This window comes from Heterodontus francisci, chromosome 1 (assembly GCF_036365525.1).
Source record: "Heterodontus francisci isolate sHetFra1 chromosome 1, sHetFra1.hap1, whole genome shotgun sequence".
In the NCBI taxonomy this organism is placed as follows: Eukaryota; Metazoa; Chordata; class Chondrichthyes; order Heterodontiformes; family Heterodontidae; genus Heterodontus; species Heterodontus francisci.
In genome coordinates this window covers 77,538,429-77,682,607 of record NC_090371.1, presented here as the reverse complement: position 1 = coordinate 77,682,607, position 144,179 = coordinate 77,538,429, and the positions used below count along the sequence as shown (strand labels likewise).

Below are 144,179 nucleotides of genomic sequence, written 5' to 3'. Positions count from 1 at the left end.
CCTGCTCTTGTAGCCACAGCATTTATGTGGTTGCTCCAGTTCAGTTTCTGGTCAATGGTAACTCCCAGGCTGTTGATAGTTATAAGGAAAGACTGGAGAAACCTGGGACTTTTTTCTCCTGGAAAGGGATGTCTGAGTGGTAGTTAAGACAGTTAAGAAAATGGAAAGAATAAACCCAGAATGCTGCTTTGAATTAAACTGCAATGGTAGGACAAGAGGACAAAGGTTCAAATTAATAAAATATATATTTAGAACTAGTATCAAAGTTCTTACTACAAAGAATGATCAATAATTAGAATAGTTTCCAGACAGTAGAGGAAGAAAAAATACTTGAATTATTTAAGAAAATTACACACAACAATGGGGTTCCTACAGTGCAGAATCTTTCTGGATGGCTGCATTAAGATTGGCTGAATAGCCATACTTGTGATGACAAAGCACGTGACAGATAGTTGGTAGAAGAAAAATAACTGAAATCAAATAACAGCATGCCTTTGCTATTGAGTAAAAAGCATGTCTCAAAGTAACATGCATTCTAGTGATTTAGTACAGAGCTTAAAAGAAAATTAAGAAATGTATTAGCTCCTGGTTTACTTTGTTTCATGGTTGTACATGTGTTGACTGCATAACAATCTGCAGGAATATATATCAGCTTTTGCAATATTTACATTGTGTTTTTTCCCCTTGTCCTGAAGATGTTGACTAACTGAAGTATAGTTTCATGGCTACCAAGCTCTCTCTAGTACTTTGCCAGTATGCATGTGCAAGTCTAGACTCTAAGGATCCGGAGGGTTCTTTACTTCAAGAAGCAGTACAGCGGAACCAATCCTGCCCTTACTTGACGTCTGTACACATGCCCTTCCAGCAGAATCACCAGATAGCAATCACTTGTAAGAACCCTTGCCCCTCCCCCCCACCTCCAACATCTAGATGCACCGATGTCAATTGTAGAACTTGTACTGGCACCCTGCCTGAGATCAGTTAACTAAGCACAACTGGGGAAAATCAAACCTTAGCCAGTTGATCAATCAGGGGATTTAGAAAATTTACAGCTCAAACTCTCACTCCCTGCATTTTTAACTCTAGGTCCCTTGCTTTAAAAATGTAATTTTATATTAGTTCAAAATGGTTTCAAGTAACAATAATGAAGTACCAGCATAACTCCAAGTGGGATCCCGATCTGATTCTAGAATACCAGTTGTGCAAGAACTCCTACAGAAGCCCATATCATCTGGTTTTGGCTTGGTGCCAAATGGAGTATAACTCCAACCAAATAGTGTCTGCTAGGGCATTCATCAATGTTTTTTCATCATTGGTTAAGACTCCAGGAACAACTTCACAGCATAGCTGGCATTCGAATATCAGCATGATTAAGAGTCAGATGGTTGTGCATTCAAGCCTCAATACAGAACCTTAATGTAAATTTCAGCCTGACTTCAATATGGAGGGTGTGCTGCACTGTCAGCAGTGCCCTCCCTCAGAGGGCCTGACATCTTCTCCAGTAGTGCATGTTAAAATTCTCATAGCACTGTCTGAAGGTTGTATTATGTAGGCAAATGTAGCAGCCAATGTGTTGTATGTAAAATGATTTTGAATGGTTGAGACATATAAAGTGTTATAGATATTCAATGATTCCTGGTTTTAAAAACAAATCTAGTAATAACACTCCAAGCCCTGGCCTACACATCAACATTTACATATAACATACACATATATTCATTCAATAATGTGGCAGATATTTCAAATTTACTTTCTTAAGAATTGTAATTACTTGCACAGAACACCAGCTACAGATATCAAAAGTAACAAATCAAACTTAGTCATACCTTTGATTAAATAGTTTAACTGCAAAGTAGGAGACAATTTTTGAATATAATAAACAAGGGAAGACAGTTTGCACTTGCATATATATTTCACATTTTATAAAATATTCATTTTCCAATTTTGTGTGCTTTATCATGATGAAAAATAACATTCAGATGACATGCCAAACATATAACTAAAGAAAAACCTGAAACACCTTTTTTTAAACATTTCTTTGTATAAATAAATATATGTTCTTTTAGTATAAATTTAACACATATAAAGGCAAACATTGAGGTCCAAGTGAAAATTAGATCAATTTTGCACTGGGAACTTACATACAGGAATTAACAATCTTGCAAATACTGTTCAGTTGTAAGGAAGGTAATTCTTTCCAAAATAATGAATCAACACATATGACATAAAATTCTTAAAATCCCATACTGGCCCTTTTCTTTTTTGACTGAGATGCTCCAAGCTGACTCTGAGAGGATGGTCGCCTGGACATTTCACAAGTAGATGCCACTTGTGAAGGTTCAGCAAAAGACATCTGTGTGGAAGAAGCTAATGGTAATGGCCAGGTTATTCCGTCATCCTCTTGAGAAGCTTGGGGTGGATAATCTTCCAGTGCAGCCAAGTAATTCTGAAGGATTCTTTTTCGTTCCTTGGGAATATTGATTACTCGCATTTCTTGTGAAAAGATTTGTGTTGGTGTCTGGCTTTGTTTTGCTAGAGACACATTGGAATGGGCTTCCCTTTCTTGTCCAGGCTCTTCAGTAACTGTCCCAATTGATTGATCTCCTTCAGTTGATTTATTGGATACAACATTACTTTCTGTACCAGACAAATAATCACTGTGTTCTGAATCCACCACAGAGGATCTACTCCAACCTGAAAAATCACTGAAGTCAGACAAACCAGACACTGAGGATGTGAAGCTGCCCGAAAGCTCGCTTCGTTCTCTTGCTCGGGCTAACTTCTGACGTCGTCTTTTTGCGCGCAAAGCTTGGATTTTCTTGTCTCGGTTCATGCCTAGCTTCTCTTCCCACCACTCACTCCACTTCCCCTCCCATGCTGCTGTAAGTCTTTCACTTAGCTCATCTCTCCACATTGAGGAATCCACAGGATCTGGAACACTAACAGGATCCAGTATTGGAAAAGTACTGTGACAAAGCACTTCCTTCTTCTCCATAATTGTATTCATTTTATCCCACACTTCTCTGTATGTATCATTTGATTCTTTGCCCTTCTTAAACCTTTTACAGGAAAATAGACGCTTTGTACTGAAGACAGTACGTTTGTGGAGCATTTCAGAGCCACTTTGAAACTTACGTTTTTTTAAAAATGAGTTCATCCACCTTCGACACGTGGCAAGAGCAGCACAACTGGGTGTTGAAGGTTTATTAATACCTTGCTTGATCGATGACTGGAATCTTTGTTCATCTACTCCGTTTAGTGAACAGTTTTCTTCCTGTCTTTCACATTCTCCTTGTGCCAAATCTTCTGCTCCTCCATCCAGAGGTTCTATATAGTGATTTATTGATTGTACCTCTTTGCTCAAAATGGAGTTATTTGGTTCATGATCATTTCCAACCCTAGCTCTTGACTTGTTTTTTCTATTGGCAGATGAGTTCTTATGAATTAACATCTGGTAAAATAGGTCTCCCACTGCAGAGAGCTGAAACACAGACAGGGACTTTTTGCCACGACAATGGTAAAGTGTTGCAAGTCCTGTAGAATAAAAACAAGGTGTTTTTCCTCCTTTCGAATTCACTCTGAAGAACATACACTAAATTATAAATTTAAATTAGACCTATCCCACAATCTCAAATTGCATAAATACCCATGTATTAGGGATGTTGGATTGCAAAACTGTTTATTCGGCTAGGTACCTCCCTGGTGACACAGCAACTACTTGGTTTTCCATGACACAGCCAGTGGTACATGAAAGTGTAACATAGCTTTTCACCATCCCAATACAAGTATTATAAAGAAAAAATCTCTCAGAATTGCATAAACATATTTTTCATCTTGATACTTATTTTAAAATTATATGAATCTGTAATTGCAAACTGGTAAATACATCTTATGTTTGTAGCAGCTGTGCCAGTTATTGGACTGTTTCAGTAATATCTTTAAAAAAAAATCTCACCTGCCCCCGCAGAGTGGAGTCTCTCACCAACCTCTTCATAATGCTGGGGTAACCTGACTGGTAGGTGCTGCATCATATCATAAATACTGGAGAGTTTTTGTGGTGGACCAAATGACTGGCAAGGAAGCTGCATTCCCCCTAACAAATGTTATAAAGGTTTTGGTGAAATTCAGCAGTTCTTAGATAAAATCACATTCCTGCTTTGCCACATAATTGGCCCAGAATTTGGAGGGTTTTTGATGGTGAACTGTCAATGATGTGTAACTGGGTTTTTAACAGTGATCCTGAGTAATAATTACTTAACCAACCTGGCCCTGCAAAAATAATTTTATTTTTGTAGAATGTTGTTAAATGTCTCCATTAATGACTAGATTTTTTTAAACTAGAGTTTTTAAATAATTTAAAAAACTTTTTAAAAGTTTGTTCATGATATTTCAGCTTCCACTTTAACCCCATGTCCAAATTTTATTTCACCCTCTGTAAAAAAATTTTAAATGTGAGATGATTATTTGTGCTTTTCATTTCCTGGTTGGCTTTGAGAATTATTTAATGTGATTGGCTGCTTGGACAGCTTGAAGTTATCACTGCAGCTCGAGGCTAGGAATGCACATTAAACTGCGCTACAATGAACTGTACATCAAGAAAGTTAAAGTTCTTGCCACAGAGATCGCTAAATCTCTCAGCATAGCTTTCTGAGAGGACAGTAGCAAGTGCCCTTGCTTCACTGCTGACTACAAAATCCAGGCCAATGAGCCAAAGCACCTCTAGCTATGGCTTCTCTTCACATCTCTTCATTGTCATCTTCGGGGTTCCCCCAAGACCCATTTTTGGTCCCCTGCTCTTCGTCATCTACAACCAATCCCTTGGCAACATTGGGTCAGTTTCTACATATATGCTGATGACACTTTAGTCATAGTCATAGAGTCGTACAGCATAGAAACAGGCCCTTCGGCCCATCGCATTCATGCCGCCCATAATACCAATCTATACTAATCCCACCTGCCTGCATTAATTCCATATCCCTCTATGCCTTGCTCATTCAAGTCTACCTTTTTACCACCTCGCAATCCCTCTACTTCCCTTGTGCTTTTGTTTAAATCAGTTTAAAATGCAGAATTTCCTCAAAGTTTAACACTTTTATATACTGTACTTAAAATATTTCTCCAAAACCTGGATAGATCTGCCACACAATATACACTGTTACATATGAACATACAAATTAGGAGCAGGAGGAGGCCATTTGGCCCCTTCGAGCCTGCTCCTCCATTGAAGATCATGGCTGATCTGATTGTGGCCTCGACTCCACTTTCCCACCTACCCCCGCTACCTTCGCCTCTCGTTAGTCAAGAATTTATCTACCTCTGCCTTAAAAATATTCAATGACCCTGCCTCCACCATTCTCTGGGGAAGAGAAACAATCTCTCAGCTTCTACCCTTCAAGCTCTTTCAGAACCTTGTATGTCTCAATTAGATCACCTCTCAATCTTATAAACTCCAGAAAATATAGACCTAATTTATTCAGTCTCTCATCATAGGACAACCCCCTCATTCCAGGGACCAACTCAGTAAATCTTCACTGCACTGCCTTCAGTGCAGGTATATCCTTTCTTAAATGTGGAGACCAAAACTGCACACAGTATTCCAGGTGCCGTCTCACACCAAAGCCTTGTACAATTTTATTAAGACCTCTTTATTCCTGTACTCCAATCCCCTTGTATTAAAGGCCAACATTCCATTTGCCTTCCTAATAGCCTGCTGTACCCTACTGTGAGGGGGCCTGCAAACTACTCCCACCAGCGTTTTCTGACTCCTTCTGACACCAGTTCTGAAGAAGGGTCACTGACCTGAAACGTTAACTCTGCTTCTCTCTCCACAGATGCTGCCAGACCTGCTGAGTATTTCCAGCATTTCTTGTTTTTAGCTCAGATTTCCAGCACCTGCAGTATTTTACTTATATTTTCTGACGCCTGCTATTCCTAATTTCCATCCAAACTGATTCTACTTAATGATTTTCTGAGGCCAGATCCCTTCTTAAGGTCCTTATGTCATCCTTTACTATCAGGGCTACCTCTCCTCCTTTGCCATTCTGTCCGTCTCTCTGAAATATTATGTACCCTGGAATATTAATTTCCTAATCTTGATCTCCTTGTAACTATGTTTCGGTAATGGCAATTATCATTTACCTCTCTTTGTGTCACTGGGGACGGATGTTCTTGCGATAGAGGGAGTGCAGTGAAGGTTTACCAAACTGATTTCTGGGATGGCGGGACTGACGTATGAGGAGAGATTGAGTCGGTTAGGATTATATTCGCTGGAGTTCAAGAGTGAGGGGGGATCTCACAGAAACCTATAAAATTTTAACAGGACTTTACAGGATAGATGCAGGAAGGATGTTCCTGATGGTGGGGGAGTCCAGAACCAGGGGTCATCGTCTAAGGATACGGGGTAAACCTTTCAGAACTGAGTGGAGGAGAAATTACTTCACCCAGAGAGTGGTGAGCCTGTGGAATTCACTACCACAGAAAGCAGTTGAGGCCAAAACATTGTATGTTTTCAAGAAGGAGTTATATATAGCTCTTGGGGCAAAAGGGATTCAAGGATATGGGGAGAAAGTGGGAACAGGTTACTGAGTTGGATGATCAGCCATGATCATAATGAATAGTGCAGCAGGCTTGAAGGGCCTACTCCTGCTCCTATTTTCTATGTTTTTATAGTTCACTTCCTAATCACTTGCTGTATCTGCATACCAACTTTGTGATTCATGTACCAGGACACCCAGATCCCTCTGTACCTCAGTTCTGCAATCTCTCTCCATTTAAATAATATGCTGCTTTACTATTCTTCCTGCCAAAGTGGATAAGTTCACATTTTCCCACATTATACTCCATTTGCCAAATTTTTACCCACTCACTAAACCTATCTATATCCCTTTGCAGAATCCTTATGTCCTCTTCACAGCTTACTTCCTACCTATCTTTGTGTCATCAGCAAATTTAGCAACCATACATTCAGTCCCTTCATCCAAGTCATTGATATAAATTGTAAATAGTTGAGGTCCAGCACTGATCCCTGTGGCACTCCACTCATCGCATCTTGCCAACCCAAAAATGACCCATTTATGCCTACTCTCTGTTTCCTGTTAGCTAACCAATTCTCTATCCATGCTCATGTTACTCCAATGCCATGAACTCTTATTTTGCTTAGTAACCTTTGATGTGGCCCCTTGTCAAATGCCTTCTGGTAATCCAAGTATTGCACATCCACAGGTTCCACTTTATCCACATTGTTTGTTACTTCCTCAAAGAACTCAAATAAGTTAGTCAAACATGATTTCCCCTTCATAAAACTCTGTTGACTCTGCCTGATTACATTGAGATTTTCTAAGTGCCCCACTATAATCTCCTTAATAATAGATTGTTATTGTGCAGAAAGTTGTTTGGAGTTGCCACAAGTTATCCAGAATTCTGGGGGCTCTGTTTATTTCCTCACTCCAAAACCAACCACCCTGCATCCTCCATACTCCCCAAAATATGCTATATTTCTCCTGATTCATTATCACCCTCAGTATTATGGAGTAGCCAAACACACAATCTCACTAACTTCTATCATTAGTTGGAAGTTACCAGTCACCTGAATATTGCAGAAGCAACACTTCCTGAGTACGTTGAGTCCCCAGGACAATTTTGTTTGTTCTGTTCCTTGCTGCCCCACATGCAACTTGTGCAAACATTGGTGGTGACTCCAGCATGTGGACCCACTTTAGAACAGGCACAGTAGGGAATCGCTCATCTACAATGTAGGCAGAATACTATATTTGAAAAATAAAATATTCATTTAGTAATCAAGCACCAATCATTATTGCATATTAATTTCAAATCTTTCAAAGATTTCACAATTTGGTACAAGATTTTAAAACTAGAGCATTGCGTAAAGTTTTGGTCTCCTTATATAAGGAAGGATATGGTTGCACTGGAGGCAGTTCAGAGAAGGCTCACTCGGCTGATTCCTGGGATGAAGGGATTGCCTTATGAGGAAAGGTTGAGCAGGTTGGGCCTATACTCATTGGAGATTAGAAGAAACATACAAGACTCTGAGGGGGCTTGACAGGGTAGATGCGGAATGCATGTTTCCCCTCGTGGACGAATCTAGAACTGAGGGCTCTGTTTCCAAATAAGGGGTCTTGCATTTTAGATAGAGATGAGGAGAAATATTTTCTCTCAAAGGATCATTAATTTTTGGAATTTTCTACCCCAGAGAGCAGTGGAGGTTGGGTCATTGAATATATTCAAGGCTGATCTAGACAGAATTTTGACCTACAAGAGAGTCAAGGGTTATGGGGTACAGGCAGGAAAATAGCGTTGAGGCCACAATCAGATCAGCCATGATTTTATTGAATGGTGAAGCAGGCTTGAGGAGTCAAATGGCCTACTCCTATTTCTTATTTTATGTTCAGATCATGACTTCATAAAGGCAGGCCACAGACCCAAAAAGACCACAAAGAAATCTTTTTTGGATTGTATGCACTCATTTTCTTCTCTCCAGTCAAGCCACTGACCCATCTTGGAGCAAAGTCTACTGGTATCAGCCACCCTCTAATACATTGACTAGGTGACTATTTTCATGGGTAAACCTCAATAAAAATGTTAGTAGACACCTGTGGAGTGTGACAGATTAACCTTAAATTGTTCCCACCTGGATTATAGGATAGAGAATTCCAGCTCATTTTTACTCTTTCCTAGTCTTTGGATACAGAAACCAATTAAACTGTCTGCACCAGTTACCTCACAGTTGAGGGAACCAAATAAGGTACCTGCCTGCTTTGTATCATGCCATATGGGTGTACTACCAATGTGCTATCATGAAGAGCTATATAAAATTAGAACTAGGCATTTAAGCAAAAGAAAACTGGTTCAAATTCAGAAGTGAACTGCAGTTGAATTACAGTGTACACTTAGAACCGATAGCTGGACTTGAACCTGCGATTCTGAAAAAATAAATTTTGTTCATTTTCTCCTTCCCCAACTTGAAGAACTTTCTGCAACATCCCTTAGCTCCAAAGTACAAAGTACAGATAGCAAAAGGAGGAAAAGTATGTGTGCGCACACACACACACAAAGTGTGAGAAAAAGGGTTTCAAAGAAGCTAATTGGAAAGAAGAAAAGAAAATTCATATAGTCTCTTAGGACAGCCTCAGGATATGTGAAAGTGCTTCAAAACTAATGAGTTAATTTTAATATGTAGTTACTCTTTTGTCGACAGACTCAGCCAATTTGCATACCAAAAAGCTCACTATCAAATGAGATAAATAGCCAGTCAGTCTGCTTTTTTAAGTGGGGAGGGAGGAATGTTGGTCAGGATACCAGAACTCATTCTTCCTCTTAATATCAGTTGAACTGGCACACAGGAGTTTGGTTTAAAGTCTCATCCACACAACCGTAACTCAGACAACGTAGCACTGCCTCAGTAATGAATGGAAGATGATGGACCCATGTCCTGGTGAACTCATTTGTTCACTCATTTCATTTTTATTAAATGGACTACCAAGTAAGCAAACCAAATCACGTAATTAGAAACACAAAGGATTAAAGGGCACGAACCTGGGTGGTAATAAGATGATGGTATGGATTTACATCTCGTAGATGTTTGGGAAGAATCACACGTTCCCCTTTTTGGCAGTCAGCAGCTGCTCCTATCTTAAACAAGGTTAGGTTACAGGTCTCACCAGCCTAAAAGTGCGTATTTTAAAAAGTTTAGAATCAGAAAATTGTATTCAGACTGTGTGCATTATCCAGCACTGAGGTATTAGCACACAGATAGTAATAAAATATTGTGATTACAAAAAAAAGATGGTGCAGAGTGGACATATCTCAGCATTTAAAAAGCATTTCCACAGAAAAGATTTAGAAAAAAAACATTTTTAATAGTGTTTTTAAAGCAGTGTACTCTCAAGTTTAAAAAAGGCACCTAGTGTAGAACATTTGTTACACTGTATTACACAAAATCAAATAAACTGCTTGAATTAAGTGACAGTAGGAAGGAACTTAAGCAAGGAGTTAGGAGGGCTAAAAGGGGTCATGAAAAGTCATTGGCAAACAGGATTAAGGAAAATCCCATGGCTTTTTATACATATATAAAGAGCAAGTGGGTAACCAGGGAAAGGGTTGGCCCACTCAAGGACAGAGATGGGAATCTATGCGTGGAGCCAGAGGAAATGGGCGAGGTGCTAAATGAGTACTTTGCATCCGTATTCACCAAGGAGAAGGACTTGGTGGATGATGAGTCTAGGGAAGGGAGTGTAGATATTCTGGGTCATCTCATTATCAAAAAGGAGGAGGTGTTGGGTGTCTTGCAAAGCATTAAGGTAGATAAGTCCCCAGGGCCTGATGGGATCTACCCTAGAATACTGAGGGAGGCAAGGGAAGAAATTGCTGGGGCCTTGACAGAAATCTTTGCATCCTCATTGGCTACAGGTGAGGTCCCAGAGGACTGGAGAATAGCCAATGTTGTTCCTTTGTTTAAGAAGGGTGGTAAGGATAATCCAGGAAATTATAGGCTGGTGAGCCTTACGTCAGTGGTAGGGAAACTATTAGAGAGGATTCTTCGGGACAGGATTTACTCCCATTTGGAAATAAACAAACTTATTAGCGAGAGACAGCATGGTTTTGTGAAGGAGAGGTCGTGTCTTACTAATTTGATTGAGTTTTATGAGGAAGTGACGAAGATGAGTGATGAGGGAAGGGCGGTGGATGTTGTCTATATGGACTTTAGTAAAGCCTATGACAAGGTCCTGCATGGCAGACGGGTGCAAAAGGTGAAGTCACATGAGATCAGAGGTGAGCTGGCAAGATGGATACAGAACTGGCTCAGTCACAGAAGACAGAGGGTAACAGTGGATGGGTATTTTTCTGAATGGAGGGATGTGACTAGTGGTGTTCCGCAGGGATCAGTGCTGGGACCTTTGCTGTTTGTAGTATATATAAATGATTTGGAGGAAAATGTAGCTGGTCTGATTAGTAAGTTTGCGGACGACACAAAGGTTGGTGGAGTTGCGGATAATGATGAGGATTGTCAGAGGATACAGCAGGATATAGATCGGTTGGAGACTTGGGCGGAGAAATGGCAGATGGAGTTTAATCCGGACAAATGTGAGGTAATGCATTTTGGAAGGTCTAATGCAGGTGGGAGGTATACAGTAAATGGCAAAACCCTTAGGAGTATTGACAGGCAGAGAGGTCTGGGCGTACAGGTCCACAGGTCACTGAAAGTGGCAACGCAGGTGGATAAGGTAGTCAAGAAGGCATACGGCATGCTTGCCTTCATCGGTCGGGGCATAGAGTATAAAAATTGGCAAGTCATGTTGCAGCTGTACAGAACCTTAGTTAGGCCACACTTAGAATATTGCGTGCAATTCTGGTCGCCACACTACCAGAAGGACGTGGAGGCTTTGGAGAGAGTACAGGGGTACAGAGGAGGTTTACCAGGATGTTGCCTGGTCTGGAGGGCATTAGCTATGAGGAGAGGTTGGATAAACTCGGATTGTTTTCACTGGAACGACGGAGGTGGAGGGGCGACATGATAGAGGTTTACAAAGTTATGAGCGGCATGGACAGAGTGGATAGTCAGAAGATTTTTCCCAGGGTGGAAGCATCAGTTACTAGGGGACATAGGTTTAAGGTGCGAGGGGCAAAGTTTAGAGGGGATGTGCAAGGCAAGTTTTTTTTACACAGAGGGTGGTGAGTGCCTGGAACTTGCTGCCAGGGGAGGTGGTGGAAGCACATACGATAGCGACGTTTAAGAGACATCTTGACAAATATATGAATAGGGAGGGAATAGAAGGATATGGGCCCTGGAAGTGCAGAAGGTGTTAGTTTAGGCAGGCATCAAGATCGGCGCAGGCTTGGAGGGCCGAATGGCCTGTTCCTGTGCTGTACTGTTCTTTGTTCTTTTTGTTCTTTGAAACAGATCATAGCCCTTGCTCTGTATGTTCACTCACTATGAAATGAAAGAGTTTAATGATTTGTATCTGGTCTCATCTCACCAAGTCCAATGAAGACAGCGAAGAAGCACATGTGTGAAAGGTACGAATATCGTGTTATTGTGTGAGTAAGTATAAAGCAAAGGTGAATCAACTCCCGCAAAGTAAGACACTCAGACCATACACAGGAGTGACTAATGCCACTGAACCCAAGGAAGCATCTAAGGCAAACCAAAGGGGCTGAATTTTATGGCTGATGATGAAGTCCCACTACTGGGGCTGAAAGCGGGAGCGGACCCACTTCAGCCAGTGGCGGGACCCGGGTGGCATATTGCTGATGCCAGCTTAATTGGCCACCGCTGGGGCTGCTGCCCAGCAGCCAAAAGCCTAATCAGAGAGACGGCAGCTCAGCAGCACTACTGCTAGCCACCACTGAGGCTGCAACAAAGAGAAGGTGCCTCAATGGCGGGGCACCCTCGAAGAGAGGCAAGTGTGGTCGGGGCCAGACAGGTAGATCCCAGCAATTGGGGTGGGGACCCTCCATGGACCATGGTGTGCCCATAAAGGAGGACTCCCCTTTCACCCCTGACCAAAGCCTATTGGGAGGCTGCCAAGTTTCACCAGGCAGTCTCCAAACGACCGTGGGCCCTCACAATGCGGGAAAAATGCTCACTGAGGCAGGAAGTGGGCCTTAATTGGCCACTTAAGTGGCTCAGTTGGCCAGTGGGTAGGCGAGGAGCCAGCTTTTCTGCTGCTGGCAGTATGGTATGGCGGCAGTTAAGACGTCAGGCTCCCCTCCCGATGCCATCATCTGCCATTTTGCCAGCTGTCACTTATCCCAGCCCGTCACCAACGGGTCACGAAAATTGAGCCCAAATTCCCAACAACTACACAAAAGATTTATCATTTTTTCTAAATAGAATATTTTAGTTGACGCAACCAGTTGCCAGCGTCTACTGTTATATTGACATGACTATTTTCAATGACTGAGGTTCTAGTTAAAGTTTTAATTATTTCTGCACAGAACTGTCCATATAGTCCAGGATCACCACAAAGGCATTTGTTGCATGGGCATTAAAAAATTCCATTATATAACATATGCGAACACCTGTAAATATACTCCTCACCATTTTTAATGGGGGTGGGGCAAGATGGGGAAACAAACAATAATCATAATTTCCTAAAGATTATAGAATATTCCTAAACCCAAGTTCCACGAGTTCTAAAACTGTTTAAAAAAAAGTATTGGTATTTCTTACTCTCACATCAGTTAAATCAAGCCCAGTTCTGTCAGCATACATATAGACCCGTGGGTGAGCTGTGAAATCGCACCATCTCCAAGGCAACTGGGCATTGAAGTAGAGGTTGTCAGTCTCTTTTCTAATTTTCTGAAGGCTAAGATAGCATTTTAACAAAAGAAAGAAAATAAAAATTAATGATAAAAGAACCCTTAGAATGACGCAAATAAAAAAATACTTATCTACCAAACAAGAAATCTTAAAACAAGTACCATTTAGCAGCATCTCCACAGCCACAACAATATCAAACTTTACAAGACATTAAAGGTTCCACAGACTCAGGTTCAAGCCCCCGTAACCTCATCTTAAACAGTGGGGAACATACCTCTGCTTGATCGCTCAGGCTGGGCCATCACATTGACTCAAAGGGAAGGGAAGGAAATAGCTTGGTGCCCCCGACCACAGCACTTTTTAAAGGCTACACCACAAGAGTAGGTGCCAACAACACATGGAAGGTGGGCAATATTATTGAGCTCTCCCTCAAGATCAGGTCAAATTAAATATTTCTACAGGTTCGACAGATAGCAGCTCATGTAATGTTTTTTAAAAAACAAAAATGTACTCTTGGCTGACACACTACCACTTACAGAGGCTATTTTGTTTCAATATTAGATTAAATCAAGACTCCACAGAGTTGACTGTTTACTTAGCATCTTGTTTGCAACAACTAATAACTGTCAGACTGGGAAGGTGCCTATGCGGAGTATTATTTCATTCCAAGTTATAATCCCCAAAAAGACTCTCCTATACTACATTGTTGAAGTTCATAGAGTAATTTGTGGCATAGGAGGCGGCCATTCGGCCCATTGAGTCGATGTCAGCTCCCCGGCTCGATCCCTATAGCCCTGCAAGTTTATTTCCTTCAAGTGCCCATCCAATTTCATTTTGAAATCATTGACCGTTGCTGCTTCTACCACCCTCGTAGGCAGCGAGTTCCAGTTCATTAATGCTCGCTGCATAAAAAAAAATTCTTCCTCACATTTCCCCTGCATCTCTTGCCCAAAACTTCAATGTGTCTCCTAGTCCTTGAACCATCAGTTAATGGGAACAGTTTAACCAGAATGCTTTGCATGATGGACTTTTTTTGCATCCCACAATAGACTGATAAAATATACTACTGCATGAAATAATATCCTTCTCAAATTCCACTCATTAAAAAAAGCAGATGTTGACCATTTTTACAGAGTATGTGTTGGGTAGGATAAAAAAAGCGTTCAATGTAAAAACCACGCGTGGCGATTTTGTTTTATAAGCAAATATTGTTAGATTCAGATAATTGCTCTCCAAGGATGCACAAATGATCTTTGGCAAATGAAGAAAGGTGCTTAAAAATTTGTGTTGGCAGATTATAACCCAGCTACACAACTAAATCACGCTTTTCAATAACCACTTTGTACAGCCTAGCCGTACCCAACATTACCCTTCACTCCTACCCATTACAATCATTTTAAATTTGACCAAGATGTAAAACCCTACTAACTCTTTGTTCTTCACTGCCAAAATGTTTTTGGCTAGTAAAGCTTTAACCTGATATATCATCACTAGATGGTTAAGTATGAAAGCATACTGTAACTGCAACTCAATAAAAGTTTGGTTTTGCCTAGCATTTCTTAATCAAGCATATTATTTATAGAAATTTCATCTTACGCCATGCAGGAATTTTGAGAGTACAGTTGCAATTTACCCTTTGTCCAGAATCCAGAGATAGGCAGTTCCACACTCACTGGCAATCACCAGCTCTCCAGGAACATGAGGGCTGAAGTAAGGAAAGACAGGTTTATAGCTAAACTATTTCAGTGCATTTTTAAAAAACCTTGTATTACTTAAAACCAGTTCTTTCTTTTAGTCACACAACACCCACAAGTATCTAGAGTCAGAGTCATTACGGCACAGGGGGCCGTCATTCGGCCCATCAAGTCCATGCAGGCTCTCCATAGAGCAATCCAATCGGTCCCATTACACCACTCTATCCCCGTAGCCCTGCAAGTTTATTTCCCTCAAGTGCCCATTCAATTTCCTTTTGAAATCTTTGATCATCTCTGCTTTCACCACCCTTGTAGAAAGTGAGTTCCAGGCCATTACCACTCACTGCGTAAAAAAGTTCATCTGCGCATCCCCCCGCATCTCTTGCCCAAGCCTTTAAATTTGTGTCCCCTAGTCCTTGTACCATCAACTAATAGCTTATTCTTTGTCTACCTTATCTAAACCGGTCATAACCTTGTACACCTCCATCAGATCGCCCCGCAACCTTCTTTGCTCCAAGGAGAACAACACAAGCTTTTCCAACCTACCCTTGGAGCTAAAATCCCTCACCCCTGGAACCAATCCAGTAAATCTCCTCTGCACCCTCTCAAGGACCCTCACATCCTTCCTAAAAAGTGTGACCACCAGAACTGGACACAATACTCTAGTTGGGGCCTAACTGGAGCTTTATAAAGCTTCAGCATAACTTCCCTGCTTTTCTACTCAATACCTCTATTTATGAAGCCCATGATCCCACATTCGTCGCTAACTCCTCTCTCAATATGTCCTGCCACCTTCAAAGATCTATGTGCATGAATCCCCAGAAACTTCTGTCCCTATTCACTCTTTAGAACTGTGCCATTACGTCTATATTGCCTCTCCCTATCCCTTCTGCCAAAATGCATAACCTGACACTTCCCTGTATTAAATTCCATCTGTCATTAGTCTGTCCATTCTGCTAGCCTATCTATGTCCTGTTGCAGTTGATTGGTTTCATCTTCACTGTTTGCCACACCTCCATGTTTGGTATCATTGGCAAATTTTAAAATTTTACACTGTGTTCCAATCAAGACAAATGTAAAATATATATATATCTCAAAAAAGTCGTCCTAGCACTGACCTTTGGAGAATACCACTGTCTACCATCCTCCAGTCCAAAAGCAGTGGTCCTAGCACTGACCCTTGGGAAAAACCCTGCCTACCATCTTCCAGTCCAAAAAAAACAATCATTTACCTGTCCTTAAGCCTATTTTTTATCCAAGCTGACACTGACCCTCCTATTCTATGAGCCTCAATTTTGTTAACCACCATTTTATGTGGTACTGTGCCAAACACTTCCTTAAAATCCATTGAGACAAAATTCTCTGTATTCCCTTCATCAACCCTCTCTGTTACTTCATCAAAAAATTTAACTAGATTAGCCAAACATGATCTGCCTTTTACAAATCCATGCTGGCTATCCTTAATTAACTGAAAACTCTCCAAGTGCCTGTTAATTATTTTCCCTGATTATTGTTTCTGAAACCCTATCCACCACTGATGTTAAACTGACTAGCCTGTGGTTACTAGGAATGGCTGCACAGCCTTTCTTGAATAAGGGTGCCACGTTTTCCACTTTCCAATATTCTGGCACCTCCCCAGTATCCAGGGAAGATTGGTAGATTATGGCAAGCCCTTCCCCTATCTCCACCCTCATTTCCTGTAGTAACCTGGGATGTAAGCCATCTGGACCAGGCAACTTAACCACTCTAAGCATAGCCAGCCTTTCCAGTCCATCCTGCCTATCAATTTTCACCCCATCCATTACCTCTACTGTCTCTGCTTCTACCAATATTTTGTCAGCATCCTCTTCCTTAGTAAACACCGATGCAAAGTACCTATTAAATATTCTAGCCTTGCCCTACGCCTCAAGCATATATCACCCTCTTTGTCCCCAGTAGGCCCCACCCTGCCTCTTACTACCTGCTTACTATTTACATGCCGGTAGATGATTTTGGGATGCCCTTTTATGTTAATTGCCATTCTATTCTCGTATTCTCTCTTTGCCAGTCTTATTTTCCTCTTCATGTCCCCTCTCAAATTATTGTATTTGGCCTGGTTCTCACTTGAAGAATTCACCTGACATGCATCAGACACATTTTTTGTTTCATCATATTTTCTATCTTGCTCATCATCCAAGCAACTCTGGCTTCGGTTCCCTTACCTTTCACTCTTGTTGGAATATACCTACCCTGCATCTGAAACATTTCTTCCTTAAACGATCACCCACTGTTCTGTTACAGATTTTTCTGTCAGGCTTTGGTTCCATTTTACCCTTGCTAGAACCCCTCTCATCCCACTGAAATTCTACTTTAGACAGATCCTTACACTTTTCCATTGCTAATCTAAACCTTATGATACGATGATCACACTTGGCCCTCATTCCCCAGCACCAGCAATGCCTCCTTCCTAGTTGAACCAAGAACATACTGGGCAAGGAAGTTCGTCTGAACTTCAGAAATCCCTCCCCCCACCTTTCCCTTTAACATTAATTACCCAAAAATCGATTGGGATAATGTCTTCCAATATCACCACTGTATAGTCCTTGCACATCTCTGTGATTTCCCTGCAGATTTGTTCTGCTATCGCTCTCTCACTATTTAGAGGCCTATAGGATACCCTCAGTGATCAAACCCTTTTTTGCTTTTCAACTCTAACCTAATGGATTCTGTCCTTGTCCCTTACAGGATATCCTCACTTTCCAACACTACAATGTCTTACCTAATCAGTACTGCCAGCCTACCTTCCCCCTTTTTCACCCCTCGCTATTTTTCTGAACACTTTATATTCGTGAATATTAAGCACCTAGTCCTCATCATTTTTAAGCTATGTTTTCGTTATTGCCACATCATATTCCCACATGGCTATTTGTGCTTGTAGCTCACCAACTTTATTCACCACACTTTGTGCGTTTACATACATGGATTGCAAACCTGTTTTTGTATTCCTTGTAGTCCTTCTTAGTCTGCTCCTAATATGGTACCACTTTCTTTCCTAGTACTATCCAACACTCTCTCATTAATGCCGATTATTCCTCTTTCCTACTTCTATATCCTGATGCCCACCTCCCTGCCAATTTAGATTAAACCCGCTCTAACCACACTAGCGAACCTCCCCACGATGACATGGGTCCCAGTCCTGTTGAGATGCAATCTGTCTCTTTTGAATAGGTGCCTCCTGCTGCAGAATTTGTCCTAATGTCCCAAGAATCTGAAGCCTTCCCTCCTGCACCATGCTTCAAGCTATGCATTGATATTCCCTATCTTCCTATTTCTACTCTCGATGGCACATGGTACTGGGAATAATCCAATGATTACTACCTTTGAAGTCCTACTTTTTAAACATCCTCCATAGCTCCTGAATGTTTGACTGTAGGACCTCAATATCTGCTCTCTCTCTTTGCCATTGGTACCAACATGTACCTCAAGATCTGGCTCATCCCTTCCCCCTGCAAAATATTCTGTGCCCTTTCTATGATGTCCTTTACCCTGGTATCAGGGAGTGCGTGGAACCCACGATGCCAGTTACAAAAATGTCTGTCTGTCCCCCTAACTGTGGAATCTCTCCATAATAACTATTTCTGTGCTATGCTGTTCCCCCTGTACAGTGTCTTGTCCATTAGTGCCAAGGTCTGGAGTGCACTCCTTCAAGGTGTCGTCACTCCCACCAGTATCCAATGCTGAGTACTGGTTTGAGAATGGCAACACCCTGAAAACTCCTGCACTTCTGCCTCTTCCTGATGGCCACCCAGTGTTGTAGCTGTACTGGAACAGCTCAGCTTAGGGCACGGGTAGTTCTGGAGCACAATTCTTCAGTACTACTGCCAGGATGTGGAGATGGATCCATAGCTTTTTTTGTATCCAGTGTCTTCAGCTGTTTCTTGTTATCATGTGGAGTGAATCGAATTGCCTAAAGACTGGCATCTATGATGGTAGGAACCTCAGGAGGAGGCAAAGATGGATCATCCACTCAGCACTGCTGCCAGAAGATGGCTGCAAATCCTTCAGCCTTGTCTTTTGCACTGATTTGCTGGGTTCCCCTATCATTGAAGATGGGACATTTATGGAGCCTCCTCCTGTTAGTTGTTTAATTGTCCACCACCATTCATGACTGGACATGGCAGGATTGTAACCCTAGTGTCAGTCCGCACACCTTCAAGAGTAGGATTTCAGAATTTATGCTATGATGCTGCAGCAAAACTTGGATAATCACAGTATATACACATTTAGAAAGTCTGGGATTTTATGAGTCTACTAAATGGAGCATTCAGAACTCAATCCTTACCTGATGTTAATGCAGGTAGCCATATTCTCCACCTGAACTACCTGTAGGACAGATGGATTCACTTCCTGGGAGAGTTTCCATACTCCACAATAATAGTCAGATCGAACCCCTACAAAAACTGTCATTCAGAAAAGATTGCAGAACAAAAAAGTATGTTATTATTAGCATACCATGAAAAGGAATTAAAGAACATAAAGTCTTAAAATTGAAAAAAGAAACTAGCTTTCACTCATGTGCACAAATATCCTTCATTATCCAGTATATTTAATAACATCTGAACACAGGAACAAGAGTAGGCCATTCAACCACTCGAGCCTACAGAATGTGCTGAATGGAAGCAGAGTGGTTTTATCCAGTTTACAACTATGTGTGCAACAAACAAAAACAGAGTCTTCAAAATATGCATTTGAACAAAAATTAAATATGAGCTTTCACAGACACTGGTTTCATTCAGTGGCACTGAGAAAGATCCAGAACACCCAAAACGATGTAAATAAATCAACAAAAGTGGAGTGCTGCTAAATTAACTTGCATTGCCTACTCACTATCACAAGACCCACTCCAGAGACTTGAACACACAATAAAGACTCATATTTCAGTGTAGTACCAAAGGAGTGCTGCACTGCCAAGGGTGCTATCTTTCAAATGAGATATTTACCCAGGCTCTCAGAACAGTGCCATTTAGGTCCATCAAAGAAAAGCAGAGCAGCTCTCCTGGTGTCTTGATCAATACTTATTCCTCAGCCAACATCACTTTAAAAAAACAATTAGCTAGTTATTAATTTGATTGTACTTTGTGGGATTTTTCTGTGAGTAAATTGGGTGCCACAATCCCAGTCCCTACATCATGACAGTGACTACTTCAATGTGAAATGTTTTGGGAAGTCCTGGGGTTGTGCAAGGTGCTATATAAATGCAAGTTCTTTCCATTTAAAATAAATTTTTAATGATAAGCAGTGTTGCAGATCTCAATAGTTTACATCAGCAGTTACCTTCTTCTTCCACAGTACTGGAGTCTATTTGATGGATTCTACCATTTAATTTAAACTTCACCGGTTTAAACTTCACACTCAACTTTGGCATTTTAACCTCATCAAGACCCAATTTGATTTTGCGAAAGTCTGATAGACGTATTAAGGAACATTAACAAAGTATTGATAAAATGCAGCCTTTTTCCAAATTCCATATTTTGCATTTGTGCATTATTGGTTACTAAAGCCACAGAATCTTGGAATAACAGTAAACTTGGTGCTGGTACCTTGTTTTCTTTTGCTCCCTGAACGATATTTACTCAAAACTTACAGGAGTCCTCTTGCACTAACGAACTGAGGTCTTCCCTTCAATTAGAATTTCAAATTCAAAACTCCAGTGACAAGTTGAATATCAGTTCTGAAACTATTAACATAAATTCTGGCTTCATGTGCATCCCCAATTTTAAATCGCTAACCCATTAGCTGCTATGCTTTCAACTGCCAAGGCCCAAGCTCTGGAATTACCTCCCTAACTCTCTCTGCTTCTCTACTTCTCATTCCACCTTTAAGACACTCCTTAAAACCTACCTGTTTGGCCAAACGTTTGGTCATCTGTCCTAATTTCTCCTTCTGTGGCTCAGTGTCAAATGTTGTTTGATAACACCCTGATGAAGCACCTTGGGCGTGTTACTGCATTAAAGGTGCTATATAGACACAAGTAGTTGTTGTTTGACTGTATTTGACAGGCAAACTGTCTTTGATCTAACAGACTACCTGCATCGCTATCATGTACTCACAACCGGGGGGACAAGAGACTTCCCAACACCATGTTTATCAACTGAGAGATGGGTTAATGAATTACTTAGTATTTACTCCATGGGAAACGTCAATGCTTATTTTATTAGCATTTTAATCGGCAGTCGTCTCAGTACCTCTCAAAAAAAAATGAAAAACTTGGGTATTAAAGCAAAGATCATTCACACAATATTTAAAGAAGTAATTTTTTCCGCACATCCTCTCTGCCGAAAAGGTAACAAAAATGCAACATGATAGTGCTGAATAAAAGAAAGTTCTCTTTTATAAAAGGAGAGTAGTGGTACAGTGAACCAAATATTAAATGCTCAGAAGCCTCCCCGGAGATTCTTCAAGACTGCCAAAATTCCAACCTATAGAGAATCTCCAACAATTGCTTCCTAATGTTAAGTGGACTGTTTCGGGTTCTGTGTGGAGACTAAAAAACACAAACCTCACCCAAGTGAGGAAAGGACAATTAGAATGCATTTTTCACATTATAATATTTTTTCATTACTTTGATTCTGGAGGGATTAGGGACAGGGTGGGGTAAGAGAAGACAGGGTACTGTACAACCAAGCTCCCTCATTTGTGGCACAGATTTGAGCTAAAAAAAATGTAAAATGCAATCATTAACAAACCATTCTTTACAAATGAGGCATCTTTACCCAAAGGATACTGAGTGAGTTCATGGACTCGCCGCTAGGATAGATCAGACATCCTTCTTCTAACTGGGCTTCTTTGGAAAATGGACAGTACACCAGAGCACCTCCAGTGGCAGAGTGATCAAACAGAAGTTTGTTTCTTTGTATCTTCATTTCTTCGTGAATATTTTCTGCCAGCAAATTTGGTGGAATATCAAAAAGAGACTCCCGCAACAACAGATTTAAAAGTCTTGCTCGCTTACTCCCACTAGAAAGTGGGCATCTATAAAATTAATGAAGAGCATATGTCAGAAAAATGCTGTCATGTGCACACTTCTGTAGGTCTTAAAATGTACATGCAGTACTACACCTGCAATGTAATATCACAAATTACTTAGCATAACTATGCTTGCCAATAAAAACATTACTTCTGAGAGTAACCTTGGTGAATTTGCCACAGCACATGGATCTGAGACAACTCTGAAGATGGTGTTTAATATTTACCAGATATAAGCTTATAACAAGTGAATTCAATTCAGATTTTAGTATTTAACATGGAAATGTAATACTCAATGGTTGTTACTTAGAGCAAATGTACAGTCATTGAATATTTTTGTTTAAATAAGTCATGATGACATCAGTGAAATGTGACCTGGAGAAACTATTCAGCATGTCTGTGTGAGGGATCTCTTTTTGCAGAGAGCATTATTCCAATATGCATCCTCCACAAGAGGTAAATTCTGGTGTCACTTACTCTCTCTGTTTTACCCGCTCTGTGAATGTTCTCAGATGGTTTACACTTATTGCTGTCTGTCTTGCTTTACCCTTCAAAAAAAAACATTGCAATGTTGAAACCTTTTAGTACACAAAACTCTCTGCACGTACAATACTAAACATTTAAGGCCTAATAAACTGGAGCAGCCTAAAATTTGGAATGGTCCATGACCTCAGGATAACCTCGGAATAATAGGAGAATTTGGCTGTGGAGAGGCAGAAATGAGAGAGCTGGCTATGCCAGATGGCCAGGCTAGTCATATACAATACGGGTTATGGTGTTTAAACACTGACGTAATTTGGAATAGGGAACAGTGGGGATGGAGGACAATCAAGGTTTGTTGAGATCATTGGTCTTGAAAATGAAGGCAAGGTACACACTGAGTAGGGCAACAGAGGAATCAGTATTTGTGTGAGTGATAGGACAGAGGCAAGGTAATTTTTCTCACCCCCCCCACCAGGGACAAGAAAAAAACAAGTTCTTCCTACATTTTTTCTGTTAATGCTGTTGCTTCTCTGCCTCTGCCCTTCCCACCATTGCTCACAATAGGCACTGGTTGCCCTAAAGTACATCACCAAAGTGACCACCTTCATGTCTAGACAGTAAGAGCAGTTCAACCACTTGCCCTCGCCTATCATTCAAACACTCAATTTCAGAGAGGGTCACTGAAACACAAGTAAACATTAAGTGGAGATGGTGGTATAGTGGTAATGTCACTGAACTAGTAATTCAGAGGCCCAGGCTAATGCCCAGGGGACACTGGTTCAAATCCCACCATGACAGCTGTTGGAATTTAAATTCAGTTAATTAAGAAATTCAATTAATTAATAAAAATTTGGAATTGAAAGCCAGTCTCAGTAACGGTGCTATGAATCTGTCATTGATTGTCTTACAAACCCATTTGGTTCACTAATGTCCTTTCAGGAAGGGAATCTGTCGTTCTTACCTGGTCTGGCCTACATGTGACTCCAGACCCACAGCAATGGGTCATCACTCTTAACTGCCCTTTGAAATGGCCTAGCAAGCCACCCAGTTGTCAAGGGCAATAGGGATGGGCAACAAATGCTGGCCTTGCCAGCGACACCCACATCCCATGAAAGAATTTTTTTTAAAACTCTGCCAGTTTTCCCTCTTTAATCCAACTGGTTGTAAATTAAACCTGTGCAACATTTTGCTTCAGGTAAATTGCAGAGCAAGTTAGATTTGTTTTAACCTGATTATTCAGAAATTAAACATTGCTGTATCTTAAATGTTACATTTCCTCAGATTAGTTCTGTGGTTGTAACGAAGCTGACTCCCATTTTAGCTTTCTTTAATAATTTTGGGTAAGCCATAAATACACCTTAATTTGGCAGATTCATTCCGGGACTCAATTTGTCTCCTTAATAACCAACTCACACTGACTTCCATAGTATTATTACTTCCATTTCCCATTCTCTGTTAATGTAAACCCTCATGTTCTACATTTACTGTTACCTGTTCCTAAGTGCAATATCTACATTAAAATTCAACTGCCTTATCTCAGCCCAGCTATAAAACATCCAAGTACAGCTTCTTTCAGAACACTAGGAACAAGAATAGATCATACAGCTCACTTAGCTCATTACATAATTTAGTTGTTATAATTGCATGAGATTCTTGCATTCACTTTACAGAAAACAAAAACAAACCTTACCCTGAGGACAGGCTCTCCAAAATAAAAGTTCTCCTCTAGAAGTTTGCCCATTGAACTGAATGCATCATTACGGTGATCAAGAAAGAAGTTAGCCATCTTCAAAATTATGAAAAAGCAACAGTAATAGAACACAAATATACAAGAAGAGAGAAGCAATGCAAACTGTTATACCTCTCGTGGTCATCGACTGTCTTAAAATTTGTTTTAGAATATTATGTGCATTTTCTAACAGAACAATTTCAAAATCTGCAAGGGCAGATTGCAGGCTACAGCTGTCTCTATATATGCCAATCACGCTAGAAACTTACTGACCTGCAAGTCAAAAATGCCATAACTTAGCATGGTACAACTACCAGACCACATTCCAGTAAATAATAAACTGACTCCTATGTGCTTGTGTCAAAGACAACTTCAATCAAATTGAATATCAAGCTTGGTTGTAAAAATAAAACTCATAACTCAAAGCAAATAATAAAACAGTGCTTATAGAAGGATCCTTACACACTTTCTTAAAAAAAAATTTAAACAGATGTACATTTAATCTAGGCTATCATTGCTTGTTAACTATGGGGAGGGAGGGTTATAGGGAATCACAATCTTTATTTAAAAAATTATACTTAATTATGTTCTGCAAATCCTGATCTATATACCAATATGCAGTGATGAAATATGAAATAAAATGTTTCACATAACATACCTGTTCTGTGAAGTTAATTGCACCCATTGTCATTTCATCCTTTCCTCCACCTGTCATTATCCTCCCAGTGTAAGTAAGTTCTTCCAGGCTCACTGGATGAAACTTGAAGACTTGAGCAGAAAGAGTAAAAATTAATCTAGTGTATGAACAAACAATATTGCAGGAATAAATATATAGAATATAAAAACACAAAAATTAGACTTTCCAATAAAGGCCATTTCCTGAACAAAAGTGCATTTAAATGTAAAGTGGAAGAACAAGTAAAGCTTTTTCTTTAACTAATGGTGTATATTTTATGAGCAACAATATGACTAGGCAGAGTCAACACAGTTTTATGAAGGGGAAATTGTGTTTTTCAAATTTTAGAGCTTTTTGATGGTGTACCTAGCAGGGTGGATAAGGGGGGACCCAATGAATGTAGTATGTTTGGATTTTCAGAAGGCATTCGGTAAGGTGCCATACAATAGGTTATTGCACAAGATTAGGGCGCATGTGATTGCAAGTAATATATTCACATGGATTGAGGACTGGTTAACAGACAGAAAACAGCTTATAGGAATAAGTACATAATTTTCAGGATTGCAGGCTGTAACTAGTGGAGTACCACAAGGATCAGTGCTTGGGTCTCAGCCATGACTCAGTTGGTAGCACTCTGAACCCCCGAGTCAGAAAGTTGTGGGTTTTAAGTCCCACTCTAAGGCTTGAGCACAAAAATCAAGACTAATACTCTTGAGTAATACTGAGGGAGGGCTGAGCAGTCGGTGGTGCCGTCTTTCAGATGAGACGTGAAACCGAGGCTCTGTCTGCCCTCTCAGGTGGACATAAAAGATCCCATGACACCACTTAGAAGAAAAGGGGAGTTATCCCTGGTGTCCTGGCTAACATGTATCCCTCAGTCAACATCACAAAAACAAATTATCTGGTCATTATCACATTGCTGTTTGTGGAAGCTTATTTCCTACATTACAACAGTCATTACACTTCACAAGTACTTAATTGGCTGTAAAGTGCTTTAGGATGTCTGGTGGTCATGAAAGGTGCTATATAAATGCAAATCTTTCTTTTTATTTATGATCTATTGCAATGGCTTAGATGAGGGGACCAAGTTTGCTGATGATACAAAGAAAGAAAGCTGTGTCGGAAAATTAAGTTGTGAGGAGGTAGGAAAGAGGCTGCAAATGGACAGAGACCAGTTAACTGATTGGGCAAGAAGGTGGCAGATGGAGTATAATGTGGGGAAATGTGCTATTATCCACTTTGGTAGGAAGAAGGGAAAAGCAGAATTTTTTTTTAAAAAGGTAAGAGACTAGTCAATGTTGGGAGCTAGAGGGATGTGTTTGTCTTTGTACACAAATCACAGAAAATTAACATACAGGTACAGTAAGCAATGAGGAAGACAAATGGTATTTATTACAAGGGGGTTGCAATATAAGAGTAAGGAAGTCTTGCTGCAATTATATAGGGCTTTAGGGAGACCACATCTGGAGTACTGTGTACAGTTTTGGTCTCAGCTCCTAAAGAAGGATTTTACCTGCCGAAAGGGGGGGTGGGCAACAAAGGTTCCCAGGAATTAATTCCTGGGATGAGCAGGTTTTCCTATGAGAGGTTGAGTAGAATTGGCCTATATTTTCCAAAGCTAATTAGTAAATATATGCTGGCTTTACTTAAGGTCAAACTGTGTTTAACTAACTTGCTGGAGCTTTTTTGGTGAGGTAACAGAGAGGGTTGATGAGGGCAATGCTGTTGATGTGGTGTACATGGACCTCTAAAAGGCATTTGATAAAATGCCACACAACAAATTTATCAGCAAAGTTATGGCTCATGGAACAAAAGGGACAGTAGCAACATGGGTACGAAATTGGCTGAGTGACAGGAAACAGAGAGTAGTGGCTAATAGATGTTTTTCAGACTGGAGGAAGGTTTGTAGTGGAGTTTCCCAGGGGGTTGGTGTTAGGACCCTTGCTTTTCCTGACATATTAATGACCTAGACCTTAGTGTACAGGGCACAATTTCAAAATTTGCAGACGATATGAAGCTTGGAAGCATTGTGCACAATGGAGGATAGTGTAGAACTTCAAAAGGACAGGCAGATTAGTGGAATGGATAGACAAGTGGCAGATGAAATTTAATGCAGAGAAGTGTGAGTGATTCATTTTGGTAGAAAGAATGTGGAAAGACAATATAAAACAAAGGGTACAATTTTAAAGGGGGTGCAGGAGCAGAGGAACCTGGGTATATATGTGCACAAGTCATTGAAGGTGGCAGGACAGGTTAAGAGAGCAGTTAATAAAGCATACAGCATCCTAGGCTTTATTGTTAGGGGCACAGAGCATAAGAGCAAGCAAGTTATATTAAACTTGTATAGAACACTAATTCAGCTTCAACTGAAGTATTGCGTCCAGTTCTGGCGCAACACTTTAGGAAAGATGTGAAGGCATTCGAGAGAGTGCAGAGAAGATTCCAGAAAATGGTTCTAGGGTGAAGAACTTTAGTTAATGTGGATAGATTGGAGAAGTTGGGACTGTTTTCCTTGGAGAAGAGGAGATTGGATTGAAGTATTCAAAATCATGAGGGGTCTGGACAGAGTTGATAGGGAAAAATTGTTCCCATTGGTGGAAGGGTCAAGAACAAGAGGGCAAAGATTTAAGGTAATTGGCAAAAAAAAGCAATGGCGACATGAGGAGAAACATTTTCACGCAGCAAGTGGTTAGGATCTGGAAAGCACTGCCTGAGAGTATGGTGGGTGCAGTTTCAATTGAGGCATTCAAGAAGGAATTGGATTCTTCTCTGAAAAGGGAGAATGTGCAGGGCCATGGGGAGAAGGTGGGGGAGTGGCACTAGGTAAGCTGCTGAATGGCCTCCTGTGTGGTAATAATTATGTGATTCTGTTTAGAAGAATGAGAGGTGATTGCATTGAAACATGTCAAAGGGTAAATGCTGAGAGGCTGTTTCCACTGGCTGAAGAATCTAGAAGTAGGGACCATAGTCTCAGGTTAAAGGGTCAGCCATTTAGGACTGAGATGAGGAGAAATTTCTTCAGGAGGGTTGTAAATATTTGGAATTCTCTATCTTAGAGGGGTGTGGTTTCTCAATCATCAAGCTCATTCAAGACTGAAACTGACAGCTTTTTGGACACTATGGGAATCAAAGGATATTGGAGATAGGGTGGGAAAGTGGAGTTGATGTAAAAGTTCAGCCATGATCTTACTGAATGGCAGAGCAGGCTCAAAAGGCCGTTCAGCCTATTCCTGCTCCCATTTCTGATGTTCTTAACTTCAGTGGTAATTGACAAGTGCTAACATTGGCTTTAAGTGGTCCAATACATTTCAGCTTGGGCACTCCCAAGAGGAAGTGCAGTTTGGTTGATAAAAGTCTCGCTTCATATTTTCTTTTTCCTGAAAATGATGATTCATACCATGCCAGTTCCATCAACTCCACCATTCCCCAGTATCATAGCTAAGTGGTCATTTTTCATGCGAGTTTATAGCATGATTGGTTCCATGTTATTCAACCACAGGAGATGTCACAGCCACATCTGATCCTGTCCTCATCCAACATTCACACATGTACAGTTTGGCTATCCCTCGATTTAACCAGCCATGTTTAAATATGAGCATATTCAGGGAATTGATTATGTTACCAAAACAACTCAAGTAAGGTTAACATTTCAGATCAATTATCTTTCAGCCTCCAGTTCTGTGAAAGGTCATCACTCTCAAATGTTAACTTGATTTCTTGCTCCAGATACTGCTTTGTGTTTCCAGCATGGTCAATTTTTATTTCAGATTTTCAGCAACTGCAGTATTTTGCATTAGTTCCCAATATAACTTATCACATGGTGGAAAGCTGCACAGCAAACTTCTGCAGTAATAATGGCGGTGGCCATGGAAAGATAAGCTAAATGGTAAAGTGCTTCACAATGCGACATGAAGTCCTGTGACATTGATCACAAGTCGTGGGAGTCAATTGCCAGCGATCGCCAGAGCTGGCGGGCAACCATAAAGGGGGCTAAAGTGTGGCGAGTCAAAGAGACTTAGCAGTTGGCAGGAAAAAAGACAGAAGCGCAAGGAGAGAGCCAACTGTGTAACAGCCCCGACAACCAATTTTATCTGCAGCACCTGTGGAAGAGTCTGTCACTCTAATATTGGCCTTTATAGCCACTTCAGGCGCTGCTTCACAAACCACTGACCACCTCCAGGCGCTTACCCATTGTCTCTCGAGACAAGGATCCCAAAGAAAGGAAAGAAAGTGCTTCACAATAACCCATGATCTCTCATTTATTTTCTACTCACATGCAATGTTACTAATAACTTAGCTAATAAAACTAATTTTGCATTACCTGTTTTGGCTGGAAGTAGCGGAATTGCAACAGGTTCCAACGGTTCCCAACTCTCTTGCTTCAGGCTTTTCAGTGCTGACCATTTCAGTTCTGTTTCCTGCAACAACAGTTGTGGCCACATGTAAACAAAACATTCAAACATCATGATTCAAGAAAATGTGGCAATTAAAAGAAAGATTTAAAGTTAATCAGTGCTAACTAGTGTTGCATCCTTTAGTAACAAAAACAGAAAGTGCTGGAAATACTTAGCAGCTCTGGAAGCATCAGTGGAGAGAGAAAAAGAGTTAACATTTCAGATCTGTGACCTTTCATCAGAACAGTATTGCTGATACAGCAAAGTTCCACCTCCTGAACATAACATTTAAGCCCAAGCCCCTGTGCAAAGTCTCAATTTTGAGAGTGTTTTTTATTTTAAATTAACCCAAAACAAATATCTTATGTATTTGCACTTTAACCTGCACCCCACCTTGCCCTTCTCAGAACCATAATAGCGTCACATCATTCTCATCTTCCACATCATTGGTATGCGACTCATCTTCCACCATCTCTAACATGATCAAGCACATTTTCCCCTCCCCTCTCAGCTTTCCAAAACAAAAATCACTCCCTTCATGACACCCTAGTTCACTTCTTACTCTCCTTTCCCTGGCATCCTCCCATATAATCACAGGAAATTAAGCATCTGCCCCTTCACCTCCTCTGCTATGACTATTCAAGACTCAAACACTCCTCCAAGGTGAGACAGTGATTGATTTGTAGTTCCTCCAAGCTAGTATACTGTATTTACTACTCATGATAAGGTCTCCTCTGCATCAAAGAAATCAAATGTAGACTGGGCGACTGCTTTGCTGTTTGTATCTAGGGCTCGGGTTGGTCCAGGAAGCCGCTGCTGGGGGGATCAGGAGCCGGGAGCTGGCACTGCAGGTCGAGTGCTGGGAACTGGGAGACGAGGTTGGGGGTCGGCAGCAGGGAAACGGGACTGTGGTTGGGGCTACGTTGCTGGGGGTGGGGCAACAGTGCTGGGGGACGGTGACGGGGGTTGGGGGGATAGGACTGAGGATTGGGGGGCGGGACGGGGGGTTTGAGGGACGGAGGACGGGACTGGGGGGTCGGGCGACGGGGACTGGGGGGTAGGGGGGACGGGACTGGGGGTCGGGGGGACGGGACTGGGGGTCAGGGGGGACGGGACTGGGGGTCAGGGGGGACGGGACTGGGGGTCAGGGGGGACGGGACTGGGGGTAAGGGGGGACGGGACTGGGGGTAAGGGGGGACGGGACTGGGGGTAAGGGGGGACGGGACGGGACTGGGGGTAAGGGGGGACGGGACGGGACGGGACGGGACTGGGGGTAAGGGGGGACGGGACGGGACTGGGGGTAAGGGGGGACGGGACTGGGGGTAAGGGGGACGGGACTGGGGGTAAGGGGGACGGGACTGGGGGTAAGGGGGACGGGACTGGGGGTAAGGGGGACGGGACTGGGGGACGGGACTGAGAACAGAGCTGGGGGTTGGGGAACTGGGGGTAACGGGGGACTGGGGTTGTTCCTCTCCCTCCAAATATTAACTGAAACATTAACTCTGTCCCTTTCGCCACTGATGCTGCCTGACCTGTTGAATATCTGCAGCATTTTCTGTTGTCATGAAGATGAATGATTCTGTTCCAAAAGTTCAACTCTCACCTGCTGCTCCCCGGTCTCCACACAGAACGGCTGGACATGTTCATACTTGCCCCAGCCCCCAAGGTCCCGAGCTTTACTGACGGAGGGACCGGGATTGTAGAAACTGGGAAACAAGGAATAGGGAAAAGCACTCTCCATGTGAACAGCACTGACTGAACCCACGCAGCCACCGTCCCTCGCTACTGACAGATAATATCCCGCGACGCTGTGCGCATGTTCCAGCATTGACGGCCACCTTAACCAATGAAATCGCTGGCGGCCTCCCGCCTGCCTGTCTGACGGCAAAATGAGAGGCGGGGCCTTCGGGAAAGATTTCGTCCAACCGCAGTGGATTCAAGCACGTGACCTGACGTGGGTGTTTAGATCCTCCATGTTGGTAAGGACGAGGAGAGGCGGATTACCAAGGAAAGCGGGACGCTATCCGGCATGATGCTGTTGCTGGTCTCAGTAGTAGGATGGCACCGACTCACAATGTCCTGAAGCCAGCAGGGGTTGCCAACTCTATTTAGAGGCAGGGCCACGAGACATCTGAACTTTTCAGAGGGTTATAAATGTTACGCGACATGAAGTCCTGCCACATTGACCACAAGTTGTGGGAGTCAGTTGCAAGAGCTGGTGGAGAGCCATAAAGGCGGGGCTAAAGAGTGGCGAGTCGAAGAGACTTAGCAGTTGGCAGGAAAAAAGACAGAAGTACAAGGAGAGAGCCTACTGTCTAACAGCCCCGACAACCAATTTGCTGCTCCACAAACTACTGACCACCTCTGGGCGCTTACCCATTGTCTCTTGAGACAAGGAGGCCAAAGAAGAAGAATAAATGTTACACAAGAGCAAAGTACTGCATTTGCTGGAAATTTGAAACAAAGACCAGAAAATGCTGGAAATACTCAGCTGGTCTGGCAGCATCTGTGGGGAGAGAAACAAAGTTAACCTTTCAGATCAATGACACTTCATCAGAACTAAGGAAAGTTAGAAATGTAATATGTTTTAAACAGTTGAATGGGGAGGATGGGAAAAGAACAAAGGGTAGGTCTATGATAAGGCAGAAGATAACAGACCTTAAATGATGAAAGAGTTAATTGTATAGGGCCAAAGGGAGAGGCAATGGGACAAGAATAGAAACAAAAGATGTGCCTAGAGCTGGTGTGAATTGCAGAATGATGAGTCCTTGCAGGAAGCGGGGTGTGAGGAAGTGTAGTCGAGGTAGCTGTGGGAGTCAGTGGGCTTACAGTGAATACTTGTTGATTGCCTATCCACAGAAATGGAGACAGAGGAGGCAATGAAGGAGAGTTGGCAATGGACCATGTGAAGGTGACAGAAGGGTGGAAATTGGAAACAAAGTTGAAGTTTTCCATTTAAGGGTGAGAACAAGAAGTGGCACCAATAAAGTTATCAATATAGAAAAGAGGTGAGGGAAACCAGAGTAGGACTGGAAGAAGGACTGTTCGACATAGTCCACAAAAAGGCAGACGTAGCTAGGCCCTATGCTGGTACCCAAAGCAACACTTTTTTTATTTGGAAGCAGTGAGTTGAGTTGGAAGAGAAATTCAGTGTGAGTTCATCTAGGCAGAGGAGGGTGGTGGTGGATGGGGACTGGTTGAGTCTCCGTTCGATGAAGAAGCGGAGAGCCCCAAGCCTGTCCTGGTGGGGAATGGAGGTATAGAGAATTTGGACATCCATGGTGAAGGAAGACTGAAAGTAAAACACCTGCGCGTGACATCTTTTAGCATGCAGAAACTGTTGCACACCAGCTTCCACACTTACCTTGACAGAATAACACTTCGATCCAATGGCAAGGAAACAACAACAATTGGTTTGGGGGGGGTGGCGTGGTTGTTCTGCTATAGCCTTCGTCCACCGGAACAGTCATTGAGATATTTCAGATGGTGTGTCTTCCTGGGACTGTTCGACCATTGAGGACTTGATTGCCAGAGCCCCATCTGCTGAGTATTTTTAGGATTCTTAACAGGCCTTCACAGTAACCAAAGCAGCCCAGGACATAAAGAGTGAAGAGAAGACGGTTAGGAATTGGAAACTGTTAAAGTGACGAAGGGCAGTGGAAGAGTCACTGGATGTAGGAGACAAGAGAGCAAAGGGAGCAAAAAAAAAGTTGAGATAGGAAGAAAACAGTTCAGTTGGGCAGGAATAGGCTGAAACAATGGGTGGAATTTTATGTTGTCCCCTGCGGTGAGTTTGGAGGCAGGGAGAGCATAAAATTGGTGAAATGGTGGTGGGGTTGGGGGGCCCACCACTGCCGAAATTTAGTCTGGGTGGGAAGGCTGTGAATGGTGTTCTTGCCCCACTGCCAATTGAGACCCTTAACTGAGTAATTAACCCCTAATTAAGGGCCTCTTCATGCTGCAGCCGTAATTACCCTTGCAGCAGGCGGCCTTTTCACATGGGAAGTACGGCACGAAGAAGAAGAGTGGTTAGCACCGCAGCCTCACAGCTCCAGCGACCCGGGTTCAATTCTGGGTACTGCCGGTGCGGAGTTTGCGAGTTCTCCCTGTGACCGTGTGGGTTTTCGCCGGGTGCTCTGATTTCCTCCCACAGCCAAAGACTTGCAGGTTGATAGGTAAATTGGCCATTATAAATTGCCCCTAGTGTAGGTAGGTGGTAGGGGAATTGAGGGAAGGTGGGGATGTGGTAGGAATATGGGATTAATGTTCTTCTTTGGCCTCCTTGTCTCAAGAGACAATGGGTAAGCACCTGGAGGTGGTCAGTGGTTTGTGCAGCAGCGCCTGGAGTGGCTATAAAGGCCAATTCTAGAGTGACAGACTCTTCCATAGGTGCTGCAGATAAAATTGGTTGTCGGGGCTGTTACACAGTTGGCTCTCTCCTTGCGCTTCTGTCTTTTTTCCTGCCAACTGCTAAGTCTCTTCGACTCGCCACACTTTAGCCCCGCCTTTATGGTTGCCTGCCAGCTCTGGCGATCGCTGGCAACTGACTCCCATGACTTGTGATCAATGTCACAGGACTTCATGACGCGTTTGCCAACGTCTTTAAAGCGGAGCCATGGACGGCCGGTGGGTCTGGTACCAGTGACGAGCTCGCTGTACAATGTGTCCTTGGGGATTCTGCCATCTTCCATACGGCTCACATAGCCATCTCAGGCGCCTCTGGCTTAGTAGGGTGTATATACTGGGGATGTTGGCCGCCTCGAGGACTTCTTGTTGGAGATACGGTCCTGCCGTAGGATTAGTATAAATGGGTGGTTGATGGTCGGCACAGACTCGGTGGGCTGAAGGGTGTGTTTCAGTGCTGAATCTCTAAATTAATAAATAAGAACCACGCAGGCTGCTTCCATGCTGGTTGTGGGGGGGTGGGGGAGTCTTTCGTTCAATGGCACTTAGTGCCTGAACGAGGGACCTGGCCTCGGGAAGAGTGGGCCCTGCTGAGGGCCATACTCCCTGCCCTTGCTGACAACCCCCTTCATCACGACCATTTTGTAAAATTCTTTCGTGGGATATGGGCATCACTGGCGACACCCGCATTTGTTGCCCATCCCTAACTGCCCTTGACACCTGGATGGCCTGCTAGGCCATTTCCGAGGGCAGTTAAGAATGATGACCCATTGCTGTACGTCTGGAGTCACATATAGGCCAGGTAAGGACAGCAGATTTCCTTCCCAAAAGGACATTAGTGAACCAGATGGGTTTTCATGAGAATTGATGATGGTTTCATGGTACCATTACTGAGACTAGATTTTTATTAATTAATTGAATTTAAATTCCACCAGCTGCCGTGGTGAGATTTGAACCCGTGTCCCCAGGGCATTACCCTAGGCTTTTGGATTACTAGTCTCGTGACATTACCACAATGCCACCATCTTCCCCCGCCCCACGAGACCCCTCCTGCCCTGATCTACCTCGAGCCTGGTTCCACTGCCGCTCCTTGGTGTCTAGTCACTGCAGCTATAGCAGCAGCCACAGCCTCCACGGTGGCGCTGCAGCTGCCGGCTTCTGATTGGGCCGTGACTTCTGGCAGCAGGGTCATAAATTGTATGGAAGGCCTGCCACTGTCCAGTTGACTGCCTGCTTGGCACTAAATTCAGTGGGCCTTCAGTAAAGAGCCGATGCAGGGATCTCGGTGTTGGTTTCCCCCGGCACAAAATTCCACCCAATATGTCTACAGGCAGTTATGCTTGTTGATCTTGGGAAGGAGGTAGAAGTGGGCTTTTTGAAGTTGGGGAACAATGATGTTGGAGGCTATAAAGGGAAGATCCCCAGAGAAGATGAGATCAGTGACGGTCCTGGAAACAGTGCTGTTCAGTGGTGGGGTCCTGGTCCAAGGAGACGTAGGAGAAAGTGTCAAAGAGTTGGCATTCAGCCTCTGCTAGTTAGAGGTCTGTATGCCAGACAAATATAGCACCACCCTTGGCGTACTCAGGACCCCCCCCCCTCACCTTTTTTTCCAGTACATTGATGACTGTATCGGTGCTGCTTTCTGCTCTTGCCTTGAACTAGAAAACTTTAACTTTGCTTCCAATTTTCTCCCTTCTCTCACCTTCACACAGTCCATCTCCGACTCTTCCCTTCCTTGACTTCTTTGTATCCATTTCTGGGGATGGGCTATCAACAAACATTCACTATAAGCCAACTGACTCCTACAACTATCTCAGAAACACTTCCTCACAGTCTGCTTCCTGTAAGGACTCATCGTTCTGCAATTCACACCTGCTTTAGGCACATCCTTTGTTTCTTTTCTTGCCCCATTACCTTTACCCTTGTCCCTACCAACTAACTCTTTTATCATTTAATCGCTCCGGTTTTCCACCCTATCACAGACCTTCCCTTATGTTCTTTATCCCACCCTCCCCATTTAACCTGCCTAAAACCTGTTATATTTCTAACTTTTCCCAGTTTTGATGAAAAATCATCGATGCTGAAAGGTTAACTCTTTCTCCCTCCACAAATGCTGCCAGACCTGCAGAGTACAAATATTACAGCCCTAGGATGAGGGATAAACTGGCCAACTAGATATCAATCAGCCTAATTTCGATGGTGGGGAAACTTTGAGAGATAGTAATCCAGGACAAAATTAATTGTCACTTTAACAAATCTGTGCTGACTTTCATTTATTAACATTTTTCAAAGTCAAATTGTGTTTGACCAACTGAAGTAATGATGCGGGCACTGCGGTTAATGTGTGTATGAACTTTCAAAAAATGTTTGATAATGCACCACATAATAAACTTGCGAACAAAACTGAAGCCCATGGGATTTAAGGGGCTGTGACTGGCTATGAAAAAAGCTGAAGGACAGAAAGCAGAGGAGTGGAGAACTATTTTTCAGACTGGAGGGAAGTAGAGTGCTGTCCACCAGGGGTCAATGTTGGGCTCACTGCTCTTGATATATATTAAAACAAAGTGACTCCTGACAGTGCAGCAGCCCGCTGCTGTCATCAGAGTGCTGCAAGCTGCGCATATGCGCAAACGGGCTCCTGTGCTCGGAGATGCAGCGCATGTGCAGCCTACGTCTTGCCAGGATTAACTGGCTCGCTTCCCACTTCCCCCCCACCCCCCAGACGCTAGCTCTAGGCTGCGCCGCTTCCCTCCTCTTGGCCACTCGCTCCAAAGTTCGATCGTTGCCCACTGCGCCGCCTGAAGCAGCAAGGCGGACTGCGAGGGGTGACGGGCCGAGGAGAGAAATGGCACGGCCCGCAGCCTAGAGCTAGCATCTGGAGGAATGGCAGGGTGGGGGAATGCGGAAAGTGAGAAGCCGGAGAGTGGGATGGGGGGTAAAGAGAAGCGGGGAATTAATGGCTAGAGAGCGGGATGGGGGGGGGGCGTTGGAAGTGGGGGGTGAGCAGCCGGAGAGCAGGATGGGGAGGGGGGAAGCAGGGAGTGTGTGGCCGGAGAGCAGGATGGGGAGCGGAGAGTGAATGGCCGGAAAGTAGAATGGCACTGAAACCTCCCTGAATTACAGTGTGTGTGTGCAGGATTGTCAGAGGTGCTGTCCTTCTGATGAGACTTTAAACAGCACAACGTTCTCCGAGTACCAACCAAAACATGTCCATTGTGTGCTTCCATATTTGCTTATGAAATAACAGTCACTGCTCCTAAAGTAATTCACTTTAGGTGAATTATGACTAGATACTATATAACTGTCACATGCGCAGGAGGGAGCAGGGCACTGTTGGGGGTGGGATGGAGGCAGCGATAGCAACCTTTGAGGAGATTTTTGGGTTGACGTTTTTCTGTGATAAATTAAGCAGCACCATCTTTAATCCTGGCAGCTGCCTGAATATCGCAGACAGATGTTTCAGTGGAACAGGCTGCATTTGCGCACGTGCTAGTACAGCACCACCTAATGGTTGCATTCTCAGCAAACGCAGCCATATTAATAACCTGGACTTGGATACACAGGGCATAATGGCAAAGTTTGAGATGACACAAAACTCAAATGTAGTAAACAATGAGGAGCCTAGTAACAGATTTCAGGAAGCCATAGACAGATTGGTGAAACAAGCAGACATATGGCAGATGAGAGTTAATGTACAAAGTGATTCATTTTGGTGGGAAGAATAAGGAGGGGCAATATAGACAATTTTAAAGGGGTGCAGGAATATGAGACTGAGACTGTACGTAAACAAATTTTTGAAGGTGGTGGGACAAGTTGAGAAGGCTATTATAAAGGCATATAAGGATCCTTGGCGTTACAAATAGAGGCATAGTTCCATAGGATAAACAGCACAGAAATAGGCCATTCAGGCCAGCTAATCTGCTGGTGTTTATACGCCACTAGTCTCCTCCCATAACATCAACCTTATCTTAACCTTTCTTCATATCTTTTTATTTTTTCTCTGTGTACTCCAACTTCCTTTTGGCAATTATCTAAGCTATTTGCCTCAACCATTTCCTGTGGTAGTGAGTTCCACATTATAAACGTTCTTTATTTCTCCTTATTTTCCTGTTCAATTTATTAGAAACTATCTTGTATACATCAGCCCTAGATTTGGGTTCTCCCACAAGTGGAACCATTCTCTCCACTTCTCCCATTCATCATTTTAAAAACCTCTATCAGGTCCCCTCTAAGTCTTCTCTTTGCTAAAGAAAAACAAAGTCTCAACCTGTTCAATCTTTTTCAATAGCTGTAATCTCTCAGTTCTGGTACCATCCTTGTAAATCATTTGTGCACTTTCTCCATTGTTTCGATGTCCTTTTCATGGTATGCAGACCAAAACAACGCATGGTACTCAAAGATGCAGCCTGACCAGAGTCCCACACAAGTTTAACATAACTTGACTACTTTTGAATTCTGTACGCATATAAATATATCTGAATGCTTTGTTAACAATTTTAATTGCCTTGCTGATTTGTGCTGCTGCCTTTAATGATTTGTTCACCTGTATCCCTAGATTCCATTGTTCATCTATCCCATTCTGTTTCATATTTCTTTTAAGGTGTAGGTGATGTTTCTATTCCTGCAAAAGTGCATCACCTCACATTCATCAATATTAATTTGCTACTTAATTGTCCAGGCTGCAAGCCTTCTAGTGGCTTGTATCATTTTGCATTCTTCCTCAAATGTTAACTATAACCCCAAGTTTGGTATCTGGAAATGGATAGTTACTTGTTCCCAAGTTAAGATCCTTAAAGTAAATAATGAACAGTGGTCCCAGCACTGATCCTTGTGAAACACTGCTTTCTACCTTCCTCCAATCTTTGGCACCACAGACTTCATCCTCACTGTGCAGCAAATCGAAGACGAATGTGGGGAACAACACCAACTTCTGTACATGGCCTTTTACGACCTCACAAAAGCCTTTGACTGTCAACTGCTAAGGCTTATGGAGCATCCTGCTCAAATTTGGCTACCCTCAGAAGTTTATCACCATCGTCCGTCTACTCCACAATGATATGTAAGCCGTGATCCTCACCAATAGAAACACCGCAGACACCATCTCAGTCAAGACTGGGGTCAAGCAAGGCTGTATCATCGCACCAACTCTTCTCCATTTTCCTTGCTGCAATGCTACACCTCACCTCCAGCAAACTACCCACAAGCATGGAGATAATGAACAGAAGGCAGGAAACTGTTCAACCTATGCTGACTTCAATCCAAAACAAAAGTCACTCCAACCTCATACGTCGAGCTTCAATATGCAGATGATGCTTGCGTGTGCGCTCACTCTGAAACTGAGCTCCAGATCATTGTCTATTCCTCCTCTGAAACCTATGAGAAAATGGATCCTTCACTAAACACTGGAAAAATGAAGGACCTCTTACAACCAGCTCCCACAGCAGTACACCTCCCCCAATTAATCAAGATCAATGGCAAGATCTTTGAAAATGTGGGCCATTTTCCATACTGAGGCTTCTCTTGGCAAAGGCAGACAGATGACTAGGTTCATCATCGCCTTCAACGTGCCAGCTTAGCCTTCGGCCAACAGAGTGTATTTGAGGATCAGGATCTCAAACCCGAAATTAAGTTCATGGTTTACCGGGCAGCAGTGATCTCTGCGCTCCAATATGCTTCAGAGATTTGGACAACCTACAATTTTTAAAGTGACAGGTGTGAAAACATTAAAGTGGAAACTTTTATCAGTTTAAATCTCCTCTCCCACTCACACAATGAGTACTCAATATCTAAATAGCCCCTTCCAACCAAAAAAATTAGATTCCGACCTTTCTCCACTTTATCCTTCAACTCCTTCCCAGCATCCCCTCCACCAATCGAGCAGAAAATTTCACTCCTTCCCCCTACCAGTGTTCCGCCTCGGATCTCTGAAGTTCTCAGAGTTCCGGTAGTGACACAAGCAGAGTGAATGCTCCACCAAAATAAGTGGGGTCATGCTAGGCCCCGACCTGCCAAGAATGAGGCACATTAACTTTGTTATGAACATTGATTTAAAACTGTTACTGGAGTTAAGAAAGGACTTGTTAAACAGATCAGCCGTGGCTGGAAAATACATTTGCATATTAACAGACAGTGTTTGGAAGGACAAAGCAGCCATTCCCTGTCACATTCAATCCACAATGGACTTTTGATCACCAGACGTTGAAGGTGGGGGAGCTCGCATTCCAGGTTGACTGCTAAGATGGCTGAATACACAAATGGACATGGTCAAACCAGCTAGTCACCTGACTAACCTGCTGGGCAACCTGAGTTTTTTGAATTTATACAAAGTTTGGGAAGAAAGCTGTTTGCTCCTGGACTGAGAAGATCTCTCTCCTGTCTGCTCCCATCTCTTTCTCACAAGCCTCTGAATCCACTGAAGACACATGAACCCCGAGAGAAAAGCCTCCTACAGCAAACAAGGTTTAAGAATACTGGGACCCAATGAAAAGCAAGATCTACCGACAATCAAGAACTCTACCGTGAGCTCGAAGAACCTTAACAAAAACTCTTCAGATATTGCCTCAAACTTTTCCACTTTATTTTTCTCCTGCTCTTTTCTGTCTGTTTACATGTGTGTATCACCTATGCATGCTAGCGCGGGCGCATCGTGTATCTGTAAGCATTAGTCGAATTAAGAGTTTAAGTTTAATAAATTTCAACTTTTCTTCATTAAACCTAAGAAAGCCTGTTTGTGCTGGTTTCTTTGCCGTATAACTGGAAAGCGGTGAACAAGAATTCACCAAGGGGGAACTAAAAACACGGTGTGTTCAAAATTAAACCCTGTTACAGTAAGACCAGGTGAAGGCCGAGAGGGAACCCTAGACACCTTTCTCATCTGATCGTAACAGTGGTGTATGGAATTTGTTTGCTGCAGACATTTTGGATCAACATTGATATGCAGCTAGAGCTGCTTTTGTTCAAGATTCAACAAATCAAACTAGGAAAATAGAGATCAAGTAACTTTGCTGTATTTCTATTAAAATTTCAAAAACAAGCCAAGTTTCTCAGTGAAATTTTATTTCATTTCTTCATAGCATAGATACAGAACCTGAAAATTGTTTACAATTAAAGCAAAACGTTGACAAATACCACCTTACCTTTACAAATTTCAATTACTGTTCTGGTGAATCATGAATTACTTTACATGTTTTTAAAAAAAGAGAGCAAAAGCAGCCAGAATGTAAAACAATCGTTAACCCTGGCTTTAGATCATGCAAACAGTCCATTGTAATTTACCTTTGTATGGAATGCCATAGTGAAACATGAAACCCATTTTATATTATTCCCTGGAAAGTGTTATAAGTGTTAATAGTGTGTGTGTGTATATATATATATATATATATATATATATATATATATATATATTATGACATCTTCCAAAGAGGATTGTTGCTTGATATAAATTTACAAATCAGAAGTCCAGTATCAAAAAGAAACAAATCAGATGTGTAGATTCTTATTTCTACTCAATGGCATTAATATTTGCTTCATGTTTAAATTATGCATATTATTTTTGTTACTCGCCATCTCCATGAAAAGATAAACTGTTCATTGAAGTCTGGAACTTTTCCCGAAAGAGTTGTTGAGGCCAAGTCATTTGAAAATTTCAAAACAGAGATCGATAGATTTGTGTTCGGAAGTGTATTTAGGCTTATGGAACCAAAGCAATTAAATGGAGTCACAAATCAGCAATCATCTAATTGAATGGTGGAACAAGCTCAAGGGCAGAATGGCCTATTCCTGTTTCCATGTTCTTTCATATTATTCTGTATTGATGCATTTTTTTCCCCAAAAATAACAGGTGGATCATTTGTTAAAAAGTTTACAATTGGAACCTGGGCAGTTTTTTTTTAAATGCCTCTACTTCACACCTGGTGCATTTTGAAAAATGAATTCTTAAAAAAAATCAGAATGTCAGCAGCACAGATTGTCTTAAATGGATTACTTGTTCTTAAAGGCTTCAAGTTAAAAAATATTAGCAGAGACGAATAATAGATCCAGCCACCAGGGGATTGGGGTGACTGTTCAACTTCAGCAGGAGCTCAAAATGGGTGGTAGCCAATTTTCACCACTCTCTCCGCACCCTGAAGTAGAATTTCATCCCAAAATCTCCAAAGCAGTCTTCAGTTCTGCCTTTCAATTTATTGCATATGCGGCTTCTAAAGCGTATCAAGCTAAATGATCGACACAGACTTTTATGCTCACTTGTTCCAGTAAGGAATGCCTCAAGAGTTGAATGCAACAGCCATATTTATTCTAGTAGGTGGTTATAAAGAGGTGGTAGCAGCAAGCTAAAAGGTCACTGCCAGCCTCTCTAGCACGCACTACAATGGTTCAAGAAAGCACCCACCTCCATCTTCTCAGGGAAACTAAAGGTGTGCAAATCATCGTCAACCTTACTAGTGACACCCACACCTCGAGAATGAAGAACAACTTCTGTTCTTTCAGAAAACTTCATTAGGACCAATTTTGTACATTGTTTCTCTGGGCACCATCAGGAAAAAAAAACTAAACACACACGCAGAATTTTCCTTATTCCCCATACTGCTTTTTCCCCTTTGACCAAGATATGCTAAACAAAGCAGATCCTACTGCAATAACAAATGTGGATGGGTCAGAAAGCAGGAGGGCAGGAAATGGACATTTAGAATATATTCAGAATAAAAAAAGAAACAACCCATAGGTAGGTTTGAGATTATACATGTGCATTGAGAATTAGAAAACAAATGAGACATGATCAAAACAAAAATATGTGAAACATGATAAAGTTTTAATAATTCTTTACCCTCCATGGCAATAAACATCAATGTATTATAGGCTTGGCTTTCAGAAATATTGCTAAAATTAAACATTGAAAGATCAGGACAATAACCAAAAAAATTCCTATTTCCAGTGGCTGACTGGCTATATAATGCCAGCATTTTCTTTTTAAACTTCAAATCTTCAGAATTTATGCTTTTCTGTATACAATAGTTAGTGATTGGTCTCTGAACGTAAATCTTTACCAACAGGTTGGAGCTAGAATGAGAAAATAACTGGTTCTTGTAATGTAATTCTATAGTATTTTGCTCCACTTTCTACAATTTCTCTTTCTCCCAAAATGGCCAAGTGATTATCAGATACATATGTAATTTAGCTAGATTTAAACTGAAAGTGAAGCTGCATAATAATTTTTATACATAACAGTAAATAAACACAGCAATTGAACTCTCATTTTGAATGATATACTCAACTGCTTGTGAATGTACTCAAATGTACAAGAAAAAGTCCAACTAGAAGCAATTCATATATACAAACAATCAATATGTACATTGTATTCTTTCACACGTGGATTTAAATCACCTGAGAAACAGTTTGTGTCAAAAATTTGTTACTTACACAAAATCAAGCATTTCTAAAACAAAAAAATTATACAATAGTGCTTTATTTAAACCTCTTCATTTCAGTTAAACCAGAAAAAATTGATGTGTCCAAGAAACATTTTAAATCAACATCTTCACAACAACTTGTAAGATTGTACTGATTTTCTGACTGATTGTATATATAAATGTGCAAAGATGCAATTTAATGATCTTCCATATTCATAGTTTTAGTTCAACTTAGATAATGCCTGGGACTTAATAAAGCAAATCCTTCAGGAACTAAAATAGAAATTCTGGATTAAAATGTTGGCAAACATATTTAATGATTGAATAATCTGAATCAGTAATCACGATAATTTATAGTTTGAAAGCAATCCAAAATGCAATATTAACCTGACATTCTACAGTACCAGTCACCATATACCTGAAAGGTTTCAACTTTTCTGTTTTAACATTTAAAAAAACAGAAATAAGTACTCTGTTCTAACTAATAGCAGGGCTGTCTGAAAGCTAAGATTCAGTCTTTCATTGGATAGTCAACACAGCAAATTTGAGATGCTCGTGGTTCTGAATATTTTAACAAGTCAGCTTTTCTTTGTTACAATTATTATTTGCAGTTCAACCGTTCCACTTTGCTACATATACCAGGGCTTTACTGTAAGAAAGGGTTAATGAAGTGTATGTACTTGATTCAATTCTTTAAGGGCATCATTTGACATAATTGAAAGACAGCCAATCTTGCATCACTCTTTCCCCCTCCTAACTGAATTATTACTGTGGAATGTTCTTGGAATTATTCACCCAAAAGGAATGCACACTTTTATATATCAATCAACACATCTAAAAACAATGAAGTATTGGTATACTTGGAAAATAGTCAAATTTGTAGTTGCAGTTGGGGGTGCAGAGGTGCATTACTGAATAAACAAGCAACTCAAAAAGAACTGCCCTCAAAATCTGAAGCTCACTTATGAAGAGTCAGATGAGCTGAGTTGGTCATGCATTTTGTCTAGTGCTAGTTGCATACTCCAAATGCTCAGAGGTCTCATGTATGCCAGAGAACGATAAATGTTCTTTTTGCAGTATGCTTCAGGGGTCTGAAAAGCCATGCCAAGACGTTCCCACACTGTCCTGTAGGTACCCTCTGCAGTCTTCAAACCTTCAGCGATAAGTCCCTATGAATCCCCAGGGAAAGGATTCATTTAAAAGATTAATTTTAAGGGTAAGATTAACATGTTGCATTGTTAACTAGTTTTAAAGAACCAAAAAAAGTGCTCAAAAGCTATCTTCATGCTTCCAATTCATGCATTTTTAAATAAAGCGATACAAGCACCATTAATGAAAAATTTAATGCAAACTTGTGCTGTTAAATATTAGCTGTTCTACCAGCTCCATATTGAAGCATCATCATCACACAATCTAATGTTAGTTTTAAAGTTTATTTTTCCCTCCACATTTTCTCCCTGCTCATATTGGGATATGGTTCCACAAACACAAGAGTAATACCTAATGCTAATGCAGAATTGCCACTTGATATAAGCCCAGAGCAGCAGGCCATTCTACACAGGAGAGAAAGCTCACTCATCTGGTCCTTCCCTGACAACCACATGTGTACTTTCCAGCAAGGCTCATTAGATGAGAGCAAGAACCACTAGATTAGGATTAAGAGCAACAACACTTCGATTAATTTCCGCTCACTTGCATAAAAGCCAAGGGGTCAATTATAATACTCAGGCAGACTGAAACTCAACATAGACCAGGCATTGAACCTGGTTGAGTTGGCATATTTCCTGATATCGTGACTAGTTTAGTGCACATACACTATGCTGATATATTAGAAGCCCAGAAAACTGTAATATTTTAAATATAAAATGAGCCAGATATTGGCAAATCCAGTACCTCTTGGACATATGCTCAGAGGAATATCCTTAAAGGATAGCTTTCATCTATTGGCTGATCACACTCCCAATGTCTCACACTGAGCTTAAATCTCACCTAGTCAGAAATTAATGAAGTGCGCACGGGCGGGTGGGGGGGGGGGGGGGGGGTGCCCTTTTCTCCCAAGTAGACCTCCAGTTATGAAAACCTTCCGTCAACTGCATTTAAAATGATGTGAACTAAGCATTTTGGCACATTTCTGTAAGGTAGTACAGAACTCGAGTATTGCTGAAAAACAGATAATTTTGTCAAAGCTTTTCATCTTGCATTCATCAGGACAATTTGCAAGAATACCAATGTAAGGGAAAGCAACAAATTAATACTTTATTTAGCAAGGTACAGACCATACCCAACCAGCCCATGCTTGCAAAACTCAAAATACAGTGTCCAACATTAGATGTGATTCCGTGATTGGACAACATCTGCTAAATAATCTTCAGTGTGCTAAGAATTACACTGACAACCAATTTAAAACGGTCAGTCGGGCTCACAGGGTGGCGCATTTGCACGTACTGGAAGCTACATATATTAATACACATGGCTCTGTTCTTTGCAAACAGAAAGAGCATGTACGCGCATTGCATCTGTTTCAAGTAAACAAAATAAGTGACAGCCATTCGCTGGTTCATTCCTCAGGGAAATGCCTTGACTGGAGTCAAGCTGCCTGGTTTAAATTTCAAACAAAGCTTAGCAGTTAACTGTCAGTCACCATAAACTGGTACATTCTCCATGGCAACGCCTCTACCAGAGTCCACTTGCCAACCAATCAGCAGTCTCCTCTTATGGTATAGATTTGTTGCTTTCCCTTACATTGGTATTCTTGCGAATTGTCCTGATGAGTGCAAGACGAAAAGCTTTGACAAAATATCTCTGTTTTCAGCAATATTCAAATTTCTATAAGGGTTCAACTTCCGTACAAGATCAAGTGTTTGTGTGAAATGGATATTGGTACAAAACAGAAGTCTCCTAGAAACTAAATGTGGTCAATAACTAAACCTCATTTGCAAATTATCGGAGTATTTACAATAACACTACTTGTTTGTCAGTTTCCAGATTTTCAACAATGTAAATCATTCATTTTCAATTATAAACACAACTAAAATACATAACAAAGTTCATGTACTATACATTAAGTTAATTTTGTAGCTTTTTGTCAGAATGATCTAGATTTTGAAACAGTACATCTTAATAACTCACCTCTTGTATCATAGTGGCTGCCAGACCATAGACTACCCCAATCCAAACCTCATCTGATTGGACACTGGATGTGTCTATTGTACCATTGGGTCTCATTCCATTTACTGCTCCCATAGTCCCATTGGCAAAACTCATTACATTCAAGTCAAAGATAGTCTTTAGTGCACATAATATATGAGCTTTTGGAAATACCTGTAAATATTAAATGATATGCCTACTTTAGCAACATAATGTGTGAAATATATATACAAGAGACATCTACAAGATACCCTGTAGCAACTCACCAAGGCTCCTTAGACAGCACCTTCCAAACCTGTGACCTCTACCACCTAAAAGGACAAAGGCAGCAGATACATGGGAACACCACCAACTGCAAGTAGCCCTCCAAGCCACACACCATCCTGACTTGGAACTATATCACCGTTCCTTTACTGTCGCTGGGTCGAAATCCTGTAACTCCCTTCCTAACAGCACTGTGGGTGTACCTGCACCCCAAGGACTGCAACAGTTCAAGGCAGCTCACCACCACTTTCTCAAGGGCAATTAGAGATGGGTAATAAATACTGGCCTAGCCAGCGACACCCACATTCCATGAACAAATAAAAAAAATTAAGGGAGCATTTCCGCAGCATTTGGGCCATGATTGCAGATTGAAGGCATCCAATGACCTACTGAGAAAATGCATCAATGCCGTGGTAGTACAAAGCTATACAGAACAGCAAACTTTCCGGTTTAATTCCTGCTTAGTCTGAATTTGCTGATATTAGCCATGACATCAACATGGAGACATAGCACCCTTAAACTTGGGAGGGATTGGAGAGGTGGAAGAATAATAAAGCCAAGGCACCTGCTCCCGATACTAACTAGTGACCAGAGCTGGAAAACGCACCAGTATAAGGACAGGGCAAGAATAGGATTAGGCTCAGTTGTGAGTCTTCCCACAGTCAAATAACCTGCCATTGTTCACAGTCAAAGGTCACTTGTCAAGGATGATTTAGATGAGGTGACTGCTGATACCAATAAAAGTGTATCTGAGCAGGTTGGTGCCATCAGGAGAAATGGGAAGAAACTGTGGTGGGGGTGGTCAGGTGGGAAGAGATTTTTTTCTACATTAAAAAAAAATCATGTTATGAAAGTTTGTAAAAGAGTATTTAGTGGTACCCTGTATACAATACAGCTAAATGGAGCAGAGGGTTAGTCTTAGCTTTTTACTTCTATACAATAGAGCCAGAGGCATTTATGGCACAGAAGGAGGCCATTCAGCCCATCGAGTCCATGCCGGCTCTCCACAGAGCTATGCAGTCAGTCCCACTCCCTGGTTCGATCCCCGTAGCCCTGCAAGACTATTTCTCTCAGGTGGCCATCCAAATTCCTCCTGAAATCACTGATTGTCTCCACTTCCACCACCGTCGTGGGCTGTGAATTCCAGATCATTACCACCCAATCCGTTAAAAAAAGTTCTTCCTCATATTCCCCCTGCATCTCTTGCCCAAAACCTTCAACCTGTGTCCTCTAATCCTCGTACCATTAGTTAATGGGAACAGTTAGTCCTCGTCTACCTTATCTAAGCTTGTCATAATCTTGTACATCTCTATTAAACTTCCTCTCAATCTCCTTTGTTTCAAGGAGAACAACCCCAGCTTTTCCGATTTAACATAACTAAAATCCCTCTTCCCTGGAACCATTCTGGTAAATCGCCTCTGCATCATCTCAAGGACCCTCACATCCACCCTAAAAGTGTGAACAGAATTGGATGCAATATTCCAGTTGGGGCCTAACCAGACCTTTATAAAGGTTCAGCAGAACTTCCCTGCTTTTGTACTCAATGCCTCTATTTATAAAGCCCATGATCCCATATGCTTTACTAACCACTCTCTCAATATGTCCTGCTACCTTCAAAAATCGATGCACATGCACCCCCAGTCCCTCTGTTCCTGCACACTCTTTAGAATGGTGCCATTAAATATATATTGCCTGTCCCTTGTAAGGGGAACACATTTTTAAGCGATGTTTTTTCAGCTATTTGCTTGTAACAGTTTTTCTGGATTTCAGTTTGTGGTTTAACTGCTCTACCAAATTGCAAAATGTACTCATTACAGATGCAAACTGGGACTTGGTGATTTCATGTGCAGAGTTTGCCAAAGGGTGGTAGGGACATGGAGTGCAGAGGACATCAGAACAAAGGGAGAATAATTCTAATCACGGACATCATCGCTGGGGGTCATTTTGGACTTTTAAAAAATAAAGATAGTTTTAACTGAACAGGGACGCACACATACACAGGCATGTTAGGACACGTCATTAAGGTGATGGCCCAGCCTATTAGAACATCAGACACTCTGTCTACAACAACTGTCGTAGACAATGGCCTCTCTGGATATGTGTGAATGGCTTTCTTCCTGCCTTATCAAGATGCAGATATCCTATCTATAGCTGGTATGCATCGGAGAACCCCCCCCCCCCCCCCCACTGCTGAGAGCAGGAGATGACCACATGGAGGTGGTCTTGCATAGTCATGGTGGGATTGATAAGACACTGAAACCCAATCGGATGACCCGATTCGAGATAATACTTTATATGTCAAGGGACCAGGGTCAGAAAGGGGCAGAAAGCCACAACCCACAAAGACACTGTTGCTGCATTCAGGAAGAATGACTTGGTCACTGAAGACGTGAAAAGACGTGAAGGCAACTCGTTCAGCGGACCGACCACCCAGGAACGAACTCTTGCACGCGAGGTTACCAACTACCAGTACAGTGAGTATAGTTGTAGTTTGGGTAAACTAGCTTGAGGACACAAATTCTTGTTATGTGGTATTGATATCAAGAGTAAGGCACAATTCCACAATATTAAGGGGGAAAGTACCTGGGGTAAACAGGTGACTGTGTTACACCCTATTCCTTCTGCCAAAATGCATCCCCTCTCACTTGTCAGTATTAAATTCCATCTGCCACCTCTCTGCCCATTCTGTTGGCCTATCTATGTCCTGTTGCAGACAGTTCATATCATCCTCATTGTTTGCTGCACTTCCAAGTTTGGTGTCGTCAGCAAATTTTGAGATTCTACTTTGTATTCCAAGATCCAAGTCATTTATATATATCAAAAAAGCAGTGCTCCCAGCACTGACCCTTGGGGAACACCAGTGTCTACCATCCTCCAGTCTGAAAAACAACCAATTACTACAGCTCGCTGTTTTCTCTCCATAAGCCAATTTTTTATCCAATTGGACCTTACTATTCCATGAGCTTCAATTTTCGTAACCAACCTTTTATGTCACACCTTATCAAATGCTTTCTTAAAATCTATATAAACAACATTCACTGCATTCCCTTCATCAACCCTTTCTGTTACTTCATCAAAAAATTCAATTAGATTAGATTATGGCGGCCGTAGGAGGTGCAACATGATGTTTCAGCAGAAATAGATTGTTATTGGCATGAAGCACCCATTTCCTCAGCAGGTACCTTGTTTGAAACCATGTCCTGAATGTATGCATATCCACAGATCTTTGAAGGTAAAAGGACTGGTAGATAAGGTGGTTATTAACCAAGGCATTGAATACAAGAGTAGGGAGTTTATGTGCTAGAACTGTATAAAATACTAGTTAGGCTGCAGTTAGAGTACTGCATACAGTTCTCGTCACCGCATTACAGGAAGGTTGTGATTGCACTAAAGAGGGTACAGAGGAGATTTACGAAGATGTTGCCAAGAGTGCAGATTGTTCGTTATGAGGAAAGATTGGATTGGCTAGAGTTGTTTTCCTTGGAACAGAGGAAGCTGAGGGAAGACTTAATTGAGCTGTACAAAATTATGAGGGGGCTGAATAGAGTGGACAGGAAGGGCCTATTGCCCTTAGCAGAGAGATCAATATCCGGGGGCATAGATTTAAAATAATTGGCAGAATGTTTAGAGAGAAGTTGAGGAGAAATTGTTGCACCCAGAGGGTGGTGGGAGTCTATAACTCTCTGCCTGAAAGGGTGGTAGAGGCAGAAATGCTCATCACATTTAAAAAAATACTTGGACATACACTTGAAGTGCTGTAACTTAGAGGGCTACGGGCCAAGAACTGGAAAGTGGGATTAGACTGTGTAGCTTTTTTCCAGCTGGCACAGACACAATGGGCTGAATGGCATCCTTCTGTGCGTATATTTTCTGTTTCATTATTTCAGTAGTCTCTGTTCCTGAAGGTTAGATGATAAGGGGGACCAGAGCATGCAGAATGTGTCCTGGTGGTCACAGTTTCACCAGCACTCGCATGCCTGGGTTGGGCGGAATTATTTAAGTTTAGGTATTGTGAGATGTATGTGCCAGAGGATTCTGAGTTTGATCCTCTCTCATTCTGCTACAAGTGATGGGTAAGGACCTTTCACAGTGCCTCCTTCCAGTCTTCCCATGTGCATAACTTCCAAGATGAACCCCTAGGTGCTACATGGGTTTTAATGTGCCTCCTGGTAGAGATGGACAGTACATCGTAGAATGCAGAGGTCGAAGCACTTCTTCACACAAAGTGCAGTGGAATTCTGGAATTCTAGCCCCCAAAGGACTGAATTAACATTTCAAAACTGAAAGATAGATTTTTGTTAGGCAAGGGTGTTGAGGGTTACAGATGGATCGAGTTAAGATGCAAATCAGTCAAGATCCAACTGAATGGCATCGGAATCTCTGGCAGATCAACACATTGGGAAGAACATGAAGAGGCCCACTGACACCTTTAGTGCAAGTTTCCCTGCAGACTTAATCAGCGTGCCTTTCTTTTTCTTTCATTTGAATTTTAACAGCACTATATTACTAGCTGAATAGGTTCCCATCACGCGTTTCCAGTTGCCTCCGGAGCTTTTAAACTGAATGACATACCCCTGAATCAGTTCTATATACTCAGTATCAAAAGACAACACACAGCAGAGTGAAACAATATGACAGGTTGCAGTAATGGGTCAACTGACAGCAGGAAAAAACAGTATTTGAAAATTCAGTTAAAATTAACTCTATTTTCCAATCTTATGTGTTTCTGTGACATTAAGTAGTAGAAAGCAGTTTAGTTTGTGCAGACAAATACTAAGTGATGGCAACTACCAAAAGTGCCAAAAACTGTATAATGACAGAGACAATTGTCAATAAGACCATGTAAGATTATTTTTCTCCTCAAAAAGACACACATTTTAGAGCTTTGGCAATATCATTCAATCTCTCAAACATGCAAAATTAAGAAAAGCATTCAATATGATTACCTCGTATTCACCATCTCCAAGGCCACAAGCTCGCAGAAACCACTGTCCAGCACATTGGTCTGACATCACACTGTTTGAATAGCACTTCTTACTGCTGTCATAATTGTAGTATTTACCTGCAAGATTAGCAGAATTCATATTCAATAGTTTTCTCCACAGAAGGGTTGCTAAAATCCAAAAACTCAGTTGACAGACATGTCAGAACATCTATTTCAGTCATGTTAAAAAAAACTCTGGGCTAGGAGAATAAGTCATGCAGGGTTCAATGCATTTCCCCCTCTCAATGTAAAGTTCACACGCACCCGCCCCGGCTCATGTTATGGGCCACCAACTGGTTGTGGGCACAGCAGGAAAAAATGACACTTCTTCAGACAGCTTGCTAACCACAATGCAGTTGGTTTGAGAACCTCAGATACAAACTGCACCACTGCACAGTAAACTGTCAGTAAATTAGTTACGCTATGATATGCAACAAGCTTTGAATGAACAATATTCATTTTCCTTCAAATTATGCACAAAGTAAGAAATTCCAAGAGGTGCAGAGTGTCATCTGGAATACCTGCATATTTTTTTTAAATCTGAAAGAGACTTTCCCCATCTTGGCCCTGGCCATACTTAGCAGTTCCACGTTGCCCAGTCATTTGATGTGGATTTAATTAATTTTTCAACAAATAAGCTTGGTAAACACTCTGATCAATTAGCTTCAAATTGTTTGTTTTGGATGAAATAATTTTTGTACACCACACAGAAAATTTGCACATAGGAGTCACACACCGTAAGATCTAAGGAGTAAAGGAAAAAGAAAATGCCTAGAAGGAAGCAAGTTATTTATCAATTTATTAAAAAAAGTTGTTAAAAATTCTCCAAAAATAGTTAGTACACATGTACTGTGTTGACCTCTGCATAACTGCTAAATAGATCTGTCATCTCTTCTATGTAGTATACATACCTTAGAATGGAGAACCTGACTGATTAATACTTTTTGCAGAGGCAAACCCAAAACTGGTGGTGATGTAGAGAATGAGGATCCCCAACACAACACATCTGCTCCATTAATGCATAACAGCACTAAAGATTTTTGCTTTAAGTCCATTTTCTTATAAGTTAATGACAGGAGCTCCCCTCTACTCCAAAACACATGTTCAGCTTTCATCTGTTCTATCCAGCAGGTTGGTCGAGAATCAGTGACAGTCAGCTTGAAAGCTAGTATTTTTTTCAATCGTAACTTTTTAAAAAATCTAAGTACAAATATGATAGCTCAATTCAGGAAGGCTTACCATTCCATAATATCCTCTCAAATGCTTCTTTTCCTCTTTCTAGTATGTCTGTGTATTTTTTGTAATCTCCATCATTTTTCAAGATCTCCGCCATCTTGCACATAACACACACAGATGCTAACCAGAGCCCTCCACAGTAGGCACTGCAATTTGCACAAAGACAGCTAAATTAAGTTGAACTGTAGATGCATATTTGTCTTACAGAATTATCCAAAAAAGGCTGCTATAGTTAGAATTATATTCCATGTTACTCATGAAACTGCCAAAAAAAGCATCAGATTTTAAACAGATATCATGATGCTGCAATATACTGGCACACAATACATAACAGGACAGCAGCTCACGTTCATGTCCACAATCCACACACTCTGTAAACACTAATTCTCAGCCATGTAGAGAAGCATGGAGTACAGGCCAGCTTTTGGCCAAAAGGGTGAGTGGCTGTATACAGGCTAGTCATCCCAGCAACCATCTTATGTGGCTTAGTGTCAAATTCTGTTTGATAATGCTCCTGTGAAGTGCCTTGGAATATTTCACTTTGTTAAAGGCATGTTGTTAAGAACAGCAGAAACCAGAGAAGATTACCTGCCTATGGTCTTTGTAAGAAATAATGCATAGCCCAATGGAAGAGTAGAGGAAAGATGCAAGTAAAATGCAAAGGAAAAGAGCAGATTTCAATTATTCTCGAATAAATTCACTTGCTCTTTTAAAGGATAATAAATAACATTGATTTCCTACCTAGGTCCTGTTACAGCCCATCCATCATATGTCTGGTCCGCATAGCCAGAGTTTTCAATAAGTCCATCTCCATCAGTATCAAACTTCAACTCAGACTCCATGACAGCCTAAAAGCAACAATCATTGAATGAAGCTGCAACCTCAGTTTACAATAGTTGTGAATCGTCAACTTACTGCAAACTCCTCACGCTGAAAAATATAAAAGCTGAATCCAGATTCCTAAAGTTAACTGCTTTTGGTGTGGGCCTTCTTCATTCCTTAAATGTCATGAAACAAGAAAACCTACCATCTTCACAAAAGAAAATTACCCGAATATACTGCTGTTTAAAAAAAATTCATCTCAATTAACAGAGTAAGAAACCTTCATTCAGCCCATTAATCCTACCAGAGTTTGTGTAGTTATTTTATCACCATCTTCTCTCCCAAATCACCTTTCAATCCTAGTTCAGGAAGCACTAATTTATTTTCCACTACTGAAAAACAAATCAAGCAATCCTGTTAAACATCTATCTCACCCCCAATTCTGCTTAACATTTGAAGATTATCATACCTACAATAAGCAATCTAGCATTCATCCTCATTAACCTCCCATCAATAAAAGGGTTGGTTGGATTAAATTTTGTTACCTGCACAACCTTACCATACTTTGTTCAAAAAAGCCTAGATCAATCAATGGATGAGTAAGAAACTACATGAACTGCATGAACCGCATTCAATAAATCAGCACTATTATAACAAGTGTGATTTTAGTTATGCAAAAATTTAATTTTAGTTATTCATTTAGAAAATTATTTTGTCAATGATTTTTAGTGATATTTGATGAAAAACACACTGACTATAATGACAGCAACTGATGCTAGTCAGAAAAACTAAATTAGATTTTCAACAATAAAGCTTGCAAAATATGATTTGAACCATTTTTGTCCAGCAAAAGCATATTTTCAAAGTCTTCAAGTCCTCAAGACATCTAATGGGGACTTCACATCCAATGAATTACTTTGTCTTAAGCAAGCAAAAGTGGCAGTCAATTTTAATACATGAAAGTCCCCATGAACAGCAAACGATTAAGCAAATTGCCATGGATCTTTTACACCCAATTTTAGCAGGTAGACAGGCCTTAATTTAATGTCTCACTTCTGACAATATAACATTCCCTCAGTACTGCGCTGGCATGTCAGCCTGCTTTGTGAAGTTGGGCTTGAACCAGTTCAGTTCAGGGGTTAGAGTGCCACCAACTAAAAAAAAAAAGTGCTACAAATTTCAGATCTGCACTAGATATTTTCTTGGGCTCAGCATCACTGGTCTCTCTTGTAAATAGATCCAGCACTCCTTTCAATCAGGAATTTACCTTGACCGCCAAATATTTAGTCATATAATTATGCAACCCAGGATTGCGACTGGAATCTCACACATGCCCCAGTATGCGTTTCCTCTAGTTTCCAGGAGACTAAATGATGCATGCTTGGGACTAGGCAACTTATAAGCAAACAGGCATATGTGAGCAAACAGGGCCATGGCAACAGTGGAATTTTATCTGTTCCATAAAATTTGTAACAGAAAACAAAATATACCACACTATCCCCGTTAGCAGACAAAATGCACTTTGCTGATTAGAAATCTCAAACCAATTGGCACTCAACTTAGAGAGGGAGCTGCCACTCTGCTGATTTCTTTACAAGATCTCTAGAAAACCATGTTCCTTTCTTAGCTAGACAAAGTCAAAGGTGTGGCCCCATAACTACTCCAACTCTCCATGCTCAAGAATTAGGTATAATTGGTAGCTCAACTGGCCATCACCTTCCTAAGTTTGGCAGGTAACTGAGCTGGATTCACATAAACTAAGCTATTCCTACACATGATGCTAGAATGTTTGCTGCAATGTCTTTAACAAACCTCCATTGTGTCCAGCGAGTGTGGTCTGCAGCAAACACCATTCTGGGCATTCTTTGACTGAATTCTAAGCCACATTCTCAAAAGCTTTTTGCTGTAGATGTAATCTCTTTTGAGCTGAATGCATTATAATAATAGCATAATATAATGACCAGAAATTTCCATGTCAAAGCCAAAAATCTCTCAATGTGACAAAGTGATCACTGTATCATGAGTACTTGGAGTACAAATTACAGATCTAGCTTTCAATACTATAAAGGGTTTTTGAACCAGAAAGTCCGTTGCTACACCTTGGAATCTAAATGAATTGACATCCCTTCAAAAGTATAATTCTTCCTTCCTCATTTATTTATCCAGTATAATGGGTAAATTTGGCTGTTAATGAAAATGTGGATGATGGACCAACGTGAGGTTTATGGAAAATAAACACTACCTGCATTGTTTATCCTTTGTATCACATTAAGTTATGTAAATAGTCGTTTAGTAGTACAGAACTTGAGTAATGCTGAAAATAGAGACATGTTGTCGAAGCCCTACTGATAATCTTAAATTGATTTTCACCGTAATTCGCGTGTGATTCCGTGATAGGACAACATTTGCTAAATAATCCAGTGTGCTGAGAATTACACTGGCAACCAACTTAAGATGGTCAGTAGGCTCGCAAAGTGGCGCATTTGCGTGTCCTGGAAGCTGCATACATTAATACACAAGGCCCTGTTCTTTGCAGACAGAAAGAATATGTACAAACATTGCACCCGTTTCAGCTGAACAAAATAATTGACAGCCATTTGCTGGTTCATTCCTCAGGGCAATGCTTTGACTAGAGTCAAGCTGCCTGGTTTAAATTATAAACAAAGCTTGGCAGTTAACTGTCAGTCATCGTAAACTGGTGCATTCGCCATGGCGACGCCTCTACCAGAGTTCACTTGCCAACTAGTCAGCACTCTCTCCTCATGCAGTATAAGTTGTTGTTTTTCCTTACATCAGTTATTCTTGCGATTGTCCTGATGAGTGCAAGATGAAAAGCTTCGACAACATGTCTCTATTTTCAGTAATAATTAAATTATGTACTTGGCCAAATTTCACTTTCCCAATTCATATTATAGGCTGAAAAAACACTATAGCTCTTCAAAAGATCATCATGAATGTAACCATAACCACAGGAAGATTATCACACACGAGTCGTTATATTATGTTTGAGTGAGCTGTGAGCTATTAGGATAGCTGATTTAACTCATGGTTTCGGTGATGAGAAGCCCCTGACTGCCTCAGACGTTATATAGGATATTAAACAGTTATTTTAAACGGAACCACTTTTCCCTTCCCATAAAGTTTTAAAATGCAGAACACTCATTGAAAACTCTACCTACCTGGCAGACAGACCACATGTCTTTAAGGTACGTGCTGTCATCAGTTAGATAGTAGTCTCTATAAACTTGTAGAACAAATTTCAAGTTGAGGTCCTTCCAGTCAGCTGTATCATGAATCAAATAAGCATTGACTCTCTCCCACGGTTCATCATCTTTTGGAAACAAATTTTATAACATCAGTACATTTTTAACCAGAATAATTAAACTCAATTTAACAATTTTTAATTAAATTCTATACGTTTTTACATTGGAAAATAGCCAAGTACATCAGGCAGCAGCTAAAGTTGAAAATTCCTGTTAGGTAGAGCTCCAACATGGGAGGCAGCCCTCCAGTGCTTTGCTCACAAGAGCACAAATGCCAAATATTGGCAAGCTACTGAGCCATGGAAGACATCACTGCTAAATCAGATATTTTCCTCAAATGGTACTCCAACTATGTGCATTTTCTAGAGTTAATGGCTTGTTATTCTGATGACAAGTTAAATCCAAAATGCTTTCTTTTGTATTAATAAAATTGCTCAACCCTTAGGCTGAGTTTTTGACCTTTACTATATAATCTAACCCTTGGTCTGATGAAAACTAGAGATATCGAACAACAGAGTTTGTGTTCATTGTATTCACTCGCCTTCCGTTAAAAAGGGCATAATTTGTACTAAATTTGTTGTGATAAACATACTTTGTACATGTAGCTATTGAATGAAGCATTGAAGAAATTGTAAAGTGTATTTTTAAAGTTGTATCTAGAATTGAAAAATATTGGAGAAAGCACGAGACCATAACTCGGCTCCTATGCTTTAGTTTGTGTAACAGAGCTCATAAGTGTAAATTTTCATTCATATTATTTGTAACTTGGCTTGCTGAGAAAATTCCTAATTTATAAGCGAACAGTGATCATATTTGACATGGATAGAAGATTGGCGAACTAACAGGAAACAGAGAGTGTTCGTATTTTCTGGTTGGCAAGATGTAACGAGTAGCGTGTCGCAGGGATCAGTGCTGAGGCCTCAACCTTTTACAATTTATATAAATGACTTGGATGAAGGGACCAAAGGAATGGTTGCTAAATTTGCTGATGACACAAAGATAGGTAGGAAAGTAACTTGGAAAGAGGACATAAGGATGCTACAAAGGGATTACTCTTATACTCTTTGGCCTCTTTATCCCGAGAGACAATGGGTAAGCGCCTGGAGGTGGTCAGTGGTGTGGAGCAACGCCTGGAGTGGCTATAAAGGCTAATTCTAGAGTGACAGGCTCTTCCACAGGTGCTGCAGAAAAATTTGTTTGTCGGGGCTGTTACACAGTTGGCTCTCCCCTTGCGCCTCTGTCTTTTTACCTGCCAACTACCAAGTCTCTTCGACTCGCCACAATTTAGCCCCGCCTTTATGGCTGCCCGCCAGCTCTGGCGAACGCTGGCAACTGACTCCCACGACTTGTGATCAATGTCACAGAATTTCATGTCGCGTTTGCAGACGTCTTTAAAGAGGAGACATGGACGGCCGGCGGGTCTGATACCAGTGGCGAGCTCGCTGTACAATGTGTCTTTGGGGATCCTGCCTACTTCCATGCGGCTCACATGGCCAAGCATTATAGATAGGTTAAGTGAGTGGGCAAAGATCTGGCAAATGGAGTAGAAAGTGGGAAAATGTGAAATTGTCCATTTTGGTAGGAAGAATAAAAAAGCATGTTATCTAAATGGTGAGGGATTGCAGTGCTGAGATGCAGAAGGATCTGGGTGTCCTAGTGCATGAATCGCAAAAGATAAGTGGCATGTTCAGCAAGCAATTAGGAAAGCTAATAGAATGTTATCATTTATTGCGAAGGGAATTGAATACAAAAGTAGTGAGGCATTGGTGAGACCACATCTAGAGTACCGTGTATGGTATTGGTCTCCCTATTTAAGGAAGGATGTAGATGCATTGGAAACAGTTCAGAGAAGGTTTACTGGATTAATACCTGGAATGGGCAGGTTGTCTTATGAGGAAAGGTTGAACAGGCTAGGCTTGTATCTGTTGGAGTTTAGAAGAGTAAGAGGCAACTTAATTGAAACATGCAAGATTCTGAGGGGTCTTGACAGGGTGGACATGGAAAGGATGTTCCCTCTTGTGGGAGAATCTAGAACTAGGGGTCACTTTTTAAAAATAAGGGGCATGGTGGCCATTTAAGACAGAGATGAGGAGAAATGTTTTCTCTCAGAGGGTTGGGAGTCTTTGGAATTCTCTTCCACAAAAGGCGGTAGAAGCAGTCTTTGAATATTTTTAAGGCAGAGGTAGATAGATTCTTGATAAGCAAGGGGGTGAAAGGTTATTGGGGGTAGGCGGGAATATGCATTTGAGGTTACAATCAGATCAGCCACGATCATGTTGAATGACAGAACAGGCTTAATGCACCAAGTGGCCTACTCTTGCTTCTAATTCGTATGTTCGTATGACATCTGTAGTATTGACTTAGACTCAATGAAATTATAACTGTGGTAAATAAAAGATTTTAACCTCACCCAAGTGACCACTATGCCCAATCGTGATTGAAGGGTCTGAATGACGAGAACACATGCTGGTGTATCAAAAAGGCGGCAATACAACTATAGAAATGCACAACATCCATGCAGAAATATCCTACGTGTCTTACATTGTATTACATTGAGTAAACTACAGCAGGCCCTCAATCAACAGAAAAGTGTTCTTGATTGGCCAGTGCTGGGATCTGCTTTAGTACATTGTACTCACTGCTCACAATGTGGTTTGCTCAGTGGCAAAGTGCTTGCATTTACGGCTGTTGAAGCTAAATTGGTTGATTTGAATTTAACCTCTGCCATCTCAATAGAATAGTTTGAAATTGGAATGATTAGTTTCATGAAGTCAGTTCTACAATAGCATCCATCAACTTCCTGTTGCAAAATATATTTTCAATGACTAATATCATGCCATATCTCTAACATTATACTTGATGCCAGTTTTCAGCCAATTCAATTCATTCCACGTGATATCAAGAAAAGCTGAAGGCACTGGATACAGCAAAGACTTTGGTCCCTGGTAACATCCTGGCAGTAGTATTAAAGACATATGCTGCAGAACTAGCCGTGCCCCTGGCCAAACTGTTCCAATACAGCTACAACACTGGCATCTACCAGACAATGTGGAAAATTGCCCAGGTATGTCCTGTTCACAAAAAGCAGAACAAACCCAATCAAGCCAATTACCACATCAGTCTACTCTCAATCATCAGCAAAGTGACGGAATAGGTTATCAACAATGCTATCAAACGGCACTTACTCAGCAATAACCTGTTCACCGATGCAATGTTTGAGTTCTGCCAGGGCCACTCAGCTCCAGACCTCATTACAGCCTTGGTCCAAACATGGACTAAAAAGCTGAACTCCAGAGGTGGGAGGGAGACTTCCCTTGACATCAAGGCAGCATTTGACCAAGCATGGCATCAAGAAACCAATTAAGTGAAAAAAATTTAAAAAATTTATATAGCACCCTTTACATCCTCAGAGCATCCCAAAGTGTTTGCCAGTTGATAAAGTATTTTGAAGTGTCATTTATTTTTAAGTATATGTGGGAGACAATTTGCGAAGTCTTACAAAGTTAGGGGAGCTATAAGCATCGTGAATGGCAAGTGCAGTTCCTTTGCTGACTACAAAATCCAGGCCAATGAGCAAGAGGCCATAAATATAATAGCTTAAAAAGGATTTTTCTTCATTCAAAGAAGTATTAGACTATAGAATACAAGCAGCCACATCATTTGAGGAATATTAAATAGGCACTTGAAGGAATATATTACATGGCATTGGAAAGAGTAGGGAATGGGAATTAGGAAAATTGGGTCCAGTTCAGAAGCTAACACCAGTATAGGCATGTACCCAAATATTTCTGAGATTCTGTTATTAAAACACTCTAGTATAACATGCCGAGAGGAACTTTTTCCTATTGGTACCAATATGTTAAATAAATGTAACAATACTGATTATAGAAAAGCAGTGGCAGAGGTGTATACATAGATCTCCAGTTAGGGAAAGTAATAAAAAAAACAAATTAAACAGTGACACAAAAAGTTATCTTTTAAAATACTTTCAAGAATACTTGCCTATATTGTATGGAGAAAAAAAACAACTTATATTTTGCTAACGTGGAACAGGAACAAAATTAAAGTTTAATTTCATCACAAAAACAAATGCACCAAATCTCACCTGGATCTCCTATATCATGTGGGACCACATTTGGTGTATTCACCTTTGCCAATCTACCATTCATCAGGTGTATTCTCTGTGTACTGTCCTCCTTCAATACAGCAGCAGCTAAAAAAAAGATACATTTGTTATGAATTTTTAACACTCAAGCAACGCTTGTACAAGTCTCCATATAATGACTTGCATTTATATACCACCCAATAAAATCTAAAATCTGTTACAAATTTGGATTTGCACAATATTCTCTCAGTTTCAGCGTCAGCAGTCTCTTCCATTGGTGGACACTGCATCTCTTACAATTGAGTTTACTTCTACTTCCAAAATCTAATCATGCATCGTGTGACAAAGCAGTCACGACAATGAAACTACTTGCGTCAATAATGCAAACTCACGTGCCCTTGGGCATTTCTCCCATCTCCCTGGAGGGAGCCCAGAGACACGAACGAGCCCAGGTCAACTGTAAACCAACAAATTGGTTTATTTTAAGTTAGAAGTAAAAAAATATATATATAATTTTCAGTGAGTTTCAATCTATTTCATACTGCTCCTTATAACACACAAAAACAAATCACACCCCACTCCCTCTGTTAATGGGCTAATCAAGGAAATCTCAAAAGGGTATGAAAGGGCATGGAAACATTTGCAGTGAAAACGTTAACACTGAGTGGGTGAGCTAAACTACCTGTTTCTATGTTATACTTGTATGTAGTTAACTCTAATACTTGGAAAAGAGACTGCTCTCTCTGCAACTGTAATAACTCCAAGTTTCTTCCCACTGATGTTCCAAGGAAACCAAAAACCTGACCTATGATTTTCCCAACACAGTTGGAAAGATTGTCCAATTGAGCTGCCAATCAAACCTAGTCACTCCAGTATATTATGGGTAGATGTCACTGGAATGTATTAAAGAACTCCAATGTGCCAACAGAGTACACGAGAAGCCTCATTCCGACAAATGTTACATATGGATCTAATCCACATTTTCAGAAGCCCATGTTGTATGGATTTAACACATCTTCCCCACCTGCCCCCTACTTGAATTTAACTTATTAGCATCATTTTAATGCACGTTAAATATGTTCCATGTCAAATATTTAAAAATCTAGAATCGCACTGCACATAAATTTCTTTTGAAATGCAGTCACTGTTATGTAGGCAAATGTAGTAGCCAAGTTGAGCATAGCAAGATCTTGGAAGCAGCAACAAGATGAATAAAGGTTTGGTGTTTTTGGCTGAGGAAAGAAAGTTGGCCAGTAACTTGCTGCTCTTCTTTACACCGTGTTATGTGGGATCTGTAGCGTCCTTCTGAACTGGCACAGAGAGGTTCGCAGTTTATCATCGCACCCAAAGGATGTCACCTCTGGCAGTGCACCATTCCAGAGTAGGAATTGAATTCTTCTTACTCAGGTGACAGTGCTACCAGCTTACTTATATAAATGAATTAACTGTTATACACAAGTGTTTTATATCTCTCTACCACTTACTGCTCGGATCATTAATTACCTGCCAGATAAAAATGTACATTGATTAGGATAGTTCTGAAAATTCTTTTTTTTTTTTAAATAAAAGATATAATGTAAATGCCCAGAAAACACAAAATGGCCCCGACTTTGCGATCCCAATAGTGGTGAACGCCTCACTGAGAATCGGAACGGCACAGCAAATTCCGGCGATCGCAATTGCACAGAAAATTGCAGTGCACTACAGTGGGCTTCAGAGGAGCCAACGTTGATGGTCCCGTTGGTTTGCTTTGTAAAGCGGCAGGGACCCATATTTTCGTCATTTTGGGCTGATTATTCACAATTAGAACTGGATTTAATGCTGATTTATTTGGAGCTGATATCGGCAGGCACAAAACCTGCTCGGGAGCACAACGACATCTGTAAACGCCATTGAAAGGAATATACCACTTTTGCTTGAATCCTGTGTCAAAGGGAGAGAATTTGAGCTCTTCCTGTAATGTGCGCAACTTATAAAAATGTAAATGAAAGGTTTTTTTTAAAAAATCCTTCAAAACAAAATAGAAATGGATAATGTTAGGGTACAAGAGAGGAAGAAAGGCAAATAAAACTAGAGGGAGGTTCAGTATTATTTGGGAGTGGGAGATGTGAAGAATATGGAATCATTTTGGCAAACTTTAACAATGAGAAATACTACCTTTAACTCTGGTTAAAAGGTATGCTTCGAACAAGCCCTATGATCTTGAATTTCAATGCAGAAACGCAACATTTACAAATCGGTATCAAACATGCCATAGCCGTTGTGATTGATGACTATTTACTTCCCCGTCTCTCTGTAAAGCAGGTAGAAGAACTGGCCTCTTATCCTCTCTCGATCTTTTCACTGAGAACTACTGGCATGACATTGGCCGTTTCAATTTCTCTGCTCCCTTCACTCAATCGTGCCTATCTCCCTCTGAACTTACAGTACTCCGTTGTCTCAGATCCAACCCTAACATTATCAAACCTGCTGACAAGGGTGATGCTGTTGTTGTCAAGCATATTGACCTCTATCTAGCAGAGGCCAAATGCTAACTCTCTAACACTTCCTCCTACCTCCCCTTGGACCATATCCTACTACTGATCATCAAGCCATTGCATCAAGGACCATCACTGATCTCTACTCCTCTGGAAACCTCACCTCTACAGCCTCCAACCTCATAGTTCCCCAACCCCATGCAACCTGCATCTACCTCCTTCCCAAAATCCACAAAACAAAACTTAAAATTGGGCAGCACAGTGGCGCAGTGGTTAGCACCACAGCATCACAGCTCCAGCGACCCGGGTTCGGTTCTGGGTACTGCCCGTGCAGAGTTTGCAAATTCTCCCTGTGACCACATGGGTTTTCGCCGGGTGCTCTGGTTTCCTCCCACAGCCAAAGACTTGCAGGTTGATAGGTAAATTGGCCATTATAAATTGCCCCTAATACAGGTAGGTGGTAGGGGAATTGAGGGAAGGTGGAGATGTGGTAGGAATATGGTATTAATGTAGGATTAGTATAAATGGGTGGTTGATGGTCAGCACAGACTCGATAGGCCGAAGGGCCTGTCCCAGTGCTGTATCTCTAAATAAATAAAAATAAATAAATAAAGACTGCACAGGTAGACCCACTGTTTCAGCCTATTGCTGTCCCCAAACTGATTTCTTCCTACCGTGATACTATTTTTACTCCCCTTGTTTTGTCCCTTCCCAGCAACAACTGCGACTCTTCCAGTGGCCTCTGCCACTTCAACAGTTTTCAGGCCCTCATCGTCACCTCTTCACCATGGACATCGAATTCCTCTACACCTCCATCCCAACAGGACGGTCTGAGGGCTCTCAGCTACTTAGAATGGAGGCCCAACCACTTCCCATCCACCACCACGCTCCTTTGCCTGGCTAAACTTGTATACATATTGACAACTTCTCCTTCAACTCCAATCATTTGCTTCAAATAATAGGTGTTGCAATGGGAATCCACATGGGTCCAAGCTATGCCTGCCTTACTGTGGGATATGTGGAACATTCCTTGTTCCTGTCCTACTCAGGCCCCCTCCCTCACTTCTTCTTCCGGTACATTGATGTTTGTATTGGTTCCTCTTCCTGCTGTCGCCCTGAACTGGAAAATTTCACTGACTTTGGGGGGAACTTTATGGAGGTGACAGGGGTCTCTGTCGCCTGCTGGTGAGCTGCTGAGAGACCCACATTGCCTCCTTTGGGGAAGACCCACCATATGATGAGCCAATCAGGCAATTGAGAGGTCACCGGTGCGCGTTTCCCAGGATCAGGATCCCGGGGGCGGGATGTCCCGCCCGCCAGGAGCTGCTGGCCAGTGGCCGGGAGCGCTACCAGGGAAGTGGTGGTTTCTGCAGGAATAACATCCACTGGAGGTCCAGGATCATACAGCAACCCAGGCCAGAAAGTGATGGCAGAAGGGGTTTCGCAAGGTGGGGGTTGCGGGGAAGGGAGGTGTAGGGGGGCCCTCAGTGGGCCTCTCCCTTCCCGATAATGGGCCCCTCAATCAGGGACTGAATGCCTTTGCATGACCGGACCCCTCCCACCCCCGGGCGACCGCAAGCGACCCCACATGAGTTTGCATGTTGTGCTCCCCGAATGGCAACAAGCCCACCCTCCTCTGGGTTAATACCAGTGGCGGCAGCAAGAGGCCCTCAATTGGACATTAAGTGCTGTTAAGGGCTTCAGTTGGCGGCAGAGCAGGAAGGCCATCCATGGACTTTCCCACCACTGACTTAATCACGGTAGGGGCGGAAAGGTGGCCCCATCCGCTGCCATCCCACCCAATTAAATGCCCTCCCAGCCGCTAAACACACCACCGGGGAGAGCATAAAATACCGCCTCGGGGAACAGCCTTTGTTTCCAATTTCCATCCTTCTTTCACTTTCACATGGTCCAGCTCCGACTCTTTCATTCCCTTCCTCGACTTCTCGGTTTCCAATTCTGGGGATAGGCTATTTACCAATATTCATTATAAGCCCACGGACTCCCACAGCTACCTGGACTACACTTCCTCACAGCTCACTTCCTGCAACGACTCTATTCCATTCGCCCAGTTTCTCCATCGCATCTGTTGATGATGCAACCTTCCGCACTAACACTTCCAATAGGTCTTCCTTTCTTCCTTTTTCCTCAACCGAGGATTCTCCCCCACCGTAGTTGACAGGGCCCTTAATAATGTCCGATCTATTTCATGGACTTCTGCTCTCACCCTTTTCCGTCCCTCCCAGAATAATAGGGTTCCTCTTGTCCTCACCTTCCACCCCACCAGCTTCTGTATTCAACGGATCATCCTCCGCCATTTTCGCCATCTCCAGCATGATGTCACCAACAAAAAGATATTCCTCTCCCCTCCCAGTGTTCTGAAGGGACCGTTCCCTCCGCGACACCCTGGTTCACTCCTCAATAATCCCCAACACCTCTCCCATTTCCATTGCACCTTTCCATGCAAGTGCAGGAGATACAACACCTGCCATTTTATCCTCTTCCTTCCCACCATCCAGGGCCCCAAACACTGCTTCCAAGTGAAACAGCGATTTACTTGTACTTCTTTCAATTTAGGATACCGTATTCGCTGACCGCTTTGTGGAACCCTCGGTTCAATCCACAAGCGTGCCCAGAGCTTCCTGTTGCTTGTCATTTTAATTCTCCACCTTGCTCCCACCTTGTCCTTTCTGTCCTTCGTCTGCTAAAGTGTTCCAATGAGGCTCAACGCAAGCTCGAGGAACAGCACCTCATCTTTAGAATGGGCACTTACAGCCTTCCGGACTTAATATTGAGCTCAATAATTTTAGATCATAACAACTGCCCCTTTTTTCTCTTTTATCCATTTTTTTTGTTCCCCACCCCACATTTCCTAATCCCTTTACTTTGTGTTCAGATGGCCGCTCCCTGCCATTTACACCTCATCCAGACACATATTTTGTTTCTTTATTTGGCTTTGTACCATGAAACCTTTGTCATTTAATTGCTCCTGCCCTCCACCCTATCACAGACCTGCCCTTTTGTTGTTCTTCTCCACCTCCCCACCCTTTCACTTGCTCAAATCCTACTACATTTCTAGCCTTTGCCAGTTCTGATGAAAGGCATGGACCTGAAACATTAACTCCGTTATGCTCTCCACAGATGCTGCTGGATTTGCTGAGTATTTGCAGAATTTTCTGCATTTTATTATTCGTTTAGGGGATGTGGGTATCTCTGGCTATGCCAGCATTCATTACCCATCCCTAATTGCCCTCGAGAAGGTGGTGGTGAGCTGCCTTCTTGAACCGCTGCAGTCCTTGGGTTGTAGGTACATCAACAGTGCTGTTAGGAAGGGACTTCCAGGATTTTGACCCAGCGACAGTGAAAGAATGGCGATATAGTTCCAAGTCAGGATGGTGTGTGGCTTGGAGGGAAACTTGCAGGTGGTGGTGTTCCCATGCGTCTGCTGCTCGTCCTTCTAGGTGGTAGAGGTCGCGGGTTTGGAAGGTGCTGTCAAAGGAGCCTTGGTGAGTTGCTGCAGTGCATCTTGTAGATGGTACACACTGCTGCCACTGTGCATCGGTGGTGAAGGGAGTGAATGTTTGTGGATGGGGTGCCAATCAAGCAGGCTCCTTTGTCCTGGATGGTATCGAGCTTCCCGAGTGCTGCTGGAGCTGCACCCATGCAGGCAAGTGGAGAGTACTCCATCACACACCTGACTTGTGCCTTGTAGATTGTAAACAGGCATTGGGGAGTCAGGTGGTGAGTTACTTGCCACAGAATTCCCAGCCTCTGACCTGCTCTTGTAGCCACAGCATTTATGTGACAGGTCCAGTTCAGTTTCTGGTCAATGGTGACCCCCATGATGTTGATAGGGGGTTTCAGCAATGGTAATGCCATTGAACGTCAAGGGGAAATGGTTAGATTCTCTCTTGCTTGAGATGGTCATTGCCTGGCACTTGTGTGGTGTGAATGTTACTTGCCACTTATCAGCCCAAGCCTGGATGTTGTCTAGGTCTTGCTGCGTATGGACATGGGCTGCTTCAGTATCTGAGAAGTCACAGGTAGTACTGAACATTGGGCAATCATCAGTGAACATCCCCACTTCTGACCTTATCATGGAGGGAAGGTCATTGATGAAGCAGCTGAAGATGGTTGGGCTAGGACATGTGTAGACGAATTGCTGACTAGATGGCAAAGCGCTCTACATCAATGCAGATGTATTTATTGGAATTTCAAAGTCCTAGCGATGTTGTATTTAGCTGCTGACAAATACTTGACACATAAAATGCAAATTATGGAAATGATACTGCAGTGTAACTGAGAACTGCTTTGGAAATTACCGCGAACAACTCGCCTGTTGCTTGGTAATAATTTTGTTGTTTCGACATTTTTTCGAAGACGTTTTTGTTGTCCCATTTCGTTTGAATCTGCTCTAGTCTGACTGCTGTAATGTGTTCACAGTCTTGTACTAAAACGTGATTATTAATCATCTGTTCAAATCCAGTACTCTGCCATTTGTCTCATCTATTTTCACACTGAGATGTTCAAGTCTGCCAGCTGTAATTATGGCAGGGTTTCATTTTAAAATAAAGCGCTTTTTAGAACCAATAAATCCCCCACTGGAACAGCTAATGTCATACAATAATCAAGTTACGCATCTTTATGTATCTATAAAATCAACGTTTTAAACTTCTAAATAAAAGCCCTGCAGATTCTGCAGCAGGTTTAAAGAGCATTTTCTGTAACAAATTAAATTATATTGTTACAAATATCAACCTCCACTGGGTCATTGGAAAAGTGTTTAAAAGTATTTAAAATCATTGTAAAGCACCCACCTGCCTTTGAGCTGAAAACTGACCTCTCGGGGAATGTATTCAACTTGTGATGTCATTAGGGAACATGACTTCTTTGGCAATGCCCCATGCTGCTAAGGCCTTGCAGAGAGTTTCATTGTTGGATCATGCTACAGTAAGGTGGTGAAGTTCTTGCTTCAGCCAACGAACCAAGTTAGTTCGTATTTCGCAGTGCGGTCAGCGGCGAATGCCACATCATCGCTGACCACAAAATCCAGGTCAAAATGTACAAGATTAATGGTTAAAACTAGCTATAAATATTAAATAGTTCATGGAACTGAAGGAATGCAACAGTGCATTTAAAGTATTATAGTTAGCAGAATACAGCTCATTAGAATGGTGACCCCACTGAACAAATACCATTTACATTACTGTGGTCTTATGAATTTTTTGTAAATCTTAAAACCAGGTAATTATTCTAGCCCCATAAAGTTTAGAATAGTTTAGTTTCTGAAAGGAGAACCAAATGGAGTAGATATCACTTACCAATATCATACTGCAGACTAAGTTCCAGTTTGGGCCATAGCATGATCAATGCAAATGATGCATAAAAATGAACATCATACGTATTGTACATTCGATACTCCTGTCCTGCAATGCAACAGCAAAAGAACTGACACTCTCTACAACACCTGATTCATTATATACATAACTAAATAATTATTTCAGTGCCAAAGAACAATAGATCATTTAGTAGATTCTTCCCATGCACATTTGTGACTATTCACTAAATTTTGCGAGATTACATCCAAAATGGAGAATAGCAATACACAGCAGAATCACTTACTTGTCGACAAAGACCTTTCCAAACATATCAAACAGTCATCTGGTCAACTGCCCAATTTATATAAAATTGTCCAATTATTTTCCTAACTATTTGGGAAAAAAAACTTCTAGTCAAGTTTAATATTGCTATTATCAGCGGTTTATAATGTCTGGATTAGTCTCTGAAAGCTGATCACAAAGTGAATTGCTTTAAAGTGACGATGGCTGCAGGGAAACCTGGTCATTGGTACATAAACTGAATGATACTGTACACCGTCAGCAGTATACATACCTTCTAAATATGCAAATCTTCCATATTCCTTCAGCACTTTAGGTAGAGATGGAAGCCCATCCTTCTGAATAGTCAATCCATTTGTTATATTTAAATCATCAGTCACTTGAAGCCAAATTGTCCCTCCATCAGACAAGAAATATAGTTCATTAAATAGGGCCGACTTGTACCAGTCAGGCAATTGGCTGTAAAATTAATGGGAACAGGAAATGTGAACACTAAGACCCCAAATTTACGAAGTTTAAATTTAAAAAAGGATTTGATTTTGATGATTAAAAGGTCTGAAAACAGAAGGATAAATGCAAGTCTGGTCATTTCCACAAAAAATATGTGGAAGTTATTTAAAAAGAAATAAAATGTTACTTTGAAAATATTTATAAGTAGAGCAGTACCCTTTAAATAAAGTGGGTATTCAATCAGGCTTTAATTGCAAAATACAGATGGAAGAATTAATTACTGGAACACTTATAGGTTTGTTTTCTTAAAAAATTAACAGTTTACAATTTAACAACTTGCTAATATCAATATATTCAAAATTATAAAACTTTATCAAAGCAAAAGCACAAAAATAAAATTATATTTAACTAATAGCAGGACTGCAACAATACAATTTTGCCATGCACGATCTCAATTGATACAGCAAAGGGACTGAAATGGCTCCTTGGGACAGAGGTATTAATATAGAATACTTTAACATTTGTGCTACTTATAGCTCTTTCTGAAGTTCAGGAACTTCAGGAGGGAAGCACTCCTCATCTGCAGCATTCTATGGAGCATTGGTTTATTTCCACTCTTTACTCAGCACCTCCCTCATGCACCCACAAACTTTTTTTTGACAGTTACTCTACATATTTGTCCTCATTTTATATTATTCATTCCTCACCAGATTTCTTCTGCAATCACTGATCAGATATGCAAATTACTCAAAAGTACGATTCAATTTAAAAAAATTATACTTCGAGCTTCGCTGATGGTTTAATGGATAAAGGCACTGCAAGAGAGAATCCTTAGTCTGTATTAAGTTAGATAATCCTAACTGGACTAGGCGGAGAAGAAAAATTGACTCAGTTCCTGACTGCAATCCACTGACCCCATACTGGAAAGTTTTTGTGTGGCATCAGGCAAGGATATGAATAGACTCAAGTTTGATATTTTCCCCACAGTTAAACAGCCTGCCAAAATTCACATCTAGACTAAAAGAAGAATAACTTATTTGGGCAACGTATTAAACAATGCCTGCTGTCTCTGGAACTTCACTCAAGGAGGAACAGGTATTCTCTCCGAAGATTGGAGGAATAGTAAATTAAAGGGAAAAAATAAAGTATTTAACAAAGAGCAATTGAGAAAATAAAGTATATTTAAAATAAAAACAAGAAATGCTGGAAATACTCAGCAGGTCTGGCAGCATCTGTGGAGAGAGAAGCAGAGTTAACGTTTCAACTCAGTGACCCTTCTTCAGAACTGACAAATATTAGAAATGTAAACGATTTTAAGCAAGTAAAGCAGGGGGAGGTGGGGGGGGGGGGTGGCAAGAGGTAACAAAAGAAGTGTTGATAGGACAAGATCACAGAGAATAACTGACGAGGCCATGGAACAAAGGCAAACAATATGTTAACGCTGTGCTGAAAGACAAAGCCTTAGTACAGAGGGTGTGAATAGACTGTAAAGCACTCCAAGCACAAACATATCAAAATAAAATTTAAAAAACAGAAACAGTGGGTAGGCACAGTAGAAACAAATTAAAAAACCCAAAATAAAATAACCAAATAAAAAAGAAAAACAGAATAACTAAACATAAAATGGGGGGGGGGGGGGGGGGGGCCATCTTGCTCTGAAATTATTGAATTTAATGTTCAGTCCGGCAGCTGTAGTGTGCCTGATCGATAAATGAGATGCTGTTCCTCGAGCTTGCGTTGATGTTCGCTGGAACACTACAGCAATCCCAGGACAGAAGTGTGAGCAGGAGAGCAGGGGTGGGTATTGAAATGGCCAGCAACCAGAAGCTCGGGGTCATGCTTACGGACTGAGCGGAGGTGTTCCGCAAAGCGGTCACCCAATCTGCGTTTGGTCTCCCCAATGTAGAGGAGACCACACTGTGAACAGCGAATACAGTGTACTAAATTGAAAGTAGTACAAGTAAATCGCTGCTTCACCTGAAAGGAGCGTTTGGGGCCTTGGATAGTGAGGAGAGGGGAGGAAAATGGGCAGGTATTACACCTCCTGCGATTGCAGGGGAAGGTGCCATGGGAAGGGGATGAGGTGGTTGGGGTAACGGAGTGGCACTCCTCCATTACCCCCACCACCTCGTCCCCTTCCCACAGCACTTTCCCCTGCAATCGTAGGAGGTGTAATACCTGCCCATTTACCTCCTCTCTCATCATCCAAGGCCCCAAACACTCCTTTCAGGTGAAGCAGCAATTTACTTGTACTACTTTCAATTTAGTATACTGTATTCGCTGTTCACAGTGTGGTCTCCTCTACATTGGGGAGACCAAACGCAGATTGGGTGACCGCTTTGCGGAACACCTCCGCTCAGTCCGTAAGCATGACCCCGAGCTTCTGGTTACTGGCCATTTCAATACCCACCCCTGCTCTCATGTTCAGATCTCTGACCTGGGATTGCTGCAGTATTCCAGTGAACATCAAAGCGAGTTCGAGGAACAGCATCTCATTTACCAATTAGGCCTGCTACAGCCTGCCAGACTGAACATTGAATTCAATAATTTCAGAGCATGACGGGCCCCCCCTTTTAAGCTTAGTTACTTTTTCTTTTTTATTTGCTTATTTTATTTTATGTTTTTTAGTGTCTTAAGTTTGTTTCTACTGTGCCTATCCAGTGTCTCGGTTTGTAAATTTTTTTAAATGTTTGTACTTGGAGTGCTTTGTGCTTTACAGTCCATTCACACCCGCTCCATACTAATGCTTTGTCTTTCAGCACACCATTAACATACCGTTTGCCTTTGTTCCATGACCTTCTCGTCAGTTATTCTGTGACCTTGTCCTATCAACACCTTCTCTTTTGTTATCTCTTGCCCCACCCCCGCTTTACTTGCTTAAAATCTTTTACATTTCTAATATTTGTCAGTTCTGAAGAAGGGTCAGAGCTGAAACGTTAACTCTGCTGCTCTCTCCACAGATGCTGCCAGATCTGCTGAGTATTTCCAGCATTTCTTGTTTTTATTTCAGATTTCCAGCATCTGCAGTATTTTGCTTTTACTATATTTATAAGTTCAATTAGTCGATTCCAGTAAGATCTGCAAGTTCAGAGTGATATTTCCTTTCTCTTTTGGCTGTTTTCACTTGCTTTTTGTTTCAACCCTATTTTTCAAACACAGGTGGTTCACAGTTTTTCTGGTATAGATTTGAAGTGAGACTTCATTTGTGCATTATTTCAGGACATACTGAAGCACCTGCCCCCACCCCCATCCACTCATGCAGTCACTAGCACAGCACTTTAGAAGTGTAGGGGTTGACCAATGAGAATCAACATACAGCCTGGGTAATAAATACAGAATCAAAACAAGACCATGCTACTTCAATTGTATGTACACCAATTTAGCTCCACTACGCAATGATGATCAGTGACCTTTAAGAGCCAATTCTGACGAGATCAGCATTCAAACCTTCCTTCAGTAATCTACAGATACAACATCCAAAACAATATTCAAGCTGATCATAACTGCATCTTCAATTAATCCAATAGTCATTAGTTCTGTTAGCAGAAATCCCGTTAATTATATGCAAGTTTTTATGCAAACGAAGACAATAATAGACACAATACATACTGTTTCACTTGTTTCCAAGCAACAGATTATAGGTAGTATACTAAACATCAAAATACAAAAAAATTAATGATCTTCATAAAACTTAGCAGTATAAGTCAACTTTATGTATACAATGCAAGTTTTCCTTATGCTTAGATCATAATATTTACCCATTTTCTAAAATTGGACGTTGCCAATCAACAATCTTTTGTTCCCACTGATTGTAATGTGTTAGGGAATAGTGACTCAGAGCAGGAGCAGCTTCCCCACTTGTCCCAAAAAACCTTGTGTACCACCTAGAAACAAAATTTAACATTAGCAGCATGTGCAGCAAATTATCAAAATGCTTTACTAACTTCTTAATGACATAATGAATAGTCCCAAATGGGTTTGAATGAAACAACTAGAAGATTAACTTAAGTATTTCAAAACAGAAATTTCAGTAGCACTCTACCCTAAATGCTGATTTAATCACATACAATCTAACATGACAGTTACTAACTACTATCATTCCTCTGCAAATCATGTCCTGTCAAGCAGTGGAATTTGGTGTAATGACATTTTACTGACAGGATAAACAAATAACACACATGAACTTTTGTGATTTTGTTTTAATGTTCAAGGTTGCAGAACATATGGGTCAGATCTGGAGGAGGAAGTAATTATACTTCGGTTAATTTAAGGCACTTTCATTCTGCAGTCAGGCTACCAGCTTCTCCAACCATGGGTCTTGTGCAGCTGGCTACAAGATAAATGGAAAACTTCCAAGTTTTGTGCTGGAAGACCTATTAAAAATGGGTCTTCCGACAACAGTCTCAACAATTTTACACCAGTTTCATGGAATGTAAAATGCCTATCGATAAGTACATGGCTGTGGATGGTCAAGAGGTAGAAGGACCATCATGCATACATAATAATATATTCATTAACAAAACGATTTCGGTAGGAATACTGGCTATTCACTGAAAACATGTGGCCAATGGAAAACACATCAACAACGTTAAGCGTGTACAAAAGGGAGTAATTTCAACGCATTTTGATGACCAAGTTCAAACAAGTTATTCGAACCTATCATGGAAATACGAGTAGTGGACACCCTATTTTCAAAGGGATATTTCTGCACAAGGGAATATCCAGGGAAAGCAACTAGTTTTCAATAGGAGAAAAACAGAAGACATTCAAGTTTTAAAATATTAAGAGAAATGGATGCTTCACATGTAAGCAGGCTCCCCAGTTTTGACTAAGCACAAAACAAGCGAATATAAATAATAAATTGATGAACCTGAGGCAAAAATAAAAATCAGTAGGAATTTTTCCTCCCACACATTGTAGAAGAAACTAAAGCAGTTAATGCAAGATCAATTAATACTTTTAAACAAAAGTGCATAAACATCAAGCTAGTGCTGGGCTTGAGGGTCACGACGACAAGGACAGATAGGGATCATCAACTTCTCTGCGAAACATATTTTCTTGAACAGAAGTGTCATGCCAAATGAAGGCGAAGTTATGTAAATTTAAGTTATTTAAGTATTTTGTTCTGAGAAAAGAGGAAAAGAGAAACGTTATAGAATCTTCTCTCAGGAGATTGTGACCTGGGAAGAGCCTATTACATAATAGGGCCAACTGAGCGAGATGGACTGGATGGCCAGAATAGCCTTTCCTTGTTCAATGCCAATTTAAAATAAATACGCTAGTTTGGTCAAATGAAATACATTTTCAGAAAAATGGATGGTGCTTTGAGTGCTCCATTTTACTTTTCCTTTATTTCTCTTACCTTGCATGCTCTTTTTCCCTCGATCCAAAATAGATCTTGGGCATGTCCCACGCAAGACAGAACTCAACAACGTTTTGCTTTTTTGATGGAACAATGCAGGTAGCTGCAATAGCTGCTGCAGTGACCTGACCCCTCTCTGTCTGTTTACCTTTTCCTAGGTGCACAAACAAAAAGAGACACACTCAATTCATTGTTATGTGGATCAAATCAGCCTGCACATTTCTTAGCAAAAGCAGTTGATAAATCAGTTTACAGGAAACAGATGCCATTCCATGAATGATAAGGATATAAGTATTGCATGCTGTAAAACCTCCATTGTAAGTTACTTAACACCAAGTTATGTGAACAGCACAAGTTGATGAGCTAAAAGGATCTACTGGAATAGTTTTCAGTCTGTTAAATAGAGATACCATTGAAATATACAATTCTGCACAATGAGAGGGAACAGAAATGATCTACTTATGGTTTTACAGAAGGAAAATACTGTGGATGCTGAAAATCCGGGGAAAAAAACAGAAAACTCTGGAAATACTCCGGTCAGGCATCATCTGTGGACAGAGAAACAGAGTTAATGTTTCAGATTGATGACCTTTCATCAGAACAGGGAAAAATTAGAAACGCAATAGCTTTTAAGCAAGTGGGGTTGGCGGGGGGGGGGGGGTGCGGGGTGGGTTACAGTTGGAAAAAGAACAGAAGGGAAGGTTTGTGATAGGATGGAAAACAGGAGAGATTAAATGACAAGAGGGTTGGTGGTGCAGGGTCAAAGGGAATGCTAATGGGACAAGCAAAGAAAAATGTGTCTAGAGGAGGTGTGAATGGCAGAGGGATAAACAACTGCCACTGGGAAGCAAAAAAGGGAACAACAAGACAGTAAAACCAAAACCTGCAAAGATAAAGGCAACAAAATAGGTCTGAAATTGTTGAAATCAATTTTGAGTCTGGCAGGCTATAAAGAGCCTCATTGAAAGATGAGGTGCTGTTCCTTGAGCTAACGTTATGCTTCATTGGAACACTGCAGGAGGCAGAGGACTGAGAGGTCAACATGAGACCAAGGCGGAGAATTAACATGACAGGCAACGGGAAGCTCGGGGTCATGCCTGGGGACTGAACAGAGGTGTTCCACAAAAGTGGTCACCCAGTCTGCATTTGGTCTCCCCAATGTAGAGCAGACCTGCAGCATTTCTCTCTCCACAGATGCTGCCTGACATGCGGAGTTCCGGGATTTTCTGTTTTTATTACTTATGTTTTACATTTGGATTAGATATGCATTTATCTGGAATCAACTGGGCTGTAGTTTCCTTCCCTTCTGATCCAGCATGTGCAAGCTGTGCTGGCACTGAGCCAAGCCGTACTCCAAAAATGGTTAGTACAGTTCAGCTTTCAGTGAGGCACAAAACCTGCTGAAAGTCATGGAGAAGGTCAAACACAGCAACCTATGAGCACACCAATCTCTGAAAACCAATTTAGCTCTAAGGGTTACAACCACTTCACTTGCCCTTCTTACAACAGTTTTGTGCATCTTTTCACAAGTTCATTTGCATCAGCACTCCACACAGTCACAATTAATACCCCACCAGAATATAAAAGGATTTATCAGCGGCACAAATATCCATTATGCTCAAAAACAGGATAAACAAGGTATTAAAAAAAAGAAAACTTGCATTTATATAGTGCCTTTCACGACTGTAATGTGGGAAACACCACTAACTTGCACACAAAAAGGTTCCACAAACAGCAAAATTACAAATCATTTTACGTGACGTTGGTTGAACAATAAATAAATATTGGCCAGGATCCTGGAGATCCTTACTCTTCTTCAGACAGTAGCAAATATAAGTGCAAATAGAAATGAACTGCCAGCAGTTTGTAGGCCAAACTGTTCAGAGACTGTGGACACACGTGGCCCATTGGATACTGTCTGAATATTCCAATATTAAAAAAGAATATTTTGTTTCTACTTAAGGAGGTTGACTTTGTGCTTGTGAATAAGCACTTTCTGCCCTAACTGGAATCTTAAGTGTAAATACTTGCACTGTGCTTGTGTTAAACAATTGTTTTTAAGTTAGTTCAGTCCCTGACACTCAGTATAGAACTAGCAACCATTAATGGAAGTTCATCAATAAATGTGCTTGTTATTTCACGTCAATCATGACTCACCAGTATGCATAAAGGCACTAAATGATTGTTTTCCAAATCAATGTACTGCAGCTGGAGACACTGAAGCCTAGATTTTCCTCGATTTTAAAGCTGATAGTAACCCATATAATACAATGGCTATTTTGGTTAACAGTACTGAGCGTTAAAACACAGTATTTTGTTTGCTAACTTAATTCATTTTTGTGTAGTTCCTTCTAAAACAATTTGCCGTTCATCTTAAAATATATGGTCCAACAGTGTGACGTTTTTACATCAACTAAAGTGACCAAGACTAAATGGTGGGTATTTTGTCTTATGTTTGGCAAAAACTGGCGATAAAAGGGCAGACTTGTTAGCCTCCCATTCATTCCAAGTATAAGGTTAAGTTTTAGTTCACGAGTTGCAGCTTTGCTGAAACAAAACTGTCTTTTACAGCAAGTGTAGTGGTAGAAATCCAGCGAGCTCCATCCAATCAACGCAAATTTTGGGAACAGTATCTTATTTTCCTCCTCGGCACTCTGCAGCTAACTGGATTGAACAATGACTTCAATAACTTCAGATTTTAGATTTCTGCTCCATTTTCCTGGTAGTTTCTCTTATTCACATACCCTTCTATTCTGGAGCCATCGCGGCCCTCTCCCAAGGACCCCATCATCACAGTTGCCAATTTCCAGCCAATGTGATTCACTCCATGTGATATCAAGAAACAGCTGAAGGCACTCGATAGAACAAAGGCTATGGCTCCCGACAATATTCCGGCAACAGTACTAAAGACTTGTGTGTCAGAACCATCCACGCCAGTGGCCAAACTGTTCCAGTACAGCTACAACACTGGCATCTACCTGGCAAAGTGGAAAATTACCCAGGTATGTCCTGTCCACACAAAACAGGATAAATCCTTAGTGCTACTTCATAATTCAGTTGAGTAAGCAAGGATGCTAGAATATAGTTATGGTCTTCCTCCAGCTGTACATTGTGCCCTGACCTATTCCTCAGATACTTGCACAGTACTTTGTTTGGTTTCATTTAATCAATGCGGTATCTGCTGTCATTTTATGCTACCAAAACACGGGGGGGTGTTGTCACCAGAACAATATTACAATCACTGAAGAAATACTTTTCTCCAAAGAGAAGAATATAGTTTTAGGTATTCGCTCAGAAGGCAAAGAATAAAACTAGTTTAGATATGATCTCAAGATCACCATATTGAAATTCCAAGCAGAATGTAAATCTACCAGTTTGAAACTCATCAACTTTGCAGTAAAGTGAGCACAGAAGGACAATCTCGACATTGAGACATTAAGGTTACACAAAATCAGAAATTCAGGTGCAAGCTTTTAAGGAAATCTGTATTAATCAGTACTAGTTGGGCAGTTTCATCTCGTAGATGGCTTTCATGAACTTCACAGTTGAACTGCAGGCTGCAACAACTGTCACATGAACTCAAACTGGATAAAAGTCCCTGAGATAGCAATAATTGCACAACAGAATAACTGGGCTGTGGCAACCAAGAGGGACAGTGGCCATTATTCAGATACCAATAAATCACATGCAGGATTTCTGTAGAGAATGACAGCTCATCTTAAAGGCTCCTGCTGCTTCAATTCATTCTTTAAAAAAAAAATTAAGCAGTAAAAATTGAGTTTGAGAAGATTCAAGACAAGAAAATACACTTTGCAACATGCTAATGACATTTTGGTCAACCTTGGTACTCAAATAGAGGAGGAAAGGGAGAAATCCAAAAGGAATTTTGAGGCTTAAGATATTTCCCCACCTCCTTCAATAGAGAGTGAAAAGACAATCACGTTAAGCTAGACTTTAAAATGTATGCTGTATACAAAATTCTGTGGAGCTGGCAGCAATGAAAAATGAATAAAATAAACTGTCAAACAGAATGAAGCAGAGGCTAGCATACCAAGCATGAAAAGAAAAGGTGTTAGGAGAAATGTCTTTAGCAAGTTGCTAGAGAATAGAATGTTTTGCCATAGGGGGGTAGTTGAGGCAGAGACCATTGCAACTTTTAAGGTAAAATTGGATAAATATTTTGAAGCAGAGGGCTATAAGGAAGGGATTAGTTTTGGATTGCTCTAGAAATAAATAAGATGGCCCAAATGGCCTCTTCTATGCTGTAAATTTCTATGGTTTCAAGACTGAATATCCAAATAGTAAAAAAAATCAGAAATGCGGGATCAAAACAGGAAGATGGAAATCTAGATTAGTAGACATATCTTTAACAGAACAGGCTTACCTGTCAAGGAAAGAAGGAAGTCCAGAGACACTGGACATTGGCGATTCTTCTCAACTACCCACTAATTGAGATCGATCAGTTCCAGAGGTATCTTAAGCAAGCGACTGGCAACAGGAGAATCACCACTGGCTGCAATATTCAGCCTCCTACATTTCATTGACAGAAAAATCATAGCGGAGGCAGGATAAAGGAGTAAAAGATGAGCTGAAATTTCAAGCAGAGAAAAATCAGCATTTACCCTGGTCTGTCAGGAAAACAAATTTTTTGTTGATCACAAATGGTATAGTTATCAGATCAATGCAAAAATCTTAAATAAAAGTAGTTTACTTCTGTTAACATTTGGGCAGGATGCATCATCAAATGCCACAGGGACCATGCTCATTTAGGCCAAGATAAATTCTGTATAACAAACTACAGCATAAAAGATAAATTTGTGCCATTGAGGCTGTGCCTAACTTGCTTCACAACAAAATTATCTACTTCAATCTCACATCCTTGTTCTTTTCCCATATCCTTGGATATATTCATTGCGTGTTTATCTAATTCCTCCTGCGACATCATGTTGGACTCAGATTCAACAGTCACTTGCAGCAATGTGGTGAAATTTTCTTCTAAACTTCTTCCTTTATTATTTTAGTACTAATCCTAAATTTGTACCTCATTATTAACTGACCAGCGAGTAAAATAATCTTTTTTTTTTACTCTCAATCATTTTCCCAAGTCCTAATTTTTCCATCATAAGTAGATAGTCTCATCCCTAGTATCATCCCAGCAAATGTACAATGTACCTTTTGCATGTGTCAAAATCTTTTCTAGAATGGAGCTCCTAAAAATACAATTCCTGTAAACTGTCAAATATCCATATAGATTTCTCTCTAATTTAATACACCTACATACAAAACCACAACCCTATTAGCCCTCTTTACGGCTTTCCCCCACAACTGAATCCCACTTTTAAAAATCTCACTGCCTCTAGATTTCTCTGCTGACCCCACTCTATTGAAAGTTTTACATAGTATTATAGTATTTACAGCACAGAATTTTATGGTTTAGGTTTTATTTTAATTCTGTATCGCTTCCTCAAAATTTACTATTACTTTTTTTTTAATTCATTCATGGGATGTGGGCGTTGCTGGCTACATCAGCATTTATTGCCCATCCCCAAACATCCTCGAGAAGATGGTGGTGAGCTGCTTTCTAGAACCATTGCAGTCCATGTGACATTTGTCTATTTTGCATTAAATTGCCCACTCTCTTAATTGGACCAGGACCTTATGCTTTTTCCTCCCAGTTTGCCAATTTCTCTAGTGCCATCAGCAAAAGTTGATATTAGTTCCTCTAACCCCATATCTAAATTACTTGCGTATATGGTAAACAGAGATCCCAAAATAGATCCTAGGCCACACAACTTGCCAATCTGACTCTGCTCTCTTTCAACTAATCCATCCCTATCATGGGCTTAAATCTTTGCTCAAGTCTTTTACATATCACTTTAATCAAATACTTTCTGAAAGTTACAACATACCATAGTCACCACATTCTCTGGTCTATACACGTGGCAATTTTCTCCAATAATTTTATTAAATTAATCAAGCACAGACTGCCCTTTACAAATCCACATTGACTGGCCGATTAGTCCCTACCTTTCAAAAATGTTCACTAAAGGGCTGGATTTTATTAGAGCGCTGCGCACCATGGCGGCGTGCTGCGAGAGCGGCGGCCTTTTGACATGGAATTGCCGGCGCACAGCCTCCACGATATTACGCACGGGGACTGATTTAAATAGCGGGGGCGGAGTGGCCGCCCCCAATGACACAGGGGGCAGCCGCCACAACCCTGGCAATGGCGCCACTGTGCACACGCCATTTTTAAAGGGCTTTAAGCCCTTGAGATTTTAATTTTTAAAGTTACAGTAGCCCTGATTTTTTAAATAAACGATTAGGATATGGAGGCCCTTCCCCAACACCTCCAATGGTCTTTTAACTGGCCCTTATTGGTAAAACTTACTTTATTCCCTACCCAAACATTCCCCACCCTTCTAACATTTGCCCTTCAACCCCTTCCCACCATCCTCACAGCCAATTAAAATTGTTTTCCCGGCTTCCCCACCCCTCCCGCCCTGAAAGTTTTATTCCTCCCCCATCCCCACCAGTTCTCGCCTCAGACTGAGTTCTGATGGCGCGTGAGCTGCGTTCAGCGGTGGTAAAATCGGCGTGAGACGGTCGCCACCTGCAGGTAGGTCAATTCACATTTCATTATTCTTCATTTAAATATTTAGATGAAGGCCCCACTGCTTGGCGGTGGGGGGTGGGGGGGGGGGGGGGGGCCGCACCAAGGTCCCCCCCACCGCTGGTAATATGCGGTGGGCCCTTCTCAACGTCATGGGTCGGCAACCCTCTGAATTTTACGGGCCACTCCATTGCGACCCATGCCGTCGAGGGGCTGGTAAAATTCAGCCCTAAATGTTAACAAGTGATCGTGAATGGTGTCAACTTTTTATTTGAATATGTGTGAAATTTTCTCCTTTCTTATTTGGTTAACTGTTTTTTTCTTTCTAATTTATTATTTTCATTATTCAAATCATATTGTGTATGCTCCTCCAAAACTTTCTCCCCAAGGACACCAAAAGAAAAAGAATGAAGAAGAATTTCTGCATCTACTGAAGAAAGTTTATGAATTACATACTTTATGCTAGCATTAGAGTAAAAGCTCACTGAGAGTAACTACACTTCAAAACTACTTGCGATGACCAGAAGACAAAAAAAGGCACTATATAAATGCAAGTTCTTTCTTTCTAAATGGTATTTAAAAATTGTTTTAAATCTATCCATAGTCAATTTGTCAGTTAGGTGAGCAGCTGCCCAATTTACGTGCTTTTCAATGGCGGTCAGCTGGTCTTCAACACCACTGCTTGGATTCAAGAATGAATAGGTCATGTCAGATTAGTGGCTCGGCAGTCTTAATTTCAAATGTTAATATATTTGCAAACTGACGAAGAGGCAGGGGCCTCCAATTTTATCAATATGGCACAGACACAGAAGTGGTGAAATCTCCATTAATCCATTAAACTGATTGTCCAGAAAACACAGCACACTCCACAAGCATGATCAAGTCTGAAGCTCTTTTTCCATCCCATCCAAATAAGCCAAGCTTTCAAGACAACTGCTATATCTCAGCAAAACAAAGCAGTGAAACTCGCCCAGTGCAGGTATTTCATAAAGAACATCACACTCCACATCTCAAACTATCCACGAGCGATGTCAAAGCAAATCTACTAGTAGTGATAAAAAGCTGAAGATGAAATGTTATTGGATTATTTTACAAAGACTAAACTGACTGAAGGAATAATAGAGGAAAAAACAACCATCAAATGATTAAGTGTGGCAGGAGATAGGAGGAAGTGAGGCAATTTTCTTTTTATTGAAATCAAGATTAATTGTACTTATTGTCTAATTGTTTTCCTTCCCAAAACCTCTGCATTTTCTTCATATTTTCAAATCCCAACAATCCTCAGCTTTTTAAATCCAAGGTAGGCATTATTTTCTCTCTCCGTTTTCAAATTTGATACTGTCCTTCACTATGGTTTTGCATTTTTGATCCATAGGCCGGAATTTTACACCATGAGCAGGATAGTGGCAGGGGGTGGCACAAAAAGGAGCGGGAGGCTCCAAGAGGCCTTCTCGATCATTGATTGGCCGGCAGCTCAATGAAGCGGGACTTCCTCCCTCAAGCGGGTGGAAGTCCCACCTCAGAACAATTAAAGCTTGGGGACTCGTCTAATGCGGAACGGATCCCCAGGCTAGGAGGAAGCGGGTTCGCCACCGACTTTTATGTCGGTGGCCAGCTCCCGTCCGCCCAACGTAAAACCCAGCCCATAGTCTAGACTTAACTTTTTAAATAACAGTTCAAGATAAACAAGCAGATTGCAAGCTGTTTACTCAAGAGAACAAGGTTGCAGAGGAATCTCACTTATGGGAACAGAGTTTGGATCAGGGACTGAAAACAATGGCTTCAGTCTTCCCAATATTTAATTGGAGGAAATTTCTGCTCATCCACTACTGAATATTATATATAAATAGTAATTTGGATGAAGTGCTGAAGGTTATAGATGTCTTTGAAACAGTATGCCAGCATGGACTGAATGACTTCAAGAAAGAGGAGAACAGAAAATTAGCAAGAAAAGGCATAATTCATACTGGAGGTGGAAAGCACTAAATAGATGAGTATGATGAATGAAATAGCATACATCGTTTAAAAGTGTGCGATGTTCCTAGAAAACACAAATATGGGTACCATATTGCTCAACACGACATGCAGGTCTTGAAACTAGATGCTGGCATTACAGTTTGCCAGGGAAGGTTGTTGAACAACACAGCGCTATTAGTTATCAGTATTAAGTGTAAATAAAAAAGGTTCTAAATTTAAAGTTGATTATTTTGCAGTTCTTCAAAACTTCTTTTTTTTTTGCAAAAGGACAGTACAAAATACATCAACTACAGCCCTAGTTAAACATTACTGCCTTGCTTATGCATTCTACTTCTCAAAGAACAAAACCAAAGATTCAATTTGCCAAGTTATTGCCTCATCTACATGCATAATGTGTTTGGGCAATAAATTTTGAGCATCGCCTAAAAAGTGTGCCATTTCCCCCTCTCTCCAGCACTGGATTCAGTTATACAGATAATTTATCAAACTCTGATAGTAGGTCTACAGTAGTCAGGTTGAGGGTAAACTGGACTACAAACAATACACAACATTATAAACTTTTAATATCTGGAATAAAAAATAATAAGCCCGGGCTGCTGGAGACCCTCAACCCTAAATTTGTTACTCAGTAAAGAGCCTGACTAGTGTTGGTCAACAAATCAGACTGATGCTGGAATCCTATTGTGTATGACAGGGCTCCATTGCTGTTTAACCATTTACCTGGAGAAGTGATCAAAGAATATGTTCCAATGACTGACTATCAGTGGCAAGGGGGCGGTCAGGAAACTTGCTTTCAACTGATCTTGCTGCTGCCCATTACAGAAATGATAGTTTGACTGGGTAAACTGGATACGGTCTGGTACCAACATAAACTCAATCCTTCCCCACGCCAGAAAGCGTGTCCTTTCAGGCACTCATGAGAAGGAAACTTAGAAATTGGATATTAGCATATTTAACCATCAGCAGCAAGTCGCTGGGGTAAGAGGAGTGTGGTAGGGAAGGGAAGAATACAGCACAAATGTGTCATTGACTATAGTATCACTCAGTGGGGAGAGGATGGTGAGGAAAAAATAAGTGAGCTGTCTATTTAATATACTAAGTGAACATTCCCCAAAATGATGATTTTAAAAGAAAATTTCATTTGCATTAAATTGAACATTTCAAAATGCAACCTTTCCTGGTTATCTACTGCCTTGAAGATATCACTGCCGACATTTTTAAAACTTACAGCAGTATTCCAGGGACTAATACTACTATTGGAAGAGTTCAAAATGAGAAACAAACAAAATTATAGAATGGTTACAGTACAGAAGGAGGCATGCGGCCCATCCTGTCTGTCCCGGCTCTCTGCAAGAGCAACTCAGCTAGTCGCACTCCACCACCTTTTCCCCGCAGCCCTGCAGGTTCTCTCTTCAGGTGCTTATCCCATTCTCTTTGGAAAGCTGCTATTGAATCTGCTTCGACCACACCCACAGGCAATGCATTCCAGACAAGTAAGTCAATATAAGCAAACATTAATAGTGATCTGAAGGGGAGCTTTGTGCTTTTATGTCCATTATCTTTTAGGAGTTGCAAGCCAAGTGCCAAGTAATTGAGTTTTACCATATTCAGCAGATGCAAAAACTCTTCTTTGAATCCAAAATAATTTTAAGACTGCATAAAATAAAGTTGGCACGTCAATTTTCAGAAGGAAATGTTTAATATCAAGGAAAGTCACTTTAAAAAGTGCTGTAACATTCACACACCTGGTAGAGAGTCCAATTTCCCATCTTGAAGCAGATCTTTCCAGATTTCTTGCCCCATGTCATTTGGATTAAATTCAGTCTGGTGGCTAATTACTATACCTTGCTGTTTAAGAAAACAAATTTGAATTCAAATTAGATTCAAAACTACCTTTATATTATAGAAAACATTTAAGAAGGCATAAACTCTCTGTTGCGATGTAATGCAGAATATCTTTTCCTTCAACCTAGAGAAGGAAATGTGAACAAAGAACAAAGAAAATTACAGCACAGGAACAGGCCCTTCGGCCCTCCAAGCCTGCACTTGGTGGCTACAGAATAAAATATAAAAAATTATATGCTATAAATTTTAATTCTGGTTATTTACAGTAAGTATTATCCAATAGAATACATCCTTCACACTGCTGGAATTAAGCCAAAACTAAATAACTATGTGGAAAAATCACACAAATGGCAATATCCATTGAAGACAGACATGAAGGCATTTCTCATATTAATTAACCACTGTACAGATCTGACTGCTTTTTAACGCAGTGCAAATGCATTTAAAGCCTTTGGGTTTGTCTGAGAGATGACAGTTCCCGTGAATATGTTTACAGTAGCATAGTGATTAAGTTACTGAACCAGTAATCGAGAGGCCTGGGCTAATATACCCAAGAACCATGGCAGTTTGAGAATTTGATTTCAGGTCTAAAAATCTGGAAATAAAAAGCTGGTATCAGTAAAAATGATTTGAAGTCGTCTGTTTGTCATAGAAGCCCAAATGATTCACTAATGTCCTTTAGGGGTGGAACCTACAGGGCCCAATTTTAACTCACTCATCTATTCACAGAATTAAAAAATTGGGCCCCTATATGGGTCCTTACCCGGTTTAGCCCAGATATGACTGATGTCCTACAAAGTGGTCGACTCTCTACTGCCCTGAGGTCACCTAGCAAGTCACTCAGTTGCATCAAACTGCTACAGTGGCCCACCATCATCTCTGGGCAACTAGGGATGGGGAATAAATGCCGACCCTGCCAGTGACATCCTGTCAATTTAAAAAAAAACTTGCAACCAAACATTATAAAGCAGCCATTGAGCATTATTTCTTCCTCTTCTGAAAGCTGAGCTAGCTGAATTGAGCTGGGTTACTAGGTTAGGAGATAGATCAATAGAGGAGCAGTGACAGACATTTAAGGGGATATTTCAGAATACTCAGGATATGTATATTCCTACTATAAAGAAAAACTGTAAAGGGAGAAGCCACCATCTGCGGTTAACTAAAGAAGTTAAGGAAAGCATCAAACTTAAGGAAAAAGCATATAATTGCACAAAGATGAGTGGCAGGTCTGATGATTGGTCAGAATATAAAGAGCAGCAGAGAATGCCTAAAAGGTTAATCATGAGAAAGAAATTAGAGTACAAGAGGAAGATAGATAGAAATGTAAAAACAGATAGCAAGAGTTCCTACAGGTATTTAAAAAGGGAAGGAGTAAAGTGAGTGTTGATCCTCTGGAGAGTGAAAATGGGGAGTTAATAGTAGATAATAAGGAAATGGCCAGATGAAATGAACAAATATTTTGCTTCAGTCTTCACTATCAAAAAACAAAAAAAATTCCAGTAATAGCTATAAATCAGTAGGTGGAAGGAAGAGAGGAACTTGGCGAAGTTACAATCACCAGGGAAGCGGTACTGAGCTGATGGAGCTGCGGACTGACAAGTCCCCGGATCCTGATGGGCTTCATCCTAGGGTCCTAAAAGAGGTGGCTAATGAGGTAGTAGATGCGTTGGTGCTAATTTTTCAAAATTCACTAGATTCTTGAAAGGTACCATCAGACTGGAAAGTAACAAATATAATTCCTCTATTCAAGAAGGGTGGGATGGAGAAAAGTGCCAGTTAGCTTAATGACTGTCTTGGGGAAGGTGTTAGAATCAATCATTAAGGAGGCTATAGCTGGGCATTTAGAAAAACTCAAGATAAACCGGGAATAGTCAGCATGGTTTTGTGAAAGGGAAATCATGTTTAATCAATTTTTTTTGGAGTTCTTTGACGGAGTAACATGCACTGTGGATAAAGGGGAGCCCGTTGATGTACTGTACTTGGATTTCCAGAAGGCATTTGACAAGGTGCCATGTAAATGGACAGAAGATTGGCTTGCTGGCAGAAAACAGAGAGTATGCATAAATGGGTCCTTTCCTGAGTGGCAGGATATGACAAGGGAGTCCCGCAGGGGTCTGTGTTGGGGCCTCAACTATTTACAATTTATATCAATGACTTAGATGAGGGGAGCAATGACATGGTAGCTAAATTCGCAGATGACACAAAGATAGGTAAGAAAGTATGTTGTGAAGAGGACATAAGGAGGTTGCAGACTGATATAGATAGGTTGAGTGAGTGGTCAAAAATCTGGCAGATGGAGTATCATGTGGGAAGATGTGAAGTTGTTCATTTGGGCAGGAAGAATAAAAAAAAGCAGAGTATTACTTAAATGGTGAACGACTGCAGAATTCCAGTGTGCAGAGGAATCTAGGTGTTCTATAGTGCATGAGTCACAAAAAGTTAGTATGCAGGTACAGCAGTTAATAAAGGAGACTAATGGAATGCTATCCTTTATTAAGAGAGGAATTGAAAATAAAAGTATGGATGTTATACAGGGCATTGGTGAGACCAGATCTTGAATTGTGTGCGCAGTTTTGGTCTCCTTATTTAAGGAAGGATGTAACTGCATTGGAGGCAGTTCACAGCAGGTTTATTAGATTGATACCTTGAATGAGCGGGTTGTCTTATGAGGAAAGGGTGGACAGACTGGGCTTGTTTTCACTGAAGTTTAGAAGAGTGAGGAGAGATTTGATTGAAGTATACAAGATCCTGAATGGTCTTGACAAGGTGGATGTGGAAAGGATGTTTCCTCTTGTGGGTGAGTCCAGAACTAGGGGGCACCATTTTAAAATTTGGGGTCGCCCTTTTAGGCCAGAGATGGAGAAATTTTTTTCTCTGAGGGTTGTGCAACTTTGGAACACTCTGCCTCACATGGTGGTGGAGGCGGGGTCTTTGAATATTTTTAAGGCAGAGGTAGATAGATTCTTGTTAGGCAAGGGAATCAAAGGTTATCGAGGGTAGGTGGGAGCGTGGAATTCGAAACAAACAGGTCAGCCACGATCTTATTGAACGACGGAGCAGGCTCGAGGAGCCGAATGGCCTACTTCTGATCCTAATTCGTATGGTCATATGAAAAAGGCAATACTAACTGGATGAAAGAATAGAGAGCTGTATCTCTGAATTTACTGACACTAAGTTAGGTGGCACAATAAATAGCAAAAATGGGAACATAAAATTGCAAAGGAACATTTATAGATTAAGTAAATGAGCAAAACTGTGACAGATGGAGTCACTGCAGGAAAGTGAGGGGGCATCAACTTGGACCCAGAAAGATAGATCAGAGTATCTTCTAAATGGCGAGAAGCTGGGAATGGTGGATGAACAGAGAGATTTAAGGGCGTAAGTACAGAAATCACTAAAAGCTAGTGGGAAGGTATAAAAAAAAATTAAAAGGCTAATGGAACGTTGGGCTTCATTTCAAGGGGACCAGAATACAAAGAGGTAAGTTAGGTTACAGCTCTACAAAGCTCAGGCTAAACCCCTTCTGGAGTACATACTTCAGGAAGGATATATTGGCTTTAGAGGGAGTGCAGTGTAAATTCACCAGAATAATATGGGGGCTAAAAGTTAAATTGTGAGAACAGGTTACATATTCCTACGAGTATTGAAAATCAAGGGATGATCTAACTGAGGCGTTGAAGAGTGAGAAACTATTTTCCTTTTTTTTTCTAATTTTCCTGTTCTCTTGTGGTGTAGTTTGCAACGAAGGGGTGTGACAACCAGGTGAGAAAGGTGTCTAGGGGTCTGTTGCTGTCTTCACCTGGTCTTATTGTGACAGGGTTTAATTTTAAACACTGTTTTGAGCTCCCCCTTTGTGAATCCTTGTTCACAGCTTTCCAATTATAAGGCAAAGAAATGAGCATAAACAGGCTTTTTTTGGTTCAAAAGGAGAAAAGTGAAATTTATTAAACTTACTTAAACTCTAATATGGTTCACGCCCAAGGATATACGACGTGCCCACACTAGCATACAAACGCGATATACACATGCAAATAGGTACAAAAGAGAGGAAAATATATTAGAGGGGTGCTTGAGGCAATATCAGAAAAGTTTCTTGTTTACTGTGCTTCGAGCTCACTTGATTGTAGGTAGTCTTGCTGTTCGTTGGGCCCAGTGTTCTTCTTAAACCTTGTTCATGTAGGAGACTTTTTTCTTTGAGGTTCACGTGCTCTCACAAGATTCAGTTCAGTGAGAGATGAGCAGGCAGACAGGAGAGGGTTCTGCTTCAGTTCCAGGAGTACGCGGCTTTGAGTTCAAATCCCTTGTTGGAAGTTCAAATCTCAACAGCCAGCTAGTCATGTGACTAAAACTGGTCTGACGACTTCTTCTGTGTTTGTGGATTCTGCTATCTTAGCAGTCAACCTGGAATGCTCACTCCCCCACCTCCAACATCTGGTAATCAAAAGTTCATTGTTGGCTGAATGGGTCAGGACATGGCCCTTTGTCCCTTGTTCCAACTCTGCTAGTTACTATGCAATTGTCTTTCCAGTCATAGGCTTGCAATTTTAAGTTTTAATGTTCATGTGGCGAAATCATGTGTGCCTCAGTCTTGGCAGGTGGGGGGTTTGCCTGACAGGGGCATAAAATTAAAATTAGAGCTAGGCTGTTTAGGGGTGATGTCAGAAAGAAATTCTTCACACAAAAGGGAATGGAAATCTGGAACTGTTCTCCCTTCTACCCTCCCCAAAAAGCTGTTGAGGCGAGGTCAATTGAAAATTTTAAAACTGAGATTGATAGATTTTTTGTTAGGCAAGGGTATCAACAGTTTTGGAACCAAGGAGAGTAGATGGAGTTAAAATATAGATCAGCCATGATTAACTGAATGGCAGAACAGGGTCAAATGGCTGAATGTTCTAATCCAGTTTCTAGAGATAAAAGTCAATCAAAACAGCAACTAAACATTAATGTTGGGTTTTTTTTTAAATGACAAAAAAATCTGTAACTAAAACACATAAGAAACAAAACAGACCAAAACAGCAGCTAACAAAAAAAAATGCAATGGAGTGGAGATCATTCTAGCTGCAGGGAAGAAAAATTGAACTGCTGTTCTCATGAGCGCAAAGTTTCTCACACTATGGAGTAAGGGGGAACCACGTGAATCAGGGCTGCATAATATCACCCAACTTTGAAGCCAATATTCTAAAGAAATGCCATGACTCACTGTTTCCTAGAACAGAAACCAGTCTAAGTTCTACAGTTAATATGTAGTTTCTTACATTGAAGCATTTCAAATTTGAAACATTTAAGATGTCAGACATTGTTGCTTTCATCACAAAAATCATTTCCATTTTATATTTGTCAGATTACCCCCCCTTAGAACATATGATATACTTACAATCAACAGAAATCAACAAGCGCATGGGAAAGGCGTCTGCTGCTATGTCCAGACTGGCCAAGAGAGTGTGAGAAAATGGCGCACTAACATGGAACACAAAAGTCCGAGCGTATCAAGCCTGTGTCCTCAGTACCTTGCTCTTCGGCAGCGAGGCCTGGACAACGTATGTCAGCCGAGAGCTGCCTCTGGAGAATCTTTGGCATCAGGTGGCAGGACCGTATCTCCAACGCAGAAGTCCTCGAGGCAGTCAACATCTCCAGCACATACACCCTACTGAGCCAGCAGCGCTTGAGATGGTTTGGCCATGTGAGCCGCATGGAAGATGGCAGGATACCCAAGGACACATTGTACAGCGAGCTCGTCACTGGTATCAGACCCACCGGCCGTCCATGTCTCCACTTTAAAGATGTCTGCAAACGCGACATGAAGTCCTGTGACACTGATCACAAGTCGTGGGAGTCAGTTGCCAGTGATCGCCAGAGCTGGCGGACAGCCATAAAGGCGGGGCTAAAGAGTGGCGAGTCGAAGAGACTTAGCAGTTGGCAGAAAAAAAGACAGAAGCACAAGGGGAGAGCCAACTGTGCAACAGCCCCGACAACCAATTTTATCTGCAGCACCTGTGGAAGTGTCTGTCACTCTAGAATTGACATTTATTAGCCGCTCCAGGCACTGTTTCAGAAACCACTGACCACCGCCAGGCGCTTACCCATTGTCTCGCGAGACAAAGAGGCCAAAGAAAGAAAGAAGAACAATCAACTAATAGCATAAAACTATTCTTATTCTATGCTCAACCTCATGAAGTAGTACAAGGTCCCCTGAGTAAAAAACAAAGATCAATGGGGATATGCATTCATCTCCAGGCTTGGAAAGAAAACATTGATTAAAAATGAAACCACCAGCACATAAATGAAAAACAACTTTTACTGAGAAAGATGGATCAGAATCTAGAAACACTATAAAAGCAGAATCTATTTTCTTCTTTACTGCTCCTGAAACTGCCTGCAATACAAATGGCAGTTTTACCAACATTCAGTTCAAAGCCATTGTCAGCACTTTTTTGAAATTAGACACATGACAACTCACTTCAGTTGAGCACTCTTCACCTAGTGACTTCAAAAGTAACACTGCACAAACAAATATCCAAGTTGAAAATTCAAAATTGTTGCAGCTTCAAGTTTCAAATAGGTTTGATCATTTTTCCATGCAAGAGCACATGGATGTATATAGCATTGCACCAGTAGTATCTGTAAGTGTTCAGTTGAGCAAGAGAGAATGCAAGAGAAAGGGGATCAGATTTTACAACCCATGGTCCCTGTGCTGTTCCTTTGCTAAAGCAATCCAAAACTAATCCATTTCCCCATGCTCTCCTAATAATCCTGCATCTTCCTCTGCTTCAATATTTATCCAATTTTCCCTTAAAGGTGACATTAGTCTCTGCCCCAAACACACTATATGGCAATGCATTTCGTGCTCCAAAAATCCTCTTTGTAAAGAAAGATCTTCAACCTTCTCCCTACTCTCAATGACAACTTTAAATTGATGACTCCCCTCCCAACCAGAGGATGCCACAAGGTCAGCCAGACCAAGTTGCAGAACTATTTAGTAATGAAGAACTATAATATATTAAAATGGTCGTTCTATGGCTCTAAAATTATACTGAACTCGAACAGCAACAATGCGAAACTCACTCACCTTATGTCTGGCTGAAATTGCCATTGTATAGTTATTTACAGGGGCAGAGTGATGCAACAACACTCCTGAAATGTGCTCCTCTTCTTTATCCAAATGGAATGGTTCATTCCAGTGCCCCCCTTTCATATCATCCTTGGTACCAGTACCATTCCTCAAAGTAAACATAAGGGAAACCTCCAGGTCTTCATCACTTTGGTTTTCAATTTCCCATACAAAGACCCCAACTGGCAGACTAGTGTCCTGTAAGACAAGTGATATTCCTTTTGTTAAATCCATTTCACATTTTTTGGTTCATTCAGCTAAATGCAAATACTAAAAGTTCAAGGAACTTTTCACAGCTTACTATTCAAAATACAATTTCATTTGACAGCAAAACAAAAACATTAACCTATGAAGAGACAAGATAGAACGTGATTAAGCAGCATGATGCAAAAACAGTGGAGAACGGGGTGACAGAGGTAAGGTGAAGGTTATGGTAAGAAAAGTAGAACAGCTGAAAATAGAGACATGTTGTCGAAGCTTTTCGTCATGCACTCATCAGGACCAACACGCACAAATAACCAATGTAAGGGAAAACAACAGCTTATACTGCATGAGGAGAGAGTGTGGATTGGTTGGCCAGTGAACTCTGATTGGTAGAGGCATTGCCATGGAGAAGGCACCACTTTACAGTGACTGACAGTTAACTGCCAAGCTTTGTTTGAAATTTAAACCAGGCAGCTTGACTCTGATTGGTCAAGGCATTGCCCTGAGGAATGAACCAGTGAATGCTGTCACTTATTTTGTTCAGCTGAAACAGGTGCAATGTGTGTACATGTTCTTTCTGTCTGCAAAGAACAAGGCCCTGAGTATTAATATATATGTAGCTTCCAGTATGCACAAATGCGCCATACTGCAAGCCCGACTGACAATCTTAAATTGGTTGTCAGCGTAATTCTTAGCACACTGCGGATTATTTAGAAAATGTTGTCCAATCACGGAATCGCATCTAATGTTGGACACTGTGTATTGAGTTTTGCAAGCAGTAGTATATTTAGCATGGATAGATGACTGTTTTCTGTTAGTTAGCAAGAATTGGATGAATGGGTCATTTTCAGGTTGGCAAACTATAACTAGTGGGGTGCCACAGGGATCAGTGCTGAGGCCTCAACTATTTACAATCTATGTTAATGACTTTGATGAAGTGAACGAGTGTACTGTAGCCAAATTTGCTGCCGATACAAAGATAGGTAGGAAAGCAAGGTGTGAGAAGGATACAAAGAGTCTGCAAAGGGATATAGATAGGTTATGTGAGTGGACCAAACTTTGGCAGATGGAGTATAAAGTGGGAAAACTTTGCAGGGAAGAATAGAAAAACAGATTATTTAAATAGAGAGAGTACAGAATGCTGCGGTACAGAGGGATTTGGACGTCCTCGTACATGAATCACAAAAAGTTAGCATGCAGGTACAGCAAGTAATTAGGAAGGCAATATAAAAGCAAAATACTTGAAATCTAAAATAAAAACAAAGTGCTGGAAACACTCATCTGGTCTAGCAGCATCTGTGGAGAGAGAAACAGAGATAACATTTCAGGTCGGTCACTTTTCGTCAGAGCTGCTGTTCCTTGTAAGGAAAGGTTGAGCCTATACTCATTGGCATCTAGAAGAATGTGAGGTGAACTTATTGAAACACAAGAGATTCTGTGGGGGCTTCACAGGGTAGATGCTGAGAGGATGTTTTCCTTGTGGGGGAATCTAGAACTAGGAGACACAGTTTCAAATTAAGCGGTGTCCCAATTAAGACAGAGTTGAGGAGGAATTTCTTCTCTGAGGGGCGTTAGTCTTTGGAATTCTCTTCCCCAGAGAGCAGTGGAGGCTGGGTCATTGAATATATTCAAGGCGGAGTTAGATTTTTGATCTACGAGGGAGCAAAGGGTTATGGGGAGCAGAGAGGAAAGTGGAGTTAAGACCATGATCAGATCAACCATGATCTTACTGAATGGTGCAGCAGGTTCAAGGGATCAAATGGTCTACTCCTGCTCCTATTTCTTATGTTCTTACATATGTAATGGACCCACCTCTACCTTCAGTCTGACACTGCCACACGGCACGAAGCCTACACTGGTTAAATTCAATGTCAGACTGAGAGTGCGATGAATTATCCTTGGCTTGTGGTTTCAGGCATCCTTCCCCTCCAGCACTTTCCCTTGCAGTCCACCTTTGTGGCACTAACCTCACATTGTTCTATTCTTGAGAGCTTGGAAGACGTTTCTTTAATATAGAGGATTGTTGGAGTGTGGAATGTTTTACCATAGGAAGTGGTTGAGACAGAAACTCTTGCATCTTTTAAGGAAAATTGGATAAATATCTGAAGCAAAGGAAAATATAGAGTTATGGGTGAAAGCAGGACAATGGGATTACTTTTGGATTGCTCTAGCATAGACGGTCAAACACATAGGAATAATGAACCACCTCATGTGTTGCAAACTTCTATGGAAGGCTTAAGAGAATTTCAAGCTCCACAGTTTAACGGTAGTGGTTGCAAGATTATTAGCTTACTCACCAGCATACTAATTGGAAAAATTGAAAAAACTACTGACTTATTAACTAACATTTAGTTTTATTAGAACCCTTCTTTGTAATATGTTAAGTGGGAAAACTTGGGAAATAGGATACAGTATGGACAAGATGTCATGGTAGAGGGGTTCTGGGAGATTTGCTCAAGTTTTAAAATGCTTACTTGCAGCAAAAGGGTGAGACTTTGGCACAGTCAGTGAAAGCAGCTTCGTAAGAACCTGATATAGATTTGTCTCAATGAGATAAGGGACGATAGAACGTAAAAGCATGAAGATAAAGTAGTCAACATAAAGGGGTATGACTTAGACAAATTAAAAGCGTTACCAACAACCACAAAATGATCCTTGATTGGTTAAGAAAGGAGTCCTTTAACACGAGGCGAAAGAGGATCGGAAAAGGGAGGGTTTAATTGGAAAGCAGGCTGGATAAAAGAAGCCTTGTCTTTGTCCCCGTACGGCTGAGAGAATTTTCAGACAACCAAGACAAGAGGAGAGAGCTTGAAGACCAAAACTGCAAGAGACACTAGTCGGTGCTCCAGTTCCTAATACGGGTAGTAAAATCTGTTAGGCTGTTAATCATTGCCTGATTTTGTGACTATAGTTTATCTGAAAACTTAAAAAAACTTGTCCTTAATTTATCTCAATAAAGTCAATTGACAACAAAGCTTTCCTGCTAAGTCTGTTCCTGCCTTAGAAGGGGGCATAAACCCCCACTATCTTATCTTACACGGTCAAGGGCGCACCTCAGCAAGGCTATCATATATGTTATGTGGAAAAAGTAAACAATGAATATAACTTCCAAGTAAAGCAGCAAAGTAAAATCAAAAGAATAATCTTAAACTAGTGAAACACAATGTCAAAGCACATATTAGAAGACACTTCTTTACTAAAAGGGCAATAAACATCTGGAATAATGTGCCAGGTAAGTAGACAAAGGTACCAGTGTCTTTTAAAACAATGCACAGAGAATGCTCTGGTATTACAGTGATAAGCTTCTATGGGTTAAAGTGACTTTTTCTCATTCTTAAATAGCTGATTGATAAAGTACACCATTTATCAGTAATGTGTACCACAAAAAGCCAAACTACCACCATTTGCTTGTCTCAACTTTAACAAGTACCTGATTATACCAGTACATAAATGGATGACAGTGAAAAGTACACTTGACAAATAAAGTTAGAGCTCTATGGCTGAGTCACTGGAAGAGACCATCAGTATTCTGCACTGTAATAGGCAGATAAGTGTTTAGCAAGGACAATAAGGTACATTCCCAGCAAATCATACAACTAGTTTTAAATGTCTTGCCCATTTAAAACAAAACCTGCCATACATGCAACTCAGTGCAGAAGGCTAAGGTTAGAACTTAAAAACTTGAATCCAAATTTTTTAAAATGTAAAAAACATTTATTCAACAAATGACAGCTTATACTCAATTTTTTCTTTCAAAAAAACAAATCAAGGTTTTCAGATCTTTCAAAAACATGAGAATTCACATCATGCTAACTGTTAATCTCTTACTGACAACATAATAGTACTAACCATATAGTTGTGAGGAATAATTGGAGATATCTGCCGACATGTCAGAATTACATTTTGTCCAGGAAGGTTGTAAACTGTCCAGGCGCGTGGATAAAGGGCATGGTAAAAAGCATACTCTCCACAGTATCCCCAGTTCCAACTCTGGAGCTTGTGAGGCCTCTCAACAGAAAGCACTTGCTGATAAACAGTCTGTCCATTCTTTCTTAAGCAGACAGTAAACTGAGAACACAACAGAAATCCAGATAAGAGTCACCATACATCATATTGGTACACCCTGTCAAAAATTATTTATTGACATTAGCTTGACGATTTTAAACCTTGCTTCAAATGCTGTCACACAGTCAGCTGCTTGTTTGTGGCTCCAATTTTCCCTTACAACAAGGTAGCTATTATTCTATAGACAACACTTACCATCAAGCACAGAAGAAAACTCCATTCAGCCCAGCCTTTCCAGAGATAAGATGCCACCAGACCCAATTCCTCCAGAAAAGTTGAGAGATCTGAATGTTATTTGAGTTGTTAATTTTAAATCTGAGATAGATAGATTTTTGTTAAGCAAAGATATTAAGGGATATGGGCCAAAGGCAGGTATATGGAGTTAGGCCGCGGATCAGCCATGATCTCATTGAATGGCGGGACAGGCTCGAAAGGCTGAATGGCCTACTCCTGTTCCTATCTTCCTATGTTCCTATGATATGTTGCTGTGAGAAAGCACAGGGCAGAAGATTGTGATAGAAACAAAATCTTGGCGTCCCAGCTCAGAATGGTATCAGTACAGCCAAAGGTTGACAAAAGGGCCAGTAATACAGTGCTTTATCTTGTGAAAAAGTAGGTTAACTTGGGTTTTCTTCCTGCTTCTCAGCACCAGCAGTTCTAACAAGCTCGTTCAGCGCCTGCAGGCCTTATAAACATGCAGTCTAATTAAAAATATACATCCATACACAGAATTGCAGTTAATAGAAAATTGAGAATCACAAAATAATCTCAGGATTGCAATGAATATTTTGATGTTTGAAGTTCAAAAATTGCTTTGTAGCAGTCAGAGGAAATCAATATGTTAACAGTTTTAACACCCAGCAATGTAGTACAATTTCCACAGTATTTTGCTTTTGTTTCAAAAGTTGCTAACATTTAAAAAAAGTTTTCTACTCCTCCATTCAATTAACCTATTTTCATCCCCTTGCAGACTCTGTGTCCCCCTCACAGCTTACTTTTCTACCTACCTTTGCATCATCAGCAAACCTACATACATTACACTTAGTGCCTTTATCCACACCTTTTAGATTGTTGTTACGACCAGGTGAGAAAGGTGTCTAGGGGTCCCTCTCAGCCTTCACCTGGTCTTACCATAACAGGATTTTATTTTAAAAATACTGTTTTTAGCTCCCCCTTGGTGAATTCTTGTTCACCGCTTTCCAATTATAAGGCAAAGAAACCAGCACAAACAGGTTTTCTTTAGTTTCAAGAAGAAAGATTGAAATTTATTAAACTTAAATACTAATTCGGTTACCACCTACAGATACACGACGCACCCAGGCTAGCATGCATACGCGATACACACATGCAAAGAGAGACAGAAAATATAAGAAAAATAAAGTGGAAAGATTTGAGTCAATATCTGAAGAGTTTATGTTACGGTTCTTCGAGCTCACTGTAGAGTTCTTGATTGTAGGTAGTTCTTGCTTTTCGTTGGGGCCCAGTATTATTCTTAAACCTTGTTCGCTATAGGAGACTTTTCTCTCTTGGGGTTCATGTGTCTTCAGTGGATTCAGAGGCTTGTGAAAAAGAGATGGGAGCAGACAGGAGAAATCTTCTCAGACCAGGAGCAAACAGACACTCTCTGTTCAAACAGTTTGTACCATTCAGAAAGACCCAGGTTGCCAAGCAGGTTAGTCATGCGACTAGCTGGTCTGACCACATCTTGGATTGTATCACCTGAGCAGTCTCTGAAATGCTCCTCTTATACAGAATACCTGCTGATCAAGGTCCATTGTGGGTTAAGTGCATCAGGGAATGGTCCTTTGTCCTTCCAAGCACTGTCTGCTAATATGCAAACGTATTTTCCAGCCATGGCTGATCTGTTTAACAAGTCCTTTCTTCACTCCAGTAACAGTTTAAAAATCAATGTTCATGACAAAATTAATGTGCCTCATTCTTGGCAGGTGGGAGCCTAGCATGACATCGTAAATAGCTGAGGCCCCAGCAGTGACCTTTGCTGCACCCTATTTATAACAGCATGCTAACCTGAAAATGACCCATTTATTCCTACTGTCTTCTGTCCTTTAACCAATCCTTTAATCAATGTCCTCCTACATAGGATGTACATTTCTTGGAATGCTCCACAAACTCAAAATCTCTCAGCTTCTTAACAGCAAAAACTTCAAGCCTATAACGCCAATTCTCCTTCGAGAATCAGTTGTGACCAAAACAACAATATTTTTTTCCCACGAGTGCACAGGCTCTTAAAACTATATTTTACTCTTGGAAAAATCTTATGAGACATGCTCCACAACATGCTAATGAAGTAAACAAGCATTGCCTGGAATCTTAACAGGCTTAACACCTCCGTGACTATGACCCAGGGGATGAGACACCTGCTGATAGCCCACATAAACAGCTGCAAGCTCCAGAATAGCTACATTTATCACTATTTAAAGTGATAATCTTTCTTACAGATCAAATGACACTCAGCTCTCAGCCACAGTTAACAACTGACTCCATTTTAGGTTTACAAGCAAGACAAGTCCAATTGGATTATAACTACTAAAAAAAACCTAAAAGTTCATTTTGTTGTTCTTACATAGCATTCATTGTTTAAATGAAAATATATTCCAAAAAATATTGTAACAGGGGAAAATTAATTCTTTGCAATGGCTCAATTTTACAAACACAGCCAATGGCAATACCTCTAAGTTTCACAGCATCCTTAATTTCATTATCACCTCATACAACACATACCTGATTCTCAATCACAGTGTCATAAGTGTACATTCCTGGGTTTAGTTGCCACCTGCAGAACTCTCCTCGCCATCCCCTTGTAATGGTACCTCCTCCAAACCCACCTAGTGGAGCCCCTGAAAAGAAAACATCAGGTTGATATTTCAACAATTCCTACTATAAATCTGTTGTTGTGATTCAGTATACGTTTTGAACTCAGATTTTATCAAAATTCATACTATTCTTTAAGCATTACAAAATTCATATTCATTTGGTAACCTAGTTACTTAGTTAAGACCAGTGCTAAAGGTGTGATACTTTTGAAGGGGAGGCAGTGGCCTTGTCGTAATATCACTAGACTAGTAACCCAGAGTCCCAGGCTTATATTCTGGGGACATGGGCTCGAATCCCACCCAGTGGCATGGTGAAATTTGAATTCAATTAATAAATCTGGAATTAAAAGCTAGTCTAGTGGTGACCATGAAACCATTGTTGATTGTTGTAAAAACCCATCTGGTTCACTGATGTACTTTACGGAAGGAAATTTGCTGCCCTTGGCTGGTCTGGTTTACATGTGACTCCAGACCCAAAGCAATGTGGTTGACTCTTAAATGCCCTCTGAAATGGCCTGGCAAGCCACTCAGTTGTATAAATCCACTACAAAGTCTAAGAAAAGGAATGAAACCAGACGGACCACCCAGCATCGACCTAAGCACTGGAAACGACAAGGGCAAACCCAGCCCCGTCAACCCTGTAAAGTCCTCCTGACTACGATCTGGGGGCTAGTGCCAAAATTGGAGAGCAGTCCCACACACTAGTCAAGAAACAGCCTGACGTAGTAATACTCACGGAATCATACCTTACAGACAATGTCCCAGACACCACCATCACCATCCCTGGTGGTATACAGTCAGGAGGGAGTTGCCCTGTGAGTCCTCAACCTTGACTCAGAGCCCACGAAGTCTCATGGCATCAGTCATGGGCAAGGAAACCTCCTGCTGATTACCACATACTGCCCACCACCACCCCCCACTCCACCCCTTGGCTGATGAATCAGTGCTTCTCCATATTGAACACCAATTGGAAGGAGCACTGAGGGTAGCAAGGGGACAAAATGTGCTGTGGGTGGGGAGCTTCAGTGTCCATCACTAAGCATGGCTCAATAGCACCACTACTAACCAAGCTGGCTGAATCCTAAAGGACAGAGCTGCTAGACTGGGTGTGCAGCAGGTGGTGAGCAAACCAAGAGGGAAAAACCTACTTGACCCCGTTCTCACCCATCTACCTGTCGCAGATGCATCTGTCCACGACAGTATTGATAGGAGTGACCACCCCACAGTCCTTGTGGGGACAATAGTCCTGTCTTCACATTGAAGGGTACCCACCATTGTTTTGTGCGGCACTACCTCAGTGCTAAATAGGATAGATTTCGAACAGATCTAGTCACCCAAAACTGGGCATCCATGAGGCGCTGTGGGCCATCGGCAGTAGCAAAATTGTACTCAACCACAATCATGGCCCGGCACATCCCCCACTCTAACATTACCATCAAGCCGGGGACAACATCCAGGTGTGGACTGAGAAGTGGCAAATAACATTCACACCCACAAGTGCCAGACAATGACCATTTCAAATGAGAGAAAGAACCTAACCCATCTTCCGCTTGACATTCAATGGCATTAACATCGCTGAATCCCCCACTATCAACATCCTAGGGGTCACCATTGACCAGAAACTGAATTGGACCAGCCACATAAATACTGTGGCTACAAAAGCCGGTCAGAGGCTAGGAATTCTACAGCGAGTAACTCACCTCCTGTGTCCCCAATGCCTGTCCACCATCTACAAGGCATAAGTAAGATGTGCGATGCAATACTCTCCACTAATCTGGATGGGTACAGCTCCAACAACATTCAAGAAGCTCGACTCCCTCCAAGTCAAAGCAGCCCACTGGATTGGCACCACAGCCACCACCCTCAATATTTACTCCCTCCACCACCGCACAGTGGCAGCAGTACGTACCATCTACAAGGTGCACTGCAGCAACGCACCAAGGCTCCTTCACTAGCACCTTCCAAACCCTCAACCTCTACCACCTAGGATAAGGGCAGCAGATGCATGGAAACACCACCACCTGAAAGTTCCCCTCCAAGCCACACACCATCCTGACTTGGAACTATATCGCCGTTCCCTCACTGTTGTTGGATCACGATCGTGGAACTCCCTTCCTAACAGCACTGTTGGTGTACCAACACCCACATGGACTGCAGCAGTTCAAGAAGGCAGCTCACCACCATCTTCTCAAGGGCAATTCGGGATGGGCAATAAATTCTGGCCTAGCCAACGATGCCCACATCCCACGAATGAATAAAAAAATACATATTTCTGTCGACATTCCCTGCATATGCCCCAGTTATGCTATGGGCAAGCAACGTATTCTGTCATTGGCATTTACTGTACAATAAAATATCATTACTTTTCAAATGGAAAAAAGGCAGATTGGAAAGTCTGAGAATAGTCTGAAAAAATCTTCCAATTTATTCAACAGCAAAATTGAAATATTTACTCATTTGCACTTACCATAAATCTGACGCAATGGAATGGAATTGAACGAGTCAATAAAAGGTGCCTTCTTCTCTATTCGAGTTTTTCTGTACCACCATTTCAAATAACTGTCCAGAAACAGAATTACAGTACATATTTACTAATAGCTGAAAAGGTAAGCCATGAATAATTTACACATTTCAGTTTACTTACATTACTATATTAACCCTCTTTTGACTGAGGGTACTTGATCAACACCTGCCTCCTTTTAATATAGAAAAATAGGTCAAAAGGTTGACCTAATCATTGCTATGTCAAGATCTTTGGCTTAAAAGCACACTCCAGCTATCATGATGGCTCCATGGTAACACAAGTAACTGAGCCATACAGACCAGGAAAGTCTAAAGTTCAATCCCAGTCTGTACTTATCTGGACAACAGATAATGTGTGGCCATACTGTTGCACTGATATCAGCACTCCTTGTCAGAAGGAGAAATGAGCCACGTTTCCCCACTCCTGATGGTTGACTTTTCAGATAATTGTGCTGAGTGTTTGCACATGTGCTTGTTATGCAGGGCAGCACTAACTGGGCTTGGGCTTCAAGCCTCCACAGTCAGGTGATCCACACCTAGGCAGACAATTTGAAGAATTATCCCTTAGATGCGGTAACCATGGAACTGGAGCCCAGCAAGGAATTGAAGATTACAGAACAGGGAAAGGAATGGACAAATGCTTAATTGAAAAAAAGGTGTTGGCCGGGGCTGCAAGAAGTACAGAATCTGTTACAAACTGCTGGATTGTTTGTGAACTATCGTAACCTGGAGCTCAGACACTGACCTGTGCTGATAAAAACCAGTTTGAACTAATTAATTTATGTGACGACAAAGGAGAGATCACAGGAAAAAAGCCTTATTTGGACACGGTGTGATACCGGGGTCTTTGGGCCTGGGCCAATTAGGAGAAGATACGAACGAGATGAGCAGGCTTAAACCAACCGGAAAGAGACAGCTCAGTTTTGGAGAGATAAGAAGGAGAATAAGAATAGAGAATCTCGAGCATAGAGCCAGCGAGAAACTCCAGAGACCAACCATCGTGGAAGCGGAAGACCCTGCGTGAGCAACGCGGCGACGACGTAAGAGAGAGAGAACGGAACGCCTGGCCAGCGTCAGCTCTACCCTTTTTCGGGTATTATCCTTTGTTTTCTGTGACTAGGTCAGGGAAAGGTCAGAGGAACCTAGTGGGTGTGCTCATCAATTCTAGCTAGCTTTGTTAGTTATTAACTGTATAACCCAGTTTGAGTTGCATGCTTTTGTCTAACCAAGTGTATAAGCCTTTTTCTTACATTGTATAACAACGTGAATAAAGTAAATTGTTAGTTAAAGAAAGGACCGAGTTTCCTCCTCTTTGTACTAAGCCATTAACCGTAGCCGGTGGATGAGGTGGAGGGTGGCTCTCCTGTAACCCGATATCCCAAACACCCAGCCTGAGCCTGAATTAAGAGGACTTAGTCCCACGTGACAGCCAGGATCAAGTGGGTGAAGGGAATAGAGGGGCCAAGGGGGAGTTAACTCCACGCCACGGTTTACAAAGGAAATTGCCACAAAAAGGAAAAATCAGAGCTCTAAAAGGTTAGCTTCTCAGCCAAAGAGAAAATTAGTTAAAAGTTGCACCCAACAAAATGGCACAGACGTAGAAGAAAATGGCAAGTAAGTTTTGAAGTTCAAAAGTTCATACTGTTAGATCAGTTGGTTCAGACAGTAAACAGCTGAATCATACAGGCAATCATTCTCCCGCCCTGCCCCCCACCACAAATAAAAGTCATGAAGAACATAAGAAATAGGCCCTTTGAGCCTGCTTCACATTCAATAAGATCTTCTGATCTTGTACCTCAACTCCACCTTCCGGCACTATCCCCATATCCCTTAATTCCCTTAGTAGCCAAAAAGTCATCAACTGCTGTCTTGAATATACCCAACAACGGAGCATCCACAGTTCTCTAGGGTAGACAATTGCAAAGATTCACAACCCTTTGAGTGAAGAACAGTCTGAATGCAGTTTGAAAGAATGCAGCTACTATTTGTTCTGTTCCCTTTTCCATCTTATTCCTGCTTTCCTGTTTTGGCGTCCCCCACCCCCTTCCCCCTCCCACTGAACCAATCATACTATTAAAAGGAGAAAGGGCCAAAAAAGGAATAAAAAACACAATTATATACCAACTTGCAGTTTTACAGCACATGTGAAGTGGAATAATCGGAAATAAATGGATGTCAAGCTAAACAAAGAGCTATTAGGTGGTGTGACCACTTGATCAAGAGATGGGTTTTAAAAATGGTCCTAAAAAGGAGAGGGAGCAAGACACACTTAAGCAGGGAATTCTAGAGCATACAACATAGGAAAGCTGAAGCATAGCCATCAAGGGTGGGGTGATGAATTTTTTTTAAATATAGCCAATTGGAGGAACGGAGAGTTTGGGAGGTGGGGTCAGGGTTTAAAGGCAGGAAGCATTTGAGGATTTAATACAAGGACAAGGATTTTAAAATGGATGCACCAGGGGACCAGGAGTCAACGAAGGTCAGTGGGTAGAGTTGGTAGATGTGTGGGATAGGAATCAGAGAGAGTTTTGAATGGGCTAAAGTTTATAGAGGGTGATGGATGGGAGATCAGCCAGTGGAGCACAGGAATAGTCGAGTCTGGAGGAAGGCATGGATGAGAGTTTTCTGCAGATGAGCCTCATCCTTATTAGGAGGGTGCAGAAAACTGTTAAATGAACAAATGTTGCAACGCAGACTGAAACAGATAAGATACTCGCACAACATGCAAAACAACTGGCACAACAATGAGTTCTTTTTCTATTAGAATAATAAAGGACTAATACTGAAAGCTCAAATTCCATCTTCAGAAATAGATAATTGTGACCAAATATTATGAGAGATATTCTGGCATCAATTTATGGCACATTCCTAGTGAGAACTTATAATTTGATAGCATTTGTCCTGCTACAATTTTACAGTAAGTACAGTTACTAACCCAGGGAAAGTATATGGTCATGCTAGGCCCCCACCTGCCAAGAATGAGGCACATTAATTTTGTCATGAACATTGATTTTAAACTGTTACTGGAGTGAAGAAAGGACTTGTTAAACAGATCAGCCATGGCTGGAAAATATATTTGCATATTAACAGACAGTGACTGGAAGGACAAAGGACCATTCCCTGACACATTCAACCCACAATGGACCTTGATCACCAGGGACTGTGTGTAAAAGGAGCATTCCAGAGACTGCTCAGGTGTTACAATCCAAGACATGGTCAGATCAGTAAGTCACATGACTAACCTGCTTGGCAACCTGGGTTTTTCTGAATTGTACAAACAATTTGAACAGAGTGTCTGTTTGCTCCTGGACTGAAGATCTCTCTTGTCTGTTCCCATCTCTTTCTCACAAGCCTCTGAATCCAATGAAGACACTTGAACCCCAAGAAAGAAAAGTCTTCTACAGCGAACAAGGTTTAAGAAGAATACTGGGCCCCAACGAAAAGCAAGAACTACCTACAATCAAGGACTCTACAATGAGCTCGAAGAACCACAACAAAATGTCCTCAGATATTGACTCAAACTTTTCCACTTCATTTTTCGTCTGCTCTTTTCTGTCTCGATTTGCATGCGTGTATTGCGTATGCATGCTAGCTTGGGCACGTCGTGTATCCTTAGGCATCAACCGAATTAAAGAGTTTAAGTTTAATAAATTTCAACTTTTCTTCTTTAAACCAAAGAAAACCTGTTTGTGCTGGTTTCTTTGCCTTATAACTGGAAAGCGGTGAACAAGAATTCACCAAGAGGGAGCTAAAAACATAGTGTTTTTAAAAATTAAACCCCGTTACAGTAAGACCAGGTGAAGACTGAAAGGGAACTTTAGACCTCTTTCTCACCTGGTCGTAAGAAGATGCATGAAACAAAACCTCTAGAGGGAATCATGGGCTAGTCAAACAAAACCTACACAGTATTAAAGGTCTGGATACATTTTAGTGATTACTAGCCAATGTCTCATAGCATTGCTATGGTACATATGCTTTTAACAATAATAGTGCTACTCCTTGACAATTGATTCATTCAAGCCAAGAGATACTTGACCATGCATCTCCATACAGACTTATGTTAGCTTCAAGATCCACTTGGGGATATGTGTCCAGTTTGCACAACATACTGTTTCACTTCTAGTGCTTTTGAAAGAGAAGGCTAGATTTATTGGCAATATCCAATGAATGGATTGACAATGATTAGTTAGATCTTTAGTTATAATTTTCATTAAAAACATTGAACTCCATTCATTTCATGCCAATTTAGAGTCGTTGGGATCACTATTTCCACTCCTTCATTTGAAATAAATGTTCTTTTTCTCTCTTGGCCTTTCTTCACTTGTCTGTTTCTCTCGCTCTCTATGTCAAGGGAATATTAAAATAACTAAAGTAGTTACAGCAGGAAATGACTATTAAGATACATGCTAAGTTAAATCCATCTCCACCTCACTCAGGCAGTGGATTCCAGATCCCAACCACTCGCTGCCTAAAAAGGTTTTTCATCACCTCTGATTCTTTTGCCATCCACCTTAAAATCAGTGGACTCTGGTTCTCGACCCTTCCGCCAATGGGAATAGTTTCTCCCCATCTACTCAGTCCAGTCTCCTCGTGATTTTGAGCACCTCTATCATCACCATCGGGACAAGAATGAGCTTTCAGTGCAGTGCATTGCTGGAAAAGCCATGTCCCCTTTTGACATCACAAGCTGAAGACATGCCCTTGAGGTCAGTGTTCAGCTCGATGGCGGGCAAGTTTTTTTTTTAAAGTGACTTTAAAACAATTGGGACATTTTTTTTTTTTACAACAGCTATAAACTTTAAAATACATTTAACACTTTTCTAACAGTTTTAAAAATGTGCCAGAATCTGTCCCTTGGATATTAATGCCAACCAGCTCCTCTCCCCCACCTCTTTTCGCCCCTGCCAACACATTCAGCAGTGCTCACCAAACCCCCCCACGCCCCCCACATCCCCCACCACTCAACTCCTTAGTCCCGCCAATTTGGAAACAGCGCTTGATGAAAAGGAAGACAGCAAAACTGCAGGGGAATGGAGCAGAGCCAGAGAAACTTTGAGGGTGGGGAGCAGAGACCGGGCTAACAGCGGGGTGTGGAGGCAGAAGTGCGGGAGTGTTTTAAGACTCTTGCTGGCTTTATATGATGTGTTTAAAGGGATGTACTATGTATTTGTAAGTTGTGAGTTTGTGTAAGTGATTAAAATAGAGATAAATTCCTCTCTGATATACACCAACAGTTGGAATGAAAGAAGTCAATTAAATTACAAGTCCTCACTGCAGTTCATGTTACCTTCCAAAGGTCACAACACAATCACTGGGTATTGTAATAAGAAATAATTACAGTTAATGTTCCCCATGGCAGAAAAAGAAACATGGGCTTATCAATGCATTATATCCACTCCAATGAGAGCAATTGTGAAGTGCTATGGAACAGTACTACCTCAAAATTAATTTTTGACTGTGAAATCATTGACAGCATTAATTTTGTTCAGTTACTTGATAAATCAATCACATTTTCTCCAACAGAAATGCAACATGCTGATTTGTAATAAAAGAATAAGATTTGAGCAATAATAATTGAAATGGTCAGCAATCTCAAAAGCTTGTTCGAATCCTGCCAACTCTATTTACTCATTCTAGAGCATAACTGCTTAAACGTAACCAGGCTCTGCGCCTGCTAGTATCAGCCCTAAAAAAATCTGCGTAAAAACGAGTGTAACTTCTGGGCAATCAGCCCAAGTGCCTGAAACCAAGCCAGTGGAACCAACAGCATGTGCTCTGCCGCAGCCCACTGAGGTGAACTGCAACTTCCAGTTTTCTACACCAATGCAATGCTGGAAGTTGTGTTGCTGTTGCAGCCCTCAATAGCACAAACATCTCAGCGTTCGCCGCTATCGATTTCACAAGATCCGGGCCATCAACTTTAAGTACAACCAGCCTAATCGTCAATTGTTAACCCATTCAGTATCTCAACTACCTCCTCTTTCACTTCAACTTTGGCAGCATCACCTTTCTTGGCAAAGACAGATGCAAAGTACTCATTTAGTATTTCAGCCCTGCCCTCTATCTCCATACATAAATCCCCTTTCTGGTCCCTAATTGGCCCTACTCCTCCTTTTACCACCCTTTTACTATTTATATGCCTACAGAAGACTTTTGGATTCCCTTTTATTTTGGTTGCCAGTCTCTTCTCAGACTCTGTGCTGCTCATTACTTTTCTCACTTCCCAGCTGAACTTTCTATATTCAGTCTGGTTCTCACTTGTATTATCAACCTGACATCTGTTATACATCCCCTTTTTCTACTTCCCCTCACTCTCTATCTCTTTTGGCATTCAGGGAGCTACAGCTTTGTTTGTACACCCTTCCCCCTCATGGGAATGTACTTGACTATACTTGAACTATCTCCTTTGTAAAGGCAGCTCATTGTTCAATTAATTTTGCCTGTCAATCTTTGATTTCAATTTACCTGGGCTTGATCTGTTCTCAACCCGCTAAAACTGGCCCTCCCCCAATAATTATTTTTATTTTTACTGTGGATTGCTCCTTGTCCTTTTCCATTGCTAACTTAAACCTTATGATACTATCACTGTCCACTAAATATTCCCCTGACACTTGATCCAATTGACCTACCTCATTGGACCAGAAACATGTTCTAAAATAAAAACAAGAAATGCTGGAACCACTCAGCAGGTCTGGCAGCATCTGTGGAGAGAGAAGCAGAGTTAACATTTCGGGTCAGTGACCCTTCTTCGGAACTAGCAAATATTAGAAAAGTCAAAGGTTATAAGCAAGTGAGGCGGGGGTGGGGCAAGAGATAACAAAGGAGAAGGTGTAGATTGGACAAGGCCACGTAGCTGACCAAAAGGTCATGGAGCAAAGGCAAACAATATGTTAATGGTGTGTTGAAAGACAGAGCATTAGTACAAATAGGGTGTTAACGGACTGAAGGTTGAACAGCAGCAAGTACAAACTTGATAAAAAAAGTAGGTAAGCAAACTGAACAAACTAAGATGAAATGAAATAAACATGAAAAAAAAAGTTGTAAAACTAAAAATAAAAGTAAAATGGGGGGCCTGTCATGCTCTGAAATGATTGAACTCAATGTTCAGTCTGACAGGCTGTAGCGTGCCTAAACGATAAATGAGCTGTTCCTCAAGCTTGCGTTAAGAGATGTGAGCATGAGAGCAGTGGGGGGGGGGGGGGGGGGGGGGGGGAATGAGTGTTGAAATGGCAAGCAACCAGAAGCTCAGGGTCCTGCTTGCGGACTGAGCGGAGGTGTTCCGCAAAGCAGTCACCCAGTCTGCGTTTTGTCTCCCCAATGTAGAGGAGACCACATTGTGAGCAGCGAATACAGTATACTACATTGAAAGAAGTACAAGTAAATCGCTGCTTCACCTGAAAGGAGTGTTTGGGGCCTGGGATAGTGAGGAGAGAGGAGGTAAACGGGCAGGTATTACACCTCCTGCAATTGCAGGGGAAGGTGTCATGGGACGGGGATGAGGTGGTGGGGGTAATGGAGGAGTGGACCAGGGTGTTGCGGAGGGAATAATCCCTTCGGAATGCTGACAGGGGAAGGGAGGGGAAGATGCGTTTGGTAGTGGCATGTTCTAAAATATTCTTTTCAGCGCACTTCAGAAACTCTTCCCCTCTCCGCCCATTACATGATTACTACCCCAGTCTATATTAGGATAATTAAAGTCCCCCATTATAACTACTCTATAGTTTTTGCACCCCTCTAATTTCCTTGCAAATTTGCTCCTCTATATCTTTCCCACTAGTTGGTGGTCTACAGAATACATCCAGCAATGTAGTGGTACCTCTATTGTTTCTTAGCTCTAACCAAATAGATTCTGTCCTCAACTCTACTCGGCCTTTCACTCTCTCCAGCACTGTAATATTTGCCTTAATCGATACTGCCACCTCTCCTTTCTTCCCTATCTTTCCTTAACATCTTGTATCGAGGAAGATTTAGTACCAAGTCTGTCTTTTTTTTTGAGTCAGGTCGCCATTATCGCCACATCACCATATTTCCATGTGACTATCTGTGCCTGCAGCTCACCAACCTTATTTACTACACTCCATGTGTGCACATTCATGCACAGTAAACCCAACTTAGGCCTTACTACGCTTCCTCTTGCTCTGACCCCACCTAATACTTGCGATTTCTTACTCGAGTGTGATCTGTCTCCCCCAATTCTTTGTGCACCTTGTTTTCTTTGATATCTAATGTTACCTCCTGGTTCCCATCTCTCTGCCAAGTTAGTTTAAATCCTCCCAACAGCACTAGCTAACTGCCTCACAAGGATATTTGTCCCGGCTCTGTACTGGTGCAACCTGTCTGGCCCATACAGGTCCCATCCCTGCAAGAACCGGTCCCAATGTCCCAGAAATCTAATGCCCTCCCTTCTGTACTACCTCCGCCCCTCTGAGCCTCCTCCCATCTTTCTTCATCTAACTATCAGTATAACCCTCTCTTCCCTTTTCCATCATATGCTTCCTCTTAAAATGCATCTATGCTATTCGCCTGAACTACTCTCTATGGTAGAGAGTTCCACATTCTCACCACTTTCTGGTGAAAGAAATTTCTCCTGAATTCCCCATTTGGTTGTTTGGTTACTACTATCTTATATTAACAACCATCTTCTATTAATAGCTTTAATAACTATCTTATAGTAATGTTTCTGGGGAATGAGGTGGGTCAAGCGTGAGGTGATGCATTTTGCATCAGGAAAGAAAACAACGAGTTGTAGTAAATGGTTGTTTTTCAGACTGGAGGATGGTAGTCAGTGGTGTTCCCCAAGGGTCAGTGCTAGGACCACTGCTTTTTTTGCAATACATAAATGACTTGGATCTTGGAATGCAGAGTAGAATCTTAAAATTTGCTGATGACACCAAACTTTGAGGTGTGCAAACAGTGAGGATGATACGAACCACCTGCAATAGGACACAGATAGGCTAGCAGAATGGGCAGAGGGGTGCCGGATGGAATTTAATACTGACAAGTGTGAGGTGATGTATTTTGGTGGAAGGAATAGGGGGAGGCAATATATACTTAATGGCACAGTTCTAAAGAGTGTGCAGAAACAGTGGGACCTGGAGTGCATATGCATCACTCTTTGAAGGTAGCAGGACATATTGAGAGAGTAGAAATCATCAAAAGTAGCTCGCAAAGCATATGGGATCTGAACCTTTATAAAGCTCTGGTTAGGTCCCAACTAGAGTAATGCATCCAGTTCTGGTCACCACACTTTAGGAAGGATGTGAGGGTCCTTGACAGGGTGTAGAGGATATTTACCAGAATAGTTCTAAGGACTGGGGATTTTAGTTACAAGGTTAGGTTGGAAAAGCTGGGTTTGTTCTCCCTGGAGCAAAGGAGATTGAGGACAGATTTAATAGACAAGTACAAGATTATGACAGGCTTAGCCAAGTTAGACAATGAAAAACTGTTCCCATTAACTGATGGTACAAGGTTTTGGGCAAGAGATGCAGGGGGAATGTGAGGAAGAACTTTTTTTTTAAAAATACAGTGGGGAGTAATGACCTGAAACTCGCTGCCCATACGGGGTGGAAGCAGAGACAGATTTCAAAAAGAAACTGGATGGCCACTGAAGGGCTTCAGGGATCGGGTGGGGGGTGGGAGGACTGACTGGATTGCTCTGTGGAGAGCTGATATGGAATCGATGGGCCGAATGACCTTCCTCTGTGCCCTAAATGACTATGGTTCCTAGTTTTTGCTGTTCCCCACAAGTGGCAATATTCTCTGCATGTACTCTATCGAAACCTTTCATAATTTTGAATAGCACTATTAGATCACCCCTTGGGCCTTCTCTTTACAAGAGGAGAGACCCAGCCTGTTCAGTCTTTTCTGGTCATGATTCAGGCATCATCCTTGTATATCCATTTTGCATTATTGGGAATTAAATATTCCATATTATTAAGTCTTTAGAAAGGAGAGAGAAATTGGAGAAGGGTAGTCGTCTTGATAAAAGTTATTACAAGATCGGTAAGAGTGGATATTAGTTAAGGAAAGAATCAGCAGAGACTCAACTGAGAAATAAGAGAGGACTTAAAACTGTAATGGGAGTTATTTACAGCCCTGATAGCAGCAATGAAATGCTAGAATGCAATAATTCAGAGATTAGAGAGCCCTGCAGAAAAAGCAAAGCTGTTTTAATAGAAGACATTCATTTTCTTATACATTAGGAAAACCAGAGTAGCTCAAGTCAGAAATGTAGTGAATTTCTTGGAGTGCATTCAAGATAGTTTTAGTAGATTTAATAATGACCCAGATTTAGTTAATAATCTGACATTAAGGGAATATTTATCTAAAAGTAATCATATGATTGAATTCAATATTAGGTCTGAAAAGGAGAAACTTAACACAGTTACAAAGATTCTAGACTGGGATATGGCTAACTTTAATGGGATGAGATAGAGACTGACAACAGCCAAACTGTTATTGGGCAAATCTACAGATGAACAATGGGAGGCTTTCCGCAAAGGGAAAGAGCTCTACTTACCAAATAAAACAACCACAATCGACAAATGGGGTAAGAAATAACAAAAATTGAAGCAAACAGCATATAAAAGTGCCAAGAATAGCTTAAATCTGGGAACTGGGAGATATACAAGAACAGTAAAGGAAGACAAAAAAAAAAAGACTGCAAGGACTGCAAAAAGGAATGCAGAAAGAAACTTGTGAGGGACATCAATATAAACACAAGAAATGCTTTAACAATTATTTTGGAAGAAAAAGTGTTGTCAAGGAGAATGTGAACCCTTTAAAAGCAGCAGGGGAAAATAAGGAAATGGCAGACTTGTTGAATAATGGGCTGGATTTTGCAATCAGTGGCAAAGCGACAGTGCCCGCTGCTGACCTCGAAGCAAGCTGCCCACAAAGATCTCGCAATCTCTGTGGTGTGGTTTTCCCCTTTTCCAATGGCCATTTAAATCTGGCGCCAAATCAAGGAGATCTCCGGTGTCCAGCAGCAGTGATGTCAGCAAGCAGGTTAAGCAGGTTCACATTGATGTATTCTCAGAACAAACCAGGAAGTAAAAACCACCGAATCCCTTCAGTTTTAATTTAAATATTTCAAAGTGAAATAAATGATATTTTGGCTTCCATGTTAATCCAAACAAGCTTTAAAAAGTTTTTAAAAATTGCATTTTTGAATCATAGAGAAAATTGACATCCCATTAATATAAAATTAGCTTTTCAAAGCCAATGAGAATGTTTAGCAGTAATTATGAAGTTTAATGCTGTTAAGCATTAAATGCTGCAGGTAGGAGGACTCAACAGCACACCTTTTGGAGAACAGTAGAATCACTGATAGCAACTTCTGGATTTCCATCTTATTCTGCACATGCAAACTCCAGAAGTTCTTGCAAATTCAGTCAAGTAACAATGGCGAACACATTGACATTCACTGACATTACCACCACAAAATCCAGGCCAATTACTTTGGGTCAGTCTTTGCAGTAGAAGAGGATAATATGCCTGACATTCTAGGGACATTAATTATGAATAAAGAAGTGGAACTCACAATTAGCATAATCAAAAGAACAGTATCTGAAAAGGTAATGGCACTAAAAACTATTTTACAACCAGGTGAGGAGGGGTTCAAGGGCTCCCGTCTTTTCCCTCTCCTTATTTGACAACAGGTTTGTTTTTTTTTTTAAGTGGATATACTTGAGAATTCAGTGAGTGTTTGACTGTTGTTACGACCAAGGCAGAAATAATGCACTTAGTTCAGTCCCACTACTCCACAGGTCACATCACATTGGTAATGTTTCCCACCTGCCAGAAATTAGCCAAATTAAACTGTCCTCAGTACCTTGCTCTACGGCAGCGAGGCCTGGACAACGTATGTCAGCCAAGAGCGACGTCTCAATTCATTCCATCTTCTCTGCCTCCGGAGAATCCTTGGCATCAGGTGGCAGGACCGCAATCCCAACACAGAAGTCCTCGAGGCGGCCAACATCCCCAGCTTATACACACTACTGAGTCAGCGGCGCTTGAGATAGCTTGGCCATGTGAGCCGCAAGGAAGATGGCAGGATCCCCAAGGACACATTGTACAGCGAGCTCACCACTGGTATCAGACCTACCGGCTGTCCATGTCTCCGCTTCAAAGACGTCTGCAAACGTGACATGAAGTCCTGTAACATTGATCACAAGTCGTGGGAGTCAGTTGCCAGCGATCGCCAGAGCTGGCGGGGCTAAAGTGTGGCGAGTCGAAGAGACTTCGCAGTTGACAGGAAAAAAGACAGAAGTGCAAGGGGAGAGCCAACTGTGTAACAGACCCGACAACCAATTTTTTCTGCAGCACCTGTGGAAGAGTCTGTCACTCTAGTATTGGCCTTTATAGCCACTCCAGGCGCTGCTCCACAAACCACTGACCACCTCCAGGCGCTTACCCATTGTCTCCCGAGACAAGGAGGCCAAAGAAGAAGAAACTATTTATCCCCCAGAATAAAGCACACCAAGCCAGGTTTCTTTAAAAAAACAAAATTAACGATTTATTAGTAAACTAAATCTTAAATAATGGGATAAATCTATATACATGAAGATATTTTATAACTTTTTTTCTTCCAACCCTCATGCACACACACATACATTCAAAAACCAACAGTTAACCTGTTTCAAAAGTTTGTTTTAAATTGCAACAGTTTCTTAGGAATAATAAAATAATTCATTGTCACAGTCTGGATCGGTAAGGTGTCCCAGAGTCGAATAGTCAGATGCTACTCAAAGTCTCTCCAGGTGAAATTAATTAACAGTCCATGATGGATAGGCATTTAAGGCAATTCGGCTGCAGCAGGCGTCACCCAGATTTTTCAGCAAAAGGTATAGCAACAGGTACTTAAAATTTAAAGTAGCAGTCTAACAGTAGAAACTTTCTTGAGATTTCAGGATCTCCCAAAAACACAAAAGGCAACAGGACTCACTCTTGAGGCAAGGATTCGTGAGACTGGAGGCTACAGCAATCTGCCATACCTGAAACACGAGGCTTCCTTTCTCCAAAGCAGTGTTCCTCCAGAGCGTAGCAACTCCCCTTTTCCTGGGTCTTTTCTCTCTTTTCAGGCAGGTCAAAACCACACTTTAAATGTAGTATTTCTTTCTGAGAGATGCAAGGCTTATTTTTTCAGACAGAGTAGGTCTTTTCTCTGCTCTACAAACACAAGTCCCAGCCAGCTCCCTCCTTTGCTTCACAAGACAGTCATAAATCTTCCTGTTGCTTGGATACAAGTTTTACAGCCTGCACACTTCAGGCACACAGACTTCAGTTTCTAAAAAAAAAAACACTCGTGACACTGTTTACGTGCTGTGCTCATAGAAAGAATCAATCGGACAGGTTTTCTCGAGTTTAAACAAAGAGAGGTTAACTTTAAAAATACTTAAATTAAAAAAACACTCCAACTTTCACAAACACACAAATAGGTTAGATTGTTCGAATTGGAGTCCAGAGAAATAAAAGGGGTATAGTCTGTCGAGGTTGGTGATTAAGGTGGCTTCAGGCTGAATTCGATGGTTGCGCAACTTTCCTTTGGTGGTCCTGCAGCTTCCAGTTTGAAGATGTGGGTACTGATATGGTGGTTCTCTGGGAGACAGCAATGCAGCTGATTTCCTTAGGGAGGAGGGGGCGGGGCTCTCTGTCTGTTCTTTCCGGAAAGTTCTCTCCTCTCAGTAGCTCCACCTCAGGCTTAAGTAATTAAGCAGTGAGTATTAATCGATGAACAGACTAACTCAATCAAACACAGATCAAGTAAACCATTGAACACTAGTTGGCAGCAAGAGATATGCCTCGGTGGTCACGGTCAGCAGACAGGTTGACAGCCGGCGGACTAAAAAAAAAATGATCATTCAACCTAGCACGTTGAAGTTTTTTTGAGAATGTTACTTGTAGCATAGATAAAATGAGAACCAGTGGATATAGTATACTGGGATTTTCAGAAGGCTTTTGATAAGGTCCTACACAGGAGAATAGTAAACAAAATTAGAGCACATGGGATTAGGGGCAATATACTGGTGTGGATTAAGAATTGGTTTAAACACAGGAGGAATAAATGGGTCATTTTCAGGATAGCAAGCTGTTACTAGTGGGGTACCACAAGGATCAGTGCTGGGGCCACAGTTGTTCACAAATGATTTGGATGTGGGGGCCAAAAGTAACATTTCCAAATTTGTTGGTGACTAGGTGGGAATGTAAGTTGTGAGGAGGATGTAAGGAGGCTTCAAGGGGACTTGGGCAGGCTACGTGAATTAAAGGCTTGCTCAGGTCTGCAAATGAGACCTGACCCGAGCTCAACCGAACCCCATCTGAGCCCGAGTCCTTCCATTTCTTCCCGCGCCCAACCATCAGTTAACCTACCTTCCGTTTTTCACTTTGTGGCTTACCTGCACAAGCTTAAAATAACTAACAAAACCACCTTTAAAGTCCAAAAAGTAACATTAGAGCCACTTACACTCTGGTATAGAGCATGTCCGATCCAGTCCGACCCGAGCTGAGCCCGAATGCCTGATCCGGAAGCGTGACCCGACACGAACCGAACCCAACACGTCGTCGGGTCCGGGTCGGGTAACAGGCCTTTAATGTGAATGGGCAAGAACATGGCAGATGGAATATAACGTGAATAAGTGTGAAGTTATCCAGTTTGGTAGAAAAAACAGAATGGCAGATTATTTCTTAAATGGAGAGGGGTTGGGAAGTGTTCATGTCCAAAGGGACCTGGGTGTCCTTGTTCATGAGTCACTAAAAGCTAGCATGCAGGTGCAGCAGGCAATTAGGAAGGCAAATGCTATGTTGGCCTTCATCGCAAGGGGTTTTGAGTACAGAAGTAAAGAAGTCTTGCTGCAATTGTATAGAGCATTGGAGAGACCGCACTTGGAGTATCGTGTACAGTTTTGCTCTCTTCATCTAAGGAAGGATATTCTTGCCATAGAGGGAGCGCAATGGAGGTTCGCCAGACTAATCCCTGGAATGGCGAGATAGTCTTATGAAGAGAGATTGAGAAAACTGGGCATGTATTCTTTAGAGTTTCGAAGAATGAGAGGTGATCTCATTGAAACTTACAACATTTTTACCGGGCGTGACAGGGTGGATGTAGATAGGATGTTTCCCCTGGCTGTTGAGTCTAGAACCAGAGGACATAGTCTCAGAATACGGGATAGGCCATTTAAGACTGAGATGAGGAGGAATTTCTTCACTCAGAGGGTGGTGAATCTTTAGAATTCTCTACCCCAGAGGGCTGTGTAAACTCAATCATTGAACATGTTTAAGACAGAAATTGATAGATATCTGGACACTAATGAGATCAAGGGATATGGGGATAGCATGGGAAAGTGGCATTGAGGTAGATGAGCAGCCATGATCTAATTGAATGGCAGAGCAGGTTTGGTGGGCTGAATGGCCTACTCCTGCTCCTATATTCCTATGTTTGTAACAACTAAAGATTTCCCAGGATCTGATAGCTTCCACCCCAGGGTTTTAAAGAAAGGTTTTTTATTCGTTCTTGGGATGTGAGCGTCGCTAACAAGGCCATTATTTATTGCCCATTCTGAGTTGCTCTTGAGAAGGTGGTGGTGAGCCTCGTGGTGTAGGTACACCCACAGTGCTTTAGGGAGGGAGTCCAGGTTTTTGACCCATGACTGTAACGGAATGGCGATACAATTCCAGGTTAGGATGGTATGTGGCTTGGAGGGGAACATGTACGTGGTGGTGTTCCCATGCATCTACTTCCCCATGTCATTCTAGGTGGTAGAGGCCACACGTTTGGAAGGTGCTGTTGAAGGAGGCTTGGCGAACTGCAGCAGTGCATGTCGTAGATGTTACACACTGCTGACACTGTGCGTCGGTGATGGAGGGAGTGAATGTTTAAAGGTGGTGGATGGGATGCCAATCAAGTAGGCTGCTTTGTCTTGGATGGAGTCGAGCTTCTTCAGTGCTGTTGGAGCTACACTCATCCAGTCAAGTTGAGAATATTCTATCACGCTTCTGTAGATGGTGGACAGGCTTTGGGAAGACAGGAAGTGGATGACTCGCTGCCAAATTCCCAGCCTCTAACTTGCTCTTCTGGCTGCACTATTTATTTGGCTGGTCCAGTTCAGTTTCTGGTTAAAGGTAACCCCCAGGATGTTGATGGTGGGGGATTCAGCAATGGTAATGCCGTTGAATGTCATGGGGAGACGGTTCGATTCTCTCATGTTGGAGATGGTTATTGCCTGGCACTTGTGGCATGAATATTACTTGCCACTTATCAGCCCAAGCCTGAATGTTGTCCAGGTCTTGCTGCTTGCAGACATGGACTGCTTCAGTATCTGAGGAGTCGTAAATGGTACTAAATGCTGTGAGCATCCCCAGTTCCGACCTTACGTTGGAGGTTAAGTCATTGATGAAGCAGTGTAGGACACTACCCTGAGCAACTCCTGCAGCAATGTCCTGGGGTTGAAATGATTGGCCTCCAACAGCCACAACCATCTTTCTTTGTGCTAGGTATGACACAAACCAGTGTAGAGCTCCCCCCACCCCCGATTCCCATTGACTTTAATTTTGCTAAGGCTGCTTGATGCTACACTCTATCAAATGCTGCCTTGAAGTCAAGCGCAGTCACTCTCACCTCACCTCTGGAATTCAGCTCTTTTTGATCCATGCTTGGACCAAGGCTGTAATGAGGTCCGGAGCCAAGTGGTCCTGCTGGAACCAAAACTGAGCATTGGTGAGCAGGTTATTGCTGAGCAGTGCCGCTTGATAGCTCTTTTGACAATGCATTCCATCACTTTGCCGATGAGTGAGAGTGGACTGACGGGGCAATAACTGGCTGGATTGGAGCTGTCCTGTTGTTTGCAGACAGGCTGGTTGGTGCAGGAATTTACTGCTCTAAGAAACTGTCCTGAATACACACTATGAACTTACTTGCCAGGCTACCTTTGCCAATCTGATGTGCCCAATCTGCATGTAGATTAAAATCACCCATGATTATTGCAGTACCTTTCTTACATGCTCCATTTATTTATTCCTGTATACTCTGTGCTACAGTGTAATTCCTGTTAGGGGACCTATAAACTACTCCCGCAAGTGACCTCTTATCTTTCCTATTTCTTATGTCTACCCATTTGAGATCTTCATCTTCCAAACTAAGCTCATCTCTCACTCCTATACTAATGTCATCCTTAATTAACAGAGCGACTTCACAACCTTTTCTTAGCTTCCTGTCTTTCCAAAATGTCAAATATTCTTCAATATTCAGGCCCCAGCCTTGGTCACCTTGCAACCATGTCTCCATAATGGCCATCAGGTCAGACACATTTATTTCTATCTGTGCTAACAATTCATCCATTTTGTTACGAATGTTGCACGCAGATACAGAGCCTTTAACTCTGTTTTGATCAATTTTTCCACTCCCTTGCCTTATCTGCTCGGGCACTCGTAAGTTTGTATGCTCTGTCTCTTCCTGCCACACTCTGGTTATCATTAATCAATTTGCTACCCTGCTCTATTACCTTGTCATTTCCCTTTAATTTACCACATCTCCCCTCCCCCCACTATTTACTTTAAAGCACTCTCTACCACCCTAGTTATACAATTCGCCAGAACATTGGTCCCTGCAGGGTTCAGATGAAGACCACTGGTTCACCCAACAGTACAGCTCCCACTTTCCCCAGTACTGGTGCCAGTACCTCATGAATTGAAACCCATTTCTCCCACACCAATCTTTGAGCCACGCATTTATTTCTCTAATCTCATTTACCCTATGCCAATTTGTTCGTGGCTCAGGTAATAATCCATAGATTACCACCTTTGAGGTTCTGCTTTTTAATTTAGCCCCTAGCTGTTCATAATCACCAAGCAGAGCCTTTTTCCTAATCCTATCTATGTCCTGCAAGTTCCTCTCCAGTCCATAGCATATGTCCCGAACACTGGCACAGGGCAGGCAACACAGCCTTCTGGACTCTCGTTCTCAGCTGCAGAGAACTGTGTCTATCCCCCTGACAGTACCGACCCCTACTGCCACAACATTCCTATTTACTCCCCCCGCTTGAATGCTTCCGGTGGAATATTCAGTTCACTCATCGACCCTGCAGCCCTCACTCTCATCCATACAAGCTGCAAGAACCTCGAAACTGTTGGACAATTGCAAAGGTGGAGGCTCCTCCACTTCTACCTTCTCAAACCCCTTCGCTGCCTCACTCACAGTCACACTGTCCCTGACCATATTAGAAGACCCTAGCCTAAGGGATGTGACTGCCTCTGGAACAAAGTGTCCAGGCAACTTTCCCCTTCCTATGCATCGCAGTGTCTGTAGCTCAGCCTCCAGCTCTTAGACTCTGAGCTTAAGCTCCTCAAGCCACAGACACATACTGCAGGTGTGTTTGCCATGGATCACACTGGCGTCCACCAACTCCCACATACTACAGCCGCAACACATCACCTGTCCTGCCATTGTTATTGTGTTAACTAATTTTTCTTAATTTACTTTGAGTTAATTAATTTCTTTGTTAACAGTAATGGGGTTTATTAGTTATAACTTAATATGTTTTACTACTGCTAGTAAACCTTTCTACCAATAAAACCTTAAGAAATTACCCGAGTTTCAGATGATTCTCATTCACTCAGTTCTCAGTTCAGTAGCATGCTGCTTCTGTCGTTTAGCTTGCAAGTAGTTCTGTGTTGTAGCTTCAACAGGTTGGCAACTCATTTTAAAGCATGCCTGGTGCTGCTCCTGGAATGCTCTCCTGCACTCCTCATTGAACCAGGGTTGGTCAGCTGGCTTGAGACTCTGAAGGAAGGTCATCAAACTGAAACATTACCTCTTTCTTTCTCCACACATGCTGCCAGACCTGCTGAGCATTTCCAGTTTTTATGTAGTCCAAATTTCAGACTGAGTTCAGATACAGGCACTGGAAATCAACGTGTTCCCATTGTTCTAAACTTGGCAAATCTAGTCGATAGGAATCAACATGAATAAGAAAGGGGGGGGGGGGTCACATTAAGCCCTTCTAATGTCGTTTTAATGTTGTGCAAACCTTAAATTACCAGCGAGTAATCACGAACCATTACCCAACTCCGAGTGCTGTCTACAAACTTCAGTCAAAATGGTCAGAATATTTTTTTAAAACACCTCGACCAAAACCCTACATTATTTTAAAGCATCACAAAGTTGGTGATCGGTCACATGTACTGCAAAGATCAGGAGTAGCCAGCCGGTCTAAACTGTCCAAGTTATCTGCTCTAATATAATATAAAATAAAAACAAGAAATGCTGGAACCACTCAGCAGGTCTGGCAGCATCTGTGAAAAGAGAAGCAGAGTCAACGTTTCGGGTCAGTGACCCTTCATCGGAACACTGACCCGAAACGTTGACTCTGCTTCTCTTTTCACAGATGCTGCCAGACCTGCTGAGTGGTTCCAGCATTTCTTGTTTTTATTTCAGATTTCCAGCATCCGCAGTATTTTGCTTTTATTTAAGTTATCTGCTCTTTGCGGTAGAGTCCATGACATTTCCCAGAGAGTCGCTCCTACAGATTCACTCATGTAATAACCAACGGCAAAGTGATGGACAGGGAGAATCTAGCACTTTCGTAAATACAGAACAGGAAAGGAAACAGCGTCAAATGCACATTAAAACATCCCCGCTCCGGCTCGAGATATCGGCGGGGCTTTAAAGAACATTTGACCCAATTTGCAGCACAGTCGCTGAACAAGAAACAAAACCGCCTTCAATGCGGCAAACCCGAGGCCCAGAGCGGGGAGAGAAAGGTAATGCGAGCCGGTCACTCACCGGATGCCCAAGCCCAGGTGGTTGATCATATGTGACAGGGAGACATCGCTGGCCTCGAACGGCTTCCTCTGCTCTTTGAACTGATGCGCCAGGCAGATCCTCCAACCGAACGGCGGGACCCCAGACCCCTCCCTGCAGCCGCCCGCATACTCCTGCATCAGCTCGACGATCGGGGCCTCCATGTTTCCCAACCCTTTCCTTATCCCTCTCCTCACACAATCAGTCCAGCCACCACAGCCTGACTGTACCTCCGTCTCTTCCGTTCTGCTCCGCCCCATTCTCCTTCCGCCCCGCCCTTGTCCCTCACTTTTTCCCCTCCGCTACGCCTTTGTTTTGAAACCCATATCTGCGCATGCGTCCTACGCGTAATGGTGGGAGTAATGGAGGAAGTGTCGCTTATTGCGCACGCACTCTGCCAGTAACCAAAGACTCAGGAGTGAACGCTAAATTAAGGGCAAAATACTGCGGATGCTGGAAGTCGGAAATGAAAACAAAGTGCCGGAAATACTCAGTAGGTCTGGCAGTACCTGTGTAGAGAGAAACAGAGTAAAGGTGACCCTTCAACAGTTAGAAATGTAAGTCTTTGAGCAAGTGAAAGGGAGAGGGGGGAAAGAAGGAAAAGTCTGTGATAGAGCGGAGGGGGAGGGGGGAGAGATTAAATGACAGATGTCATGTAACAGAATGCAGATGAATGCTGAATTGTTGGAGTGAAGAAAAAGCCTATAATTGCACAAAGGTGGGAGGCAGGTCAGAAGATTGGGCAGATTATTTAAAAAAAAGTAAAGAATGACTAAAAGATTAATAAGGAAGGTAAAATTAGAGTATGAGAGAAAGCTACCTAGAAATATAAAGACAGATAGTATTTTCTGAAATTCCCTAGATTCGGGGAAGGTTCCGTTAGATTGGAAAATAGCAAATGTAACTCTAAAATAAAAGCAAAATACTGTGGATGCTGGAAATCTGAAATAAAAACAAGAAATGCTGGAAATATTCAGCAGGTCTGGCAGCATCTGTGGAGAGAGAAGCAGAGTTAACGTTTGTGAGAAACGTAGCCCACTTGATAATAATTTACACCAAGTCAAACTCTGAAGAAGTAAGTTTATTTAACGTTCTTGCAAGATCGGGTGTCCAACAAGCAGGCACACCGATCAACATATTCAGTTCATGTTTATACATTACAAATCCATTTGTCCACGCCTTTATTTTACATTATTGGTTATAACGTATTATGACACTAACCTATCCTATGGTTGCTACAGTCTCCTCCTCTGTTTACTTCTCTCCCTACTCTAACTTTCTAGCCCCTAACTCTTGTTTTTGTTTTACCTTATTTGGCTCTCCATTATGTGTTTTAACTTGCAGCTGTCAGCCTTTATCTTAGTGGGGCAGTTTCTTATTCACTACATCCGTTGTTCTAGCTCTTGCTGTTTCTCTGTTATCTGCCTAAGCACAATTTTTAAGTGATGTACTGTCCCAAGGTCTCCACTGACATATCCTTATCTGTTCTCTTTTTCAGTGATTTCATTATGTTGTGCACAAATGACTTCTTGGTAACTTTCCACAAGCTGTAGAAACAACATTTCAGTATTTCTTATTCTCACAATTCCCCCTTTTCTTTTACTTAATCCTTGTTGTTTTCTACATACTGCGGAGGGTTCTCATATGTCCTCTCAAATCCTCTGAGCATTATTTCAGCCGCCTTTTCAATGTCTGTATCTCCGTTGATACTATCCACTTTGTCATTACCTAACAGGTATATACTTTCTTCCTGGCCTCTTTGTATTGACATCTGCTTCGTCAAAGCTGTCTCAATCAATCGCTGTGTCAGCCCTCTTACACAAGGAATAATACAATACCCGATGGCTATTAGTATTCCGACAACCATGATCAGGGAGGTAAAAACCGAGATTATCATGCCTTTCCATTTTCCAAACCAGGATTCAAGCCACCCCGTCAGGGAAGTGTCTGCTCCTGAATTTTCGGCCATCTGCTCTGCTAAAGTTGTTAACCCTTGCAGTGCTCGGGTGATTGAACCATCGGGTGCTGTGTTATTTGGGATAAATGTGCAACATTTCCCTCCTAACATTATACACACACCTCCTTTTTCTGCTAAGATCATATCTAGAGCCAGTCGATTTTCCCAAGCCATTCTACTAGTGGCATCTAATTGTTCAGCTATACCTTTTACCGCATCTCTAGTATAATTTATAAATCTTTGTTGGTTGTAATAAATATAATTTATCCAATCTACATTTTTGTTAATAGTGACCCACCAAAACAAAGACTCGAAACCGGCCGTTATTTGGTTTCGGGCCTTGAATTCATCAGGTCCCTCTTGGGACCCCTATGGAATCCAAGTACACCTGGTCGTCAAAAGAGTTCGCTATCGCTTCCCTTTTACCCCTTTCCCTCGTTATTATCTTTTGTTTCTCAAATGCTAAGGTGAATGGTATTGCCAATTGAACAATTGCGCACGTCCCCTTCCACTGGGAGGGTAAGGTCTGTCTCAGGATTTTTCCTCCGCAATACCACCATAAATCCGCTCTGGGAACATTCAATGATGAGTAGTTCCCTCCCCTGACTCTTCCAGTTACGTCCTCAGTCTCTATGCATGACTTCAACTCTCCCATATTTCTGGTTAGCTCCGCACCGTGTCGACTTACGCATGATGTGTGATTCACACCGGTGGCTAAAAATGAAGGGGGAGTCCTTGAATCTTCTTTCTCTAGGGGAGGGAACATTATTGACAAGGATATGCAAGTTTGAATACCCCAAGCCGTCTTATCCTGATATAGGGCTAACATGCATTCCATGCCCTTTCGGTCATGCTCCCACCCCAGCGGGAAAGGTACTACTTGAGCTATCGGTCTACCAGATGCACAAGCATAGTAATTGTTTTTGTTCAAACTTTTTACAGGTAATTTTATCCATTCTACCCAGGCATTTGTGTCCCCGTAACCGGTTTCTATCTCAATTGTCTTTCTCAAGTCTTTTACCTCTATTATTTTTACTATGTTAGGATCGTTATGAGAGGTCCCTTTTAGTTTGATAGATGGTTTACCAGTCTTATCTATTGTTACCTGAAAACAACATTTTAATTCACCTTTCTTTTTCCCTTCTCTAACTGTTACTCCAAACACCTTGTTGTCTAATTGGAAGTGGGTAATACAAAAACATCCAACCCATTTTATTTCCTGGCTACTTTTGAAAAGAAAGAGAGAAGACACACAATATTACAGACAGTATTTCCGCGCTCGCGCCGTTATATTAAAAAAATTCGTTACTCAAAGTCTTTTTAGCTTTATTTTCAATGGTTCTTCTGTTAATTCGGTTGTCCAAGTTCCTTCCTCGGCCGGGGGTTGTACCGGCCCCTTGATTCTTGTGTAGTGGGTCCAACCTCTTTCTGCCGTTCTTATGGCTGTTTCAGTGGTTAGGAGAGTCTGGTATGGTCTTTCCCAGTTCAGTTGTAGTTTAGTCTCTTTCCACGATTTCACCAGAACCCAATCTCCTGGTTGGATCTTGTGCACTGCAAATTTGAGAGGTGGTGTCTGTGCTAACAGGCCTTGCTTCCTGAGGAATGACAATGAGGAAGACAACGCCAGTATATAGTTCTTTAGAAACGAATCTTTAGTTTCTAAGGTTGGCATCTTGCCCCTGGTTCCCATATAGGGTAATCCGAATAGCATTTCATAGGGGGACAGTCCCACATCTTTTCTAGGGGCTGTCCGAATTCTGAGTATCGCTATAGGTAAACATTTTGTCCAGGGTAACCTTGTTTCAAGTATCAGTTTGGACAGGTGTTTCTTTAAGGTCTGATTCATTCTTTCCACCCGCCCTGAAGAGGGAGGGTGTCAAGGGGTATGGAAGTTCCATTGGATTCCCAATCCCCTAACTATTTCTTGTAATAGCTTCGAGGTAAAATGACTTCCTTGGTCTGAAGTGCTGTGGCTGCCACAGCTTGCACACACTCTGGCCATCCCTTTTAGCTATTTCATTGTGGTTTCTGCCACTTAAAATCAAAGCTCAGCAAAGCTACTATTCCTAACTTTGCTATATTTCCCATTAAGCATTGTGCCATGCCTAAAAGCAAATATAAAAAAACTCAGCAACTGCTGAATCAGAAGGGTAGGCTGAGCCACCCTCTAACAAGGGGGCGTGTATTAGCCTGGTCGGTATGTTTTTCATTCTAACTTTGTCATGTCTGGGTGATAAGAAGAGTGTTTAGTTTAGTTTAGTTTAGAGATACAGCACTGAAACAGGCCCTTCGGCCCACCGAGTCTGTGCCGACCATCAACCACCCATTTATACTAATCCTACACTAATCCCATATTTCTACCACATCCCCACCTGTCCCTATATATTTCCCTACCACCTACCTATACTAGGGGTAATTTATTTTGGCCAATTAACCTGTCAACCTGCAAGTCTTTGGCATGTGGGAGGAAACCGGAGCACCTGGAGGAAACCCACGCAGACACAGGGAGAACTTGCAAACTCCGCACAGCAAGTACCCAGAATCGAACCCGGGTCCCTGGAGCTGTGAGGCTGCAGTGCTAACCACTGCGCCACTGTGCCGCCCCAGGCGGATTGTCATGTCTGGGTGATAAGAAGAGTGCTGTTGAAGTATAATGTCTCTCTCTCGCTCTCTCTCTGTACCAGCTGCAAGGCCAAGTTGCCTCTGCAGCCCTAAAGTTATGAAGTCATTTCTGATAAGCTGTCCCTCCCTACAGCACTGAAGCTAGCTAGTTAGCAGTACATGACTGATTAATTGTTTCAGGGTAGGCTGAGCCACCCTCTAACAAGGGGGCGTGTATTAGCCTGGTCGGTATGTTTTTCATTCCAGCCTTTCCCTAGGATTGTCATGTCTGGATGATAAGAAGAGTGCTGTTGAAGTACAATGTCTCGCTCTCTCTCTCTCTCGCTGTACCAGCTGCAAGGCCAAGTTGCCTCTGCAGCCCTGAAGTTATGAAGTCAGCTAGCGTGTTAGCAGTACATGACTGATTAATTGTTTCATCTTAAATGTTCCCATGTAATTCTGTTCTTAAAAATTCTAAAATCTAAATTCTGTTCTCACAGTCCCCCCTTTTGATTCTTCAAAACATTTTTAAAAAATCAATCCTTTGATCCCACCTAGGTGCCTTTAATGGTCTCTATTTGTCTAGAAACAGCCTTCAACACCCAGAGGGGTCGCACTCAATATGTCGCCTGCTTGTGCCATAAGAGGGGCCTGCGGTAACTCTGTAAAGGCATACGTTTTGCAGGGGCTTCAACTACTTGTTTACAACAATGCCTTTTACTATCAGATTTCTAAGGTCTTTCATCTGGCCCCTATGGCCGATATTATTGTTCTGCCACTGCGGGTCTTGATTAGGGTATTTTTGTTCGGCTGGTTCGTTTCCCCCTACCCCGGGAGGGTTTTCTCTTTCCCAAATTTTCAGGGGTCTTCTACGAGGACTTTCATTTCCTTTTTAAATACTCTTACCTCTCCTGACGTTAATGGTGCACTAACAAATCCAATTTCATTATTTCCTATTGGTACCTCTCTCAAGGGCATCATTGTCTTAGGAGACTCTCTGTCTCTATCGTCGTCGTTATCGTCGGGTTTAGGGGTGGTCCTTCTTGCTGTCCTTAGATCATATTTGGGTCTTTTTCTCCTTGGTTTTTGACTCTAAATCCCAGTACTCCAACATCCATCCCAATGGACTTTCTGGAGGGATGTTGCCGGCAAACTTTCCTTGTCTCCCATCGTCTTCCTTTTTAGACTATTTATTTCCCATGGTTAACTGAAGGGTCTTGTACCCTACAGTATTCACCTCCTAGCTGAAGGGTCTTATACCTTACGGTATTCACCTCCTAGCTGAAGGGTCTTATACCTTACGGTATTCACCTCCTAACTGAAGGGTCTTATACCTTACGGTATTCACCTCCTAGCTGAAGGGTCTTATACCTGACAGTATTCACCTCCTAGCTGAAGGGTCTTGTACCCTACGGTATTCACCTCCTAACTGAAGGGTCTTATACCTGACAGTATTCACCTCCTAACTGAAGGGTCTTGTACCCTACGGTATTCACCTCCTAGCTGAAGGGTCTTATACCTTACGGTATTCACCTCCTAACTGAAGGGTCTTATACCTGACAGTATTCACCTCCTAACTGAAGGGTCTTGTACCCTACGGTATTCACCTCCTAGCTGAAGGGTCTTGTACCTTACGGTATTCACCTCCTAACTGAAGGGTCTTATACCATACAGTACTCACCTCCTAGCTGAAGGGTCTTATACTGCCCCACAGTAGTCACCTCCTAACTGAAGGGTCTTGTACCCTACGGTATTCACCTCCTAGCTGAAGGGTCTTATACCTTACGGTATTCACCTCCTAACTGAAGGGTCTTATACCCTACGGTACTCACCTCCTAGCTGAAGGGTCTTATACTGCCCCACAGTATTCACCTCCTAACTGAAGGGTCTTGTACCCTACGGTATTCACCTCCTAGCTGAAGGGTCTTATACCTTACGGTATTCACCTCCTAACTGAAGGGTCTTATACCTTACGGTATTCACCTCCTAGCTGAAGGGTCTTATACTGCCCCACAGTATTCACCTCCTAACTGAAGGGTCTTGTACCCTACGGTATTCACCTCCTAGCTGAAGGGTCTTATACCTTACGGTATTCACCTCCTAACTGAAGGGTCTTATACCATACAGTACTCACCTCCTAGCTGAAGGGTCTTATACTGCCCCACAGTATTCACCTCCTAACTGAAGGGTCTTGTACCCCACGGTATTCACCTCCTAGCTGAAGGGTCTTATACCTTACGGTATTCACCTCCTAACTGAAGGGTCTTATACCATACAGTACTCACCTCCTAGCTGAAGGGTCTTATACTGCAGGACTGTAAAATTCACTCCTCAAGGACTTTTAGTACTCAGAAGGTCTTATCCCACAGTTAACCAGTATTCACCTCCTAACTGAAGGGTCTTGTACCCTACGGCATTCACCTCCTAACTGAAGGGTCTTGTACCATACAGTACTCACCTCCTAGCTGAAGGGTCCTATACTGCCCCACAGTATTCACCTCCTAACTGAAGGGTCTTGTACCCTACGGTATTCACCTCCTAGCTGAAGGGTCTTATACCTTACGGTATTCACCTCCTAACTGAAGGGTCTTATACCATACAGTACTCACCTCCTAGCTGAAGGGTTTTATACTGCAGGACTGTAAAATTCACTCCTCAAGGACTTTTGGTACTTAGAAGGTCTTATCCTACAGTTAACCATAAGTCACCAAGATAATACTTAAAAGTCGTTTTTCTTACCTTGGTCCGTGCACGGAGTTGCCTGACTTCACGTGTGTACCTGCCGCACTAAATACTCGTTCAGAGTGACTTCCCTAGGATCATTTTCAGTCGATTACTCGGGTCCGCTACCAACGAGAGAAACCAGACCGTTTTTAAATTAACGGGACGCGTCTTCTCGTCTGTCGTCGGCCGCGGTCCCGGCAATGATGAAGATATCCCGGACGAGCCCCCAATTGTGAGAAACGTAGCCCACTTGATAATAATTTACACCAAGTCAAACTCTGAAGAAGTAAGTTTATTTAACGTTCTTGCAAGATCGGGTGTCCAACAAGCAGGCACACCGATCAACATATTCAGTTCATGTTTATACATTACAAATCCATTTGTCCACGCCTTTATTTTACATTATTGGTTATAACGTATTATGACACTAACCTATCCTATGGTTGCTACAGTCTCCTCCTCTGTTTACTTCTCTCCCTACTCTAACTTTCTAGCCCCTAACTCTTGTTTTTGTTTTACCTTATTTGGCTCTCCATTATGTGTTTTAACTTGCAGCTGTCAGCCTTTATCTTAGTGGGGCAGTTTCTTATTCACTACATCCGTTGTTCTAACTCTTGCTGTTTCTCTGTTATCTGCCTAAGCACAATTTTTAAGTGATGTACTGTCCCAAGGTCTCCACTGACATATCCTTATCTGTTCTCTTTTTCAGTGATTTCATTATGTTGTGCACAAATGACTTCTTGGTAACTTTCCACAAGCTGTAGAAACAACATTTCAGTATTTCTTATTCTCACACGTTTCAGGTCAGTGACCTTTCTCGGGTTCCGAAGAAGGGTCACTGACCTGAAACGTTAACTCTGCTTCTCTCTCCACAGATGCTGCCAGACCTGCTGAGTATTTCCAGCATTTCTTGTTTTTATTATAGCAAGTGTAACTCATTTGTTTAAAAAGGGAGGGAGACAGAAAGCAGGAAGTGACCCTAGAAATAGTAGATACATTGCTGGTCATTTTTCAAAATTCTACAGACTTTGGAACAGTTCCATTGGATTGGAGGGTAGCTAATGTAACCCCACTATTTAAAAAAGGAGATAGAGAGAAAACGAGGAATTATAGACCGGTTATCCTGACATCAGTAGTGGGGAAAATGCTAGAGTCCATTATAAAAGATGTAATAGAGCACTTGGAAAACAATGACAGGATCGGACAAAGTCAACATGGATTTACAAAAGAGAAATCATGCTTAACAAATCTACTGGAATTTTATGAGGATGTAACTAGTAGAATAGATAAGGGAGAACCAGTGGATGTGGTGTATTTGGACTTTCAGAAGGCTTTTGATAAGGTCCCACATAAGAGATTAGCATGCAAAATTAAAGCACATGGGATTGGGGGTAAGGTATGACATGGATAGAGAACTGGTTGGTAGACAGGAAACAAAGAGTAGGAATAAACGGGTCTTTTTCTGAGTGGCAGGCAGTGACTAGTGTGGTACCGCAGGGATCAGTGCTAGGACCCCAGCTATTCACACTATATATTAATGATATTGATGAGGGAATTAAATGTATTATATCCAAGTTTGCAGACAACACTAAGCTGGGTGGGACTGTTAGCTGTGAGGAGGATGCAGAGAAGCTCCAGTGTGATATGGACAGGTTGAGTGAGTGGGCAAATACATGGTAGATGCAGTATAATGTGGATAAATGTGAGGTTATCCATTTTGGCAGCAAAAACAGAAAGGCAGATTATTATCTGAACGGTGATAGATTGGGAAAGGGGGAGGTGCAGCGAGACCTGGGTGTCCTTGTGCACCAGTTGCTGAAAGTAAGCATGCAGGCAGTTAAGAAGGCAAAAGGTATCTTGGCCTTCATAGCGAGAGGATTCGAGTATAGGAACAAGGATGTCTTGCTGTAATTATACAAGGTCTTGGTGAGACCACATCTGGAGAATTGTGTGCAGTTTTGTTCTCCTTATCTGAGGAAGGATGTTCTTGCTATGGAGGGAGTGCAGCGAAGGTTCACCAGACTGATTCCTGGGATGGCAGGACTGAAGTATGAAGAGAGATTGGGTCGATTAGGCTTGTATTTGCTCGAGGTTAGAAGAATGAGAGGGGATCTCATAGAAACCTACAAAATTCTAATAGGACTGGACAGACTAGATGCAGGAAGGATGCTCCCGATGGCGGGGGTGTCCAGAACCAGGGGTCACGGTCTGAGGATAAGGGGTAAGCCATTTAGGACTGAGATGAGGAGAGATTTCTTCACCCAGAGAGTGGTGAACCTGTGGAATTCTCTACCACATAAAGCAGTTGAGGCCAAATCATTAAATATATTCAAGAAAGAGTTAGATATAGTTCTTGGGGCTAATGGGATCAAGGGATACGGGGAGAAAGCGGGAACAGGTTACTGAGTTTGGATGATCAGCCATGATCGTATTGAAGGTGGAGCAGGCTCGAAGGGCCGAATGGCCTACTCCTGCTCCTATTTTGCTATGTTTCTATGAAACAACAGTTAGCTTAACATCTGTCTTAGGGAAAATGTTAGAAGCTATTATTAAAGACGGTAGAGCACGGCATTTAGAAAAATTCAAGGTAATCAGGCAGAGTCAACATGGTTTTGTGAAAGGGAAATCATGTTTAACCAATTTATTGGAGTTCTTTGAGGGAGTTACATGTGCTGTGGATAAAGGGAACCTGGTGGATGTATTGTACTTAGATTTCCAGAAGGCATTTGATAAGGTACCACATCAAAAGGTTATTGCAGAAAATAAAAGCTCATGGTGTAGGGGGTAACATATTGGCATGGATAGAAGATTGACTAGCTAACAGGAAACAGAGAGTAGGAATAATTGGGTAATTTTCTGGTTGGCAAGATGTAATGAGTGGTGTGCCACAGGGGTCTGTGCTGGGGCCTCAACTTTTTACAATTTATATAAATGACTCAGATGAAGGGACCAAAGGTATGGTTGCTAAATTTGCTGATGACACAAAGATAGGTAGGAAAATAACTTGTGAATAGAACATAAGGGAGCTACAAAGGGATACAGATAGATTAAGTGAGTGGGCAAAGATCTGGCAAATGGAGTATAATGTGAGAAAGTGTGAAATTGTCCACTTTGGCAGGAAGAATAAACAAGAAGAATATTATCTAAATGGTGAGAGATTGCAGAGCTCTGAGATGCTGACGGATCTGAGTGTCCCAGTGCATGAATTGAAAAGGTTAGTATGCAGGAACAGCATGTAATTAGGAAAGCTAATAGAATGTTATCGTTTATCATGACAGGAATTGAAAAAAAAAAGTAGGGAGGTTGTGTTTCAGTTATACAGGGTATTGGTGAGACCACATCTAGAGTACTGTATTATGGGCGGCACAGTGGCGCAGTGGTTAGCACCGCAGCCTCACAGCTCCAGGGACCCGGGTTCGATTCTGGGTACTGCCTGTGCAGAGTTTGCAAGTTCTCTCTGTGTCTGCGTGGGTTTTCGCCGGGTGCTCCGGTTTCTTCCCACAGCCAAAGACTTGCAGGTGGTAGGTAAATTGGCCATTGTAAATTGCCCCTAGTGTAGGTAGATGATAGGGAATATGGGATTACTGTAGGGTTAGTATAAATGGGTGGTTGTTGGTCGGCACAGACTCGGTGGGCCGAAGGGCCTGTTTCAGTGCTGTATCTCTAAATAAATAAAAAAATAAATAAAAGTACTGGTCTCCTTATTTAAGAAAGGATGTAAATGCACTGGAGGCAATACAGAGAAGGTTTACTAGACTAATACCTGGAATCTGCAGGCTGTCTTATGAGCAAAGATTGGACAGGCTAGGCTTGTATCCACTGGAATTTAGAAGAGTAAGAGGCGACTTGATTGAAACATATAATATCCTGAGGGCTCTTCACAGGGTGGATGTGGAAAGAATGTTTCCCCTTGTGAGAGAATCCAGAACTAGGGGTCACTGTTTAAAAATAAGGGGTCGCCCATTTAAGACAGAGATGAGGAGAAATGTTTTCTGTCAGAGGGTCGTGAGTCTTTGGAAATCTCTCCCTCAAAAGGCGGTGGAATCAGAGTCTTTGAATATTTTTAAGGCAGAGGTAGACAGATTCTTGATAAGCAAGGTGGTAGAAGGTTATCGGGTAGGTGGAAATGTGGAGTAATCAGTTCAGCCATGAATTTATTGAATTGCGGAGCAGGCTCAAAGGGCCGAGTGGCCTACTCCTGCTCCAGTTCGCATGTTTCTATGTAAAGCATGAGTCCAGAGAGAGTGCCAATGGCAGAATAATGAACAGCTCTGTACGAAAAACAAGTTTAAGAATTGCACATGGATAAAAAATATTTTAAAAGTATATAAATAAAAATAATAAATAATTTTTTTTTATATATATATATAAATATAAAAAGGGGCTCATGGTCTGAAATTTTTGAATGCAGTATTGAATTCAGAAGGCTGTAGAGTGCCCAATTGGAAGATGAGGTGCTGTTCCTCAAGCTTGCGTTGAGCTTCACTGGAACACTGCAACAGTCCGAGGGCAGAACTGTTGGCATGAGAGCATGGTGGTGAATTAAAATGGCAAGCAACCAGAAGTTCGGACTCATGTTTGCAGACCAAGCAGAGGCGTTCCGCAAAGCGGTCACCCAATCTGCGTTTAGTCTCCCCAATGTACAGTAGATGGCATTGTGAGCAGTGAATACGGTATAGTAAATTGAAAGAAGTACATGTAAATCGCTACTTCACCAGAAAGGAGTGTTTGGGACCTTGGATGGTGAGGAGAGAGGAGTTAGAAGGGTAGGTGTTACACCTACAATTGCATGGGACGGTGCCGTGGGAAGGGGATGAGGTGTCGGGTGATGGATGCGTGGACCAGGGTATCGCAGAGGGAACGGTCCCTTTGGAATGCTGACAGGGGAGGGGAAGATGTTTGGTGGTGGCATCATGCAGGAGGTGGCAGAAATGGGAGAGGATGATCCTTTGAATGTGGAGGCTGGTGAGGTGAATAGTGAGGACAAGGGGAACCCTGTTGCACTTCTGGGAAGGAAGGGAAGGGGTGAGGGCAGAAGTGCAGGAAATGGTTCGGACATGGTCAAGGACCTTGTCAACCACAGTGGGGCGGAATTCTCGGTTAAGGAAAAAGGAAGACATATCAGAAGCGCTGTTGTGGAAGATTGCATCATCAGAATAGATGCATCGGAGACAAAGAAACTGGGAGAATGGAATGGAGTCCTTACAGGAAGCAGGGTGTGAGGAAGTGTAGTCGAGGTAGCTGTGGGAGTTGGTGGGCTTATAATAAATATTATCCCCAGAGATGGAGACTGAGAAGTTGAGGGTGGGAAGGGAAGTGTTGGAGATGGACCATGTGAAGGTGAAAGAAGGTTGGAAATTGGAAGCAAAGTTAATTAAGTTTTCCAGTTCGGAACAAGAGCAGGAAACAGCATCGATACAATCATCAATGTACCAGAGAAAAAGTTGAGGCATGGGGCCCGAGTAGGACTGGAACAAGGAATCTTCAACATAAAGGCCTGCTCCGGTCTTGAAATGAGACCCGACCCGAGCCCAACAGAACCCCATCCAACCCCGAGTCCGACCAGGCCCGAGTCCTTCCATTTTTTCCTGCGCCCAACCCGACCATTAGTTAACCTACTTTATGTTATTCACTTTGTTCCTTACCTGCACAAGCTTAAAATAACTAACAAAACCACCTTTAAAGTGCAAAAAGTAAATTAACATTAGAGTCACTTACCTGAGGTGGTGATAGAGTCTGTCCGATCCAGCCCGTCCCAACCTGAGTCTGAATGCCGGACCTGGAAGTGCGACCCAACCCGAACCCGACATATGCCATGGGGTCCCATCGGGTTCGGGTCGGGTAGCAGGCCTTTACTTCAACATACCTCTCAATAAGACAGGCATAACTAGGACCCATTCGGGTACCTATAGCAACACCTTTTATTTGGAGGAAGTGAGTGGAGTTGAAGGAGAGAGTTGTTCAATGTGAGAACAAGTTCAGCCAGGCAGAGCAGTGGATGGGGATTTGTGAGCATCTGTTCAAGGAAGAAGCGGAGAGCCCTCAGACTGTCCTGGTGGGGGATGGAGGTATAGAGGGATTGGATGACCACAGTGAAGAGGAGGCGGTTAGGGCCAGGTAACTGGAAACTGTTGAAAAGACGTAGGGTGTAAGAAGAGTCATGGACGTAGGTGGGAAGGACTGGACAAGGGGAGAAAAAATAGAATCAAGATAGGAGGAAATAAATTCAGTGGGGCAGGAACAGGCAGAAACGATGAATCTACCAGGACAGTCCTGTTTGTGAATTTTGGGAAGGAGATAGAAGCAGGCTGTTTGGGGTTGTGGGACTATGAAGTTGGAAGCTGTAGAGGGAAGATCTCTGGAGGAGATGAGGTCAGTGACTGTCCTGGAGACAGTGGCTTGATGTTCAGTGGTGGGATCATGGTCTGGGGGAGGTAGGAAGAAGTATCTGAAAGTTGGCGCTGAGCCTCTGCAAGGTAGAGGTTGGTGTGCCAGACAACAACAGCACCACCTTTGTCAGTGGGTTTGATCACAATGTCAGGGTTAGACAGAGAAGGAAGTACAGCAGGTTCAAAGGGAGACAGGTTAGAGTGAGTGAGGGGGGCAGAGAAATTAAGACGGCCAATGTCACGCCGACTGTTCTCAATGAAAAGATCAAGACCGCGTAAGAAGCCAGAATGAGGGGTCCAGGTGAAGAGAAAATACTGGAGGTGGGTGAATGGGTCCACTGGTCAGGAGGAGTTCTCCCGGTCAAAGAAGTGAGCTCAGAGGCGAAGATGCCGGAAGAGAAGTTCAACGTCATGCTGAGCGCAACATTCATTGAGGTGGGGGCGTAAGGGGATACAACTGAGTCCTTTGCTAAGTACACATCATTCAGCACCAAAGGGGAAGGTCAGAGGATATTGTGAATACACAGCAAGGAGTGAGATTAGGGGAAAGGAAGGGGAAGAAGGATCTGGAGGGACGTTGGTACCCATGAGTTGCTGGAGCTTGTGTTCCTTTCGCCTGAAAGGAAGAGAAAAAGTTTTTTGTTAATACGTCAGATTAGGCAAAGGATGAAATGAAACTGCAGAGCAGGACAGCTTTCAGATAGGGTGAGTCAGTGCTTCTGGAGAGAGAGATCGAGTGTGTACATGTGGCGGCGCATGGCGCTGAGTGTGGATCTCAGGATGTGGCGAGAACAGCAGTCCAAGGAACCTTGTATATCTCACAGGAAATCGAAACATGAAGGATGAAACTTCAGTTGGAATCCAAGTCGAATAACTCAGAGCCAGAGACTGTCGCTGAGGAAGGAAATGTACCCTTCCCATGGCACCTTTCCATGCAATCGCAGAAGGTGTAATACCTTCCCTTTTACCTCCTCTCTCCTCATCATCCAAGGCCCCAAACAATCCTTCCAGGTGAAGCAGAGACATTAGCACTCTCTCTGGATTCATGCTTTGTCTTTCACTATGAGAATTTAGCACTCAATTTGCATTCTGTTCTGTGATATCTGTCATTTAAACTTTCCCCCCATCTGTCCTATCACAGACCTTCCCTCTTGCTCTTCTCTTCCCCCCCCCCCCCCCCCCCGCCCCCTTTCACTTGCTCAAAGACTGTCATGAAATCCCTACATGCCAAATGGGAAATATTAATTTCATCAGTTGGAACCTTACATTAAACTTTTAATGGAAAAAATCCTACAAGTTAACATTTAAAAAACTGGCAGCCAAGGTGGCCATTGCAATTTACATTTGAAACACCAGAAGATTAAACTGGAGACGAAATGTCTCACCAAGCCCAGCCGGAACAATGGCTTGCTCTCAGTGATTGAATTACCTAGAATGGCTTTATCTATACGGTTGTCAAGGCCATCTACATCTATTGACTTTGAAAGACCCAACCCCTCCAATTGTGAGTGGACATCTTGAGGCATGTGGCACCTTGAATCCCAGAAAAGATTCCAGAAAAAAACTCATTAAAAACAAAGAGATTTGATAGAGCCATGTGACTGCTTGCATAGCTCTGAAGAAACTGTAAGCTTTGTCAAACAGATGGCAGATAGTAGTAACTGAAAAGCCATCAATGAAGCAGTCTCTCTCCCTCTCTCTGCCCCCCCCCCCCCCACCCCCAGAAAATATCAAGAGAAGATCCGGCTATGACTGGGACCACCTCCCCACCAAGCCTACAGATCACTGCAGCCAACAACCAGGGGACAAGAATCAAACCCCTCTTCTGCCTTCAGGGGCCCTGAGCAAAGCAAGCCCACCACCGTGCACATGGCCCAGCAAGGACTTCAGGACTACAATTTCAGCTGAGGACATTAGACTCACATACTGTATTTAAATTCCATTTATTCCAGACTTTAATCCAACCACAAAATCAGTTTCCCTCTCTATTGTATTTGTGTGTGTGTGACTCTCGTGTGAATGTGTGCGTGAATATGTCGCGTATTTGTAGTATTTTAAACCAGGTTAGAATGTTAAGTGTAATAAACTTACCTCTCATTTAAACTCAAGAACACCTGTCTGATTGCTTCTTTTGCAATCACATTAGAGGAACAGGAACAAACTCACTGAGGTGATAAGCTCACTCACAATGTGCAAAAAAGGATAAACCCTGTAGCGGTAAAACCAGAGAAGGGTTGAAAGGGGGAGCCTGAGACACCACCCCCGCCCCCGGCCCCCTCACCTGGCTGTAACACTATTACATTTCTAACTTTTACCAGTTCTGATGAAGGGTCACAGACCTGAAAAGTTAACTTTTTCTCTCTACACAAATGCTGCCAGACCTGCTGAGTATTTCCAGCACTTTCTGTTCTCATTTCAGAGTTCGAGTCTCTGCAGTTTTAGCTCTTATTTTAGTGCTTAATTCACTGCCACTTCTCTTCCAGGTATGCCTACCTTAAAGAAATTCTGCTGTTCTCTCTGCCAGGATTTCCATTTGTCTCTTTTACCTTGCTCACCTTCATTGCTTTCCAAGTCCCTCCTCGTGCTCAACAAGGTTTCTGCTAAAACTTGTTTTCACAGCCACATTTCCTTCCTCAGCAACTATCTCTGGCTCCGACTTATTCCACATGGATTCCAACTGAAGTTCCATCCTTCATGTTTTGAATCCACCCAGGATTACAGGTATCTCCGAGACATTCAACGTGCCTCGGACTGCTGTTCTTGCCACTTCTTGAGATCCACACGTAGTGCCATGCACCGGCACATGTACCCAATGGACCTGTCCCACCAGCAGTAACAACTCACGCTAACTCAAAGCTTTCCTACTCCGCAGTTTCATTTCATCCTTTGCCTGATCCGCGCAGCAGCTCATGGGGACAAATGCCCCTCCAGATCCTTCTTCCCCTTCCCTTCCCTCTGACCCCATCCTTTCTCCTAATCTCACTTCTTGCCGTGTATTCACAGTACCCTCTGACCTTCCCCTCTCTGACGCTGAACAATCGGTACTCAGCAAAGGACTCAGTTTTATACCCTTATGCCCCCACCTCAATGAATTTTGCACTCAGCATGATGTTGAGCTTCTGTTTTGTTGCCTTCGTCTCCAGGCTCACGTCATTGGCCAGGGGTTCTCCTCCTGATCCATTCACCCACCTCCAGTATTCTCCCTCCACCTGGACCCCTCTCTCTGGCCTCTTACCTGCTTTTGATCTTTTCATTGAGAACGGTCGGCGTGACATCGGCCGTCTTAATAATCTGCCCCCCTCACTCATTCCAACCTATCTCCTTCCAAACTTCTTGCACTTTGTTCTCTCAGGTCTAACCCTGACATTGTGATCAAACCCACTGACAAAGGTGGTGCTGTTGTTGTCTGGCGCACTGACCTTACAGAGGCAAAGTACCAACTCTCAGACACTTCTTCCTATCTCCCCCAGACCATGACACCACCACCCAACATGAAGCCACTGTCTCCAGGATTGTCCCTGACCTCATCTTCTCTGGAGATCTTCCCTTTATAGCTTCCCACCTCATAGTCCCGCAACCTAGACAGCCTGCTTCTACCTCCTTCCCAAAATCCACAAACAGGTCTGTCCTGGTAGACTCATCGTTTCAGCCTGTTCTTGCCCCACTTAATTTATTTCCTCCTATCATGATTCTATTTTTTCTCCCCTGGTCCAGTCTTTCCCACCTGTATCCGTGACTCTTTTGACGCTCTACATCACTTCAACAGTTTCCAGTTTCCTGGCCCTAACCACCTCCTCTTCACTATGGACGCCCATTCTCTCTGAACCTCCATCCCCCACCAGGACAGTCTGAGGGCTCTCCGCTTCTTCCTTGAACAGAAGCCCAACCAGTCCCCATCCACCTCCACCCTCCTCCGCCTGGCTGAATTTGTTCTCACATTGAACAATTTCTCCTTTGACTCCACTCACTTCCTCCAAATAAAAGGTGTTGCTATGGGTAACCGTGTGGATCCTAGTTATGCCTGTCTTGTTGTGAGGTATGTTAAAGATTCCTTGTTCCAGTCCTACTCAGGCTCCATGCTTCAACTTTTTCTCTGGTACATTGATGATTGTATGGTGCTGTTTCCTGCTCTTGCCCTTAACTGGAAAACTCAATTAACTTTGCTTCCAATTTCCACCCTTCTCTCACTTTCACATGGTCCATCTCTGACACTTCCCTTCCCTTCCTCAACTTCTCTGTCTCCATCTCTGGGGATAGGCTGTCCACTAGTATTTATTATAAGCCCTCCGACTACCATAGCTACCTCGACTACACTTCCTCACACCCTACCTCCTGTAAAGACTCCATTCCATTCTCCCAGATTTTCTGTCTCCGACGCATCGGTTCTGACGATGCAACCTTCCACAACAGTGCTTCTGATACGACTTCCTTTTTCCTCAACCAGGAATTCCCTCACATTGTGGTTGACAGGGCCCTCGACCGTGTCTGACCCATTTCCCGCACTTCTGCCCTCACCCTTTCTCCTCCCTCCCAGAACTGCAACAGGGTTCCTCTTGTCCTCACTTTCCACCCGACCAGCCTCCACATTCAAAGGATCATCCTCTGCCATTTTCACCACCTCCACCATGATACCACCACCAAACACATCTTCTCCTTCCCTGACAGCATTCTGAAGGGACTGATGCCTCCACGACACCCTGGTCCACACCTCCATCATCCCCAAAACCTCGTCCCCTTCCCACGGCACCTTCCCATTGTTACAATTGAGGGTGGGAGGACTGCACTGTCTTTTCTAGTCCCACTTCTCCACAGGTCAAAATATATATTTTAAAATGTTTACTTAGTTACTGATTCAGTCAATCATATACTCTACTCTTTATCCCAGAACAAAATACATCAGCCAGGTTTCTTTAATAAATAACAAAATTATCTGTTTATTACCAAACAAGACTTATACAGTAATGAAGCGAAGCATTAATACACAGATTGAAATATGAAAGTTCCCTTTTTAAATTCCCCACACACACACTGAAAAACAATACAGAAATTCTCTCTGCAGAAGTCTGTTACAAAAAAAGACAAAAAAGAATGCTTGGGCTAAATACTTGCTAATTCTTGCAGAAAATAAAGGAGATATGGAAGGATGTCAGTCATCCCTTTTGGTCAGGTGTCTGGGTTTGCAGTGATGGGTCACTGGCACCTTTTCTAAAGCACTTCTTTTCAGGCAGTGTTGCGAATTAATTTATTTATTTAGAGATACAGCAGTGAAACAGGCCCTTTGGCCCACCAAGTCTGTGCTGACCAACAACCATCCATTTATACTGATCCTACATTAATCCCATATTCCCTACCACATCCCCACACTAGGGGCAATTTACAATGACCAATTTACCTATCAACCTGCACGTCTTTGGTTGTGGGAGGAAACCGGAACACCTGAAGAAACCCAAGCGGTCACAGGGAGAACTTGCAAACTCCACACAGGCAGTACCCAGAACTGAACCCGGATCGCTGGAGCTGTGAGGCTGTGGTTCTCACCACTGTGCCGCCCACTATCTGGAAACTTTTTCCAACTTCTCAGGAGCTATGCAGTACCAAGTATTTTAGCTCTCCCACATTGGATCTTTGCAGGGTTTCTTCAAAGAGGTAGAGAAAGAGGTGAGCTGGATTTTTTTCCTTGGCAAGTTGATCTCCAACTGTCTTCAAAACAGTTCACACCCCAACGGAACTGAAAATAATCCAAGCCCCAAAACAGAAAGTCAACCTCTTGACCTCCATAAACTTTGACATGTGGCTTCTCTGTAAACATATTTGCTAGGTCACCAATGTGTCTGTTTTTTATTGAGCTTAAAGCACATGATTTCCAGCAAAGGACAACATCTCAAGTGGTCTTTCAGTGAACTTGGTAAAAAAAAAACACATCCATGGAATTTTTTGCAGTTTTAAAACACAAGTCCTCAAAAACTTAACAGAAAATGGAAGCACTTTCATAATACCTCCATCCTTGGAGAAATGAAACTCCACTTTTAAATGTGTTTCGTTACAAAGTGTGGAAAAAAGGATGAAAAAATATTAAAACACATTTCTCACACTCAGACTTATTCACTCTTTACCAGTAGCTAATACAGTTCTGCTTTGTACCATCTTTGCACTCAGATAACTCAAAGCAAAGTTAAATTCTAGATAAAGCATCTGCAATTACATTATGTTGCCCCACAACGTGAATAATCTTTAAGTGATAGGGCTGTAATAGTAAACCCCAACAGAGTAGTCTGGCATTCTGATTTTTGAATGTTTGGCAAAGTTTATTACCAAATCAGCCAATTGCAATTTTCTAAACAGAGCTTCTAGTTGTTCCAAGTGGTCCTTCCAAGTGTTGCTGTAGACCAGCACATCATCAAGGTATACCACACAGTCAGGAACACTGGCCACCACTTTGGTTCATTGGTCTCTGAAAAGTGGCTGGGGCATTTTTTAGTTTGAATGGCATCACTGGGCATTGGAAAAGACCATCTGGTGTGACAAAGGCCGATATTTCTTTAGCTTGGGATGTTAAAGGAACTTGCTAGTATCCCTTAAACAAATCTATTTTTGTAAGAAACATGGCACTGCCCACTCTGTCAATACAGTCTTCCAAGCGAGGAATTTGGTAGGAGTCTGCCTTTGTTACTACATTAACCTTTCTGTAGTCTATACAGAATATAGTTCAACCATCAGGTTTAGGTACTAACAACACTGGGGAACTCCAGCTGCATTGACTGGATTCAATTAGGTGGTTTTCCAACATGTATTGGATTTCTGATTTTACCTGGGCCTATCTCGCTGGACTTAAACAATGAAGATGCTGTTTTATAGGAAAGGATTCCCTTACATCCACATCATGTGTGGCTAAGGTTGTACATCCTGGCTTGTCCCTACAAACTCTTCTTATTAGGCCTTATTAAAGCCTTATTAGGTCTTCTCATTGTTCTGCATCTAAATATGAAAGCATAGTGTCCAATCTCCCTAACAGTTCAGCATTAGCTAACCGGATAGTAGGAGGTTCAATCTGAGAATTGTCTAGGCTTCCTTCTGCTTCATCCTCACTATCCCTTTCATCCTTCACTGTCCCTACTACCTGACGTACCTGTTCTTGCTTATCCTCCTCCCGGCAATGATATTGTTTCAACATATTGATATGACACAGCCGATTCTTTTTCCGGCGATCTGGGGTGTCAATCAAATAATTTACTTTACCAATTCTTTTCACCACTTTACATGCACCACTGAACCATGCTTTCAATGGTTCACCTTGTAAAGGCAGTAATACTAATACCTCATCCCCTGGTTGAAATGTTCAGTTCTTGGCATGCTTGTCTGCCCATTTCTACATAGTTGTTTGGGAAGCTTTAAGGTGTTCCTAAGTCACTTTGCAGGTTCTCGTGAGCTGCTCCCGGAACATGGATACATAATCTGGCACAGAAGATTTGTCTCTCAGTTCTAAAAACTTTTCTTTGATTAGTTTTAGCGGACCTCTTATCTCATGTCCATAAACTAATTCAAAAGGACTAAAACCGGTAGATTCATTAGGTGAATCTCTAGTGGCAAACAAAAGAAATTCTAACCCTTTATCTTAATCATGGGGGTATTCTTGACAGTATGCCCTGATCATCGTTTTGAAGGTCTGATGATACCGTTCTAAAGCCCCTTCTGTCTGTGGGTGGTATGCAGAAGACTTTAACTATGTTATACCCAAATTACCCATAACTTTCTGAAAAATTTTAGATATAAAATTGGAACCTTGATCCGACTGAATCTCAATCAGTAATCCATATTTAGTGAAGAACTGGGTTAACTTCTCTACCACTACCTTAGCAGAAATCTTTCTCAAGGGAATGGCCTCTGGGAACTAAGTAGCTATATCCATGATAGTGAGTTTATGTTGGCATCCCGCTTTTGTTTTCGGTAACGGTCCTACACAGTCTACCAACACCCGACTAAATGGTTCCCCAAAAACTGGTATGGGAATTAGAGGTGCTGGTTTTTTGGCAGGTTGTGGTTTTCCCACAATCTGGCACTTATGGCACATTTTACAAAACTGCACCACGTCCTTGGAAAGACCTGGCCAGTAAAAATGTCGATCTATACGTGATTGGGACTTCTGGATCCCCACATGTCCCACTATATGAATTTTATGACTACTGTTAATATTTCCCAGCGATACTTGGGCGGCACCACTATCAGGTGAACAACCGTCCATTCTTCTTCCACAGGTTTGTGAGGAGGTCTCCACTTCCTCATCAAAATCCCATTTTTAACATAGTAGCCTTCCGGAACTCCCTTTGCTTCAGCTTCAGTTAGAGTCAATTGTGAAACTTTACTTAACTCTGGATCAGCTTGCTGAGCCTTGGTCAGAGAAGACGTACTGAACATTTCCTTCGGATTATCCAAATCCCCAAAGAAAGTTTCAGATATTCGGCTATCTGTCTGTTGTGCCAATTTTACCACCGACAATGGAACTTGTTTAGCCATTGCTCAGGTCACTAAACATGAGGGAAAAATTACTGGAACCTTTTCCTGCAACTGTTCTATCTCTTTAACTTAACTTGTTTTTTCTATGACTACTGGAGAAGTCACTCCGGCCAAATCGTTCCCTCGAAGTACGTCAGCTCCATCTATAAGCAAGCTATGGACGACTCCTACAGTTACCGTTCCAGACATTATGTCACACTCCAGGTGCACCCGATAAAAAGGTATGGGTATATA

At 41.9% G+C, this 144,179-nt stretch overlaps 2 protein-coding genes and 1 long non-coding RNA gene across 5 annotated transcripts; all 3 read right to left on the bottom strand.

Moving 5' to 3' along the window:
- Positions 1–1,027: 1,027 nt before the first annotated feature.
- taf1c (TATA-box binding protein associated factor, RNA polymerase I subunit C) lies at positions 1,028–31,034 on the bottom strand. Of its 2 annotated transcripts, XM_068052955.1 has the most exons (14): positions 30,864–31,034; positions 29,188–29,284; positions 24,849–24,958; positions 24,152–24,247; positions 22,456–22,526; positions 21,737–21,984; positions 20,287–20,415; positions 19,295–19,412; positions 14,913–14,984; positions 13,190–13,325; positions 9,553–9,681; positions 7,586–7,763; positions 3,956–4,093; positions 1,029–3,534 (listed from the first exon to the last, which is right to left on the bottom strand). In XM_068052955.1, the coding sequence occupies exons 1-14, from the start codon at positions 30,999–31,001 to the stop codon at positions 2,234–2,236; spliced, it is 2,961 nt and encodes a 986-aa protein (XP_067909056.1). In that variant the 5' UTR covers positions 31,002–31,034; the 3' UTR covers positions 1,029–2,233. The 2 variants fall into 2 exon arrangements, with proteins under 2 accessions (XP_067909138.1, XP_067909056.1); XM_068053037.1 differs by lacking the exon at positions 24,152–24,247 and having other exon boundaries at positions 1,028–3,534.
- An 11,418-nt stretch (positions 31,035–42,452) lies between these two features.
- On the bottom strand, positions 42,453–122,034 carry gba2 (glucosidase, beta (bile acid) 2). 2 transcript variants are annotated; one of them, XM_068032349.1, is made up of 18 exons: positions 121,746–121,777; positions 108,598–108,669; positions 101,913–102,004; positions 99,354–99,469; positions 96,396–96,614; positions 92,301–92,540; positions 85,135–85,237; positions 74,800–74,953; positions 73,196–73,321; positions 69,262–69,446; positions 68,691–68,795; positions 60,893–61,000; positions 56,704–56,855; positions 53,444–53,550; positions 52,706–52,848; positions 51,429–51,544; positions 46,201–46,392; positions 42,453–44,240 (listed from the first exon to the last, which is right to left on the bottom strand). In XM_068032349.1, the coding sequence occupies exons 2-18, from the start codon at positions 108,600–108,602 to the stop codon at positions 44,034–44,036; spliced, it is 2,370 nt and encodes a 789-aa protein (XP_067888450.1). In that variant the 5' UTR covers positions 108,603–108,669; positions 121,746–121,777; the 3' UTR covers positions 42,453–44,033. The 2 variants fall into 2 exon arrangements, with proteins under 2 accessions (XP_067888450.1, XP_067888444.1); XM_068032343.1 differs by lacking the exon at positions 108,598–108,669 and having other exon boundaries at positions 121,746–122,034.
- Positions 122,035–123,617: 1,583 nt separating this feature from the next.
- Positions 123,618–129,834, bottom strand: LOC137380618 (uncharacterized). The gene is made up of 2 exons (XR_010977056.1): positions 129,061–129,834; positions 123,618–125,315 (listed from the first exon to the last, which is right to left on the bottom strand). It is a non-coding gene; the product is annotated as an uncharacterized lncRNA (long non-coding RNA).
- Between the last annotated feature and the right edge of the window lie 14,345 nt (positions 129,835–144,179).

Coding starts and splice junctions, on each gene's coding strand:
- taf1c (XM_068052955.1), bottom strand. CDS start 31,001: ATGGAGAGTGCTTTTCCCTATTCCTTGTTTCCCAGTTTCTACAATCCC. Junction 24,248..24,848: donor CAATTAACTTCACAGAACAG/GTATGTTATGTG, acceptor ATAATTTTGAAG/ATGGCTAACTTCTTTCTTGA. Junction 19,413..20,286: donor CAGTACTGTGGAAGAAGAAG/GTAACTGCTGAT, acceptor TCTGAATGACAG/TTTTTGTAGGGGTTCGATCT.
- gba2 (XM_068032343.1), bottom strand. CDS start 122,023: ATGGGGCGGAGCAGAACGGAAGAGACGGAGGTACAGTCAGGCTGTGGT. Junction 85,238..92,300: donor CAATTTCAGCCAGACATAAG/GTGAGTGAGTTT, acceptor TTTCTTAAACAG/CAAGGTATAGTAATTAGCCA. Junction 61,001..68,690: donor TAGTCTGCAGTATGATATTG/GTAAGTGATATC, acceptor TCTTTTTTTTAG/CTGCTGCTGTATTGAAGGAG.